Genomic DNA, 144,179 nt, shown 5'->3' with positions numbered 1-144,179 from the left:
TATTATTTGGTGCTAAAATGAAATGAGTTATCAAGGCATGGAAAGACATGGAGGAACCTTAAATGCATATTACTAAGTGAAAGAAGCCAATCTGGGAAGGTTCCGCAACTGTCTGATTCCAACTGTATGGTGTTCTGGGAAAGGGAAAACCACAGAGACTAAAAGATCAGTGGCTGTCAGAGGCTAGAGGGGAAGGAGCAATGAATGAGGTGCAGCACGGAGCATTTTAAGGTCACTAAGACAGACTACTCTGTATGATGCTGTGACGGTGGATACATGTCATTGCACATATGTCCAAACCCACAGAGTGCACACCACCAAGTGTAAATCCTAGTGTCAAGTCTGGGCTCTGGGTGATGATGACGTGTCAGTGCAGGTTCACCCATTGTCGCAAATGCATGCTCTGGTGCAGGCGTCAATAGTGAGGAGGCTGTGGGGACAAACTGCAGTTCATACACTGAATCCAGCCCCAGACACCGCTGTTAATAAAGCTCTGTGGGTGTGTGGAATGTCCGGATGCTCTGGCGTCTGAACAGCAGAGCTGAGCAGCTGCACCAGAGATCAGGAGGTTTGCAGACCCTGAAATATTTACTCCCAAGCTCTTGACAGAAAAAGTCTGCTGAGCCCTATTCTAAACGAATCAGAATTCACCCTGATGAGACAGGACAGCAGGGCCCAAACCAGGCATGGTTAATGGGACTGAAGCAATGTTTTAGTTCCAACACCTTTGCTGAAGTCCTGCAGATCCCGCGACAGACTGTAGCCAGGAAGCGTCTGCAGAAGGAGTCGGGAGAAGACCTTCCCGCCAGGCTCCGGGATGCCGGGGGCCGTGCGCTGCACGGGGGCCACCCGCTTGAAGAAGGCGGACTTGCGGTGGAAGCCGATCAACTCATAGAGCTCGGAGAGGATGCTGCACTGCTGAATTCTCTCCTAGGAATGCTGAAGCACAGGGAGAAAAGCAACAAGCATCTGAACGAAACATGTAATGGAAAAAAGACCCGTAAAAAATTTTCCCTTAAAACAGAGACCGAACGACACAGGAAGGAAGAGGAAGGCTGACTTCATGCACTGATGGGACCGGATGCAGAAATGCAGGGAAGCAGCGCTGTGCGGATGCTCCAGACCCCCTCTGGGCCCCACCTTTCCGCGTTCCGCCTCTCCTTTTACTAGAAAGTTCCGTATTCCCTGAAACAGAGGAATCTGCTACCTAAACATGGGACACAGAGAAGGGAAAGAGGAAAAGGACGGGAAAGTAAAGGAACAACAGTTCATCTACACCCTAGGGTTTGGGCGGGACTTTCACCAAACACACAACCTCTCAAAGCACAGAGCACACAGTGAGAGGCTGACAGAGTGACTGCGACTTCTGCTCCTTAAACACAAGCAACCTGCCAGCACACGCTGTGCCCGTTACTGAATCATTACAATCATTTCAGAAACTATTACTACCCCAGCTCACAGGCAAGGAAATCTGAATCTCGGGGAGGATTTATTATCATCCTGGACAAATTCCCATGGCCCAGAAGTGTCAGAGCCTCCGGCAGACCCTGGACTAAAATGCTCCTCATCACCACGGGCCCTGAGCCTCAGGCTGAGGCCACGTTAGGTCTGCACCGGCCCAGAGCACGAGTCTGTGGGACAGGGAGTGGTCCCATTCGAAGTGCCAGGCCAAGGCCCTCAGGAACATATGTAATGAAACCAAATACCCAAACTCATTTCCAAGCACTTCCCTGTCCGGTAGGACTGCTCAGCACATCTGGCTTATCACCTGTGCACAGGCTGTGCAAGGGGCCCAGACAGTGACGTGACGTCCCCATGGAAGTGGCTCAGAGACCGCTTCATCACAGGACAGACTCTCCCGGCTTCCAACGTTAACTCTCCATTCCATTTCCAACTGGAAAGTAAGTTTAGACTTGTTTTCCTCTCCAGAAACAAAGACAGTGGTAACATCAGCGGGAAACTCAAGACTGAGGAAGAGTCTCCTGGACATTTGGAAGGATAGGCTGGGGAGGGAACAGAGATAGGGATCAGAAAGACCCGTGTTCCAGTCCAAAGTCTGCACATCACTCGCTTTGACAGTTTCCTTATTAATACAGGTGATAAAATCTAATTATGATTGTTTTGAAAACTAAAAGAAATAACGTATGCCACTAGCATAGGTGTAAAATCCTCCATGAGTGTTCCAGAAATGGACGTGACCATGGTTAGATACTGTCTGCCAAGTCTTGTGTGCTAAGCTCACATCAGCCAGCCAGAGATGTGCCAGAGAATGCCTCAACAGCCAGCAGCCTTCTCCAACTTGGAAACTCACAGTGTCTGAAGAACAGGCAGTGGTGGATGCTTTGGGACACTGTGGAGGTAGCACTCCAGTGATGACTTTAAAAAGCTGGGGAGAATTTAGGGGACCATACAGTTCAAATACAGTAAACTCATTCCATGTCTACAAATATTCATCTGTAGCCATGGTTATTCAGAGAGGAAATACATATTCAAACGTACATCATTTTCCCACATAAGTGCATCAAAACAATTTGGAAAGAATGTAACTTTCTTCTCTAGATCACACAGTGGGGATTACAAGGTTTGTATTGACAGCACTACGTGTAAATCATCTGCAAACGTAACTGGGTACATTATCAGTCATCATCATTTGAAGGGAAGGATGGAAAAGAACAAAGCCTAGCTAATACGCTCCGGTAATTTGTTGGGTTACGATGTCACAGAGGAGACGGACAGCTCAACAAGGAACCACTCTGCCGTGATCACGGAGCAGGGGAACGGGATGGGCGGCAAGATGTATGGCGCAGCCGTAGCTGTGCCCGCCCTTCTAGGCAGGTACCCAGTCACTTTGACAAGGTGTCAAAAGTGTATGCCCACGTCCTCATCACCTGTCATGCATTAAAGAGAAATGGAAACCTATTAACGGCCAATAACCTCGGTGGGTACACCGTCCAAAGAGCAACGTCACAGTTTGACAACTGGCCATCCCGGTTCCCTGGGCTTCATTCTTGGAGAACCTTAAAAACCACTCCTCTGTCCTCAAGAAGTGCTGCCTACTTGTCCTATCTTTGGCTCAGGGATACAGCACGTTCACGTGGACTTTAATGTCTGCACAGATTTGACTGTCTTTCTCCAGGTTCACTTGTCCATTCTGAAGAGGCCTGAGTTAAGTCCAAACTCCATAAGATCAATTCCCTCCAGTGACAACTCAACGAGCCTGCAATTACAAACCAACTGAACAGGACTGTCCTCAGCTAAAAATGTCACCCGCCCTTCACTGCTTTCTTAATCTCCTGTCCTGGCTAATTGCAACAGTCTAACACCACCCTCCACCAAGTTCCCCAACTATGTCAAATAGAAAGTAGGGTCCATAAAAGAGGTGACAACTCCATAGTCACATCTGAATTCCTAGCATATATTAATGTCAATAAATAGAACTATGATTATGGCTTCTTTCCTTTAAAACCTTTCTGGTTATTTAAATGAGACCATGGAAGGGAGGTGTTTGGGTCCAGTATCTTGATCCAGAAGACTCTGGAGACATTTTTCTAAATGGCTGCCCACTGATTCATTCAAAACACAACTTCTCTTTCCAGGAGGAGCTGTGATTTTCTGCCAGGAGTTTGTTGTCAGTCTCATGCCAGAACAGATTTAAACTAAATACTTACATTGGATATGTTATTTTTCCCCGCTTCCAAAAAAATTGACTTTCCTTACTTCCTTGCCTTGAGGAATGCTTTTTTACTTTTCTTTCTAATTCACCCTTTTATAAAGCAGGATTCTCAGGATGTGCTTGGCCTTACATAAGAACAGCCATCCAACTCCCAGTGTGAGAGGCCTGGGGCTCACCTCCTGCCCTCCTGTCAAGGCAACTGAAACTCAGTTCAGGAGCCAACTGGCCCCCAGGGCTTCTAAGGCTCGTGTATCTCCCAGAATCCCTGCTTTCTGGTTGACTTGGCTTCTGAGGATTTCCCCTCACTTTCTTGACAATTAGCTGTGCAGCTTGAAAGATGAGGAAGGAAGGTCTTATTTCTTAATCAGCATTTTAAGGAACTTATGTAATGAAGGTTTTCAAGAGTTTCTAGAACCCTCCATTGCCGAGACAGAAAACACACTAGATATATTCTAAATCTAGCTATCATGTGCATTTTTTATTTGCTTTTGTTTTCTTAACTGCTAACAGACATTTTTGAATTAAAAAATAAAATAAGGCCCCAAATAGGATAGAACATTGAAGAGGAAACAAAATTAAAGGGCAAAGACAGAAAAATGATAAGTACTCTACAAAGTTAATAGAAAAAATACACTATGGATCAGATCAGCAGTTCTCAGTAACAGCTAATTGAAACCTGACCATGAGGTAAAATGTCTCTCCTGTCAGGAGACGGTCAACAGAAAACAGAATTAAATCAACAAACTAAAATTCTAAGTCTGGCGAAGTAGAGAAGTCTACCAGCTAAATGTGTTTTCTTCTGGAAAAGAGGGAGACTCACAAGATCTTTTCTGTGGAGCCTGAGCCCAGGTGAGGATGGTGAATTGAGCTCTGTAAGTACCCAATTAGCAAAGTGAGTGATGAATAAAGAGACGTGAGCTTTGATGACAGAGATGATACTACTATTCACTTGTCCTGTAAGTATGTCTTCACGTTCAATGATCAATACCTCGGCGTCCTCAGGGATTGAGATTATAGGAAAATGCACAGCCCGGGCCTAGACCTCCTCTGTGATTGTGGCACTGCACTTAGATGTTTCAAGGGCACCACCAACTCCACCCTCTGCCTCTCCCAGCTCAGTCCCATCACTCACAGATGTTACTGGACCCCTCCTTCAGGGCCCAATTTCCTCAGTCAATGAGTCACACCACCCACACCTCACCTACAAAGTTCTCACTGGCACTCCCTCAGCACTGACTGTGTGCTGGGGACCACGCTGCACATTGTGCACACGTTATCTCACTGGATCTCCACAGAAGTCCTGGGAAGTCGGTATATCACTGCTTCAAGTAATAAGATAAATTGTTTCACTTCCTTGAGTGCGTCATCCAAAGTGACACGGCTACTGAGCCACAAACCTGGGACTGAAAACCATTTGAAAATTGAACACTGCTACACCTCATAGCCACCCTACTCTGACTTATCACATCACCTCCTGCCGAGCCTTCTAAATGTTTCTAAGCATTCTACAAGACAAAAGTGATCTACGAGAGCACCCCTCTCCCCTACTTAAATTCTGACAATGACGTTCCACTTCCCTTAGGAGAAAGCCCCACCGGGCCTGAGCACAGCCCAACGGCCCGGCATCCGCGTTCCCTGCCCGGCCGCGCCGCCTCACCCACCACGCAGTGCTACACGTGCCGTGTCCAGGACAGGGATGCTGACTCCGTACAACCCGGGGCTCGTCTTACTCAAACAATGATCAACCTCTTCAGTGCTGACTCTCAGAAAAATGTTTTCTCTGGATGAATCAGTATCTTTTTCCTTACAACTTCCCATCATTGATAATGAGCTCCCCCCAAAAGAGAGAAAACCTAATACTCAGACTCCTTATCTGTAAAGTGTGAATAACAAGGAAATATGAGAGGTTTTAAGCGGAATAATATTCATGTGAGGCTGAGGGACAATTCCCAACATACAGTAAGCACTCAATATGTGCTTACTTAATATTAATAAAATAGATTCCATTCCAGCAACCTTAAATCAATGCTTTATGGCTTTGTCCAAAAGACTACCGACAAACTATTGGACGAACCCCTTTGAGCAGATCCACCCAAGCGTACTGGGATAGGTAAGACTTGACTCCAGTTACAGCTGCAGCCAACCAGCACTACGGGGCGGGGGCAGTTTGCTCAAACTCTTACATGTTGTTTGAGCATTTAGTTGTAGTTATTGAATAAAGACAGGTATTATATAGTCAAAGCTCCTGAAACATAAATCTTCAAATTGATGCAAATTAGTTTCAAGTACAACACTCTCACTAGAAATTATTTGAAAATTATAGTCTTAGCTCCTCCACACATCGAAAGGGCATTTTCTTAATGTATCTGACTATATACACTGAAAGGATTGTTTAAAAGAAATTAAGATGAAGCCATAATGAATAAGCTTTCAGTATAATCTGCACAAAGCCCCACCCAAGGGTCTCACTTCTCACTTCCACATAAGTGTTCAGGTAGCTTAACCTGGGTCTTGGTTTCTTATGACACGGGGGTGGGAAGAATTGTGGATAGATTTATGTAGCAAATATAAATCTAGGGTATTTGCTGTGTAGGAATCCTAGAAATAAATAAATTGATATATAGTCCCACCCTTAGGAAGCTCAGCCTTTCCAACTACAACAGCATTAAAAATAAAATGAGAGATACATTTAAGAAAATTTTACAAGATTTGCACATTGAACATTTTGAAGTATCACCAAAAAAAAATTAAAAAATCTACATATATGGAAGGCATCCCATGTTCATGGAATGGTAGACAATATTATTAAAAATGTTAAGACTCCCGAAAGTGATCTACAAATTTAATGGAATCCCTATCAAAATTCCAGCTGACTTCTTTGCAAAAATTGAAGAACTGATGCCAAAATTCATATGGAAGTGCAAGGGACCCAGGTCAGCCAAAACAATCTTGAAAAAGAAGAGCAAAGTTGGAGGACTCACTCAATGGTTACTACAAATCTATAGTACTCAAGTCATTATGGTACTGGCATAAGTTTGGATGCATAAATCTATGAGAAACAATAAAAAATCCAGGGGGGAAACTTACATTTACAGTCATTTTTCCAGAAATGTGCCAACAAAACTCCATTGAAAGAATAGTCTATTCAACAAATGGTGCAGAGACACCTGGGTATCTGAAGGCAAAAGAATGAATCTGGAATCTGGACCCCCGTATTTTATATAACAAATAAAATATTAATTCAAAATGGATCACAGACAGAAACGTAAAAACTAAATGTATAAATTTTCTAAAAGAAGACATAGTTTAAATCTTTGTGGTCCTAGGATAGGCTATGGCTTCCTAGATACAATACCAAAAGCACAAGTGAAAAACAAGAAAGATAAAATGGACTTCATCAAAATTAAAATCATTTGTTACAAAGGACATCATCAAGAAAGTGAAATGAAAGGGGAAGGGGGTAGCTCAAGTGATAGAGTGCGTGCTTAGCAAGAAAAATAAAATGAATAAATCTAATTACCTCCCCTAGAAAGAAATTGTTTTAATGTTTAAAAAAAGTAAAGTGAAACGACAATCTGCTGAATAGGAGAAAAATTTTGCAAAGCATATATCTAATAAGAGACTAGTATCCAGGATATAAAACAAATGCTTACAACTGACCAATACAAAGAAAATCGACCCAATTTTTAAATATGCCAAGTATTTAAATAGATAAACAATTGGCCAATAAGCATATGAAAAGATGCTCAGCATCACTTGCGAAATCAAAATCAAAATGATATCTGATTTTACACTCACTAGGATGGTTATAATCAAAACATGGACAATAACAAGTGTCGGTCAGGAGGCAGAGAAATGGGAACCCTCAATATGCAGCGGTTGGAAAGGAGCAATGGTGCAGCTTCTTTGGAAAAGCCTGGTGTTTCCTCAAAAGGTTAGAAATATATGGCTCAGCAATTCCACTCCTACATATAGAGTCATCCCTCAGTATCCTCGGGGGGTTCGTTTCAGGAACCCCCCACCCTGGATACCATAATCCAAGGATGTTCAAGTCCCTTTACAACCAGCCATCTGGATCCTTGAAGTGGAAACTACAGATAAGGAGGGCCAACTCTACAGCCAACAGAATGAAAACATATTCTCACAAAAACTTGCACATCAATATTCATGGCAGTCTCATTCAGAGTAGCCAAAGGTTACAAACAATATCCATCCATCAATGAATGGATAAACAAAATTACCAAGAATAGGCCCACAAATTTTTGGTCATTGAATCTTTGACAAAGGAGGTGAGAACATACAATGGAGTAAAGACAGCCTCTTCAGCAAAAGATGTAGGGAAAACTGGACAGCTGCATGTAAATGAATGAAGTTAGACTACTCCCTCACAGCATACACAAAAATGAATTCAAAATGGCTTAAAGACTTAAACATGTAGTCAAGACACTATAAACCTCTTAGAAGAAAACATAGGCAAAACATCTGACATCCATCTCAACAATGTTTTCCTAGAGCAGTCTACTCAAGCAATAGAAATACAAGCAAAAATATACAAGTGGGATTTAATTAAACTTGCAAGCTTTAGCAAAGAAAAGGAAACAATAAGCAAAACAAAAAGACAATCTATGGAATGGGAGAAAATAGTTGCAATAAATGAGACTGACAAGGGCTTAATTCCCAGAATATGTAAACAGCTTTTACACTTCATAAGAAAGAAAAACAAACAATTCAATCCAAAAATGGTCAGAAGTCCTAAAGAAACATTTCTCCAATGAAGACATACAATTGACCAATAGGCACATGAAAAAATGCTCAATATCATTATCAGAGAAATGCAAATCAAAACTGCAATCAAGTATCAACTCTCACCAGTCAGAATAGCCATCATTCAGAAGTTCACAGACAGTAAATGCTGGAGAGGCTGCGGGGAATTGGGAACCCTCCTACACTGTGGTGGGAATGAAGTTTGGTGGAGCCATTGTGGAAAACAGTATAGAGGTTCCTCAAAAGACTAAAAATTGACCTCTCATATGACCCAGCAATCCCACTCCTGGGCGTATATCCAGAAGGATCCGTAATTCAAAAAGACACCTACACCCCAACATTCAGAGCAGCACTATTTACAATAGCAAGACATGGAAACAACCTAAATGTCCACTGACAGATGACTGGATAAAGAGTTTGTAGTGTATTTGTACAATAGATTACTATTCACCCATAAAAAAAAAAATAAAATAATGCCATTTGCAGCAACATGAATGGACCTGGAGAATGTCATTCTAAGTGAAGTAAGCCCGAAAGAGAAAGAAAAATACCATATGAGATCGCTCACATGTGGAATCTAAAACAAACAAACAAACAAAAAAACAAAAAACAAAAAATAAAGCAAAGAAACAAAAAGATAAACTTATCTACAGAACAGAAACAGACACAGAGACATAGAAACCAAACTATGGTTACCAGAGAGGAGAGGGTGTGTGAAGGAATATATTGGGAGTTCAAGATTTGCAGATACAGAGTATGTATAGAATAAACAGCAAGTTTATACTGTATAGCACAGGAGAATATATTTATTATCTTATAGTAACTTATGTTTAAAAAGAATATGAAAATGAATACAGATATGTTCTTCTTTAACTGAAGTGTTGTGCTGTGCAAAAGAAACTGACACATTATAAACTGACTAGACTTCAATGAAAATGTTTTTAAATAGACCAAAAACGAAAAAAAAGAAAAAGGATATTATCAAACTAAAAGAATAAAGTACTGATTCAGGCTACAACATGGATTAACCTTCAAACTTTATGCTAAAATAAGCCAGACACAAAAGGCCAAATAGTGCCCTTTAAGGTGAACTGTATCTGAGTGTTTATTGTACTATTTCTGTAAATTTTCCGGAGGTTTGAAGTCTATCAATATCAAAAAAAAGTTTTATTCATTAAAATCATAAAACGCTTCCTCACAGGAGGGCTTTAATTATTAAATGCAAAAATGCATGTAAAGCTCTTGAAACAACACTTTGCACGTCCACACACAGTCACTGCTTTCACTGCCACTCAGACGTTGGTACCAGCGCTGATGAGAGCTACCTCCACTCGCTCTCCTGCATACAGGAGTGAGGGCCTGAGCTCTGACAGGCAGGGTGAGCGTGAACCTGGGTCAGACACAGCCACATTCCAGACTCTGCATTACCCAACTTTCTTATACAAACTGCAACATATAATGTAAACATGCTACAGGGATGTATCTTACAACGCAGGGAATACAGCCAATGTTTTACAGTAACTATAAATGGAGCATCTATTGTACACCTGAAATATATCATATTTTAAATCAGCTATATCTTTGTAAAAAATTAAAAAATAATTTAAAAATGTTATCACTTTAATATTCAATTCAGTTTTTAAGTAACTACTAAACAGCTTAGAATGTATAAAAGCATTTAAGTGTGCTGTTTGTTTACATATTTATTTACTTTTAGCCTCCTGCTAAAAGAGAAATTAAACAATTTTTTTAAACACAGCTTAACAACCATAACAACAAAAAGGCAAAACTGAGAGTGAAGAGAAAATGGAGATTCAATACTTAAATGAAACCAGTGGGAGGTAAAGTCATAAAAATGGATTCCATGAAGTCAGGGCAAGTGTTAAAGGCCGACTAGAAATTCAGGTGTAAGATTCTTGACAGATAAAGCAAAAAGAAAAAGATGATGGGGAGGGCGGTACAGCGTGTGCTTAGCGTGCACAGGGTCCTGGGTTCGAACACCAGGGCCTCCACTAACAGATAAATACACCTAATTACCTACCCCCACAAAGAGCCCCAAAGAAAAGAAAAAGAGAAATTTCTTTCCCAAAGAATCCTGATATTAAATTTGGATTAAATACTTAAAAAAAAAAAAAGAAAAACAGAAAAGATGAGTGACACTGTGAAGGAAAAGCCCAGCTGGGCTAACAAGCTAAGTCACAAATCTAAGTGTGATAAGTGTCCGTTTACTGATCTAAGTTTTGCTGGGCTAACTCGTAAATCCGATGTCAACAATTGTCAGTAATGTGATCTGTTCCAAATTGATAAGCTTCAGTGTACTGATTCCTTGCTTTTTGTTGTTGGAGCCTTATTGGCTAATAGCCCCATACTTGTAATTAAACCTATAAAACCTCACGGGCAGGTCTTGGAGGTGCTCAGAGCTTCGGAACAGAAGCCCCTCTGAGCCCGCCGGGGTAATAAATCTCAGTACTCCAACCCTCTGTGTGGTGCTTGTTTCTTGGCTGGCCTGTTGTTTCCATAACAACACAAGCGACGATGCCCGTGAGATAGTTCTGCAGTGGCGGCTGGCAGGTCCCCATGTCTCACGTGGGAAAATCTGAAACATCCTTCTCACCACTCAGAGTCATCATAAGCCCACACCTCACCTCCCTCTGTTAAATGCAGGAGCACAGGCAGGGCCCGGCCTTTGTTCTCTCTGTGTCATCACAGTGAGATAGGATGGAAGGGGGCAGAGCACATTCATTCAAGGAAGGCCACAACAATTAACATCATAATGGTGAAGGATTCAACCCCCAATAGGCCTTGAGGCACAGGATGAAGAGATTTAACTTCTAGCAGATCTTGAGCTTCATTATGCACCCACTGTAATAGTAACATGGTGAATAACATGCCCCAGGCACCATGGCAGTCCCAAGGCTAACCACAAAAGGTCAAAGGGTGGGAAATGGTCAACTCTCTGGGAATACAAGCCCCTTGCCCTAAGGCTGATCCTTCTACTTATTAGCATATGAAACCACCAAGCCCAAGAAAAAAGAGCAACACAACACCACCTCGGGGTCACCACTCTCTCTCCCTCTTCAGAGAAGGCCCACACTATGTGGAGTGTGTACCTACTTTTAATCTGAGCATCAAACCCCCACAACTCGTGAAGTTTCTCTTGCCTTTCAATGTATCTCTCTGAATAAATATACCTTTACTCAACACTGGCTTGCTCTTGAATTCTTTACTGCATGAAGCCAAGGAACAAAATCTGGTGGGGCACATCCCAGGGGCTCATCCAAAGCCTGAGACACAGCCCTTCTCATGCGTCACGTTTTTTTTTCTTGTATCAACAGGACTGGGTTGTGAACGGAGCTCTGAGGCCCCAGCTAAGGGACAGAAGCAGCCCCCAGGGCTCGAATTGGCGGGCAGCCTCTTCCCCAGCAAGGGCCCTGGGGTCTGCCCAGTTCTCTGTGTTTCCCTGTTGTGCTGACTCCCCAGCCAGAGAGCGTTCTCCCTAGGCCTGTCCCCACAAAACCCTTCTCTCCAAAATACAAGCACATCATGTCACAGTCCTCTTGTTCAACCAGGAAATGTTCAACCCACTGTTTCCCTCCCCAGTAAAGTACCTAACTGTCCTCCCTCCCATCCCACCACTTCTTTCTTTGTGACAACTCTGCACTCCCCACCCACCATCCTGAACGCAGGTGCCTTGCTGGCTGGGACCGAGATGTTTCAGTCTCACACATCCTGCGCCCATTCACTTTCCCCTTGTTACCTTAAAAAAGCCTTTCCTGAGTCACCCACAAATCTGATACTGAACATCACAAAGTGCTGAGTTTGCAGTCACTGTGTGCATACCTCCCAGGTTTTGACTAGGTTTCCTTCACAAGATCTTCATTAAGGAGCTGCATCAAGAAGTTTAAAGAGTCTTTTCTTACATCTGAGCGGAGGAGCCTGCAAAAAATTTAAATGGCTTTGAAGAGAGGGTTAACCAGGGACAGAGGGTTAGCAGGTCCTATTCAACAGTGTCATGAGGCAAAATGTTCTTCAAAGGCTCAGAGTGGCTTCTGAACGTGGAGTCAGCAAGGAGGAGGTGACAGGCAGTGAGTAGGGTGGGTGACACTGGGTGCGCTTCCCCAGCTGGGGAAGAATTGGATTTTGTTCTAGTTTTCCAAACAATTTCTTACTACCTTTTTCACCTATTGTCACATACCATTTCCTACGAATTAAGAATATCAATGTCAGTCATTTGGGCCACTTGGGAGAAGCAACACGATGCCATTCACAGGGCTGGGACATGACAGCCACACCAGTCTAGGTTGATAGACCAGTGGGGGTATTTCCAAGGTGATCACGGGCATGCAGCAAACTCCCCAGCTTCAATGACCTCATCTCAAAGGTGGGGCCAATAAAACTACCAAGAAAAGTGCGTGATGATTACTGCCGACAACTGTTTACTAGGTAATTGCCCGTGACAGCTGCAGCTTAATGGGGAATGAGTATGATAACAAGGCCCTGTCTACCTGGCCACACGCTCCCTGCCTTCCTGCCTTGGTGCAGCAGCAGAGTTTGTTTAGCCGATATGAACGCCCCCAGAGCAGCACTGATGGGAAAGCTCGCAGCTCTGCACTGCGAGGTGTGTTCCTTTCCTTCTCAGAGCTGATCACAGTTTGCTGTCATCTGTTTTTATGTTTATCCCTTTTATAACAGCCTCCCCCCGGAGTTTTTGCTCAAGCAGCGCAGGGCCAGTGTGTCTTGCGGCCTGCCAGATATTCTGGGCTGGGAAACAGCTGACCCCACATCTGGCTCTGGTGCTGAACGGAGAGGGCAGAAGGCCCTGGGGCACATGCTGAACCGAGGCCACTGCACCCAGAATTATGATCTGACTTTGGGCAAATTACAGTCTTCTTTACCCTGAGATTCCTCATCTGTCCATGAAAATAAATGCCCATGGCACACAGAGTTACAAGGATTAAAGGAAATCACCAAATTCATAACCTAGCCAAGGGGCTACCAGTGCGTCCACAACAGACAAATGCTGCCTTTACGGATCTGACACACGCGAAGCGGGGCGGCCGCACACAGTGAACACTGCTAAATGCCAGTGTGTTAAGTGCTTCATGGGTGCTACAATACTCTTCAGAACTTACAACAATCCCAGGAAGAAAAGAATAATATCATGCCCATTTCACAGATTCACCAACAGGTTAAGAGAGCTTACATTCTAGTCCAAGGCCCTATGGTGAGGAAATGGCGATTTAAACCGGATTCTGCGCCCAGGCCTTGTCTCCAACTCTCTCCCAGCCACCTGATCACTTGCCTATGAATTCCACCTGTCCAATACCTAAGTGTGCAGTCGGCCAGCTCTTAAATGCAATGTGTGCCACCGTTTGTCAATGTTGGTTAATTACCATAAACTGTTCTCAGAAACCACTACAGAAAAGAATGGTGGACTTAAGGAATTCTGCATTGTGTTCTCCTGTAATGTGCAGAAACCCTTCACTACACCACCAAATCCAAATGTATGCTTCCTCCATGTTTATGTTTGCACACGGCTTATTAAAGTAGAAGGTACCTGCAGTAATTCCATCTCGGCTGCTTTCCAAGGTTGCAGATTATCCATAATCAGTCCATGAACGAAAATACTACAATTTGAATGAAAATACTGCAACCATGTCAGTAAACAAAGAATGCTGAAACCAAGTCAACAGCGGCTGCCGCCACCACCCAGCGAGGACAGGCCTGCAGCCCAGCCTCTGCAGCCACTCACAATGGTGCCCTCTGAGGGGACTCAGTATAAGAAAGGACAGGATACTGGCCCTAGATAGCTAGGTGCTTGTCTAAAGAATGAATTCAGTGAGTCCAAAATATTTTCTTCCTCCCATATATAGAAAAGCACTAAATTATTGAACTTGAGATACCTGGCTTTCTTTAGATAACAAGCAATCTTTTATTGTTCCAACAAGCTTGTCTTTGTTGTAAAGCTCCTATATATCCTAGCTCATCCCAAACCTCTTGGGAGCAGTCCCTCAGAGAGATCTGAGAGGCTGTCATCCCGGCTCGAGTCCTCCCGCAAATAAAACATAACTCTTAAATTTTAGGTGGCACATGTATTTCAGTCAACTGTTTTGGACACCATGAAGGGACCCAGAGCAGACTTTCTCCACCTGAACTCTCCGAGTAACTGGGGCCTTTGTACCAGCAGTGGCCCTTTGTGACCATCCGCCTCCTCGGGGAGTCCAGATGAATTTGGGTGAGTCTCTCCTGGTTCTCGGATCTCATATATTGGTTGATAATCCTGAGTTTTATTTGGCGGTGTTTCCAGGTACCTGGCCCTCCAGTTGAAGGAGACTGGGGGGAATTACCCACCCAGTGGAGACATACTGGGTGGGACCTCGTTGAAAGGTAACGGGAAATACCCACATTGAAGAGACGTCAGAAGTGGGCTGGTGGAAACCTAATAGGAAAATACTCACCCAGTGGAGACGTCCTGAGTGGGTCCAAGTTGAAAACACTGGGTTCAGGACTGAGTGGTTAGGTAAGAGGCTGGTCTAATGTTTTCCTCAATTTGGTTACATCCATTGAATTTTTCAGGATAAAAGTAAAACTCTTATGAGGAACCTTTCAACTCCAAAAATGGGACCATCCTCCTGGCTGGTAACAGCTTTCTCGGGTGACAGAGAATCTTGCAGGAGTGGTAGAGACAAAGACTTCATGCCATAGAGTTGTCCCTGCGGGAAATCTTACTAGCAAATTTATTCTGAGAACCCGACCTTACAATGGGGAATAGAACTTTCAAAAAAAATAAAAAAAAGAAAAGAAAAGAAAAAGAAATGACAGATTGCCAGCCTCCAATTAATACCCCAGCCAGGTTTATGTACATACAAAACTTACAACATTAATTGGGAATTATAAAAGAAAATCTCAATCTGAAAGTAAATAATCAGGCCTGATAGAAACATTTTTTGGAATTCTGAACTTATAAAAACAAAATCCACTTTAGGGGGAACTTGGATTTCTCTTCCTGTGTCCTTGAAATGTAAACGTTTTATCTTTCTCTGGGTCTTTTAAGTGTGTTTATGTATGTATATGTATGTTTACTTTCTTTTTAAAGGAAACCTTGGACTCTGCCATACAAAAGGTACAAGTATTGCGTACATATGGTGGCCACGTAAATAAATTGGATTCTAAGCAATTCTTTGTTTGTACCAATTTTCAGATATTTTGCCATTTTAAACTTTGTTGCATCAGCCTGGACCACAAAGGCCTTTAGCTTTTGGAGAGTAAAGCTTTGAATTTTATTTAGGCAACACCCCCACTCTCATGTGGAAAAGCCTCTTCATCTTATTCATTTAAAATCACTATATATATATATATATATATATATAAATTGATGGCCATATGATGGATCCTTTAATTTGGAAAAACTTTTAAATTTGTGAAAGTTGAAAGAGATCTCATTATAAACAGCTGTTTAATTGGTACCTATTAAAATCAAGTTTAAAGATAGAAAAATATATCTAATTGTTAACCTAAGAACTTAGTTAAAAAAAAAAAAACTGTTTTGAAAAGCTACATTTGTGTTTTTCCTTTCCAATAAATGGTTCTAGAGATGTTAATAAAAACTTAGAATAATTATTGGTAATTAAATTGAATAACTGGAAAAAGGATTGTAAAAATTTCGGAAATAAAAAAGATAAGGGCTTATCCCAAATGGATAAATATTTTTATATGGTTATTTTGAATGAGATAAATAAAATGGACATTTTTGGAATAGATACAAGGTTTTGATACTACACTAGTAAAGTTAAAAAAAAGGGCCAAAGAGATCACCTACTGTCCCCCAACATTAAAGTTCAAACAAGTCCATTTTATTTGCCACAGTTTAAAATATATGTATATATAGACTGATATACTTGATTAATGATTGGGACAACAGACCAATTAATCAAATTAAAAATTGAGTAGGACCTAAGCACTTTGGCTGAAACTTGGGCATCCTAGAGATTTTTCTATAAAATTAGATACAATGAACAACAACAACAAAAAAGTTTCTGGCAATCCTTCTAGAAATAAAAATTATTGATTAAACCTAATAAATATAGAAATTAAAGGTATAAGATTTAAAAAATTTGAGATAAATGTTTATAAAATTGGTATATTTAAATGGTCTTTATATAAACCTTTTGCTTAATTATGTTGTGGGATAGATCTGTTTCAATGGAAAAACGCTTCCCCTTCTTGGTATTATAAGGCTGGGCACATATCTGTCCCTCAGAAAATATTAATTGAACAAAGTAAAGGAAACCAATAGAGTTACATGAGCCATCCAATATAACGTAGAACTAAAAACTAATATACAGTGGCTAATAAAAAAAATATAATAAGAGGTTTACCCTGGGTTTAACTTATAACTCAAGGAAAAAAGACATCACTAAATACCTTATGCAAGCTTTGGAAGACATGATAAAGTAAACCTTAAAGTTTTAAAACATTGAATTCTTTGTTTACAGCTCTCCTGATTGATAAAAAAATGCCAATTAAGGAGATACAATTGGTTCTGGGTGACAGAGCAGTTCTCTGGGGAACTGGAAGCGTGTGTCTTTGTCTTGCAGACCAGAAATGTAAATACAGAAACAGTGACCTAGGACTGAGCCTAATTAGCTCAATGAGATAAAACTTAGGGCCAAGAAATTTTTGGCATTTTAGAACTCAGAACTCTGACGGGTCCTTCAGACTTTGTCAAGAAATCTTAAATATCTGTTTCATAAATAGTAAGCCTTAGTGATTTGAGCAAGCAAATTCAGCTTACTAGAACTATTATTATACCTATCTTATAAGTAACTTTTAAAGTGAAGCTATGAGATCTCTAGCTTTTGTCTGTTTATAAACCTGCGTACACATTACAGATGTGAGATATTTATACAGCTAAAAAAAAAAAATCAAAGTCAAAGAGCTCTGCTTAATTGACGTAAAAAATAAGAGCTTACAAATTAAGTATTTTTAAAATAAAAACTGAACAAATTGACTTTCAGCATCACGTGAACTGGAAAAATTCAATATTAAGATAATATTTGATATTGTTTAGTTTAAGTATGTTCTAATTAATATAGACATCTTTAAAGTCATCAATATTAAGTATAATACCTTTACTGTACCTAGGTTTAATGAAAGTCAAATAAGATTCTGTTATATCTGGTGAAGATTTGTCAAGAAAAAAATAACAGTAATGTGGTGTGGTAAAATTTTAAGTAAATTAAATGCAAATGAGATGAGAGCTTTGGGTAAATTTTTAAAATATATTTTTAAAATGTATGCTTAACATAATCTCTAAATGTTTGGTATCTTTAAATTCTAGAGTTGTGCTAAATTAAGTTAAATGATAGGATTTTATTTAATAGCTATGCCATTTTCAGATAAAATAAGATTGAAATATGAATTACTTAACATTTAACTTACTCTTACAGAGAAACTAAAGGTGTTTAGATATATTAATAAATGGTTGGTGCCACCCTGAAATAGACTCTATTTTTAAGGGAATGATCTAAGTATCCTAGGAAAGTAAGATAAATGTGTAAAGGAAGATATAAGAATGGAATTATATTTTGTTAATGAAAAATGGTGACTTTGTCCTGAAGCTGGTTATTTCTGAATGGAACAGAAAATAAGGGACACACTAATATGAGAATAGAAAGCTGTGGAAGGCTTGTGGAAGAGGTACCCTAAGGAAAGAGTTTCGTACGTTGTCGGAATTGGCTAAATTTAGAATCAACTTGGGCAAAGTAAATGAATCTTAGAAGTAAGTTGGTACAAGACTAGATTTGGTTTTCTCGCTGTTAAGAGGAAACATGTTTTTTGAAATGTTAATCCACCTTCAGCAACAGATTGTAAACCTTCTTATACCACTTAACTGATTTGTTCTGCCTTTACCTTTGACGTATTTTCTTGTTAATGAATAAGTACTGCTTTACAGTGACCTATATGTTTATCTGACCAAGTGTTCTGAAATCTTTTAAAAAGATCCCCAGATATCAATTTCTAATTAAAGTTCTTTTAATCTCCAGTTAAGTTTGGGAAGTTACAGATGGCCCCTGAAACATCCCAAAGAGAGATTTTAAAACAGTAAGTTTCAATTGGCATGTTAAATAACATGATATTGTCAAATGAATAATAAATCTTCTAAGGTTATATTGTATGAGAAAATATTATTAATATAGATATTCTAATAATTATATGGTCTCCCTAAAATTCTGGTATATCTGAAATGTTACCAGTGATAATTCTGGGTATAGTGACCAGGTTTCTTTATCGATTATACTATAACGGTGTTTAAGCATGCTTTTAAATCTTTGTCTTTTATAGACTTTTAATTGTTTTCATCTAATGATTTTGAAAATGCTTTCTCTTCAAGGAGATTTACTGATTTCTAATAAATGTCAAACTATAGCACTGAACTAAACTGGGTAAGAAATTTTAAATATCTAATGAAAACTCTGATTAAAAGAATTAGTTATGTGGGACTAAGTAAACTGATGAATATGGTTATAATTTTTGATGTTGTTTGAACTACTACTGGCTTTTAACCTGTTTCCCAGACATAAACTCTTCCTTTTAAGCTAGTTATAAATCACAGAAATTTGATAAATTATACCTATGTAAGCAGACTTGATACAGTTATCTTTTCTCCCTATCTGATCCTTCAAGAGACTAAAAACTCTTAGGTCCCCAATGGCTCAATCAGACAAATGAGGAAGATCATCTCCTAACAGATATAAGAATCTAAAGGTATTTTAAGAATTTTAAAGAGAAAAGAAATTACCTAAATCTGTAAGGCAGAAATCAATGACAAGCCATTGACGTGGCTTTCCAGGCCTTAGCAAATCTTATTAACATTCTACCCTGAGACTCCTTATTAAAAGTTCCAACACAGCCAATTTAAAAAAGCCTATATGATCAAATAATCAGACTTGACTTGTAAAGAAATTAATCTTGATTTGGCTTTATTTGAGAAAAATGAGGGTAATTTTAGAGAGAAAAAATATTATATTTTACTGGATATTAAGTTCTAGTTTTGTTAATTGAGGTCTATATTTACTAAGACACTTCCCAGATCATTCCTTGCTTTTATGTCATATTGCTGTACAGTTTAATTTAATTATGAAAAGGATACTCTAGGTTTGTTTCCGAAGCTCAGTAATCTATCCTTGTGTAAATTTCCAATGCTCCATGACCTAAGCCAGGGGATTATACATACTGGAACATGCATGACTTAAAGAACTGTCTCCAACCTGAATGGAAAGACCTTTTATCAAGTACTCTTAACTAGACCATACACACAAAAGCTGAAGGAAACGGAATTTCGGATTCATTTCCTATCAGAAACAGCCCCTTCAGTTCACTGGCCTATAGAGCACTTGCTCACCTGAAAACAATGCCAAAATGGTGAAAAAGCTACCAGGCCAGGATGAGAAGAAGACGACATCTGAGCTCGACAGCTGACCCAAGACAACGGACCAGGCTTGTATACCAATTACTTTGACAATTTCTCCTACCTTTGATTATGAACTACTCCAAGTGTTAAGTTTATGGTAAATTACCTATGTCTAGTACTTCTGTGTTACCTTGGTGGGTTTCCCTACTCCAAGGCTCTAACTAGATAGCCCTCAGAAACGTTATTCTAAAAATAATTTATAGTTCTGTTTAGGCCACTGTTGATCTTACAACGTGGGAGAACTCACCTGGCCAATTAATACCTGCTCGGAGCCTGACCATAAATATGAACTTTCTCATAAGATCACTCAAACTCAATCAGAAATACAAGCAAAATTTTAACCCAAATATACAACTTCTCTACTATTAAATTCTTACTCGTGACTTTAAAACGTTACTAGCTATATTAGTTATATGATCTCTATTTTATTAAATTGTTGTCTGTTACATTTCCCAACGTGTAACTAGGCCTACAAGATTGATGATGGCTAAACATCCTGAAGAAATAGATAAAATTTTTAACCCTGCATAAAATAAATGTAATAGTGTGATTCTAGGTATGGTAATGAGCAACGAAGGGCAAACATTTCCTGGATCATAATAGACTAGTAAGACAGGCGATCCAGAAAACTTTTAGTATCAACAGGCCCTGAAAAAAAACCTAACACCTTGAATGGCAGCTCAGAAAATTCTTCACCTGAAATAGGAATGAGCCATCCTAGCACCGTGGGACAAAATTGGTCATGAAATGTCTCTCAAAATATAGGTCGAATTTAGGACCAAGAGGGAGCACTGTGAATGAAAATACTACAATGTGAGTGAAAATACTGCAACCATGTCAGTAAACAAAGAATGCTGAGACCAAGCCCTCAGCAGCTGCTGCCACACCCCAGCGAGGATATGCCTGAAACCCAGCCTTTCAGCCACTCACAGTGGTGCCCTCTGAGCAGACTCAGAATAAGAAAGGACAGGATACTGTCCCTAGATAGCTAGGTGCTTGCCAAAGGAATGAATTCAATAACCCATATATTTGCTTCATCCCATACATAGAAAAGCACTAAATACTTGAACTTGAGATATCTGGCTTTCTTTAGATAACAAGCAATCTTTTATTGTTCCAAGTACCTGGTCTTTGTTGTAAAGCTCCTATTTATCCAAGCTCCTCCCCTACCTCTTGGGAGCAGTCCCTCAGAGATCTGAGAGGCTGTCATCCAGGCTCGAGCCCTCCCGCCAAATAAAACATAACTCTTAAATTTTAGGCTGAACGATTATTTCAATGAAGTCCCAGAATAGACACAACTCATCAATTCTGTAATGGAACACACTGAATCAGGAACCAAAAGCATGTTCTAGTCCCGAAAAACTACGGTTTCCTCTTTCTTCCTGTCATTATACAATCCCACCAGAACTCATTAATTTGCTGTCTGCACGCTTGGCAACCAAACTCAGAGAAGATTCAACTTAACAGAGCTCCATGCTGGGGAGAAACCCCCGCAGAAGCACAGCGGTCGGCCTGCCCTCCCGCACGCTCTGCTGACCCCTAGTGTCCTCCGTGGAGACCAGGCCAACAGAACTGCTCCAAACAGCTACAAAGTCCCACAGATTAAATAAAAGCATTTTATTTTATACTATATGTTATGTATATACTCATCTCTGAAAACAGCTTTGCCAGAAGCCCAAATCTTCAACATTAATCTGCAAAGGCAAATCCGGTCCCCAAGGGAAAACAAGTTTTAAGATGATGCTATGGCCTCCAAAGTCCTCTCCAGGACCATCAACCAAACTGCCTGCAGGCCTGCAGCTGCAGGCGGCTACATGTCTGCTTTTAAAGCAACCCCTTCCTGCCCTTGGGCACTACAATGTCCCTCTACGCCCTCCCTTCTCAGGGTAAGAGCAGATGCTGCAGAACCTTGCAGGGCAGCACTGACAGGACTGGACAAAAGGATCAGAGCTAAACTAAGCCTTCTGATGACACGAGCTGTGTCACTTTACAGATGAAGATATATATAGAGAGGGGTGGGGTGATATTGCTCAAAGTCACACAGCTAATAAGTGGCAAAGTCCATACCTCTGCTCCTCCCTCTGGCGTGATGCCCCAGCTGGGACGCCCACAGGGTTATCTCGTGCCTGCCTGACCAGTCCTTTACTGTCACTCATAACCCACAACACGGTCTGACCCTAGCCTGCCTTTTCAGCATCTTTTCCTTCCAATCTCGCAGGAACAAGGCTGCTTGGGCCACTTTATGACTTCCGGCTTCCCAAAACCTCCATGCTCAGGCTGGTCTTGCCTGTGCATCCTTCCCCATGCTCAGAGGCACTTCTTCCCCTGCAGGAGGACTTTTCCACTCTCCGCAGGGACACCCACTCAGGGGAGCCCTCTTCTTGCCCTCAGAATGGCAGGTGTCCCAGGCCACATCCTGAGCTGCCCCATTAGGTCTGCGGGTGCTCAGGTCTGCTAGTCAGACCAGCAGCCTCAGAGCCAGGAATTATGCCCGGGTCACCCTGCAAACCTACTGCCCACCTCACAGCCCCCAGCCAGCAGGCCACCTGGAAGTCACAGCAAGTGCCCCACCCAATCCAGAAGTCTCTTCATTTGCCGGCACCGCTGATGACTTGTCTCCAACCTTTGGTCAGTTTTGCAAAAAAGAGCACCTTCCACAGTGAACAGTGGGTTTTCGCTTCAGCTCCCATCCTTACTGCAAACGTCAAGGGAAACCAAAAGGCCTTTTCTCAACACTTTTCTGATGACACCCTTCCACCCACTATACTCATATGCTCAAGAAAATTGGGTCCACGTGATTTTGTTTCCCTTACGCTAAGTGGCTCAACACACTGTGTGATTTTTTTTTCCTTTTTTGAGGGTATTTGTACTCAGTTTCTCGGCTTTAATCTGTTTTTGTCTCTCTCTTCAGTATCCCAAGCAGTTACCACTTCTTAGCCACTTCAGCAGCCTCCCTCCCAACATCTAGTCTAGGAAATGAGCTGTGATGAGGGGCCTGGAGGCAGTCACAGAAGAAGCAACTAAGGGACAGAGAGGGGACATAGTTTGCCCAAGGTGATCAGCCTCAACCCCCAACAGTGTGTTTCACGTCCCTCTGTTTAACTCTTATGCTAAACAAGCTAACTTTTTGTAGATTATGGTTATAAACAGATGAGGTATCAAAATACATACAAGGACACACATCAACTCTAAGATGTTCATTAACTTCACTATTTTGTTTCTATTTTTTTTATTTCTATTAAAAAATAATTAAGAACCTCTGCAGTCAATATAGAAAAATGTTACTGGGTTTTAATCCAGAATATAGAGGTGTTGTGTGTCATTACTCATACTTATTTGTATGTTCACAAGACAAAATGATTTGAAGGTCTCTCTCCCCTCCTCCTACTCAGTACCTGCTCTCACCAGATCTCCCAGTCCACACATCTAACAGCCTTTCACTTCACCCACAGCTGAATTCATCAGTTTTCCCCCAGAGCTCCCTCTGCAGCTTTCCCTCCTCAGAGCACAGCAGGACCATCACTTACCTCATTAATCCACCCAGAAACCTGGGCCTTCCTCCATCCTACCTTCACAGACAGCATTCATCCTTTCATTTTTACCATCTAAACATGCCTTCAATCTGTTCGCTTTTACCCACTGACCGTCCCACCGCTCAAGTGGAAGCCACCAACACTGCACACCTGGACTCACGAGTCTCCCAAGTGTCCCCACAGCCGCTCTCACGTACTTGAGACAAAAGGGATTGTGTCACTCCCGCGGTTTTAGGACTCTTTTCAAACCCACTCTTCTTAGAAGAAACTCCCAGTTCTTCACCTGGTAAAGATCTTTGCCATCAAATTGTCAGCTCAGGGAGGGCAGGACACGCCCTCTCCCCTCGGCCCCTCCCTCTGGCAGAGCATCAGCTTGGGAGGACCTGCTGAGATACACCAGCCTGTATTCTAACCCTGGTCTTGAGTTCTTAGCAAACTGCTTCACTTATCCATACAAACCCAAGGTAGATTAGAAAGATTTTAGATGTTGAGCTAGACTATTGATTTGGGGATTTTGCACTAGCAACCTGCAAGTACATGTTCTAATGATTCTGTCTTCTTAAAACCACACCCAGATTTAAGGAGTATTTGTGGAATGTCTTCGGAGTAAAAGGGACTGTACTTTAACAGACTATATGTTTTATAACATGAACAACCCTGACAGGGTCACAAATGGAACCACCTCACAAGTGACAGAAGACAGGTGAGAGGCACAAAGCAACAGGTCACAGAGATGGTAAGAGCAAAGTTGTTTCTCCAACCCCCCAAAAATTTTTTGAAAGAACCGAAAACTCTGTATTTTGAAAGTAAAACACTATCATATAAAGAAATAAAATAAATAATCCTCTTCATCAGTGTTTCAAGATCTGACTGCAGAATTTTTAGCATGCCATACTGAATCCTAGCACAGAAAAATCAGATGGACTAGTGGTGAGTAAGTTCCAGGGAAACGGCAGCAATTCCTCCACTTGTAAGAGGACACACACTCAATTGTCGAAGGTGATTTTAAACCACATTCTGGAGAAATTCAGAAGATTCAGGCACCGATTCTAGATGGTGATGACACGGAAGGACGGGTTGGATGCATGCTTCTAACTGAGTCACCGGCATTCTTACACTGCAGGGGGAAATGGAGGCTCTCAGTTATGAGCAGAGATGTTCCTGTCATTTCTCCCAGGCCGTGCCTCGGGGACTCAGTGTCCTGCAGCAGCCTGGCCCCAGGCGAGGACCCGCAGCGTGGCCCACTCAACCAGGAGGGACACTGTGCTTGAGAAAGCCCATCCCCGATGGGAGAAAGAGGGGCTGGTGGGGTTGTGTGTAACTATAAATGATCATAGAAATACACCTGCATACATTCATTTGATACAATTAATATTAGCAGGCTATTTAACAAAATTTCAATTGTCAGTGTTAATTTTACCATTCCTTTCCTCTTGTCCCCTGCACTCTGAGACAGGCTTAGGCTCTCTCACACCTGCAGCTCTGATGCAATAGTTGTGAAGTCATTTTACTTTGCTGCAAGTGTCCTCGCTCCCCGTGTCGCTGTGACTGTCGTCTCTTAACAGAGTCAGATGTCTTCCTGGATCTCTCCCTGAGTTCCTTGCTCCTGCTTCTCAGATCCTGAGATAAAGAACAGGTGAAGACACATGACTAGAAAAGGCACTGTGGACTTGACCAAAGTCCTCAGTGACCCCCTAGGTGAGTGCTGCCCACCCCTTACCTTCAATTCTCAACGTTCTGCCCAGGGTGACATCCAGACAGGAAAGAGTCTTGGGCCCAATTAAAAGCTGTGAGGCTTGGGTGCAGGGAAAGGTGCAGGAGCTAGTTCTGGAGCCGGGCCCCTCCCCACCTCTGCTACTCTCTCCCCCGAGGCCCCGCCCCCAAGCCCCCAGGCTCCCTGATCTTCTGTCCTTCTCTTCTACACTACTCCAAGCCCTTTTCCCCTTCCTTTAGTCCCTGATTATCCCCAGCTGGAGTGATTTTTTCATCACAGCATCTAAAAAAATTTCCTACAGCTGAAAAAGAAGTCTCCAGAGGTCAATGCCCACATGGTGGTTCCTGAAGAGAGCCCCTGGTTAGGGGGACTCTCACCAACACTCACAGGGCATCAGACATGTTGCAGGGTCGACCACCCCCAACAAGAATTTGCTGTGACCCCTATGCCCGCACAGCATCCCTGTTCACAAAACTTTAGTTGGGCCACTTATCCGTTATTAAGAAGCAAAAGTAAAAAAATTGCTCATGTTTCTTACTAAAATTATCTATGAGGTGGAAAAAGAAATTGTAATAGAAAAGAACAAATTTGACTCCGTGTTAGATGTGTTCGTTTGTCTTTAAGCCTGTACCCTGTTTTCTAGGCTAAGACTTGTTATCTCTGCACCTTTTGTAAAAGAAAGTTGTCTTTAGCCTGAAATATCCAGGAGGGCCTATTCTGCGGGCTCTGATCTTTAAGGATGTTAGCTCTTCTACACTTATGTAGAGATGGCAAGTTGCAAAATAAAGAATAAACTTTGTTTTTTTGAGGTTTTACAGGGGTGCCATGATTTGACCCACATGGACAGCTGCAAGAACAAAGGATTCCAAGGAAATCAATTCGTACAGCAAGAAGTTTGCAACAACCAACCACACCCCCACCACTTTTTAGTATAAAAGGAGACTGAATTCTGACTTGGGGAAGAGAGTTCTCCTGGATATCAGTATGCCATCTTCTGAGTCTGCCAGCTTTTCAAATAAAGTCACTATTCCTTACTCCAAAAGCTCATCTCCCGATTTATTGGCCTGTCATGCAGCAAGCAGAACGAGTTTGGACTTGGTAAATAAATGACTGCATTAGAGGTAGTATGTCTCCACTGTTTCCTCATTTCCAGTATGTCACAACCAATCAATTTTATATGCTGTTTAACAACACGACCAAAAAACCTATTATACGGAATTGATTCCATGGAAATAAAATTATTTCTTCTCCTTCAAAACTTTGTTCTTTTCTATTTTATTTTGTTTTGGTTATTGAAAAGAAAATAAAAGTCAAATCATTTTATTTCACCTATTTTTTATAGCTACATATTGTAAATACTACAAAGATATTTAAATTGCAATAAAAATTGTTCATATATTAGTATAAAGATATATACACAATCAAAGCAGAGTAGGAAAGGAGTGGATATTTACTAAAAATCCACTGCACATCCAGTCTTTTACAAGCATATTCTGGAATATAAGCTCTATTATCCAGGGGTCCACCACCCCCATTCTCACTGCCGAGTCCCAGAGTAATCAACCTCCAAGGCACCAGCATAGAACCACGCGATCACTATTTTAGGTATAAATGAGGGAATTAGCTCTTTCAATTCTAAAACAGAAACCTTAAAATAAATACTGAACTTATTTACAAAGAAAATTGGACACAAAAAAGTACAGTTTCTCCCCCAAGTCACAAAGATAATTACTGGTAAAGGCAATATTTGAACTCATCTGCCTGATTCTAAAAACTAAGGTGGAAATCCCCTTCGACTGTGGAGGTCCAGCAGCACAGCCTATCACCCTATCTTTGTTCAGATCTAGCTTTAGACAGCCTGAGACAGCACCCCATTCCTATGGAACTCGAGGGCAAACGATAACAATAAGGATTTTATATTCAGTAGTTTCTTAGGTCTCATTTATATAAAGTGTCAGCAGGTCAGCAGAAAACTCTGGGAAATATGAGTGGGTCCAGAGCTTTTTGCTGATAAGAAACAATCTATCAGGACAGAGTGACCTTCCCATGAGAGGCCTCCTGGACATAAACTAAAGGCAGCTGAGCAATGAAAACTAGCAAGACCATGGAACTCAAGCAAGAAAGATCCCTGCCATCCCCCACCCAGTTGCCTCTTCACCCACATGGACAAGATGGCAGAAGACCCAGGTTCTTGTCCAAGTTACACCATCATGGATTCTCACCCATAAAAATTTATGACTCTATGCTGTCTTAAGCCATTTCCAACTCAAATATGATGACACCAATATCTCAGCAGAATGTCTATGTCTTCACTTTCTTTCTTCTATTAGGATACTATATCTATGGCCAAAAAGCAGAAATCCAATTAAAAACAACATGCACGAAGGCTGGTGAAAGTCTGCCTAAGAGACTTTGTTCTCACGCTCAGTGAATGAAAACTCAGAAAAAGTGTTCCTTCTCCCTCTGCAAGTGGGAGGTAGCCTGATTGTGTGTGTGTTTGTGTGCACGTGTGTGTGTGTGTGTAAATCAAATACAATGCATTCTGGGATGTGTACAGATTTTTTTTATGTTACTGTCATTTCATGAGGATGAGCCAACCTTTAAAGTAACTTGAATCTAGTGTTCTGAGAGAGTCCCAGGATCTTTTGATGGAGGAGGGGAAAGGGGAAAGGAAAGGAGGAAAGAAGTAAATGAAGCAAAGGAGTAAGAATACTACTAGGGAAAGGCAAGACTTTAATTTTGTTCCTACTTGCATCACACACAAATTAGGGACTGACTTTCCCCTATGTCTCGTCAAGCACTGAGTTGCAGAAGAAGAGGCGACAGCCCATTTCTCACTGAGATTGTGACTGTACATGGCATCTTATAGACACAAATTATTTACCCTGATCAAACACTCTAGCAGCAGGCCGTAATTCTCCTGTTTTGAGAGACAAGAAAACAGGAGTTCAAAGAGGATGTATAACTTGAGAAAAGTCAGAGGACCAGTAAACTAAAGAGGATGAATTCAAACTCAGATCTGAATGGAGAGTCTGATCTTCCCACTCCCAGGGCTGGAAAATCCTTAACAGACAGGCTTCCCAGCTCCCTGCATTGTTCCTGGCACCAAGCATTTCCCATGGCGATGGTCTCCTGTTCTCACAGACACAGTGCTCTGTGCAGCCAATAACCTCCATTCGACCTTGATCATATACCTGCCTCACTCACCAGGCTTCTCCATACAGACAGGAAAGCTGGCTTTCAAGTGCGTACAAAGCCACCCCTGGACTTACCTGGGCTCTTCAGTGGCTTTTCCAGCATAAAGGCAGCCATGAAAGTGCTCACAGTTTGTACATGAGCCACACTACCTCTCTCCATCTGTCTCCCCACCTATACTACTTAGCTATGACCATTTTGAGAATCTTGGAAACAAATTTTTAAAAACAGAAAAGAAAGTATTCTGTAACAAGTACTTAATACCTACAATTTTAAATGACAAGTTACAAAGTGATTATTTACAAATTGAATCTGCCTTCCTAGGTGTCAGTTTTAACAGTTAAAATATATAATAGCAAAAATTCTCACTTACAAAATTAACAAAAACATCAACAATAATCTGGAATAAACTCAAAAACAATGCCCATGTTGTACATGGAGAAACACAGGACTGTACTGAGGGGTAAAGTAAGAAGTGTGAATGCAGAGACATCAACATATTGTATGGAGGAAAGCAGTTTTGTAAAGATGAACGTTCTCTTAAAGATAATTCAAAACTTACTTAAAAATCCCATGACAGCTCTTATCTGTTTTTTTTTAACTTGAGCAAAATATTTTGGAACTCTTCAGGAATAATAAAGTCATAATACTAGACAAGAAAATTGGGGATGGAAAAAAGAATAAAAAAATCGCACTGTCATATATTAAATAAATTTTTACAATATGTAAGATATAGCACTGGAGTAAGAAAGTAAGACTGACAGAAATAAACCATGAGCTCAAAAAGAGACTCTAGTGTACATAAATATTTTTTACAGGTGGGATTTCAAATCAAAGAGCAAAGTATGAATTCAATAATTGTCTTGGGACAATCAGAGAATCACCTGGAAAAACCAAATTCTATTCCAGTCATAATGACCACAAGAAAAATTACAGATAGTGATGTAAATATTAGAAAGTACTAATAACAGCAAATACAACTCTTTGCTCATAGTAATTCAACTTCTCCTCACTATAACAAGTAGTATTATCATCTCCATCATAGAGATTAAAAAATCCTACAGAGGAGATATATACCATTATAAGAAAGTATTTCTAAGAATACTATCAAGGATAAAACCCAAAAAGAAGACATTTACTGTCTTAAGATTATTTTCGGCCACAACAAAAATAAACCTACTGAACAAAATGAAAGGCAAGAAATGACAAGAAAAAGCTCTGTGATATATGTTAATGAAGACAAGGGGTTAATGTTCATAACATACAAAGAGCTGTCACAAAGCAACAAGAAGCTCCCTCACTTAAATGTGTGCAAAGGACAAAAGGGATCATTCACCTTTTAAAAGTCAGATGGCTAATGAGTGAAAAATGCTCAATACCTCACTAGTCATCAAGTGCAAACTAAAACAATGAAAAAGCAATTTTGCTCATCATATTGGCAAATGTTTTTAAAAAATATTCTAGGTAGTGTCCATCTTTGAGAGAACAAACTGAGCTATCTTTTTGGAGGACGACGTGTCAATGGATATGTAAACTCTGAAAAATGTGTGTACACACAGACTGAACTCCATTTTAGGAATCGTTTCGTTTAGAAAAAAAATCAGTTCAAAAAGATGTACTCATCAGAGCATTTACACAGCACTTTTTACAATGGTGGGAAGAAAAGCTGAAGTGAAATCATATCCAGCGATAGAGAATTGGTTACATAAGTTATTCTACATCTTTTCATTCCCCGCAGGAGAAGGAATTTCTAGAGTCACTTGAAAGGAGCCTGTGATGTATGTAATTGTCACATCCAGGGACTAAATTTCCAGAAACCTTAACTAAAGGAATACTCATACAAGATCACAGGAATATTTGTACAAGAAGGACGCCAGTCAAACACCCTTTCTGACAGTGGAAAATGGAGAAAACTTAAGTATCCACCATCAAGACAATGATGCGGTAAATCAAGGCGAGCTGTGGGCACTAAGGGGCAGGCGTTTTGGTGTGGTCCAAGGCCTTGTCCACAGTACTCTCCCACCAAAGGTGTCCTTACACAAGAGACCAAATCTACTGCACATCAGGAGACCCCTCTACTCTATCTGAAAGGACCGGGTGAGTCTGGAGTGGGAGGACGTCTATGATATACACCTCAGTGAATAAACCGAGCTGCACAAAACATATAGTATGGCCTTATTTTTCAATAAAGCATATATACACACACATATACATAGATTTCTCATATACATGTATGTATGTGTATATATATATGACAGGCATAAAGGTCATGAAATATATACACCACATTGTCAGCAGTTTTTACTCTCAGGAAAAAAAGGGGAAGGGATGTAGGGGCCTTTCGGTACCACCACAGTTCTCTTTTCAGTATTTCAGTTAAATATACTTGGAATTTAAAAGTTTATTTAAGTCCGAAGTAAAATGGACGATGCCTCTACAAGACAGAATGCTATACTGGTCATTAAAAATCATGCCAGGGGAGAGAGAATACTGTAGAAAAATGTGTAATAAGCCGAATGGAAAATGGAGGTCTCCACACAGTAAACAGGCACAGAGTGCTCGCTGGTTTTTATGACAGACGTAATACACACTGATGAAAAGAACAGAAAATAGATGTTAAAGTGTTAATTATTATCTCTGAGTAGTGGGACCAGGATAGACACTTTTGTCCCATTTTTCAGACTTATTATATTAAATACACATTATTTTTCATCTGAAAAAAGCATTTTTAGATGTCTAGTACCACACATTGAAAAAATTACACTAGTACTTACAGAAATAACTAGGAGACACGGCAGCAGCGTCACACAGTGTAGAACGGGCGATCCTGATTAACATCGTGCAGTTACATAAGGACCCACAAAGTGAGAGCACCTGCTGTCATAGGGCGTAGCCCCCTTCTATTTGTCAGTTGTGTCTTCAGGGCTGAGGCAGTTCTGAGCACGGCCAGTGTCAGTGCTGGTGTCTGGATGGATGCCACTGGAGGTGAGGGCACCTGCAAGCCGAGAGGAAGAACAGAAATCATCCTCTGCTTTTTCTGTCTTGTTACTTTGTTACTTTTGAAGAGAGGTGTAAATAAGATAAACTAAATCTTCCCTACTAAAATTTCAGTAATGAAACCGTTTTTAAAGTGTTCACAACTTATATTCTGCCTATAACTGTCTTTTCAACAAAGCATCATATTTCTTAAATGTTAATTAACTCAGTTAATTAACTACCTGTTGAAACCTATTAAAGAACATGAAATGCACTATGTAAAATCACCACGCCTGCAGTGACTGGCACAGCTGTCTTGATAGCAGTGCAGTCAGCCCCCACCATCCCGTGGCCCTGAGCTCCTGATGCTGCTAAGAGAGCACGCTGCCACCTCAGATGGAGAGAAACGGTGAAAGCGTTTTCTGAAATCTACAGCACTGACAAAACATAACTGACATATCCCAGGCTCCTTTGAGGCTGTCATTTTCTGTTTCTGGCCTACACCCGTCAATGAGCAGAACCAACCCATTCCCGAGCCATGGGACTCACGTGGGAAGCAGTTTTGGAGAAATTTCCAGGTATAGAATGTAACCAACTATACATAGAACTCTGAAAAAAGAAAAGATGCAATACTCTGATTTTGGAAGAAACTCAACATATTCTCCTAAGCCTTAGTAGCTGGAAAGGCTGGGCATCTCCTAAGCCACTTATTTATTTCACAGCCAGTGAGCATCTCCCACAAACCCTGTTTCCCTGTGTCTGCTGGGAGCCTCAGGCACACTGTTGCTGTCGATCTTATAAGTCACAGGGCTGAGGCGCGTGTCTCACGCCTGCAACTCTCACACAGGCTCGCCTCCTAGCCTCACTGTCTGAACTTGGCCCCATTTTCTCACCTGTTAATTTGGTATCTGTTCTTCTGTAAGCTGCCTGAAATGCTTTTTGGAACAAGTCAGAAGAATCAGTGGGTAGAGTAATGGACAGATGGACAGGTGAGAGTTGGGGAGACAGAGTGACTCCAAGAAAAGGGGAACAAAGAAAATTTCCTATGCAGAACCCTCTTCTAGTCAGGGAAGAAAACCACCACGGAGAAGTGTGAAGAGGCAGGTGGCTTAGGACTGTTTCCTGGATTCCATGAAAAGTCACACCAAGAGATGAGAGGGTAGAACTATAAATAATAAAAGAAAAAAGCATGCATGCTTGAAAAATATATCTACAATATGTACTTTCTAAAGAATAGATTCAAATCAGCACGGCCCAATAACACAATCCTTGGGTATTTACAGAAGTGAGAATCCCATCTCCAAACCACAAGGCATCCCTTCGGAGCACTAAGAGTCTACACGGGACGGTCATAAAGCTGTCACCGCAAAAGCGATGCTATCCTGCCCTTACGAGGAATGAGCAGCTGTGCTCGGGCTGCCGACGCACGCCATTTACACCCCACAGCACCTCTACGGGAGAGGGACGCCTAGCGAGCCCCATCTCTGCAGGACAGAAAACAAGTCCGGGAGAGGCTAAGCCGACCTAACAGTTCTCCATCTCACAGGACTGGTCACTCCAGAGCAGGACTCGAACTCGGACCCACGTTTGTAACCGCAGTACTACCGTGATTTGTGTGCTTTTTGTGTGTATAATACATTTGTTTCCGGCATGAAAGGATATTTAACAAATGTTCGGTTGTCTTGTCTATCTCATTAGCTCACAATCTTTATATTTTTGAATTGTACTCTTTTCCCCTGGAGAAAGGAACGGAAAGAGCGGGGGTCAGAATGAGATGGGGCTCCATTCTTTATCTGTTACCTCATCTCATCCAGTCCCCAACCAGGGAGAAGGAGCAAATGTTCTCTTCATCTTTAAAGAGAGAGCTCCACTGATGGTGACTTACTCAACTCCAAAACCAAGTCTGGGAGAAGGACACAGACAGCAACCAGAGAAGTATCACCCGTAGGAAGGAGAAAAGAGCTCAGGGGAGGGCTCAGGGGGTCAGCCAGATTTAATTTCAATGGATAATATAATACCACAGACTAAAAATACATGCAGTGAATTTGCTATTTCTTGACATTTAGCAAGTTTTCATAGCCCGCATGAAACATTATCGTGAACTAGTTAAAGGAAGAGTACACACTCAGGGAAAATCAATGCCACAGGCAGGCTGAAACCCAGGCTGGAGGAAAGGAAGAGAAAAGGCATAGTTAAGAAGAGGGGAAAGTCTGGGAAAAAGACATCATCACAAGGACTCTCCAGCATCATCCAGCTATCATATAATCATTCATTCAAGAGAGAGTTACTTAGGTCCTATTTTGTGCAAGATTTTACACAGGGCAAAGCAAGAGTGCAGCGTCCATGGTGGCAGCAAGTGGCGGGGCTATAATACAATTCTGATCCTGGTACCTTGCACACTTGTACTCAGTATAAAGGCAAAAAAATAAGGTAAAATAATACTATGTAAACTCTACGCATTGTTGAAAAAAATTAAAGAAGACCTAAATACCTGTACAGACACACCACGCACATTCCTGGATCACATGACAACGCTCTTGGGATGGCAGTGCTCCCCAGAGCGATCTGTATACTCAACGTGGTCTCGATCACAATCCCAGCGGGCTCCTCTGCAGTAACTGACTAGCTGCTGCTACTATTCATATGGGAATTCGAGGGACTCAGTAACCAAAACGTACTTGAAAAAAAGAAAAAAATGAGAGGACTTGTAATTCTCAATTTCAAACCTTACAACTGTATCTCCAGGTGAGATTAGAGGCCATTTTTAAGTTATTACTGGGTTTATCCTTATTTTCAAAATTTTCTACAATGAATATACCTGTTAGAATAAGAAAAATAAAAAGTAAGGTATCTTGTAAAACATGCACAGTGATTCATTCATTGGGAAAAAAATTATTTTAACTATAAAGAGGTAAATATCTAGTGAAAAAGGACTACTTAAAAACAAGTGTGCATTTACAATTTTCATAAATTGAAAACTGAAAAGCACAAAAACATCAAGTTTCTAGGGAGACTAGTGAAACATATTAATAGTTATTTTCAAAAATTCTAATTGAACAATGAAAACTCAAGAAAGGGAAAATTGTGATTGACACCCAAGTGCAAACACATGGAGAGCAAACGCCTAGAAATCACAGTTCCTTTAAATCTGCTTCTAACTCAATAGGAGAGGAAATTCCTCACTTAGGGGACAGTGGAATCCCATACATAAGACAGGATACACAGTACAAACTGCAGTAGTATCGGGAGTGAATTTCTTAGAATTCTAATGTTACAACATTGCTGAAAAACTATAAAAACACTGACAGACAGATTAAAACACACAGTCATATATATTATATAGAAACATATGAAGTCTGCTCCCATGTTGCATAGAAATACAAACATATTTGTTCATTTATAGGCACTGATTACTTTATCCCAGATAGAATATTTCAACTAAAACAAAAAATCAATAATACACTCCTCTTGTCAAATCTACTTGATAAGTTACTCTGCTATGTAACCATAATGTGTTTAAGATAGATCTAAAATTAGTGAAAAATCTTTGTATGGTTTCTTGAATTGTTCTCAAAATTCCAAGCTTAATTTTAAAATAGATCTGAGCAGTATTTCTATATTATCTTTTCCCTTGTGAAATGAACAACACAGTCTGTTGTCAAAATTCTGTCCTTACAATGATTCACGAGCACCGTTTCCTAACAAAACTGCTGAACAGCAAGGCACTATCCAGACACTGTGACCAAATAAATGAAACACAAGGAAGACAGTGACCCTATCCTGGAGGGCTTATAATCTGTGTCAACAGCGGGTTTTTATTTGATTGGTTTGATTGGGTAGCAAAATAAAATCAATCAAGTACTTTCTGCTTTTAGCATTCTGTAAGTCATGACTGTTTTTAGTGTCATGAGAAGGAAAGAATTAAGCATGACTTGATTAGGTCAACTAGCAACATTCATCACTGGAGAGTGAGTAATAAAGAAGTTAACTGATAGAAATGCTTCTGCCTACATGAGACCTAAAATAAATCTACACTGATATCCGAAAGGAAAATGAGGAGATGAGGTCCCCAATGAGAAAGCAAACTAACAAGGAATCAAAAAAGGAAAGACGTTTTCATTAACGATTCCAGGCAGTAGTGGAGCATGGTGGTGAGGATCACAGATGTTTGGGACAAACATGAGTGTCTGAACTCCCACAGCACTGGGTAGCTGTGAAACTGATATTTCAGAGAAATTTTCTGCATCTCAGTCTTCTATCCATACACTGGGGACAACAACCGCACCCATCTCCTAGAACGGTCCTACGAATTAAGTTATTTTATGTATAAAATTTTAAATAAAATACCTCAGATTTTAAATAATACCCCAAAAGCACAAGGAACAAAGAAAACAGAGATAAATTGGAGTTCATCAAAATTTAAAACTTTGCTTCAAAGGGCACCATCCAGAAAGTGGAAAAACAACACACAGGAGAAATTTTTTTCAAATCATTTATCTGATAAGGAATTTGTATCTATAAAAAAAAAAAAGTACCTCCTACAACTCAACAATAAAAAGGCAACTCAATTAAAAGTTGAATAAAGTATCTGAAATGGTATTTTTCAAGGAAAATATACAAATGGCCAATAAGCACAAAGAAACGATGTTCAATATCTTTAGCTGTAAGGGAAATCAAGTCAAAATCACTAGGAGAAACCGCTTCACACTCACAACAATAGGTTATAATAAAAAAAAAGGGTAAAAAGCACTAATAAGGACACAGAGGAAGCGGAGCACGCAGCCCTTGCTGGTGAGGACGTAACACAGCGTGGCCACTTTGGAAAACAGCCTGGCAGGTCCTCAGAGAGTTGAACATTTGGTTTCTGAATGACCCAGCAACTCTGCTGTCTGGGCACAGACGTAAGAGAACTGAAAACAAATGTCCACATAAAAACTCCTACAGGAATATTCATGGCGACACTACTCATCACAGCCAAAAAGCAGAAGCAACCCAATTGCCTATCACCTGATGAATGGGTAAACAGTGGGGCCCAGCCATACAGTGGAATATTATTCAGCAATAGCAAAGCATAGAGTACTGACCCAGGCCACAACATGGACAAACTTTGATAACGTTACTCAGTGTGAAAGAAGTCAGTCACAATAGACGGTTCCACTTACATGAAGTGACTCGATTTAAATGAAATGTCCAGCACAGGCAAATCCACAGAGAGAGAAGAGTGGCTCCTTGGGGCTGGGGGAGGATGGGGAAGATGGGAATGACTGCTTATGCATACGGGGCTTCCTGTTGGGGGAATGAAAATATTCTAAGATTAAATGGGATGCACAATTCTGGGCATAGAGTAAAAACGACTGTATATTTAAATGGGTGAATTGTATTAAAACTGGTAAGAAAAAAAGCACCTCGGGCCAGTACCTTCCCTAGTAAATGCAAATTGCTAACTTTTATTAGAGGAAGAAGAAACTGCCCTCAGCATGAAAGTAGGAGATCAGCAAATGTGAGTTAACCGAAATTGGACAAGAGCATTTCACTTGAAACAGTTGCTGAGTGTACACGAAATATTCAGAAATAGGAAAATCTGTTTCACATCAGGAAGAAGCATTCTGCTTCAAATGCAGATCAAGGATTCGGCAAGCCCAGCTGCTACAAATGACCAGAGAAGAAACCTGGTTCTTAAAACAAGCACCAGAGCCAACAAGGAAATGGTAGTGAGGAAAGCAGGCGGCCGACTATCTGGAACAGTTTGCTACAAATAATTTCTCCACTGAAAATTTAAAAATAAAATGAAAGTGATAAAATGCTCTGTTGACCTCACGTGAATGGGCTTCCTTCGGTGCTCGACTGTTCTTTAACCCCGATTGAGAGACTCAGGAGAATCAGCATGTCTCCTGGGAGTCCGCAAAGGACTGCCCACCAGCACGCTGACCACCATCACATCTGCCAGGGTTGAATTGCAGAGAAGAGACCAACTTCTTAAAGGCACAGGAAATGTTGACAAGGGAAGAAAAAGCTGCAGTCAGTCCTGGGACAGAGGCCCTCTGAGCAGAGGCCAGAAGGCTGTAGGTGAACTGCAGTGGCCGTGGGACAGGAAGGGACCATGGGGAGCATATCTCAATTCTCTCCTCTCTCTCCATCGGGTAGGAGAGATAAACCTGCATCCTTCTCACCTGGAACTGTGGGTTGGCTGGCAGATGTCTTACCGACATGGAATGATTATTCAAGTCTCTGTGGAAAAAGTCAATAAATCGAGAGGGAGTAGGGAGCCAACTCCACGAGCCTCTCAATTGCACCCTTATTTATTGTGTATAATCAAAGGAAAAATTCATTAACAATTGTGTGATAGTAATAGGAACTTCGGGAAAGACAGTATGAAGCAGAGATTGTAGAATACACAATGAGTACAAAGGATTAGTGTATCTTTAGGGAAGTCATGGGGTGAGGGGAGCAAGATACATTTTCAGACATGTGAATTACAAAGCAGACCACCAGACCAGCCAGGTCCTTGTTCTGTGGATCATAGACTATCTAACAGCACACAAGCTCAGCGTTTATAGCTGAGGGCCTCGGTCCTTGCTTTGCAACCAGCAGAGTGCTATCTAAAAGCTCAACTATGCAAGCAAAGCATTGTCTCTGCTTTTTAAGGCAAGGAGACTGGAGTGAGGATGTACAGGCACTTGCTTGCAAAGCAGTTTTTAAGCATATATTTTTCTTCTTAAAGTTCACAGGAGGCTGGTGTGTGTTACAATTTGTTAAACCAATCATGGGGTCCCACATGGAACCATTATGGGGGACACCCTAGGATGACAAATCCTGCCTCTGGGTCTTTTCCTGCCATCTTCAGCCACTCTAGCAGGGTCTAGGCACATCCGTGAATAACGATCCTACAGAACTACCCACACTCTTAACTCCTGGTGCTTGAAACTTAATTTTAGCTCTACACAACTTACCGTAGAAAAGTTTCAGAAATAAAAGATATAATATTCCTTTTATATCTCATCATATTACTGATTTTTCTGATTGCTCTAAGTTGCTTCTACTTGGTAAAGCACATAATTCTGCAGGTGAATTCAGTAATTTCCATTGGGCATATCTAGCCATTTTGGGCTCTCTAACTTCTATTGGTCAAATACCGATACACTTAATTTATTTCTTTGTTTATCAATTTCAGCCAGGAGGAGAGGGAGTGTCACTCTTTTCCTCAGCCCACCCTCAACCCTTTTCTCATCAACTCAGGCCTCCTGAAAACAAAACAAAGGATTTGTTTCCCTTCTACTCTTTCCACAAAACCAACAGGAAACATCAGCCTGGAGAAAGAATTCAACACAAATGTTAAAACAAAAATCTATAAACCTGGAGCAACTCCATCTCCGAATCATGATACACAATGACATGAGAGTAAGTGTGTCAGGCACAAAGCAGGTGTGAGCCTGACCACCTGATTTCTATTCTTCAAAGGAAGGAAGGTTTTCATATTTTTTATTATCATACTTTGTCATTGTTTCTGATTATGCCAAAAAATAGTTTATGAAAGAATTATGCACTGCAATAACAGATTACTATTGTATCAATTATAGAAGGCATTCAGAGGGGATAGGAAAAGCCACCTCTGTAAAAAATGCAAAATTTCTTCCCCTGTTAAGAACACGTATACAAAATGCAACAGAGAATTCAAATTCTTGTGGAGAGGAGCAAAAGCCACAGAACCAAAGCAAAGTCAATAGAATGAGTTAATTCAGAATTCACTGGACAAACATGCTCAATGCATTCAAATAATTTTAAAGGCACACTGCAAACCATTCACTTAATGATCTGCAGGCTAGAGGAAGCATTTCCCGCTTTAACAGACAACAGAAATCAATAGGGTGCCCCAACAAACAAGGACCAAAGAACAATCAGGTTTTTAACAGCTCTGATAAATCAGCATGTTCTAAAGATCAAAATCCAGAAATTTTAAACATTCATTCACACCACAATGAAACAAGCACTTAAAAAAAAAAAAACAAAGGAACTAAGCACATAGATCATGTGCATAGATCAATGAGGACTTCATGTACCGCTGGAAGAACACGCTATAGCCTTTTACTTGAAAAATAAAACTACTTTTAATGATAACTGCTAAAACACATTTCATCATTCATGTTGCCTTGAAAAATCTGAGGCACTTGTATCTGATCAGAAAAGCAATTCTGGGTAATAGTAGGTTACAATTCAGTGCCAGTTTGCTTTAGAAGAAAAGAGAAAAAAAAGCTACTGTTTCTCATATCCTGCACAAAGTGTGAAGTGCCTCCCTGCCTCTTTCTCCTCCCGTTTTCTGAGCTCATGCTCCCCAACCCTTCTGAAACAAGTATGAGAAACTCTTATTCCCACAAATATGCAAAATGACAAAAGAATATCAATTTATTTGTGTAAATATATGCCTATACCTTGAACTGTAGGAGAAAGGTATCAGAAGTCCATATGAAACTTATTTCTAGATTCCTGAAATCACACACACAAACGTTCACTCAGACACAGACACATACCCCCTGGATTACTGGGCACTTCACAAGTTTAGGAATTCCAACTTCTACAAGATAACTTTGTAGTTAGTTTAAAATACAAATCTGTCAGCTTTTGAAAGCCTTGATCATCTGCTAAACCATCCAAATATCAAAGAGATCCAATTAGCTTTCTCTGTAGAATGTAATTTCACTTGATGGCAAAACAGACCCTAAGAAGTACTGGATCAAAGATTCGTGTTTATCACTACCTATGATCGTTTTTAAGCACATTAACAGATTCAGAAATGTATGTCTCAACAACATTTATTCTTATTGAAAAAGCATACGTGTTCAACTCTCTATACAGTGACTAGGTCCCATGATGGTGTTTAAGAGCTATTTTGTGTATTGAAATATTTATTTTCAAGTGCAGACAAGGAGGGTGTGTATTACTCAGTTGTAGAGCACCTGCTTAGCATGAACAATGTCCTGGATTCAGTCCCCAGTACCTCCAAAAAAATAAATAAAAATAAGTGCATATTTAAAAATAAGAATAAAGTTATATAAAAAAAGCAGACTAAAAAGCACTGCAATCTATGTGCTACAATTATACTAAAAAAAAAGTGTTTCTTTCAAATATTGACTATATGCCAATCACAGAGACAATCACAAATCACACCTGAACCATCACGTGTGATTCTCAACAACCCTAAGTAGACACGGATGAGAAACCCGGCACTGAGGATGAGGAGACGGAGCTCGGAAGATCCGGGGACTCTGACCGTCCTGCTCCCCGTGACACCACGTCAACCCAGGGCAAGCTCTGACAGACATGCTCTGAGGGGACACCCAGCTGCATGGAACCTTGGGGCATTGGGGAGTCCCAGAAAACACCAAAAATTGTTCAGTGAAAAACCAGCTCAAATATATTACACTTTGCCACATCCTTTAAAAAGGGAAAATGACTGAGACCTTTTTGATACCTCCGTGTCCTTTCTGCCATCATCAATTATTTGCCCTCTCAGGGTGACCAGTGATGAACTGGACCCCATATGAAATGCACTCAGATGGAAGAGCTTTTAAAGTTATTTTAAGAAGTTTGTAAGACCCTGTCAATGCCTCACACAGGTGGTCATCCATCACTTCTCACCTGAAATCACTCCTTTTCTGCTTTTTAAAATCCCTTCATCTAATCCAGGCTTTTCAACAGCAAAGAAGCACCTCAACCACAGACACTGGACAGCTTTTCACCAAACGGGCTCGAACAGCCCATTGGACTACCTGGAAACCCTTTTCTTCTATTAAAACCACTTCCAGGTACTTCATCATTTTCTGATTGGTGGACTTGGCCTCTGACTGGCCTACTCAGAGAGCTCCCAGCCTCACATGCGGGGGTGGGAGAGGACCCTGCTGTTGGGGGAAATCAGTGAGGAAGGCGGACATACTCCCGCCAGGTCTGCAAGGGTAGAAGTGCCACAACGTGCTCAGAAATTATACCGTCATCACCCCTGGGCTCCCATGGACTTGTTTCACATTAACCAAACTCATGACACACTGATGAAAGAAAACCAGAAACTTAACTTATTAATGTAACAGAAGACGTGAAACTATGAACCAGACTGAAATATCAGAGTTCAACCATGAGTACATTTTCTCAATGGCCTAATCACAGGGAGGCAGTCACATGGCAAGCATGGACAGAAACAGAGCAGGAAGGGTTTCTAGATTAACTCAATGGGCTAAATTTCTGTTATAAGAACTGATCTACTGCCTGGAAAACAAATAACGCCAATCACGATGCACTCTCTGTGGACAGTGGCCAAGACATGACTATGAGCATCTGTGTAACTCTCCTTTCCCTGTCCTTTCTGGGCTAACATATGCACAGAGGTACAAAGATTCAGGGATGCAGATAACTCTAAACACCCAAAGCCCATCTCTGGGAGCCTCAAACCAGTAAGCCAGGGTTTAAATACCAGCTCTGCCACTTACTATTTCTGTGATTTTGGCCAACTTACCCTCTGTGTGCCTCAATTTCCACACTGTGAAACTGGGATAACAATCAAACCTTCCTTACTCGCTTGTTGAGAAGATTGAAGGATTCATTTCTGTAAAACTCTCAGAAAAGAATATAGCACATTTTGGGTGTTCAACAAATGTCAACTTAATATCAAAGTGATTTACAAGTCTCCCTTCTAATCATCTTATGTGTTTCCTGGCTAGTCTAAGTCCCAAAGAAAATCCTTATTTCTCCTTTTATAAACTCTTGGGGAGGACCCTTCTCTTCCATCCCACCACCTGTTTAAACCGAGGGAGGGAATGCCTCCTAACCACTCCTCTGGGCCATGGAGAGTGCTTCTCCATTCACACCCCTGGCCCCTGGCCAACAGCTAGCCCTCCTCACACTAACAGAGTGAGGTGTGAGTCCAGGGAGACAAGCAGGGCATTTGAAACCCTTCCTTTCTCTCCAGTGTTGATCACCATTGGGAAGCACTTGGAATGCTCGGCTCCATGGCAGGACAGCCTTGTGCATGAACGGGCAGGTCCTCTCAAGAGAAGGCTCGCTGTGTCACAGAGCTACATGGGACAGGGTGAGTCTCTAATTCTGGGACACAGTATCATGACACGCATTTTCCCACAGCCCTGAAGTTCATGGAGAACGTGGCTTCATCAGTAACAAATAAGACATTTATCGCCTGCCTACTCTTTTGTGTCATCTCTCAGTTGGCTGCTGGAGACAACATGTGTATAAGTATTGGATCCCTTTAAGCCCCAAAATATATGAAGTAACAAAGAATTCTGTGGCTTAACGTTGGTTCAGGGCGACTGTGTAACAGTTCTGACTCTGCTGATGCTTAATTATGGGTATAGGAACTAAGGAACCTCCTCAAATATCTTTCAGCATAAAACCAGCTTTTCTTATTTTCCTGTTTCTTAGTAATTGCCAAAGACTCTCAAATGATGGCTTCACACAAAAAAGCAGCTAAAGTTTATGAGCCCTCTTGACATACCCACTGTGGTAAACACTTTACATAATTTCTAATTCTCACAATTCTACAAAGCAGATATGAATGTCCCCATCTCACAGACGAGGGAAAAACTCAGAGCAAACTGACTCAGGCTCACGTGGCTCAGTGGCAGCACGTGCACGCAAACCCAACTCAAAAATCTACACCCCTTCGTATATGTACCAAACCTCCTACCACCAATTAACACACAGCGGCGGAGTCAATACTCAGGAACTCAATACACTTTTCAGCTTTAAGGTGCTCCAGAGGCCGCTTCTAGCTGTTTTATAAAATCCCGGCTCACTGACTTCTAACACTGGAAGAAAAGACCGATTTTGCCATTGTTTGCACAGCAAGTCTGAAATGTTCACAGCGAGATGACAGAATAAGTCTAAGACATAAGCAGAATAATTTTTCCAGGTAGACAGACATAATGGACATTGTGCTATTCTGAAGCACTAAGCAACGGAATCAAAACAAAATAACATTTGTTAAGCCTTCTTTTGCAAAAGGAATATTAAGACTGTTAGAAGGTGCAACAGCGCCACCTATGGCTAAAATGACCTTCCAGGTTGCCGGGAAAGATGCAACACAAAAATTGCCTGTAGGATCAGAAAAGAGAATCAGATAACTAAAAGCTTATGTAGCACATACTGCACTTTGCTTCGGGGGAAGGGAAGGGTATTCAGTATTTAATCTGATATTGCTAATACTCCTGAATATAAACAAAAGACATAGGTTCATGGAAACTCATCTTAGAAGAGGAAAGAATCCAGTCCAGCCACTTCATTTTACAGGAGGGGAAACTGAGACATGGGTTCTGTCCTGCAATCGGCAGCAAAGCTCTCCCAGGCCTCATGTCTTGCACTGTAGCATAAACCAACAGATCTGTACTAGGCCTATATTCATAACAGTCACGTTTGTATTTTTCCAACAGTAGGTTATCTAAGTATCTTGCAAAATAATTCTCAAAGAGCCAGGATATCATACAAGATTGATGAAATACAAAAATATTTATTTACATAATAAAACAGCATGAGCTTTATTCTATTAAAAAAGTGACTTGTTAAATCAATGTTTTGATATTTTAAACCTGTTAAGAGTGCAGGAAAAAAAATCAAAATTTTGCTTAATCACAAAAGAGAGAAGCTTATTCCCTGAAAATGATCAATGTGGATTTTACTAAACTTAATGAATCTGGTCAGAATCCCACGAATTTAAATGTCTGTGTGGATGGTTACACGGCAACATGAATTCTGAGTTGTAACAATAAATATTCTGTGTAAGTAATATTCAAGGTCGTCTGATTAAGGCAATTTAACTAGTCCCTGTCTCACTAGTATGATACAGATTTCATTAAAACTTCATACTACACTAAAAAAAAAAAATGAATCCTTGTTACTTTAAACCATATTCAAATATATCATATATATAAATATTATAAATATTAAATATGCATCAGAAATAAGTGACACTTTTTAGTATTCAGAGTTGATACTTCTAAAATATCTGTCATTCTGACAGCACATTTTTATTAAGCACCTCTTGGGTTCTTTGTATACAAGGCGTCTAACTCTCACAGTCAGACAAGTTAAACGATATTACTCAAATTTCACAAATGAGGAAATGTACTTAAGCCATGAAAACAACTTACATATTCACCATCAGGAAAGAAAAGAGTAAAGATTTTACTTATAATATTCACTGACAATCTTTTCTTCCATATTAAGACTACATAAAACCAATTCAGTCTTTGTAAGTATTTCTGTCAATAAGGGCCACTAGAGAAAAACAAGTAACATCATTAACAGTGGTCGGACTTTCAAAGCCCACTTCTCTTTGGCACTATAATTGCTTTTAATGTTTTGTTTTTTGTGCTAACAGACCACTAAATTAAAAAAATTAACTTTTTAAGTAATTACCTGAGAATTAAACATTTGTGAAAATGTACAATTTTAATTTGACACTCTGTCTCACATTCTCACTGGTATCTCTCCTTTGAAGGCCTCATAAGGCTGAGATCACTAAAATCGGCCATTTATGGAGTCACAGCAGTTCGGGTAACCACTCAACGGGAGGCTGATTAGAGGAGCAATTAAGAATGCATCCTGTGCAGCCTGGGTTCCAGCACCGAGCTAGCCACCGCCAGCTGCGTGTGATTTGGGACAAGCTGCTCCATCTCTCAATCCCTCAGCTGCAAAAAAGGAGACACTGATACCTACCCTCAAACACCTGCTATGAACTAAAACATGAGGAAAGCATTTTAGTGTTAGGTAGGTGTCCACTCAGAGCGAGTTTGGTCATTATGATGATGAGGATGGCTGTTAATAAATTAAGCTAGACCAAAAGGGAGAAATCACCTTAAAGGAGAAACATTTTAATTCAATCAGCATTTCCTTTTGGATGGATTGCAGAATGTTCTATTGATGTTTTTAATAAACCAAGTTTTGTCCATTAATTATAGATTTACAGGTTCATGGACAAGTCTCCAGAAAAAGAATTAGAGGCCTCTAACCTCTGAATACTAAGAAAGTAAATTAAAAAAAAAATCATTTGGGAGATTATACCTCATTTGGGAGAGTATGTGCTTAGCATGCATGAGGCCCTCAGTTCAGTCCCCATAAACTCCATTTAAAAACTTTCTTTTTTAAGAAATGGAGAATTAAAGCAAAAAGATGGAGGAATACAGAATTTTTTAGAGACTCATCTCAGATTTAAGACGGGGAGAAAACATCCATTTCTCAGAGGAAATCTTCAGAACTATGTAAACAGGATCTGAGATGTCTAGTCTTCTAACATTATTCATGAATTCATATTACCAAGTCTTAAAACTACCTGATAACCCACAGAGGTGATACTGATCGTAACACCTGCCAACACGGATCGAGCTCCCGCTAGGACTGCTCTGTTCTGACATCTCTGCTCCTGAGGCCTGACCAGGCTGAGAGCACTAAATTCGGTCATTCATGAGCATCTCGTGTAAGTCCTCCATGTGTGCTTCTAACTCTCCCCTCACCAGCCCCTCTGAGGGAAGCACTGTTATCATCATCCCCACCCGCAGATAAGGCCACTGAGGCACAGAGTCTAAACCCTTTCCAGGTCACATTGGCATTAAAGGACGTCTGTATTTCTGCTGTTTTGCTTTTGACAAAGTAATCTGAGATATCAATTCAAGGGAGACTGTTAAATAGTCAAGTCTGTCAGGTCTTCACCTCAAAGAGCAGATACTATAAATTCCTGATGTAGGATGAGGCTGCCGCCACAAACTGACTCAGCTTGAAATTAATATCCAAGATGAAGCAGCGGATTCACGTAAATATTCACGACTGTCAACTCCGCTCTCGGGTCTGGGCCCTTCACTGCCTGAACGGGGGTGAAATCCCCACCCGTGTCAGGGAGGGACGCGCAGCTCTTCCGGGACTCACCCAGGATTCACGGGCTGTTTCCCCCCACAGGCTGTCCTCAATGATTAAAAAGCTCTCAAGATTTTTACACCATGCAAAACTAAAAGACATTTCTGCAGATGGAGCACTTTCTCAGGCTTAAACCTTTTTTGCCTACACTCAGCAAGGGGCAAAAAAAAAAGAAACATGACTCTACAAAGTCTCTGACCCTCACCACTCACGGGAGTAGAACGGCCACAGCAGCAGATGAGTCTTCTCATTGCACGATGAGAACAAAATAAAGCCGCCCCAACCACAGGCACTCCCAGAGACAGAGCTCAGCAGTCTTCTGCACACTCACAGTTGTGCAGCCCTCACCACCATCTATTTCCTGAACACTTCATCACCCCAGAAGAAACCCCCTGTCACTATCAGTCATTCCCTAATCCCCCTCCACCCAGCCCCTTTCAACCATCACCTGCTCTCTGCCTCTGCATGTGCCTTTTCTGGGCATTTCAGATCACTGAAATCAACAATATGTGGCCGTTTGTGTCTGCTTCCTTTCACTTAAAATGCTGTTTTCAAGGCTTGTCCATTTTGAAGTGGTATCAGCATCTCTCTCTCTCTTTTTTTTTTTTTTTTTTTGAAAACGTTAAAGTTTATTAGAAGGTAGTAAGTACTATCAAAAAGAGTACGGTGGAGCATAAGTGATTGGGTTTCAAAGGGAAAAGTGCGTGTTGAACAGTCAGGGAGGAGTTCCCAGAACAGGTGGCCTTTTTCATTTTCCTCTTTATTTGTTTTTTCTTTTTTATTCACTCTTACATGTGAATAATGTTCCACTACATGGAGATACTACATTCTGTTCTTCCATTCAGCAGCTATTTATGAATGAAGTCCAGTAGAATGAGTGTAAGAAGTGACTACCATGGATGGCATTTAAGCAAAGGGCAAGACGTGCTTTCAAAAAACAAGCCAACAAACAGAGGCACAAGGAAATTCAGTGCGTTTCTGAGCAAAGAGCATGCTTGCTTCGGCAGGACTACCGTGCAGGGCTGGGGCGGATACTGGCAAGTATCACGGTGAGGGAGTCACCTGAGAAGGCTCCCCACTGCAAGCAGCTCAGCCAATTCTCCCTCACACTGTATTGTTAGAGCCATGTTTCTAGGTTACTCTTATTTCAAGTAATAGTAATTTAACTACACATCTGATCATCTGCCTCAGACCACATTACCTAGAAGCCACAGAAAATCATTCACTGACCGGAGCAGCTCCAGGACATAACGGTGATGGATCAGGGAGTCCAGCAGCATTCCAGCCTGCAGGCACAAACCCCACATGTGCCCTGGTGATGTCTGGAAAATAAAATGCATGGAAATATCTCATTGCTGGTACACGACATCTGCCCTCAAATTGCCCCAAAATCATGCTGGCAAAGCACTACTCAAACTTTTCACTCCAAAAAAAAAAAAAAATGCTAAGAAGGCAAATTTAGGCCCTTCCATTAAAAGCCAGCAACCATCACTGCCAGTATCTGAGCTGGAATTCTCCTGACTTCAAAAACCACCGCGCAGTTACATTTCAAAAGTGAAAGTCATATATGTATTCCACGTAGATGATATTACAGTAGGATTTTTCTTTTCAAAATTTCCAGTTGCAACATTAGCACAAGAAAGTTTATGTTTCAGCTTTAAAAAATCAATTATCCTCCACTTTCTTAATTTTGAACATATTATTATTTTATAAAGGGAGCTATGCTGCATATTATAAACCAACTGTTTGGTTTCTGCAAATAAGACCTTTATGACCTCACTATTTCAGAGCAAACTTTAATGATGTTTTGAGAGGTGGGGCCTGGGGCGCTCACTAACAGCTCTTTAAATACTGACAAGTATGTGCTCTTAAGTAATGCAAAGGCTCTAACTCCACACTAGCTCAGAAAGCAAAGAAACTGCACCAAAGACTTACTTTAACATTTTAATATATTCCTATTGTTTTGAATATTAAAGTTCTTAAAAGATATGATTTTTTTTGAGAAAGCCAACAGCTGTATTAAATTTCCTCTCACCAAGAAAGCAATCTTTATCAAGAATAAAAACCCCTATAGAAATCGAAATGACGGGACGTTTCTAGCTAAGTGAACATGCAGATCTGAACACAAACCTAAATCCTATCAGATCTCACTCGAACGAGCTCAACAAAGTCCTGGGCTACCCTGGAACTTAGCTCTTCTTTTCCAAAAGTTGGCTGAGCTAAGATCATCACACAAGGCAGGGAAGGAGAGAAGAGGAAAGTCCACCTGGCAGCCTCCATCTGTTTTCTTCCAGCCAAAAGTCGCCTCTAGGGTCGCCCTGCTAACAAGCCCTCCCCATAAGGAAATCCGGCATCCACACTGCCCCTGCCGTCCCCAAGCAGTCCCGACGCCTCTCTCCCAGCCTGTGAATGTTCTTCTAATGACACCCCCTGTTGGTGGCACCCTTCCCCTCTTCCCTGCTACACACACACACACACACAGAGCCACAGCAGTCTTCCCAAATCACAAATTTGATTACATCACCCCCACTTCAAACCCTTCAGAGGCTCCCTGGTGGAATTCTAGCCCCACCCCAGACACTGCTTGCCCAGCCTCACCTCAGTACACAGGTCCCCAGTGACCTCAGGGGCCCCCTGACTTGCTCCTACTTCCCACTTGTCTCCAGGCTCATTTTGACTGTTTCCCAAGGAAGCCTTCCCTCCTTCCAACTACCACAATTTGTTCCTCTATTCCTAGAACATTCTAGGCTAAGTCAACTTCTGACAATGCTAAGCTCACAAGAAGCAAATACATTTTGATTACTAATGTGGCTCCACCCTCTCTCCCCTAGACACACAGAAGTGCACGTGTTATGAATAAATGATTGACGGGGTGGGTCTCAAAGAGACAGATATACCTACTCTCACACGTCCCGACCCTTGTGTCTGTAGAATATCAGAAGAAAAACCAGAATTACCTTTCCTGAGGGTCACTTTCTGATGACACCCTTCACTGACTACTGTGTCAGTTCTAGTAAAACCCAAGCTCTTCCAAAGCCCTCCATCCCGGACTCTCTCCAGTGTCCTCACCAGCAGGGGCACCTTCCACCCTGGACCACACAGGGCACTCTCCCCGTTTCCCCAAGCCAAAAGCCTCCAGGCATCTGCCCGGGCTGCACCTGCCACCTGAGCCACATTCTTGACTACTTCTCCTGGCTGACACTCTGTCCTCACAAATGAATGTAGAGTCCATTTCTTCCAGGAAGTCCTCTCTGATAATGTCCTTTAGGTCTTGGTTGGGCTTCATCTATAGCAGCAGTACATGGTGACCAACTGGGTGTTTGCCCGCTCCTTTGAGACCACGAACTCTTGGGGGCCACGTGGGAAGGAGTGAGAGATTACAAGAGGGGTGCGGGAAGCAAAAAGCAAAAATCACAGCCCAAGTCCCAAATTCAAGGATACTTTCTCAGGAAAAATATAAACAATTTCACACGTGTGCAATTTGGCTACTGTTTTTGTGGCTTGTGGACAGCAAGAACTTGGTGTTCTAGTCCAAAACCCAGATTACATGCAAAGAAATGTATATATTCATATCCAAAGGAAACCAGAGCTGCTCAACAACAGTTTGCAGTTAGAATTGAAAGGAACTTTGATAAAGGCAATCTCTCTCTCTCTCTTCCTTCTTTTCTGGCATCATATAATTTTAGAAGTATTTGCGTGACCAAGAGATGGCTACAGCCCGTGATTCTTCACTGGAGTGTTTGGGGCTGAGGAAGATCAGATTACATTCACTGCGTAAATGCAATCACACCAACACACTGATAGGTGCCGTGGTGGTGGAGATGATGTTCCAAAACAGGCAACATTATTCTGTAAGAGAACTCTAAATAGAAAGTAAGAAATGCAATGTTCTGTAGTCAATTTCATTTGCTATATGGGTCATTAATTGATAGTATATCTTGTCTAATGAAACCCAAAAATAAATTGTCAACGTCGATTTTCTTCATCTGACCATTTTATGCTAACTTTGGATATTAAACCCTCACTCCATAAGTAAAACTCAGGCCTACACTGCAGCACAGTTACATCCCGTGGAAGAAAGCCGATCAAGGGAGAACTGGAGAGTTTCCCTTCAGAAGCTGCTAAGTCTGGTTTTGCACCTGTACGTGATTTGCAAACACGTCATCGAGAATGGAGAATACCTAACAACTGTGGGGCGAAAAGCACTGCGGTGCTTCAGAAAAATCAAAGAACGCTGAGCTTTGTGAAACAGTCCTGAGGCACTTAAATCGTACTTTTTCTGAAAGGCTCCAAAACTGACCCAATTCATCATTCCAGGTTCAACAGGGAGGTACCGGAATTAGTAGAGAAAACATGCCCTTGAAGTCTGACAAGGCCTTGCTTGAATTCTGCTGCAGCATTTACTAGCCACTAAACGGACCAATTCCTTAACCCTCTGAGAAGGCTTCCCGATCTGCAAAAGGGGGCTGCCACCGCCCACCTGGGAGGCATGGATGTGAATTCAACACGCAAGTAGGGCGGCCGACTGGTACCTGACACGGGGCCTGGCTAGTTTCCCTCCACTGCCCTTCTCCCCCTTTAAACTTGCACTGTTCCCCCGGTAAGGATCAAGACCACGGAACAGAATGCCCGATTTTTCTGTGTATCCCCGGATACATGACTTACCCTTAGGAGGCCAGAAAAACTGCTTCCTCCCCAGTCACTATCAACGTTCTTAAGATTCTGGGTATTTTTAACTCTATTTTCCAGGGAGACTATTCCAGAACTTTCCAAGCACCATTCTCCAGGTTGGCTCCCCTCCCAGCACCCATCCTTTCTCACTTCAGATACTCTGTATGATTGCCTTCTGTTCATGGGAAAGCGAGTCCGGTAGGGTGGGGACTCCCAAGGACTCCCCCCTCCCTCACAGGTGAGTGTGACTACCTTCTGCCCACTCCTCACTCCAACTCCAGCTTCTAAGAAGTCTACCCTCCAGGACCCTGCAGACTCTGCATCTTCCCAAGACACACACGTGGCCACGACCCTCCCTTCAGATTTCTTCCTGGCTGGCCCTGCACACCCCCCGGCCCCTTAAAGATAAATGGCATTAGGCTGAAAATCGCAAATGCCGCTGACTGACACACCAAAGCTGCATGGTCTGGGCTTTCCTCCAACCCAGGCAGGGCCCTGCCCCCCCTCAGCCTCAGTCTGCAGCTCTCGAGATGATCTAATTCACATGCAAGGCTATGAACACCAGCTAAGAATGACGACTCCCAACGTGTATCTATAGTCCGGCTCCTTCACCTGAGCCACAATCTCATAGACACGAGTGCCTCTTTGAAGTCCTAACTTGGATGACAAATGGCATCTTAAAAATGCCTCATGTTCACCATTTACTCTGGAATTCGATTCCTGGCAGGTACCTCCCAGACTCCCCATTTTAGTAACAGCCCCAGCACCCAACTATGTGTTTGAGGTCACATTCAATTTCCAATGTTCCCTCCCCTAATCCCTGGCCTGGAATCAGTCCTATTATTTCCGTCGCTAAGCCCATCTCAAATGTGGTTCTACAGGGACCATGGCCGTAACCCCCCAAGTTCACAGCATGGTACACTGACTAACAGTCCTCCGTAGGGTGCTCCCTGGAGGGGGAGGCATCTCCTGCCACTGGTCACCTCAGAAGGCACTGTATTCTCACAAAGGAGGCCCAGGAGAAGGGACTCAAGGTTCTCCCGTGGTCTGAGCTTTGAAGGGCCCGAGGTCTGGGGGAGCTCCTAATTAGCAGACACACTTGCCAGTGAGCAGATGAGGATGGAGGAACCCAGGCAAGGCTGTTCTCACTCCAACCCCTGGGCTCTCGGGAGCCACGGGAAAGGCCTGTGTCCAGGGCACAGCCCGGCCATCACAGATCCCAGCCAGCATTAGCCAACACGGACAGCCTAGACTCCATCTAATTGTGACACTTACTTCTGTTCTGTTCCCCATCCAGAATGTGATGGACTCATTCAGATATTATGGCCTGTCTCAAGCGATACAAATTCAGTGATAAATGAAGTGTCCACATTTGGACCAGAGCATGAAAGGAGAAACAAGGCCTCATGTTCAGCATGATGGTGGTGGCCAAACCCTTCCACCGAGTGAGATGAACCATGATGGGGGTGAGAATCCAAGGTCCTAGGTCGGCCAAAACTTCTTCCTTCAAGGTTGGCTGGGGTGTTGCAGACTCCCTACCGCAAACTAACTACACGGCCGTCAGTGGTGGACATCAGCTGCAACAGACACGGAGTCAGCTATTTATGCCAACATGGGTTAAAAGTAAAGGCCGGGGCAGGGAGGCCTGCACGGCTGCTGAGGCAAAGCACAGACCCGGCTCTGAATGCCCACTGGCTGGAGAAGAGAGGAAGCTACGGTCCCCTTTAGCGGTCGCTGTGTCAACAAGATCCAGGTGAGCCAGCTACTTAGGAGAAGGCCATGTTTTCCTGATACTCAGAAAAACCAGCCTCGTAAAGGGAACACAAGAGTGGCATGGATTTTAGACCCCCCCAAGCCACTTTATGAAGGCAAAGTAAAGTAAATGGCACAGGGATGTTGAATGCAAAAAAAAAAAAAATTAAATAAGTAAACGGTGACTGCTTCCTCCAACAGCGTCCCCTGCAGCTGCACACCCACGAGCCTGCCACTTTCTCACCAGTGACCGCTGGCCAGGAAGTGCCATCACGCACGTCACACTGTGACAGCCAGGAACCGCGTGAAGAGCACGTTTGTGTAAAAGCAGGAATCGAGCAAGATGCTGCAGACTTTGACTTGACAAGATTAAATACTCCATGAAAAGAATCCCTCAGCAGCCGCCTAAATCAATTCGCATCTCACTTCTTCAAAACAATCAAACAAATTTAATAAGGGCTCATTTGTCACCAAATATAAGGAGGACCAAACAGGTTCCTCAAAGCAAGGATTTTAACAGGTATCAAACACCAGTGGGTGATGTGCTAACAAAGCAAATATTCCAAAAAATTAGAAAATAAAAAATGACTAGGATAATACATGGATCAAGGTAACTGTTAAGTTTTTGCTCTTTAAAGCGATGGAGAGAGTACGGAGGGCAATCTGGATATTTCCAATGCAGGGTGTGCACAGCCCACATTTTCAGACGCAACAACATGCTCACTGGGCAGTACAAGAGAAAAAGAATAAAGAAAAAGGAAAAGAGGAACAAGAGAAAATTAGAAACACACAAGAACAAAAATGATTTTGACAGCATGTACAAGAATTTATGTGAGTGTGTGAGGCCAGGGATGCTGGGACGGTGAGACCCACACTCACCTCCTGCTCCAGGGAAGGCAGAGGCCTGAGGGGAGCGGCGCTGCCGGGGGACCCCAACGTGATCAGCGCCCCTAACCAAAACTCCACCTATATGCGTCTAGGCAGCTTTTGAGCTACAAATTGTGGTCGCATTTCAGGCTGGACAGTTTTACTCACTTCCACCAAGAGTAGCAGGAGAGAATTAGACTGTTCCTGTACCAAAGCATTGTTTAAAAAATTAATGACTGTGGAATAGTAAAAGCAAAAATTGAGTAAAAGTGACTGGAGGAGAATGTGGTTGACCCGAGCTCACTGGCCACGTTATCTCACTGACGTTAAGATGCTGGCTGAGCCCTTATGGTACCAAAACAGACAGACCCACCAGGAGGGAGGTTTAATGCGCTGCTGTATTTTGATGCCGGGAGCCATGCCTGGTACACGAGGTTCTGGGTAAACAATGGTGACAGTGTCAACCACTATGGGCTAAGCACACATCCAGCTACTCCGCCAAATCCCAAGGGCAGACTTCAAAAGGCAAAAAGAAGTTGGCATTCTCTGGTGGGTCTGCAGAGTCAGAGCCAAGCAGTTGCTGAGCAAAAATGTCACCAGTGCCTCCTATGACAAAAGAGGAGGCACTGGCCTGGGGCTGGGGCAGGGCTCTAGGCTTCCACTGCTCACCAACCAATCTGTCCAGGGGGAGAACGTGGTCTCTGCGTATGTTGCACCTATGCACCTACCTTGACTGACGCCTGGGGGCTCAGCAGGAGGTGACATGTGAGGTGAACGGAGCCAGCCTCGGTGTAGCACAGTGCTGGCAGCTATGCCCTCAGCAGTGCCCAGGCTCCTAAACCTGACACCTCATCTCCAAGGAGCAGAAGGGGAGTGCGGGCATGAAGATCACAGGGCCCTGTGAGGACAAGTACAGGCCATGACATGCCTTGCCTCTTCCTTAAGCCATAGAGTTATGTCCGGGAGGAACAGAAAATTCATCCAGAGCCCGCTAGGCACCTCACACACGTGGGGGACTCGGGTCACCTCTGCCTATCACTCACAGGGCTGGTCTGGACATTCTTTTTATCAATTCTCTGGCATCTTCTCCTCCAACTTACCAACAACCAGAAAGTAGAATCTGATCTTAGTTAATTTCAAGAATCACAGAGCACCGCCTCCACAGTGGGCCCGGCAGCCGTGCCAGGTCCTCCGACCGTCACCTGTCAGACCGCCATGAGTTCTCTCCAGACTCAAGGCCTGAGGCCGTAGGCCGTGGGCACACAGCTTCCCTCACTCTCCCCAGCAAAGGGGGACCACCTCTCGGCAAAGGCATGTCACCCTCTTCTGCACGAAGGACAGCACTATAGATACACGGGGAAACAGAGCAGATGGTGGGGGGGGTAGGCAGCCCAGAAGAGCTCGTCTGTAATTCCGAGACAAAGTGGGGCCGTTGACTTAATCACAGGGACAAAGTGAGGATGAACATTTCCCTGTTCTTTCCCATACTCCGTGATACGCCTTTCCCTGCATAAGGAGTTCATTCGGAGGTCCCTGGCGGTGATTCTGATGTCCCAACATGGCATGCTGGCTGTCGGGCAGGAAGAGAGGGCCTGAGCCGAACAGGTGCTGGGCCTGGGAGGCAGGAGACACCGGCTCCAGCCCCAACTCAACCAGCGCCTCGTTCTGCCTCTCGGGATTCAGCATCTCATCTACAAGCAAAGGGATGAGACTATCTTAAGACAGGCTGCCCAACATAAATGAAATGAGAGCCATGTAAAGAAAGTTTCCCAGTTGCCACATTTAAAACGGTAAACAAAGAAACAAACCAACAAACAAAAAACAAATACTAGAAAATGATTTTAAGAACAAATCTTAACCTACTGTATGTAAAATACTATCATTTTGACATGTAATCAATATAGGAAGTGATAAGATAGTTTACATTCTTTTTACTAGACAAGTCTCAGCGTCTGATGTTCATTTGACCTACAGCAAATCTCAGCTCAGAGCAGCCTCCTCCCCAGCTCTCCTAGTATCAGTGGCTGTGGATACTCTATTGGACAGCAACTCCAGGGGTCCCACCAGGGTCCTGGCTGAAAAGCTGGAGTAAGTGTCCACAATAACCCTAAAAGGATCTCTCTGAAACAAAGGCAGATTCACTTTTAAATGTCTGTAAACCGGCGGGCTGCACCTCCCTCCACCCTTGGCTACAAGAGAGTCCTCTTCCTTGCTGATCCCTTTCTGGATGTAGGGAAGAAACCCGGCACACAGCCAGGGTGGACTGGCCTCTAGGTAAACTTACCTGCTTTCTGTGTCCAGTCCCATGATGTCCTCCTTCTCAAATGGGATGCAGAGAAGGAGGATCTTGTCCCCAGAATTGTCGGATGCACCGTCCAGCCACTTGGACTTGGGCAAGATGAAGAGTGACTCAGTGAAGTCGTCGATCCTCTTCTCCACCTCCCTGCAGTCCTCGTAAATTGAAGGCCACTTCGGTGCGCGGCTGCTCGGCCACCTCCCCATGCAGCAGAAAGTCAAAGAGCTGAGAGTCATAGAGCGTGGTGCCATACAGCTCCTCTGCACGTGGAGCTTTTCGAAGCCTTGGCCGAGAGGCAGTCAGTAATGATGACAAGGCCCAAGACCTTGCGGTGGGTCTGGAAGTCGCTCCACCCATTCTTGGGCGCATAGTGGTGACTGTAGTGGATACAGTTTGCCCACTGGGAGCTGCACGGACTGATCTGACTCACCAAGGTGATTCACTTATAGATGCAAAAGAAATTCTCCTCTGAGATGATCCCCACGTGTTCGACCACCACGGGGAAAGTCTGGTGGTCCTCAGCACACTGCACGTAGTCAGGGATGCTCATGTTGCAGGCCCTGACGAGAGGGGAGAGGAGATCGAAGTACATACTGTACTGTGGGCTGCAGGCCCATCTGGGTTGCGGTGACCTGGTGTGTACCAACCAGAAGGCAAGGGAAGCTCAAGTAAATCCGGGGGTACAGTTTGTCCTCAGAGTCTTCAAATGGCTACCGTAGCTCGGATCACATTACCCAGCTTTTGGTCTAGGCTTCCTGCCCTGCAGAGAAGGGTCATTTCTTGTTTTCTGTTTCCAAGCACCTACCAAGGCCCTGATGCAAAGTCACTGCTGAAAAATGCTGAATAAGGAAATGAACAAAGGAAGTGCTTTCCCCATCCTCCTTCAGCAGAATATAAAGAAAAGTACTACAGTGGGATCAAAAGATCTGGTTTTCTATCCAATTTATTTGAACTCCTAAGCTTCAGAATAATGGATAAGAAAACTTGCCTTGGGGAGGAGGGTACAGTTCAGTGGTAGAGCACGTGCTTAGCATGTACGATGTCCTGGGTTCAAACACCAGTACCTCATTTTAAAAAATGAAACAAATAAATAAACCTAATTACCCTCCTGAAAAAATATTTTTTAATTCAAAATTCAAAAAAAACCTTGCAATTGACACAACATTGTAAACTTGACTATACTTCAATTAAAAAAAAAATCTTTCTCTTACATGAATATATCTGGATTACAGAAGTTTGCAAATGTAAAATGCCTAGGGTACCACCTGCATAAAAAGGGGTGACTGTACAAATTTAGTATCGCTCCTTTATGAGCTATATTTCCTTTGAGGGGGTTATAACTTCTTAGAGCTAATTTTCTCAGATTAAAAAATATAAACATTACCTGATTCTCAGGACTGCTGAAGAATCAGATAACCCTATTAAAGCATCTGACCCACAGAGGTTACTCAATAATGTTTGTTGAATGAATGAATAAACCAGCAAAGTGAATGCTGCTCCCTGCCACAGACCATCATAATGGTACTGCCTGGAAATCCCAAGCCCACGTTCCACCCGTCTTGACACTAACAATGTGGGTGACCTGGTCAGGCCTGTGTGATTCTCTAAGCCCCAGTTTAATCGTGAATAAAATTAGGGCAATAAAACAAACCTCAAATTGTTAGTGAGTCAGTAATGAATTGTACCCCAAACTTGCAAGTTGGAACCATTAAGGAAAACTATACAAAGGGTCCATAGGCCCTCTCCATATTATCTCTTACAACTACATGGGAATCTACATTATATCTCAAAATAAAAAGTCTAATTTTTTAAAGAGGCTATTGAGGTTAAATGAGCTCACTGTCTCAAATAAGGAACACAAAGCACAAATAGGACAATGCCAGCACATGAGATACACTCAGTTAACATTCCCACTCAACCCATTGGTCCCTCCAACTTCAGAGCAAGAGGATGGGTCCTCGTGGCAAGAGGCCACTGCACCTGAAGCTAACAAAACTAATGGTGCCCACTTCCAAGAGCTCCTGTCATCACCCTTGTTCTAATTTTCTATTTGTAATTTTTTTCTTTTTATTAAATAGAAACTCCCAATTGCATAGCCTTCACCTGACTAGATATCATGATGGCAGCCCTTCAAAACCTGACCACAGAGATCATGATGGCAGCCCTTCTTGGTGAAACAATAAAATGAAAAGCCATTTCCACAAGACCTCTGTGTAAATCTACTAGGGAACTTAATCCTGGACTGAGGAAGAGGACTGGGGAGGAGGGGGCAATCAGGCGCACAGAAAACTATGGGCCACCTGTCCCACGATGGACTTTAGACTCAACCCTCACCCTACAGGAAATTCAAAATACACACCGACAGATTGCTATGGACAAGATTTTTTTTTTTAAACAAATCCCTGAATCCCTAGCAGGTCTTATTTCTACCGAAACACAAATGGATTATGTGTATAATGTTTCACAAAAGCCCTAAAATATTATCACGCCAACTTGACACATCAAGAAAAACTGAGGTAGAGAAGTTTATCACATTGTACATGATTAGAGAGAGGCCACGTCAGACACCGTATTTAAATCCAAGCCACTGCTCCAGTGCTCACACTAGAAAGTGTGACATACTGCACCTTTCCTGCCCTCTCCCTGCAATAAATCTCTGAAGAGTCTTTTCTGTGCCACCTGGAATCACAATCACATCAATTTTCCACAAAGTGCTATGTCACTCCTTGGAGGCTGTATCAAAATCTAAAGGGTTGGGATGGGAGGAGTGATTTGCATTTTCTGTTTCTCAAAGGAAACATGGCTTTAAAGGAAACTGAAAAGCACATATCTAGTCTAAGCCCTCATTGTGCAGAGAAAAAAATGGAGGCTCAGAAGAGATGAGGAAAGGTCCTTATTAATAAATATATCCTCAGCGCAGCACCAAGCCAGCCCTGGGCACTGCTGGGGGAGGATCTGGGAGACCCAGGAGAATGAGTGTTAGAAAAAGGAAAGAGAATAAGCATAAAAGGCCCTGTCTCTACACCACCATACCATGGAATTCCACCAAATTACCAAGTAAGGGTGCAGCCAATATTAAGGTGGGCTAAGCAGGTTATAGAAACCTGGAAGTCTCAACCATATTGGAAATTCCAACATTTACTATGTTTTTTTCCCAGTTCAAGCATCAACTCAGTGGGAACTCTGTACCAGGGACTACACGAGGCCTGGAGTTCTCCCAAATACAGACCTCTATTACCACGTGTACAAACCACATAAAGGCCACCAGAAGAAAAGCACCCACAGATGGAATTACTGAAACTGAAAGCAGCCAACCAGCATATATTACTAAGAAAAATGGTGCTCCTAGAAATGGACTCATGGACATAGAAAGCCAACTGTGGTTAGCAGGCAGGAAAGGGGGGATTAACAGATACACGTTAATAAATATAAAATAAATGACAAGGACCTACTATATAGCACAGGGAACTATATTCAATTTCTTGTAATGAGTTGTACTAAAAACAATCTAAAACATATTTATACACATATGCATATGTTCATAACTGAATCTCTGCTGTACACCTGAAACTAACATTGTAAATTGACTACACTTCAATAAAAATTAATTTAAAAAAATAAGTAAAAATAAAAGCAACGCCATTAAGAAAAAATAAAAGAACACTCTAATCCCCTTAGCTGTAGCTGCTGAAGAATTTTGGTTGCAAGCACCAAGTCCACTGGATCACTCCAGCACTGGCTGTCACTCTTTCTGACCATCAGAGAGTCACTTGGCTTCACTGAGGTTAATTTTCTCTTATGTGAAAGGCTACAGTTGCAACTAATGATGTATAGAATCTCATCATTCACAAGCCCAAAAATTAGTGAGGACTTCCCATGGGCCAGGCTCTGGAGAGATGAAAATATAGGGTCCCAGTTATATTCATGGGTAGAAGAAGTTTATGCCGTAAAGACAATAATTCTTCCTATTTTGATAGACAGATTCATTGCAATTCTGATTAGAATTCCTACCAGATTTTTCATGGAATGTAACAAGTTAATTTATGGTCAAGAATAGCCAAGAAACTTCTTTAGAACCACCACTGGGGAGGGGTGGATTGGTCATTCATTTCCACTGGTCTTTCTGATGTGATGAAAACGTTTAGGATAATAATTGTTGCACAACTGTAAATATGCTAAAAGCTGCTGAATTGTACCATTTAAATGGGTGGACTTCATGGTGTGTGAACAATATCACAATAAAGCTGTTATATGAAAAAATATTTCTTGACAATTATTTTTCCCTCTATACTACTTAGTCTGCCCCACAATTTAAGAAAAACAAAAAACCAAAACAAACCAAACTGTGCCAGGAGCTCTTTAGGACTGCAATGTCCCTGGGTCTCCAACGCCTCTGGTGGTGCTGTTCCTGTTAACACACCAAGCTGGGCTGGGCTAGTTAGGGAATGTAACTGTCTTTTTAAAATCGATGGTCACACGTTTCACCCTGGGAGAGGGAAGGAAGGAGGATGACACAGCCTTATGCCTTCAGCTCAATTTTAACTGAACCAAGCCCTGCTTTCAACACTGTAAACCCTCTCACTATAAAAACACATGACACCAACAAGCACCGCCATCATAACACCTGAAAGTGTTCAAGGTACTTACCTGGGGCAGAAACACTGAGGGAGGAGACAGAAGCTCGCTTGGCACTGAGGATCCCTTTTCCCGACTCCACCAGTAGCTGGGCTTTACAGCCGGAGGCTCTCAGCCCAGGGAGCAGCGCAGACGCCACTGAGCTGTTCCTCAGGGAGCGGGAAAGGAAGACCAGGGCAGCCCTGGAGTCACGGGGCAGGGAAATGGGTGGAAACGCGGGCTGCAGCCCCGCTCGGAGGCCATCCCCAGCCCCAGCCCCAGCTGCCCCGTCCGGGTCCGCAGACCCCGCCCGCCTGGGACGCAGCCCGCCCAGTTGTGGGAACGGGCCGGTGGCCGAGGAGAGGAAGCCCGGGAGGAGAGGACTCGCGGGCGAGAGAGGGGAAGGGGACGCCAGCAGCGGACTGAGGGGAGCCCGGCTGGGTGAGAGGCGGCAGGTGCACACCTGGCCCCGGGAAGCTGTGGCACTGGGGCACTGGGGCAGGTGGCGCGGGCAGAGGGGTCTGGCCAGAGCAATTCAGCTGAACACAGGCTGACTCACGCCCTCGTGGTCTGTGACACGCGGACCGCCCTCCCGCAGCCACCTGACCCCTTTCCCGGGAGACCCCACATTGCACTTCCACAGCCAGAGGCACCGGCCCCTGGCAGGAGCTAAAGGCCTGCCGAGCGACAGAGCTGAGAAGCCTTTGGGGCTAATCCCCGGCTCGGAGATGGAGCTTCCAACCCGCGGTCCAGCTGACACCGACCGCCCATGCGCAGGAGGGCCAGCAATCCGCTCTGGGTTCTGCGAGATAAGGTGGGGCAGTGAGGGAGGGAAAAGATGGGAGGGGGAGGAGAGGAGGGAAAAAGTGGAGGGAGACAGATGGACCGGAAGAGCAGAGAGAAGGGAGGGATCTGGAAAGGGTAAGGTCCTAGCGGGGATGGAGAGAAAAAGCTTTACCTCTGGTGGCACCCTGAAGAAGGCGGCAGTCCTGCCTCTGTACCCTTCTGTAACACTTCAAGGCCCGCAGCTCAAGTTTTACCTCCCTGATCCAGCCCTCCATCCGATGCTGCTGCAGAACCCCTACGGGTATCACACCTGTTGCCCCCAAGCAGAGCAGGGTTTTCTGTTGGTCTGGGAACCAAGCACCCGCAGGTGTTGTCGCTCAGAACTACCTTGGGAAGAGTACATATTCCCCTTTTACACGCTGGGAAACAGGCAGGCATGATCTTTGCCTTAGCTCCACTGTCCCAGGTGTTGGGCTGGCAGGGAGCGGGGTGGTTCAAGATCAGAGCCCCAGACAGAGCAGACTGCCTGAGTGTTGGTGCATAGTCCCCATCCGTCCTGGGTAAACCACACTCCACCCTAGTGGAACCATCAAGGGCTCACAGTAGTTCCCTGGGTGTGGGAGAGCTGTCCTCATGTGAAGGAAAAGCCCAGCTGGGCTAACAAGCTAAGTCACAAATCTAAGTGTGATAAGTGTCGGTTTACTGATCTAAATTCTGCTGGGCTAACTCGTAAATCTGAAGTTTAGTGTCAGTTTACTGGGCTAACAAGCTAAGTCGTAAATCGAAGCTCAACAAGTGTCTATTACAAGTTGACAAGCACCAGTGTGCTGATTCCTTCCTTTTTGTTGCTTGAGCCTTATTGGCTAATACACCCTTACTTGTAATTAACCCTTTAAAACTTCATGTGTATGTCTTGGAGGTGGGTGCTCAGAAATTCGGAGCAGAAGCCCCTCTGAGCCCGCCGGCATAATAAATCTGAGTACGCCAACACTCCGAGTGGTGATTGTTCCTTGGCTGGCCTGTTGTTTCCATAACACTCAGTTCCAGTGCCCAGCTTGCTAGGTATATAGGAGTGCTACCAAATCCAAATTCATTCTCTTCAGTGCAGGACAGGCCAATAAGTTGGGAGACCAGGTGTTGGGGCATGGAATAGCAAGTTTCTGTAGACCTAGATGGCAAACTAATGTCCTGGAAAACCATCTCCCCAAGTCAGAATTCAGGCTCCTTTCCTACGTGCTTGGTTGTTGCAATCTTCTTGGTGTAGGAATTCCTTCTTGTTAGAATCCTTTGTTCTTGCAGCTATCTGCCTGGGTCAAATCTCTGTAAACCTCTAATAAAACAAACGTTATTTTCTATTCTGCAATTTCTTATCTTTTTATGAATGAAAATGTGTTAAATATACTTAAAGATCAGAGCCTTCAGAATAGGTTCTCCTGTATATTTCAGGCTCTAAGCAACATTGTTTTACAAGCAAGATGAAGCCTAGGAGACAGAGCATAGGGTTAAAGTCAAAGGAAAAGATCTAATATGGAGTCAGATTTGTTCTGTTCTATTACCCAGGCAGAAGCCACTTGAGGATTTAAATCCCTTTAAGTTAAAAATAACTAAAACTTTAAAGGAATTTACATACATATGTGGGAATGTGCATAGCATATCTGGAAAAGCACCCAAAGGATAGTAAACAGTGGCATCTCCAGGGAGGGCTGAAAGAAGAGAGGATGAGGGAAAACTTCTTTCAATTGTGTATTTTTGTGCTCTGTTTGAATTTTTTTTAACCATTTGCATGTATTTCTTTTTCAGTTAAAAAATGTGTAATGGAGCAAAGGAGTAACTAGCTCAGCAAATACAGCAGCCATGGAATCACTGAGTCATCACTTTTGATTTAAGCCAGGAAGCATTTATTGACTCACCTATGTGCCCAGTGCTGTTTTAAGACTTCTTTTATTATTATTATTATTATTATTATTATTATTATTATTATTATTATTATTATTATTATTACTACTATTATTATTATTATTAATATTATTATTATTATTACTATTTTTATTATTACTATTTTTATTATTATTATTATTTTATGAATTAATAACAAGGTATCCCTCACCCCTGCCCATGGCTGGTGGAAAACCAACTGAGTTTTTATTGAGTTGTTTTCCAAGGAGTAGAGATGAGTTATAAACTGAACACATCTTAAGGCAAAACAGTCGGAGTGGTTTTCCAGCAGGCCAGACAGCTATGAAGGGTTTTCAATAGAGGCCCCCAGAGGCTGAGAGAGAAAGCCTCGAGGACCCTACAAAAAGCTGCCCAAACTGTCTTCTCCATGGCAATACTGAAATAGGAAAGAACAAATCTGACTCCATATTAGATCTGTTCCTTTGACTTTAAAAAAGCCAAGTTAATACTCTCCGGTCTTTTCATGGGTTATGATGTCACAGAGGAGATGGACAGGTCAACAAGGAACCACTCTGCCGTGATCACGGAGCCGGGGAGCGGGATGGGCGGCAACATGTGTGACGCAGTTGTAGCCGTGCCCGCGTTTCTAGGCAGGTACCCAAAGTCGCCTCGACAAGATGTCAAACACTTGTGCCCACGTCCTCATCACCTGACATGTATTAAAGAGAAATGGAAATGTATAAAAGGCCAATACCCTTGGTGGGTACACCGTCCAAAGAGCAAAGTCACAGTTTGACAACTGGCCATCTCGGTTCCCTGGGCTTCATTCTTGGAGAACCTTAAAAACCACTCCTCTGTCCTTAAGAAGTGCTGCATATTTGTCCTATCTTTGGCTCAGGGATGGAGCACGTTCAAGTGAACTTTAATGTCTGCACAGATTTGACTGTCTTTCTCCAGGTTCACTTGTCCATTCTAAAGAGGCCTGAGCTAAGTCCATCCTCCGTAAGATCTATTCCCTCCAGTGACTGCTCATTGAGCCTGCAATTAAGAGCCAGCAGAACAAGAATGTCCTTAGCTAAAAAGTTCACCCACCCTTCACTGCTTTCTTAATCTCCTCTCCTGGCTAATTGCAACAGACTATCACCTCCCTCCACCAAGCTCCCCAACTATGTCAGTTTGTCTCCCCAAAGAGAAGGTAAGGTCCATAAAAGAGGAGACAACTCCATAGTCACGTCTGAATTCCTAGCATAAAGTAATGTTAAGAAATAGAACTATGATTATGGCTTCTTTCCTTTAAAACCTTTCTGGTTATTTGATTGAGACCTTGGAAGACAGGTGTTTGCATTCAAGTATCTTGATCCTCAAGACTCTGGAGGCCTTTTTCGGAATGGCTGCTCACTGATTCATTCAAACCACAGCTTCTCATTCCAGGAGTAGCTGTGATTCTCTGCCAGGAGTTTGTGGTTACTCTCATGCCAGAAGAGCTTTAAACTATATCCTTACTTTGGATTTGTTATTTTTCCCCTCTTCCAAAAAAATTGACTTTCCTTAATGTCTTACCTTGAGGAATTTTTTTTCATAGTTAACCCTTTAGTAAACCATGCTTCTCGGGATGGGCTTGGCCTTACATATGATCAGTCATCCAACTCCCATTGTGAGAGGACTCGGGCTCACCTCCTACCCTCCAGTCAAGGCAACTGAAACTCAGTACAGGAGCCAACAGGCACCCCAGGGCTTCTAAGGCTCGCGTATCACCCAGAATCCCTGCTTTCTGGTTTGTCTTGGCTTCTGAGGATTTCCCCTCACTTTCTTCACAATTAGCTGTGCAGCTTGAAAGATGAAGAAGGAAGGTTTTATTTCTTAATCAGCATTTTAAGAAACTTGTGTAATGAAGGTTTTCACGAGTTTCTAGAACCCTCCGTTGCCGAGACAGAAAACACACTAGATATTTTCTAAGTTTAGCTATCATGTGTATTTTTTCTTTTCTTTTGTTTTCTTAACTGCAAATAGACATTTTTTAATTAAAAAAAATAAGGCCCCAAATAGGATAGAGACTTGAAGGGGCATACAAAATTAAAGGGCAAAGACAGAAAAATGATAAATACTCTACAAGGTTAATATAATACTTACACTATGGATCAGATCAGCAATTCTCAGTAACAGCTAATTGAAATATGTCCATGAGGTAAAACGTCTCTCCTGTCAGGAGATGGCTAACAGAAAATAGAATTAAAACAACAAACTAAAATTCTAAGTCTGGCGAGGTACAGAATTCTACCAGCTAAATGTGTCTTCTTCTGGAAAAGAGGGAGGCTCACCAGCTCTTTACTGTGGAGCCTGAGCCCAGGGGATGGCGGTGAAGTGAGCTCTGTAAGTACCCAATAGCAAACTTGTGATGAATAAAGAGATGTGAGCTTTGATGACAGAGATGATACTACTATTCACTTGTCCTGTAAAGTATGTCTTCACGTTCAGTGATCAATACCTCAGCGTCCTCAGGGATTAAGATTATAGGAAAATTCACAGCCCGGGCCCAGACCTCCTCTTTGAGCTCATGACAATGCACTTAGATATCTCAAAGGCAACTCGAGCTCCACCTGCAAAGAGCTGACTTCACGGTGCTCCTCCCATAGCCGTCCTACCCAGGGCCCCTGGTCGGGGGGCAAGGTCTCCCTTCCTCTCCCAGCTCAGGCCCATCACTCACAGATGTGACTGGACCCCACCTTCAGGGCCCAGATTTCCTCAGTCACCGAGTCCCACCACCCACACCTGAACTACCAGGTACTCACTGGCACTCACTCAGCACTGACTGTGTGCTGGGGACCACGCTGCACACTGTGAACACGTTATCTCACTGGATCACCACAGCAGTCCTGGGAGGTCGGTACATCACTTCTTCAATTGATTAGATAAATTGTTTACTTCCTTGAGTGCATCATCCAAAGTGACACAGCTACTCAGCCACAAAACTGGGACTGAAAACCACTTGAAAATTCTACACTCCTACACCTGGCAGCCACCCTAATCTGACTCATCACATCACCTCCTGCAGAGCCTTCTAAATGTTTCTAAGCATTCTACAAGACAAAAGTGATCTACGAGAGCACCCCACTCCCCTACTAAAAATCTGTCAATGACGGTCCACTGCCCTTAGGAGAAAGCCCCACCGGGCCTGAGCACAGCCCAATGGCCCGGCATCCGCGTTCCCTGCGCGGCCTCGCCGCCTCACCCACCACACAGATCTACACGTGCCGTGTCCAGGACAGGGATGCTGACTCCGTACAACCCGGGGCTCGTCTCACTCAAACAATGATCACCTTCTTCAGTGTTCACCCTCTTCACTGCTGACGGTCAGAAAAATATTTTCTCAGGATGAATCAATATCTTTTTCCTTACAACTTCCTGTCATTGATAATGAGCTCCATCCAAAATACAGAAGACCTAATTCTCAGTCTCCTTATCTGTAAAGTGAGAATAACAAGGAAATATATGAAGTTTTAAGTGAAATAATATACATGTGAGGCTGAGGGACAATTCCCAACATACAGTAAGCACTCAATATGTGCTTATTTAATATTAATAGGAATATATTGCATTCCAGCAACATTAACTCATTGTTTTATGGCTTTGTCCAACAGACTACAGACAAACATTTGGACGAACACCTTTGAGCAGATCAGCCCAAGCGTGCTGGGAGAGGTAAGCACTGACTCCAGTTACAGCTGCAGCCAACCAGCACTACGGGGCTGGGGCAGTTTGCTCAAACTCTTACATGTTGCTTGAGAATTTAGTTGTCATTAATGAATAAAGACAGGTGTTCTTTAGTCAAAATTCCTGAAACATATATCTTCAAAGATTGATGCAAATTTGATTTCAAGTACAACACTCTCACTAGAAATTATTTGAAAATGATAGTCTTAGCTCCTCTGCACATCAAAAGGGCATGATCTTAATGTATCTGACTACACCAGAAGTGTTGTTTAAAGGAATTTAAGATGAAGCCATCCTAAATAAGCTCTCAGTATCATCTTCACAAAGCCCCACCCAAGGGTCTCATTTCTCACTTCCACATAGGTGTTCAGGTAGCTTAACCTGGGTCTTGGTTTCTTATAACACGGGGGTGGGAAGAGTTGTGGATAGATTTATGTAGCAAATATAAACCTAGAGTATTTGCTGTGTAGAAATCCTAGAAATAAACAAATTAATATATAGTCCTACCCTCAAGAAGCTCAGCCTTTCCATTTACAACAGCATTAAAAATAAAATGAGAGATAAATTTAACAAAAATTTACAAGATTTGTACATTGAATATTTTGATGTATCACCGAAATAATACTTAAAAGATCTACATATATGGAACACATCCCATGTTCATGGAATGGTAGACAATATTGTTAAAAATGTTAAGACTCCCCAAAGTGAGTTACAAATTCAGTGGAATCCTTATCAATATTCCAGCTGACTTCTTTGCAAAAATTGAAAAAGTGATCCCAAAATTCATATGGAAGTGCAAGGGGCCCAGGTCAGCCAAAACAATCTTGAAAAAGCAGAGCAAAGTTGGAGGACTCACTTTAAAGGGTACTAAAAAGCTATAGTACTAAGTCAGAATGGTACTGGCATAAGTTTGGATAAATAAATCTATGAGACATAATAAAAACCCAGGGGGAAAAACTTACATTTACAGTCAGTTTTCCACAAGGGTGTCAACAACACTCCATTGAAAGAATAGTCTATTCAACAAATGGTGCAGGGAGTGCTGAGTATCTGCAGGCAAAAGAATGAATCTGGAATCTGGACCCCCATATTTTAAATAAATAAAAATTAATTCAAAATTGATCACAGACAGAAACGTAATAACTAAACCTATAAACTTTCTAAAAGAAGACACAGTATAAATCTTTGTGGTCCTAGGATAGGCTTTGGTTTCCTAGATACAATACGAAGAGCACAAGTGATAGAAGAAAAAAGCAGATAAACTGGACTTCATCAAATTTAAAACCTTTTTGTTAGAAATTACATCATCAAGAAAGTGAAATGACAGGGGAAGGGGGTATATCAAGTGACAGAGTGCATGCTTAGCAAGAAAAATAAAATAAATCAATACATCTAATTACCTCCCCTGTAAAGAAATTGTTTTAATGCTTAAAAAAACTAAAGTGAAAGGACAATCTGCAGAATAGGAGAAAAATTTTGCCAAGCATGTATCTAAGAAGAGACTAGTATTCAGGGTATATAAAAAATGCTTACAACTGAACAATACAAAGAAAATCGACCCAATGTTTAAATTTGCCAAGGATTTAAATAAATACACAAATGGCCGATAAGCACATGAAAAGAAGCTCAGCATCACTAGCCAAATCAAAATCAAAATGAGTTCTCATTTTACACCCACTAGGACGGTTTTAATCAAAACATGGACAATAACAAGTGTCGTTGAGGAGGCAGAGATACCTCATTTGCGGCCAGTGGAAAGGGACAATGGTGCAGCTTCTTTGGAGAAGTCTGGTGTTTCCTCAAAAGGTTAGAGTTATATGGCTCAGCAATTCCACTCCTACATGTAGAGTCATCCCTCAGTATCCTCGGGGGGTTGGTTTCAGGAACCCCCCACCCTGGATACCATAATCAAAGGATGTTTGAGTCCCTTTACAATCAGCCATCTGGATCCATGAATTGGAAACTACAGATATGGCGGGCCAACTGTACAGCCAACAGAATGAAAACATATTCTCACAAAAACTTGCACATCAATATTCATGGCAGTATCATTCAGAGTAGACAAAGGTTACAAACAATATCCATCCATCAATGAATGGATAAACAAAATTACCAAGAATAGGCCCACAAACTTTTGGTCATTGAATCTTTGACAAAGGAGGTGAGAACATACAATGGAGTAAAGACAGCCTCTTCAGCAAATGGTGTAGGGATAACTGGACAGCTGCATGTAAATGAATGAAGTTAGACTACTCCCTCACAACATACACAAAAATAAATTCAAAATGGCTTAAAGACTTAAACATGTAGACAAGACACTATAAACCTCTTAGAAGAAAACATAGGCAAAATATCTGACATACATCTCAGCAATGTTCTCCTAGAGCAGTCTACTGAAGCAATAGAAATACAAGCAAAAATATACAAGTGGGATGTAATTAAACTTACAAGGTTTTGCACAGCAAAGGAAACAGTAAGCAAAACTAAAAGACAAACTATGCAATGGGAGAAAATAGTTGCAATAAATGAGACTGACAAGGGCTTAATTCCCAGAATATATAACACCTTTTACACTTGATAAGAAAGAAAAACAAACAATTCAATTCAAAAATGGGCAGAAGGCCTAAAGAAGCTTTTCTCCAATGAAGACATACAAATGGCCAATAGGCACATGAAAAAATGCTCAATATCATTATCAGAGAAATGCAAATCAAAACTGCAATCAAATATCACATCTCACCAGTCAGAATAGCCATCATTCAGAAGTTCACAAACAATAAATGCTGGAGAGGCTGTGGAGAATAGGGAACCCTCCTACACTGTGGTTGCAGTTTGGTGGAGCCATTGTGGAAAACAGTACAGAGGTTCCTCAAAAGACAAAACATTGACCTCCCATATGACCCAGCAATCCCACTCCTGGGCATATATCCAGAAGGAACCATAATTCAAAATGATACCTACACCCCAATATTCAGAGCAGCACTATTTACAATAGCAAGACATGGAAACAACCTAAATGTCCACTGACAGATGACTGGATAAAGAGGTTGTAGTATATTTGTACAATAGACTACAATTCAGCCATAAAAAAATAATAAAATAATGCCATTTGTAGAAACATGAATGGACGTGGAGAATGTCATTCTAAGTGAAGTAAGCCAGAAAGAGAAAGAAAAATACCATATGAGATCGCTCACATGTGGAATCTAAAAAAACAAACAAACAAAAAGATAAACTTATCTACAGAACAGAAACAGACACACAGACATAGAAACCAAACTATGGTTACCAGAGGGGAGAGGGTGTGGGAAGAAATAAATTGGGAGTTCAAGATTTGCAGATACTGAGTATGTATAGAGTAAACAGCAAGTTTATACTGTATAGCACAGGAGAATATATTTAATAACTTATAGTAACTTATGTTGAAAAAGAATATGAAAATGAATACATGTATGTTCCTATATAAATGAAGTGTTGTGCTGTACACAAGAAACTGATGCAAAATTATAAACTGACGCAACATTATAAACTGACTAGATTTCAATGAAAATATTTTTAAATAGAGAAAAAACGAAAAAAAAAAGAAAAAGGATATTATAAAACCAAAAGAATAAAGTACTGACTGAGGCTACAACATGGATGAGCCTTGAAAGTTTATACTAAAATAAGCCAGACACAAAAGGGCAAACAGTGCCCTTTTAGGTGAACTGTATCTAAGCCTTTATTGTACTATTCCAGTAAATTTTCTGGAAATTTGAACTCTCAAAATCAAAATAAAATGTATTATTCATTAAAAACCTAAAATGATTCCTCACAGGAGGGCTTTAATTATTAAATGCAGAAATGCATGTAAAGCTCCTGGAACAACAATTTGCACGTCCACACACAGTCACTGCTGTCACTGCCACTCAGAGGGTGGTGCCAGCGCTGATGAGGGCTGCCTCCAGTTGCTCCCCTGCAGACAGGAGTGAGGGCCTGGGCTCTGACAGGAAGGGTGACCGGGAACATGGGTTAGACAGAGCCATGCCCCAGACTTTGTATTACCCAACTTTCTTATACAAACTGCTCCATGTAACATAAACACGCTACAGGGATGTATCTTATGACACAGGGAATATAGCCAATGTTTTACAATAACTATAAATGGAGCATAACAATAAAAATTGTGCAACTATTGTACACCTGAAACTTATATCATATTGTAAATCAGCTATACTTTTATAAAATGTTAAAAAATAATTTTAAAATGTTATCACTTCAGTATTCAATTCGGTTTTTAAGTAACTAATAAACAGCTTAGAATGTATAAAACATTTAAGTGTGATAAGTTTGTTTACATATTTATTTACTTTCAGCCTCCTGCTAAAAGAGAAATTAAACAATTTGTAACACAGCTTAACAACCATAACAACAAAAAGACAAAAGTTAGAGTGAAAAGAAAATGGAGATTCAATACTTAAATGAAACCAGGGGGAAGTAAACTCATAAAAACGAATGCCATGAAGTCAGGGTAAGTGTTAAAGGCCGACTAGAAATTCAGCCGTAAGATTCTTGGCAGCTAAAGCAAAAAGTAAAAGATGATGGGGCGGGTGGTAGAGCTCAGTGGTAGAGCGTGTTCTTAGCGTGCACGGGGTCCCGGGTTCAACCGCCAGGGCCTCCTCTAACAGATAAATACACCTAATTACCTACCCCCCCAAAAGAGCCCCAATGAAAAGAAAAAGAGATATTTCTTTCCTAAGAAAACCTGATGTTAAATTTAGATTAAATACTTGAAAAAAAAAAGAAAGAAAAATAGAAAAAGATGAGTGACACAAGCGATAATGCCCGTGAGATAAATCTGCGGTGGCTGCTGGCACGTCCCCATGTCCCACGTGGGAAAATCTGAAACATCCTTCTCACCACTCAGAGTCATCCTCAGCCCACCCCACCCCTCTCCCTGTTAAATGCAGGAGCACAGGCAGGGCCCGGCCTTTGCTCTCTCTGTGTCAACACAGTGAGACAGGATGGAAGGGGCCAGAGCACAGCCATTCAATGCAGGCCACAGCAATTAACATCAAAATGGTGAAGGATTCAACCCCCAGTAGGCCTTGAGGCTCAGGATGAAGAGATTTTACTTCTAGCAGATCTTGAGCTTCATTATACACCCGTTGTAATAGTAACATGGTGAATAACACGCCCCAAGGCACCATGGCCATCCCAAGGCTAGCCACAAAAGGTCACAGTGTGGGAAATGGCCAACTCCCTGGGAATCCCAGCCCCTTGCCCTTAGGCTGCTCCTTCTAATTATTAGCATATAAAACAACCAAGCCCATGAAAACCAGCAACACAGCGCCACCTCGCGGTCATCACTCTCTCTCCCTCTTCGGAGAAGGCCCACACTTTGTCTGTGGAGTGTGTAACTACTTTTAATATGAGCACCCAACCCCCACACCTCGTGGCATTTCTCCTGCCTTCCAATGTGTCTCTGTGAATAAATCTACCTTTACTCAACAGTGGCTTGCTCTTGAAATCTTTCCTGCATGAAGCCAAGGACCCACGTCTGGTGGGGCACATTCCAGGGGCTCAACCAAAGCCTGGGACACAGCCCTTCCCATGCCCCACTTATGTTTTCTTGTATCAACAGGACTGGGATGTGAAGGGAGTTCTGAGGCCCCAGCTAAGGGACAGAAGTAGCCCCCAGGACCAAAATGGCGGGCAGCCCCTCCCCCAGCAGGGGCCCTGAGGTCAGCCCGGTTCTCTGTGGTTCTCTGTTGTGCTGACTCCCCAGCCAGAGAGCGTTCTCCTAGGCCTGTCCCCACAAAACCCTTTTCTCCAAAAGGCAAGCACATCATTTCACAGTCCTCTTATTCAACCAGGAAATTTTCAGCCCACTTTTTCCTTCCCTAGTAAAGAATCTATCTGTCCTCCCTCCCATCCCACCACTTCTTTCTTTGTGAGAACTCTGTACTCCCCATACACCATCCTGAACGCAGGTGCCTTGCTGGCTGGGACCGAGATGTTTCAGTCTCACACAGCCTGCATCCTTTCACTTTCCCCTTTCTACCTTAAAAAGCCTTTCCTGTGTCTCCCACCCCTCTGATTCTGAACTTCACAAAGTGCTGAGGTTGCATGCAGTCACTGTGTGCAAACCTCCCAGGTTTTGACTAGGTTTCCTTCACAAGATCTTCATTTAGGAGCTTCATCAAGAAGTTTAAAGAGTCTTTTCTTACATCGGAGTGGAGGAGCCTGCATAAAATTTAAATAGCCTTGAAGAGAGAGTTAACCAGGGACAGAGAGGTCATAGGTCTTAGTCAAAAGTGTCACGAGGCAAAATGTTCTTCGAAGGCTCAGAGTGGCTTCTGAACACGGAGTCGGGAGGGAGGAGGTGCCAGGCTGTGAGTGGGATGAGTGACACTGGGTACGCTACCCCAGCTGGGGAAGTATTGGATTTTGTTCTAGTTTTCCAAAGAATTTCTTACCACCTTTTCTCTTATTGTTACATACCATTTCCTACGGATTAAGAAAATCAATGTCAGTCATTTGGGCCACTTGGTAGAAGCTACACGATGCCATTCACAGGGCTGGGATGTAACAGCCACACCAGTCTAGGTTGAAAGACCAGTGGGGGTATTTCCAAGGTAATCACGGGCATGCAGCAAACTCCCCAGCTTCAATTACCTCATCTCAAAAGTGGGGCCAATAAAACTACCAAGCAAAGTGCGTGATGATTATGGCCGACATCTGTTTACTAGGTAAGTGCCCGTGACAGCTGACACTGGATTAAGAATGAATATGATCAACGAGGCACAGTCAGCCTGGTTACATGCACCCTGCCTTCATGCCTTGGTGCAGGAGCGGAGTTTGTTTAGCTGAAATGAACGCCCCCAGAGCAGCCCGGAAGGGAAAGCTCCCAGCTCTGCACGGCGAGGCGTGTTCCTTTCCTTCTCTGAGCTGATAACAGTTTACAGTCGTCTGTTTTTACATTTATCCCTTTAGTACCTGCCTCCCCTCCGGAGTTTTTGCTTAAGCAGAACAGGTCCAGGTTTGTGTCGCTGCCTGCCGGATATTCTGGGCTGGGAGACAGGCGACTCCACGTCTGGCTCTGGTGCTGAACGGAGAGGGCAGAAAGCCCAGGGGCCCATGCTGAACAGAGGCCCCTGCACCCAAAATTATGGTCTGACTTTGGGCAAATTACACCGTCTTCTTTACCCTAAGATTCCTCATCTGTTCATGAAAATAACTGCCCATGGCACGTAGAGTTTCAAGGATTAAAGGAAATCACCAAATTCACAACCTATTCAAGGGGCTACCAGTACGTCCTCAACAGGCACATGCTACCTTTACGGCTGTAACACACGCTAAGCGGGGCGGAAGGACACAGTGAACACTGCTAAGTGCCTGTTAAGTGTTTCATGTGTGTTATAATACTGTTTAAACTTACAACAAACCCAGGAAGAAACGAATATTATAATGCATATTTCACAGATTCACCAACAGTTTAATGGAGGTTACACTCTAGTCCAAGGTCCTTTGGTGAGGAAATGGCGATTTAAACCTGAATCTGAGCCCAGGCCTGGGCTACACCTCTCTCCAATCCACCTCACCACTTGCCTATGAAATCCACCTGTCCAATACACGTTTGCACAGGTCAGCTCTTAAATGCAAAGTGTGCCACCGTTTGTCAATGTTTGTTAATTACCATAAAGTGCTCTCAGAAACCGCTACAGAAAAGACAGGTTGACCCACATCCCTGCCAACAAAGAAGAGATATTCTGCCTTGCGTTCTCCTGTAATGTGCAGAAACCCTTCCCTACACCACCAAATTCAAATGTATGCTTCCTCCATGTTTATGTTTGCACACGGCTTATTAAAGTAGAAGGTACCTGCAGTAATTCCATCTCGTTTCCTTTGCAAGTTTCCAGATTATCCACAATCAGTCTGTGAATGAAAATACTACAATGTGAATTAAAATACTACAACCATGTCAGTAAACAAAGAATGCTGAAACCAAGTCATCAAGGCTGCCGCCACCCCCCAGTGCGGACAGACCTGAAGCCCAGCCTCTACAGCCACTCACAATGCTGCCCTCTGAACAGACTGAGAATAAGAAGACAGGATAATTGCCCTAGATAGCTAGGTGCTTGTCTAAAGAATGAATCCAGTGAGGTCAAATGATACATACAAAGGCACTAAATTCTTTAACTTGAGATGCCTGGATTTCTTTAGATAACAAGCAATCTTTTATTGTTCCAACTCCCTGGTCTTTGTTGTAAAGCTCCTATATAATCCTAGTTCCTCCCCTACTTCTTGGGAGCAGTCCCTCAGACAGATTTGAAGGCTGTCATCCCGCCTCGAGTCCTCCCGCCTAATAAAGTGTAACTCTAAACTTTCAGGCTACACATTTCTCTCAGTCTACAAGTCCCAGAATAGACACAACTCATCAATTCTGTAATGGAACACACTGGATCAGGAACCAAAAGCGTGTTCTAGTCCAGAAAAACTACGGGTCCCTCTTTCTTTCTGTCATTATACAATCCCACCAGAACTCATTAATTTGCTGTCTGCTCATCTGGCAACCAAACTCAGAGAAGAGTCAACTCAGCAGAGTGCTCTACTCGGGAGAACACCCCGCAGCAGCACTGCAGGCTACCTGCCCTCCCGCACGCTCTGCCGATCCCTAGTGTCCTCCGTGGAGACCAGGCCAACAGAGGTGTTCCCAACAGCTGCAAAGTCCCACAGATTAAATAAAAGCATTATATTTTCTACGATATGTTATATATATTACCATCTCTGAAAACAGCTTTGCCAGAAGCCCAAATTTTCCACATTAATCTGCATAGGCAATTCTGGCCCCCAAGGGAAAACAAGTCTTATGACGATGCTAAGGCGTCCAAAGTCCTCTCCAGGACCATCAACCAAACTGCCTGCAGGCCTGCAGCTGCAGGCGGCTACATGTCTGTTTTTAAAGCAACCCCTTCCTGCCCTCGGGCGCTACAAAGTCCCTCTATGCCCTCCCATCTCAGGGTAAGAGCAGCCACTGCAGAAACTTGCAGGGCAGCACTGACAGGACTGGACACAGAGGATAAGAGCTAAACTAAGCCTTCTGATGACACGAGCTTGTCACTGTGTCATTTTACAGATGAAGGTATATATAGAGAGGTGGGGTAATCTTGCTCAAAGTCACACAGCTAATAAGTGGCAAAGTCTATAACTCAGCTCCACCCTCTGGCGTGACGCTCCAGCTGGGACACCCACAGGGTTCTCTCGTGCCTGCCTGACCAGTCCTTTACTGTCACTCATAACCCACCACAGTGTCTGACCCTAGCCTGAATTTTCAGCCTCTTCTCCCTCTAGTTTCTCAGGAACAAGGCTGCTCTGGCCACTGTGTGACTTCCGGCTCCCCAAACCCTCAGTGCTCAGGGTGGTCTTGCCTGTGCAACCAGCACCCTGCTCAGAGGCTCTTCCTCCCCTGCAGGAGGATGTTTCCACTCTCCGCAGGGACACCCCCTCAGGGAAGCGCTCTTCTCCCCCTCAGCACGGCAGGTGTCCCAGGCCACATCCCGAGCTGCCCAATTAGGACTGCCTGTGCCCAGGTCTGCTAGTCAGACCAGCAGCCTCAGAGCGAGGGATTATGCCCGGGTCTCCCTGCAAACCTACTGCCCGCCTCACAGCCCCCAGCCAGTAGGTCACCTGGAAGTCACAGCAAGTGCCCCACCCAATCCCGAAATCTCTTCATTTGCCAGCACCGCTGATGACTGGTCTCCAAAGTTTGGTCAGTTTCACACAAAACAGCAGCTTCCACTGAAGCTGAGGGTTTTCACTTCTGCTCCCCATCCTTAATGGAAACGTCAATGGAAACCAAAAGACCTTTTCTCAACCCTTTTCTGATGACACATTCCCACCCACTATACTCACATGCTCAAGAGCTTTGGGTCCACGTGATTTTGTTTCCCTTATGCTAAGTGGCTCAAAACACTGCAGGATTCTTTCTCTTTTGAGAGTATTTGTTTGTACTGAGTTTATTGACTTTAATCTCTTTTTGTCTCTCTCTTAAGTGTCCCTAGCAGTTGCCAATTCTTACTCCCTTCAGCAGCCTCCCTCCCATCATCTAGTCTAGGAAATCATCTGTGATGAGGGGCCCGGGGGCAGTAACAGAAGATGGAACAAAGGTACAGAGAGGCTACATAATTTGCCCGAGAAGATCAGCTTCAAGCCCCAAAACTGTGTGTCACGTCCCTCTGTTTAACACTTATGCTAAACTAGTTAACTTTTTATAGATTATGGTTATAAACAGATGAGGTATCAAAATACATAGAAGGACACACATCAACTCTAAGATGTTTATTAACTCCACTATTTTGTTTCTATTTATTTTATTTCTATTAAAAAATATTAGGAACCTCTGCAGTCAATATAACAAAATGTTAATGGGTGTTAAATCCAGAATATAGAGGCGTAAGTGTATCATTACTCATAAGTATTTGTATGCTCACAAGACAAAATGACTTGAACGTCTCTCTCCCCTCCCCCTACTCGCTACTGGCTCTCACCTGAGCTCCCAGACCACACATTTAACAGCCTTTCACTTTATCCACAGCTGAACTCATCAGGGTTCCCCCAAAGCTCCCTCTGCAGCTTTCCCTCCTCAGAGCACAGCAGGACCATCATTTACCTCATTAATCCACCCAGAAACCTGGGCCTTACTCCATCCTACCTTCACAGACATCATTCATCCTTTCCTTTTTACCATCTAAACATGCCTAAAATCTGTTCGTTTTTTCCCGGTGACTGTCCCACTGACTGTCCCACCGCTCAGGTAGAAGCCACCAACACTGACCACCTGGACTCACGAGTCTCCCAAGTGGCCTTCCAGCTGTTCTCCCCTACTTGAGACAAATTAGATTTTGTCACTCCCGTTCTTTTATGACTCTTTTCAAACCTAGTGTTCTTAGAAGAAACTCCAAGTTCTTCACATGGTGAAGGTGTTTGCCATGAAACTGTCAGCTCAGGGAGGGCAGGACCCCCCTCCTCCTTGGCCCTCCTCTTTCCCTAAGCCCCGCCCTCTCCCTCGGCCCCGCCCTCTGGCACAGCGCTGGCTCAGGAGGACCTGCTGAGCTACACCAGCCTGTATTCTAACCCTGGTGTTCAATTCTTAGCAAATTGCTTCACTTATCCATAAAAATCCAAGGTAGATTAGAAAGATTTTAGATGTTGAGCTAGACTATTGATTTGGGGATTTTGCACTAGCAACCTGCAATTACATGTTCTAATGATTCTGTCTTCTTAAAACCACACCCAGATTTAAGGAGTTATTTGTGGAATGTCTTCGGAGTAAAAGGGACTGTACTTTTACAGACTTTATGTTGTATAACATGAACAACCCGGACAGGGTCACAAATGGAACTGCCTCACAAGTGACAGAAGACAGGTGAGAGGCACAAAGCAACAGGTCGCAAAGACGGTAAGAGCAAATTTGTTTTGCCAACCCCCCCAAAAATGCCTGAAAGAACCAAAAATTCTGAATTTTGAAAGTAAAAGATTATCATATAGTGAAATAAAATAAATAATCCTCTTCATCAGGGTTTCAAGATCTGACTCCAGATTTTTTAGCAGACCGTACTGAATCCTAGCACAGAAAATTCAGATGGACTAGTGGTGAGTAAGTTCCAGGAAAACTGCAGTAATTCCTCCACTTGTGTAAGGACATACACTCACTTGCCGAAGGTGAATGTAGACTGCATTCTGGAGAAATTCGGAAGCTTCCAGGCTCCGCTTCTTGATGCCGAGGACACGCACAGCTTGGAAGCATGCTTCTAACTCAGTCACCGGAATTCTTACACTGCAGGGGGAAAAGGAGGCCCTCAGTCGATAGCAGAGATGTTCCTGTAGTGTATCACAGGCCGTGCCTCAGGGACTCAGTGCCCTGCAGCAGCCCGGCCCCAGGCGAGGACCCGAAGCGTGGCCCACCGAAGCAGGAGGTGCACTGTGCTTGAGAAAGCCCATCCCCGATGGGGGCAAGAGTGGCTGGTGGCGTTGAGTGAACATATAAATGCCCACAGAAATATGCCTGCATTCATTCAAGTGATACAAGCAACAGTAGCAGGCTATTTAACAAAATTTCAAATTCCAGTGGAAATTTTGCCATTCCTTTCCGCTTGTCCCCTGCACTCTGAAACAGGCTTAGGCTCTCTCACACCTGCAGCTCTGAAGCAATAGTTGTGAAGTCATTTTACTTTGCTGCAAGTGTCCTCGGTCCCCTTTTAACTGTGTCTGTCCTCTCTTAACACAGTCGGATATCTTCCTGGATCTCTACCTGAGTTCCTTTCTCCTCCTCCTCAGATCCTGAGATAAAGGACAAGTGAAGGCACATGACCAGAAAAGGCACTGTGGACTTGACTGAAATCCACAGTGACCCCCTAGGTGAGTGCTGCCCACCCCTTACATTCGATTTTCAAGGTTCTGCACAGGGTGACATCCAGCCCAGAGAGGTGGCCCAGGCCCATTGGAAGCTATGTGGTTGGGCACGGGGACAGGTGCAGGAGCTGGTTCCAAGGTCAGGCCCCTCCCCACCTCTGCTCCCCTCTCTCCCGAGGCCCCGCTGCCAAGCACTCAGGCTCCGTGATCTTATGTCCTTCTCTTCTACTCTACTCCAAACCCTTTTCCTTTTCCTTTTTTCCCTAATTATCCCCAGCTGGAGTGATTTTTCAATCGCAGTATCTGAAAAAATTTCCTGCAGCCGAAAATGAGGTCTCAAGAAGTCAAAGCACATATGCTACTTCCTGAAGAGTGCCGCTGGCTAGGGGGACCCTCACCAACACTCACGTGGCATCAGACATGTTTCAGGGTCGGCCACCCCCAACAAGAGTGTGCTGTGACCCCTATGCCCGCACAGCATCTCTGCTCACAAAAATATAGTTGGCCCACTTATCGGTTATTAAGAAGCAAAAATACAAAATTGCTCATGTTTCTTACTAAAATTATCTATGAAGCAGAAAAGGGAATTGTAATAGAAAAGAACAATTTTGACCCCATGTTAGGTCTGTTCCTTTGGCTTTAAACCTGTGCCCTGTTTTCTAGGCTCAGACTTCCTAGCTCTGCACCATTTGTAAAAGAAAGTTGCCTTTAGACTGAAATATCCAGGACAGCCTATTCTCCTGGCCGTGATCTTGAAGGATGCTAATTCATCTGCACTTATGTAGAGATGGCAAGTTGCAAAATAGAGAATAACCTTTGTTTTTTTTTTTGGAGTTTTCACAGGGGCAACATGATTTGATCCGCATGGACAGCTGCAAGAACAGCGGATTCAAAGGACAAGCAATTCATACAGCAAGAAGTTTCCAACAACCAATCAAAACCCCGCCCCTTTTTAGTATAAAAGAAGACTCAATTCTGACTTGTGGAAGATGATTCTCCAGGACATCAGTCTGCCATCTTCTGGATCTGCCAGCTTTGCAAATAAAGTCACTATTCCTTGCTCCAACACCTCATCTCCCGGTTTATTGGCCTGTCATTTGGTGAGCAGAATGAGTTTGGACTCGGTAACAAAATGACTGCATTGGAGGTAGCATGTCTCCACTGTTTCCTCGTTTCCAATATGTAACATGCACATTACTTATGATCTAGTGCAAATAATTCATCAAAGACAACCACAAAAAGAAACTACTCACCCAGCTATCAACACTGAACACAAAACCTGTCAATTTTATATGCTGTTTAAGAACACAACCGAAAAACCTAACATAGGGAGTTGATTCCACGGAAATAAAATTATTTCTACTCCTTCAAAACTTTTTCTTTTCTTTTCTATTTTATTTTGTTTTGCTTATTGAAAAGAAAATAAAAGTCAGATAATTTTATTTCACGTATTTTTGTTATAGCTACATACTTTAAATACTACAGAGACTTAAATTGCAATAAATAATTGTTCATATATTAGTATAAAGATATATACACAATCAATGGGGATTAGGAATGGAGTGGACATTTACTAAAAATCCACTGCAATCCAGTCTTTTACAAGCATATCCTGGAATATAAGCTCTATTATCCAGGGGTCCTCACCCACATTCTCACTGCTGAGTCCCTTAGTAATCAACTAATAAGGCACCAGCATAGAACCATGTGATCTGTATTTTAGGAATAAATGAAGGAATTGATTCATTCAATTCTAAAACAAAAACCCTAAAATAAATACTGAACTTATTTACAGACAAAGAAAATTGGTCCCTCACAAAGTAAAGTTACTTCCTCAAGGTCACAAAGCTAATAAATGGTAAAGGCAAGATTTGAACTAATCTGCCTGATTCTAAAAACTAAGGTGGAAATCCCATTAGATTGGGGAGGGTCCAGCTGGGCAGCCTATCACCCTATATTTGTTCAGATCTAGCCTTAGACAGCCTGAGACAGCACTCCATTCCTATGGAACTCGAGGGCAAACGATAACATTAAGGATTTTATATCCAGCAATTTCTTAAGTCTCATGTATATAAAGTGTCAGCAGGTCAGCAGAAAATCTCTGGGAACCATTAGTGGGTCCAGACCTTTTTGCTGATTAGAAACTCAATCTATCAGGACATAGTGACCTTCCCATGAGAGGCCACATGGACATAAACTAAAGGCAGCTGAACAATGAAAACTAGCAAGACCCTGGAACTCAAGCAAGAAGGATCCCTGCCATCCCCCACCCAGTTGCCTCTTCATCCACGTGGACACGAAGACAGAAGACCCGGGTTCTTGTCCAAGTTACACTATCATGGATTCTCACCCATAAAAAGTTACAACTCTATGCTGTCATAAATCCTTTCCAACTCAAATATGATGGCACCAATATCTCAGCAGAATATCTATGTCTCCACTTCCCCTCTTCTAATAGGAGAATATTTCTATGGACACAAAGCAGAAATCCAATTTAAAAAACCATGCACGAAGCCAGGTGAATTTCTGCTTAAGAGACTTTCCTCTCACGCTCAGTGAATGAAAACTCAGAAAAAGTGGTCCTTCTCCTTCAGCAAACGGGAGGCATCCTGATTGTGTGTGTGTGTGTGTGTGTGTGTGTGTGTGTATAAATCAAATATAATCGTCTGGGATGTGTACAGATTTTTTTTAATGTCACTGTAATTTCATGGGGATGAGCCAACATTTAAAGTAATTTGAATCTAGTGTTCTCAGACAGTCTCAGTCTCTTTTGGTGGAGGAGGTGAAAGGGGAGAGTAAAGGAGGAAAGAGGTAAATGAAACAAAGAATTAAGAATACTGCTAGGGAAAGGCAAACGTTAATTTTGTTCCTCATTGCATCACAACAAATTAGGGACTGGCTTTCCCCCGATGTCTTATCGAGCACTGAGTTGCAGAAGAAGAGGCGACAACCCATTTCTCACTGAGATTGTTGCTGTACGTGGCATCTTATAGACACAAATCATTTACACTGATCAAACACTCTAGCAGCAGGCCGTAATTCTCCTGTTTTGAGAGACAAGAAAACAGGAGTTCAAAGAGGATGTATAACTTGACAAAAGTCAGAGGACCAGTAAACTAAAGAGGATGAATTCAAACTCAGATCTGAATGCAGAGTCTGCTCTTCCCACTCCCAGGACTGGAAAATCCTTAACACACAGGCTCCCCAGCTCCCCTGCAGTGTTCCTGGCGCCAAGCATTTCCCATGGTAATGTTAGCCAGTTCTCACAGACACAGCGTTCTGTGCAGCCAATGACCTCCATCGGACCTTGATCATCTACCTGCCACGCCCACCAGGCTTCACCATACAGGCAGGAAAGCTGGCTTTCAAGTGCATACAAAGCCACCCCCGGTCTAACCTGGGCTCTTCTGTGGCTTCTCCAGCCTAAAGGCAGCCATGAAACTGCTCACAGTCTGTACATGAGCCACACTACCTCTCTCCATCTGTCTCCCCACCTATACTACTACTTAGCTATGACCATTTTGAGAATCTTGGAAACAAATTTTTAAAAACAGAAAAGAAAGGATTCTGGAACAAGTGCTTAATACTTACAATTTTAAATGACAAGTTACAAATTGAGTATTGACAAACCGAATCTTCCTTTCTAAATGTCAGTTTTAAGCATTTAAATATATAATAGCAAAAAATTCTCACAAAATTAACAAAAACATAAACAATAAACTGGAATAAATTCAAAAATAATGCCCATGTTCTAAATGGAGAAACTTCAGGACTATACTGAGTGTTAAAGTAAGAGGTATGAATGTAGAGACATAAACATATTGCATGGAGGAAAGCAGTTTTGTAAAGATGTAAGTTCTCCTAAGAATAATTCAAAACTTACTAAAAACTCCCATGAAAATTCCAATCTGATGTTTTTTAACTTGAACAAAATATTTTGGAACTCTTCAGGAATAATAAAGTCATAATACTAGACAAGAAAATTTGGGATGGAAGAAAAGAATCAAAAAAAATCAGACTGCCAGTGATTAAATAAATTTTTACAATATGTAAGATATGGTGCTGGAGTAAGGAAGGGAGATTGACAGAAAGGAACCATGAGTTCAAAAAGAGACTCTAGTGTATGTAAATATTTTGTACAGGTGGGATTTCAAATCAAAGAGAAAAGTATGAATTCAATAATTGTCCTGGGACAATCAGAATCACCTAGAAAGAATAAATTCTATTCCTGTCATAATGACCACAAGATAAATTGCACATAGTGATGTAAATATTAAAAAGTACTAATAACAGCAAATACAACCCTTTGCTCTTATTAACTCAACTTCTCCTCACTATAACAAGTACTATTACAATCACCACCTTAGAGATTAAAAAAACCTACAGAAGAGATTTATTCCATTATAAGGAAGTATTTCTAAGAATGTCAAAGATAAAACCCATAAGGAAGACATTTACTATCTTAAGAGTAGTTTGAGCCACAACAAGAATAAAAAACTTTCTGAACAAAATGAAAGGAAAGAAATGACAAGAAAAAGCTCTGTGATACATGTTGATGAAGTCACGAAGTAAATTTTCATAACATACAAAGAGCTGTCACAAAGCAACAAGAAGCTCCCTCACTTAAATGTTTGCAAAGGACAAAATGAATCATTCATTTTAAAAAATTCAAAAGGCTAATGAGTGAAAAAAGCTCAAAACTTCACTGGTCATCAAATGCAAACAAAAACAATGAAAAAGCACTTTTGCTTATCATATTGGCGAATATTTTTAAGATATTCTAGTTAGTGTCCATCTGTGTGAGAACAAATCATAAGCGACTTTTTCAGAGGATGACATATCAATGGATATGTAAACTCTGAAAAACGTACATACACACTGACTCAACTCCACTTCTAGGAATCGTTTCCTTTAGAAAAAAAACAATCAGTCCAAACAGATGTATCCATCAGGGCATTTACACAGCACTGTTTACAAAGGTGGGAAGAAAAACTGAAGTGAAATCATATCCAGCGATAGAGAATTGGTTACATAAGTAATTGCGCATTTTTTCATTCCCCAATGGAGAAGGAATTTCTAGAGTCACTTGAAAGGAGTCTGTGATGAATGTAAGTGTCACATCCAGGGACTAAATTTCCAGAAGCCTTAACTAAAGGAATATACATACAAGATCACAGGAATGTCTGTACAAGAAGGATGCAAGTCAAACATTCTTTCTGACAGTGGAAAGTGGAGAAAACTTAACTGTCCACCATTAAGACAATGTTACGGTAATTCAAGGCGAGCTGCGGGCGCTGAGGGAGCCGGCGTTTCGCCGTGGTCCAGGGCCTTGTCCACAGCACTCTCCCACCAAATGTGTCCGTGGACAAGAGACGACACCCGCACATCAGGAGACCCCTCCAATCTATCTGAAAGGACCGGGTGAGTCTGGAGTGGGAGGACGTCTATGATATACCCCTGAGTGAATAAAGCGAGCTGCAGAAAAACATATAGTATGGTCTCATTTTTAAATAAATCATATATACACACACCTATACATTGATTTCTCATATGTGTATATATATGTATCTCATAGGCATAAAGGTCATGAAATATATATACCAAATTTTCCACAGCTTTTACTCTCAGGAAATAATGGGAAGGGAGTTAGGGGCCTTCCTGTACCACCACAGTTCTCTTTTCAGTATTTCAGTTAAGTATACTTGGAATTTAAAAGTTTATTTAAGTCCGAAGTAAAATGGACGATGCATTCCTTAAGACAGAATGCTACACTGGTCATTAAAAATCATGCCAGGGGAGATAGAATATTGTAGAAAAACATGTAATAAGCCGAATGGAAAATGGAGATCTCCGCACAGTAAACAGGGACAGAGTGCTCACTGGTTTTTATGACAGAGCTGATACACACTGAGGAAAAGAACAGAAAATAAATGTTAAATTGTTAATTATTATCTCTGAGTAGCGGGACCAGGATAGACTATTTTGCCCCTTTTTTCAGACTTATTATATTAAATGGAAATTATTTTTCTTCTGAAAAAAGCATTTTTAGGCGTGTAGTACCACGCATTGGGGAATAATACATGAATACTTACAGTAACAAGTAACTAGGAGACACCGCAGCAGCGCTACACAATGTAGAACGGGCGATCCTGATTAACATCGTGCAGTTACATAAGGACCCACAAAGTGAGAGCACCTGCTGTAACAGGGCGTGGCCCCCTTTTATTTGTCAGTTGTGTCTTCAGGTCTGAGGCAGTTCTGAGCACGGCCAGTGTCAGTGCTGGTGTCTGGATGGATGCTACTGGAGGTGAGGGCACCTGCAAACGGAGAGGAAGAACAGAAACCATCCTCTGCCTTTTCTGTCTTGTTTCTTTGTTACTTTAAAAGAGAGGAATAAATAAGATAAACTGTATCTTCCCTACAGAAATTTCAGTAATGAAACCGTTTTTAAAGTCTTCACAGCTTATATTCTGCCTATAACTGTCTTTTCAACAAAGCATCATATTTATTAAATGTGAATTGACTCAGTTAATTAACTCCCTGTTGAAACATTCTAGTAAAGAACATGAAATGCCGTATGTAAAAGAACCACACCTGCAGTGACTAGCACAGCTGTCTTGACGGCAGTGCATTCAGCCCGCACCATCCTGTGGTCCTGAGCTCCTGATGCTGGTAAGAGAGCACGCTGCCGCCTCAGATGGAGAGATACTGTGAAAGAGTTTGAACTCTACAGTACTGATAAAACATAACTGACAAATCCCAGGCTCCTTTGAGGCTGTCATTTTCTGTTTCTGGCCAACCCCCGTCAATGAGCAGAACCACCCCATTCCCGAGCCATGGGACTCATGTGGGAAGCAGTTTTGGAGAAATTTCCAGGTATAGAATGTAACAAACTATACATAGATCTCTGAAAAAAGAAAAGATGCAATATTCTGATTTTGGAAGAAACTCAAAATATTCTCCTGACCCTTAGTAGCTGGAAAGGCTGGGCATCTCCTAAGCCACTTATTTATTTCGCAGCCAGTGAGCATCTCCCACAAACGCTGTTTCCCTGTGTCTGCTGGGAGCCTCAGGCACACTGTTGCTGTCAATCTTATAAGTCACAGGGCAGACGCGTGTCTCTCATGCCTGCAACCCTCACACAGGCTTGCCTCCTAGCCTCACTGTCTGAACTTGGCCCCATTTTCTCACCTGTTTATTTGGTATCTGTTCTTCTGTAAGCTGCCTGAAATGCTTTTTGGAACATGTCAGAAGATTCAGTGGGTAGATAAATGGACAGATGGACAGGTGAGAGATGGGCAGACAGACAGAGAGACTCCAAGAAAAGGGGAACAAAGAAAATTTCCTATGCAGAACCCTCTTCTAGTCAGGGAAGAAAACCACCACGGAGAAGTGTGAAGAGGCAGGTGGCTTAGGACTGTTTCCTGGATTCCATGAAAAGTCACACCAAGAGAGAGGGTAGAACTATAAATAATAAAAGAAAAAAGCATGCATGCTTGAAAAATATATCTACAATATGTACTTTCTAAAGAATAGATTCAAATCAGCACGGCCCAATAACACAATCCTTGGGTATTTACAGAAGTGAGAATCCCATCTCCAAACCACAAGGCATCCCTTCGGAGCACTAAGAGTCTACACGGGACGGTCTTAAAGCCGTAATCACAAAAGCTATGCTATCCTGCCCTTACGAGGAATGAGCAGCTGTGCTCGGGCTGCCCACGCGCTATTTACACCCCACAGCACCTCTAAGGGGGAGGGACGCCTAGCAAGCCCGTCTTTGCAGGACAGCAAACAAGTCCGGGAGAAGCTAAGCTGACCTAACATTTCTCCATCTCTCAGGACTGGTCACTCTAGAGCAGGACTCGAACTCGGACCCACGTGTGTAATCACGTTACTACCGTGCTTTGCGTGCTTTTTGTGTGTATAATACATTTGTTTCTGGCATGAAAGGATATTTAATAAATGATCGGTTGTCCTGTCTATCTCATTAGCTCACAATCAATGTTTATAGTGTTGAATTATACTCTTTTTCCCTGGAGAAAGGAATGGAACGAGCGGGTGTTAGAATGAGGTGGGGCTCCATTCTTTATCTGGTACCTCATCTCATCCAAGTCCCCAACCAGGGAGAAGGAGCAAATGTTCTCTTCATCTTTTAAAGAGAGGGCTCCACTGATGGTGACTTAACTCCAAAACCAAGTCTGGGGAAAGGGCACATTCAGCAACCAGAGCAGTATCACCTGTAGGAAGGCGAAAACAGCTCACGGGAGGGCTCAGGGGGTCAGCCTGATTTAATTTCAATAGATAAAACAGTAACACACTCTAAAAATACTAGCATGCAATCGATTGGCTCTTTCTTGACATCTAGCAATTTTCCACAGCCCACATGTAAAATGATCGTGAACCAGTGAAAGGTAGTGTCTACAGACAAGAAAAATCAATGCCACAGGTAAACTGAAACCCAGGCTGGAGGAAAGGAAGAGAAAGGGCATAGTAAAGAAGTGGGGAAAGGCTGGGGAAATAAAATCATCACAAGGACTCTCAAGCATCATCCAACAATCATACAATCATTCGAGAGAGAGAGAGTTACTGAGGTCCTATTCTGTGCAAGATTGTAGAGCGGGTGAAGCAAGAGCGCAGCGACCATTGTGGCAGCAAGTGGCGGGGCTCAAATACACTTCTGATTCTGGTACCTTGCACACTTGTCCTACAGTCGAGCGCTGCGTACAAAAAGTAAAATAAAACTCTGTAAACTCAAAGCATTGTTGAAAAAAAAATTAAAGAAGACCTAAATAACTGGACAGACACACCACGCATATTCCTGGATCAGAAGTCAGAGCTCTTGGAATGGCAGTGCTCCTCAAAGCGATCCGTATATTCAACATGGTCTCGATCACAATCCCAGCGGGCTCCTCTGCAGAAACTGACGAGCTGCTGCTACAATTCATATGGGAATTCAAGGGTCTCAGTAACCAAATCGTACTTTAAAAAGAAGAACAATTTAAGAGGACTTGTAATTCTCAATTTCAATCCTTACAACTGTATCTCCAGGTGAGATTAGAGGCCATTGTGAAGTTATTACTGTGTTTATCCTTATTTTCTAAATTCTCTACAATGAATATAAGTGTTACAATAAAAAGAATAAAAAGTAAGGTTTCTTTTAAAATATACACACCGATTCACTCATTGGGAAAAAAATATTTTAACTATAAAGAGGTAAACAAATATCTAGTGAAAAAGGACTACTTAGAAACAAGAGTGTATTTACATTTTTCATTAATTGAAAACTGAAAAGCACAAACACATCAAGTTTCTAGGGAGACCGATGCAACAAATTAAGGTATTTTCAAAAATTCTAATTGAACAATGAAAACTCAAGAAAGGGAAAATTGTGATTGACACCCAAGTGCAAACACATGGAAAGCAAAGGCCTAGAAATCACAGTTCCTTTAACTCTGATACTAACACAATAGAAGAGGAAATTCCTCACTAAGGGGACAGTGGAATCCCATGCATAAGACAGCATACACAGTACAAACTGCACTAGAATCTGAGGTGATTTTCTTAGAAGAATTGCAAAGTTACAACATTGCTGAAAAACTATAAAAACACTGACAGACAGATTAAAACACACAGTCATATATATTATATAGAAACATATGAAGTCTACTCCCATGTTGCATAGAAACACAAACATATTTGTTCATTTATGGGCACTGAATATTTTATCCCAGGTAGAATATTTCAACTAAAACAAATAATCAATAATACACTCCTCTTGTCAAATCTACTTGATAAGTTACTCTGCTATGTAACCATAATTTGTCTAAGATAGATCTAAAATTAGTGAAAAAGATCTTTGTATGGTTTCTTGAACTCTTCTCAAATTTCCAAACTTAATTTTAAATAGATCTGAGCAGTATTTCTATATTAACTTTTCCCCCGTGAAATGAACAACACAGACTGTTGTCAAAATTCTGTCCTTAGAATGATTCACAAGCACCGTATCCTAACAAAACTGCTGGACAGCAAGGCACTATCCAGACACTGTGACCAAACAAATGAAACACAAGGAAGACAGTGACCCTATTCTGGAGGGCTTACCGTATGTTTCAACACCAGGTATTTATTTGATTGGTTTGATTGGTTAGCAAAATAAAATCAATCAAGTACTTTCTTCTTTAAGCATTCTGTAAGTCATGACTCTGTTGTTAGTGTCATGAGAAGGAAAGACTAAAGCAAGACTTCATTAGGTCAACTAGCAACAGCCATCACTGGGGAGTGAGTAATAAAGAAGTTAACTGATAGCAATGCTTCTGCCTACAAGAGACCTAAAATAAACCTACACTGATCTCTTTAAGGAAATGAGGAGATGAGGCCCCAATGAGAAAAACAAAAACTAACAAGAAATCAAAAAAGTAAAGGCTTTTTCATTAACGGTTCCAGGAAGGAGTGGAGCATGGTGGTGAGGATCACAGATACTTGGGACAAACATGAGGGTCTGAATTCCAACAGCACTGTGTAGCTTTGACACTGATAAGTCAGTGAAATTTTCTGAATCTCAGTCTCCTATCCGTAGACTGGGGACAACAACAGCACCCGTCTCCTAGAACGGTCCTAATAATTAAGTTATTTTATATATAAAAGGTTAAATAAAATACCTCAGATATTAAATATTACCACAAAAGCACAAGGAACAAAGAAAAGAGAGATAAATTGGAGTTCATCAAAATTAAAAACTTTGCTTCAAATGACACCATACAGAAAGTGAAAAAACAACACACAGGAGAAAATTTTTTCAAATCATTTATCTGATAAGGAATTTGTATGTATAAAAAAAAAAAAAGGACCTCCTACAACTCAACAATAAAAAGGCAACTCAATTAAAAAATGAATAGAGGATCTGAAAAATATTTTTCAAGGAAAATATACAAATGGCCAATAAGCACAAAGAAACGATGTTCAATATCATTAGCTGTAAGGGAAATCAAGTCAAAACCACTAGGAGAAACCGCTTCACACTCACTACAATAGATTATAATCAATAAAAGAGTAACAAGCACTAATGAGGACACAGAAGATGCAGAGGTCGCAGCCGTTGCTGGTGAGGATGTAACACAGACTGGCCACTTTGGAAAAACGCCTGGCAGGTCCTTAGAGAGTTGAACATTTGGTTTCTGAATGACCAGGCAATTTTGCTTCCTGAGCACACACGTAAGAGAACTGAAAACAAATGTTCATATAAAAACTCCTACAGGAATATTCACGGCTCCATTACTCATCACAGCCAAAAAGCAGAAACAACACAAATGTCTATCACGTGATGAATGGGTAAACAGAGGGGCCCAGACATACAGTGGAATATTATTCAGCAATAGCAAGGCATAGAGTACTGACCCAGGCCACAACTTGGACAAATATCGAAAACGTTACTCAGTGTGAAAGAAGTCAGTCACAATAGATGGTTCCACTTACATGAAGTAACTAGATTTACATGAAATTTCCAGCACAGGCAAATCCACAGAGAGAGAAAAGTGGCTTTCTGAGGCTGTGGGAGGATGGGGAAGATGGGGATGTCTGCATATGCGTAAGGGGCTTCCTGTTGGGGGTATGAAAATTTTCTAAGATTGACTGGGATGAACAATTCTGGGCATAGAGTAAAAACTGCCGTACATTTTAATGGGTGAATTGTTATTAAAACTGGTAAGAAAAAAAGCACCTCCAGCCAGTTACCTTCCCATAGTAAATGCAAATTGCTAAATTTTATTACAGGAAGAAGAAACTGCCCTCAGCATGAAAGCAGGAGTTCAGCAAATGTGAGTTAACAGAAATTGGAAAAGAGCATTTAACTTGAAACAGTTGATGAGTGTACACAAATTATTAAGACATGACAAGGAAAATCAGTTTGACATCACGAAGAAGCATTCTGCTTCAAATGCAGATCAAGGATTCGGCAAGCCCACCTGCTACAAATGACCAGAGAAGTAACCTGGTTCTTTAAACAAGCGCCAGAGCCAAAAAGGAAATAATGGTGAGGAAAGCAGGCGGCCGAAAATCTGGAACAGTTTCCTACAATTACTTTCTCCACTGAAAATTCAAAAACAAAATTAAAGTGATGTGATGTTGTGTTGACCTCACGTGAATGGGCTTCCTCCGGTGCTCGACAGATTTGTAACCCCGAATGAGAGACTCAGGAGAATCATCATGGCTCCTGGGAGTCACCAAATGACTGCTCACCAGCTCGCTGACCACCATCACATCTGCCAGGGTTGAATTGCAGAGAAGAGACCAACTTCTGAAAGGCACAGGAAATATAGACAAGGGAAGAAAAGGCTGCAGTCAGTCCTGGGACAGAGGCCTTCTGAGCAGAGGCCAGAAGGCTGCAGGTGAACATGAGTGGCCCTGGGGCAGAAAGGGACCACGGGGGAGCAGACCTCAATTCTTTCCTCTCTCTCCCTCGGGTAGGAGAGATAAAGTCTGCATCCTTCTCACCTGGAACTGTGGATTCTGGCTGGCAAAAGTCTTACCAACATGGAATGAATTACTCAAGACTGTGGAAAAAGGAAAGAAAGCGAGAGGGATTAGGGAGCCAACTCCAAGAACCTCTCAAATGCTCCCATATTTATTGTGTATAATCAAAGGAAATAGTCTTTAACAGTTGTGTGATAGTAAGGAGGAACTTCGTGAAAGATGGGATGAGGCAGAGATTGTAGAATCCGCAATGAGTAAAAAGGCTTAGTTTACCTTTAGGGGAGACATGGGGAGAGGGGAACAAGATAAATTCTTTAGATATCTTCATTACAAAGCAGACCACCAGATCAGCCAGGTCCCTGTTTTGGGAATAATGTACTATCTAACAGCAAGCACGCCCAGCGTTTATAGCTGAGTGCCTGGGTCATTGCTGTGCAGAAATCTTCCACGCAGGTCCACACAGGTAGAAGTGCCACAACGTGCTCAGAAATTATACCGTCATCACCCCTGGGCTCCCATGGACTGGTTTCAAATTAACCAAACTCATGAGAGACCGATGCAAGAAAACCAGAAATTTAATTTATTAATGTAACAGGAGATGTGAAACTACAAACCAGACTGAAATATCAGAGTTCAACCATGAGTACAGATTCTCCTCAACAGCCCAATCACAGGCAGGCAGTCACATGACAAGAGTGGACAGAAGCAGAGCAGGAAGGGTTTCTAGATTAACTCAATGGACTAAATTTCTGTTATACGAAAAGATCTGCTGCCCAGAAGACATTTAACGCCAATCACAGTGCACTGTCCGTGGACTGTGGCTGAGACACGACTGTGAGCACCTGTGTATCTCTCCTTTCCCTGTCCTTTCTGGGCTAAGTGATGCACAGAGGTACAGAGATCCAGGGATGCAGATACCTCTAAACACCCAAAGCCCATCCCTGGGAGCCTGGAAACCAGACAGCCAGGGTTTAAATACCAGCTCTGTCACTTACTAGCTCTGTGACTTTGGCCAACTTACTTACTCTCTCCGTGCCTCAATTTCCACATTGTAAACCTGGGATAACTATCAAACCTTCCTTACTCACTTGTTGTGAAGATTGAAGGATTCATTTCTGTAAAACGCTCAGAAAAGAATGTAGCACATTTCTGGTGCTCAACAAATGTGAATTTAATAAGAAAGTGATTTACAAATCTCCCTTCTAATCATCTTCTGTGTTTCATGGCTAGTCTGAGTCCCAAAGGAAATCCTTATTTCCCCTCTTATAAACTCTTGGGGAGCACCCTTCTGTTGCATCCCACCACTTGTTTAAACTGAGGGAAGGGATGCCTCCTCCACAATCTGGTCCATGGAGAGTGTTTTTCCCTTCACACCCCTGACCTCTGGACAACGGCTAGCCCTCCTCACACTAACAGATTGAGGTGTGAGTCCGGATCGACAAGCAGGGCATATGAAACCTTTCCTTTCCCTCCAGTGTTGGCCACCATTGGGAAGCACCCGGGATGCTCAGCTCCATGGCAGGGCAGCCCTGTGCATGATGGGGCAGATCCTCTTAAGGGAAGGCTCACTGTGGCCCAGAGCTAACTGGGACTGCATGAGTCTCTAGTTCTGGGGCACAGTATCATGACACGCATTTTCCCACAGCCCTGAAGTTCATGGAGAACGTGGCTTCATCAGTAATACAGGAGACATTTATCGCCTGCCTGTTCTTCTGTGTCATCTCTCAGTTGGCTGCTGGAGAAAACATGTGTATAGGTATTGGGTCCCCTTAAGCCCCAATATATATGAAGTAACAAAAAATTCTGTGGCTTAACATTGGTTCAAGGCGACTGTGTAACTGTCCTGACCCTGCTGATGCTAAATTATGGGTATAGGAACTATGGAACCTCCTCAAATATCTTTCAGCATAAAACCAGCTTTTCTTATTTTCCTGTTTCTTAGTAACTGCCAAAGACTGTAAAATGATGGCTTCATACAAAACAGGAGCTAAACTTTATGAGCCCTTTGACATTCCCACTGTGCTAAACACTTTACATAATTTCTAATTCTCACAATTCTGCAAAGCAGATACGAGCGTCCCCATCTCACAGACGAGGGAATAACTCAGAGCAAACTGACTCAGGCTCACGTGGCTCAGTGGCAGCACGTGCACGCAAACCCAAGACAAAAAACTACACCCCTTCTTATATGTACAAAATCACCTCCCAACAATTGATACACAGCTGCTGGGTCAATACTCAGGGAACTCAGTACACTTTTCAGCTTTAAGGTGCTCCAGAGGCCGCTCTTAGCTGCTTTATAAAATTCCGGCTCACTGGTTGCTAACACTGGAAGAAAAGACCGATTTTGCCATTGTTTGCACAGCAAGTCTGAAATGTTCACAGCGAGATGACAGAATAAGTCTAAGACATAAGCAGAATAATTTTTCCAGGTAGACAGACATAATGGACATTGTGCTATTCTGAAGCACTAAGCAACGGAATCAAAACAAAATAACATTTGTTAAACCTTCTTTTGCAAAAGGAATATTAAGACTGTTAGAAGGTGCAACAGCACCACCTATGGCTAAAAACACCTTCCAGGTTGCTGGGAAAGATGCAACACAAAAATTGCCTGTTGGATCAGAAAGAAGAATCAGATAATTAAATCTTATGTAGCACATAGTGCACTTTGCTTCGGGGAAGGGAGGTGTATTCAGTATTTAATCTGACATTGCTAATACTCCTGAATATAAACAAAAGACACAGGCTCATGGAAACTTCTTAGTAGAGGAAAGAATCCAGTCCAGCCACTTCATTTTACAGGAGGGGAGACTGAGATCTGGGATCTGTCCTCCTGGCAATCAGCAGCAAATCTCTCCTAGGCCTCATGTCTTGCACTGTAGCAAAAACCAACAGATCTGTACTAGGCCTATATTCATAAAAGTCACGTCTGTATTTTTCCAACAGTAATTAATCTAGGTATCTTGCAAAATACTTCTCAAAGAGCCAGGAAAGCATACAAGTGTATTGAAATTCAAAAACATTTATTTGCACATTAAAACAGCATGAGCTTTATTCTATTAAAAAAAGTGACATGTCAAATCAATGTTTTGATATTTTAAAACCTATTAAGAGTGCAGAAAAATAAATCAAAATTTTCTTTAATCACAAAAGAGAGAAGCTTATTCCCTGAAAATGATCAATGTAGATTTTTCTAAACTTAATGGTTCTGGTCAGATTCCTACGAATTTAAATGTCTGAGTGGATGGTTACACGGCAACATGAATTCTGAGTTGTAACAACACACATTCTGTGTAAATAATATTCAAGGCCGTCTGCTTAAGGTGATTTAACTAGTCCCTGTCTCACTAGAATGATAAAGATTTCATTAAAACTTCATACTGCACACACACACACAAAACCCTGAATCCTTGTTACTTTAAGCCATATTCATATATTCATAAATATGCATATTGAATATGCATCAGAAACAAGCCACCCTCTTTAGTATTCAGAGTTGATCCTTCTAAACTATCTGTCCTTGTGACAGCATATTTTTATAAGCAGCTCTTGGGTGCTTCATATACAAGGCGTCCACCTCTCACAGTCAAACAAGGTAAAGGGCATCACTCAAATTTCACAAATGAGGAAATGCACTTAAGCCATGAAAACAACTTACATATTCATCATCAGGAAAGAAAAGAGTAAAGATTTTACTTACAATATTCACTGACAAAACTTTCCTCCATACTAAGACTACATAGAACCAATTCAGTCTTTGTAAATTTTTCTGTCAATAAGCACCACTAGAGAAAAACAAGCAACATCATTAGAAATGGTTGGACTTTCAAAGCCCACTCCAATTTTGCACTATAATCATTTTTAATGTTTTGATTTTAGTGTTTACAGAGCACTAAAATAAAAAAATATAAAGTTTTTAACTCATTGCCTGAGAAAGCAACATTTGTGAAAATGTACAATTTTAATTTATGCCACTCTGTCTAACATTCTCACTGGTGTCTCTCCTTTGAAGGCTTCATGAAGCTGAGATCGCTAAAATCGTTCATTTATGGACTCACAGGAGTTCGGGAAACCACTCAACTTGGGGCTGATCAGAGGAGCCATTGAGAATGCATCCTGTGCAGCCTGGGTTCCAGCACTGAGCCTGCCAGCGCCAGCTGCGTGAGATTTGGGACAAGCTGCCCCATCTCTCAACCGCTCAGCTGCAGAAAAGGAGACACTGATACCTACCCTTAAACACCTGCTATGAATTAAAACATGAGGAAAGCATTTTAGCCTTAGGTAAGTGTCCACTCAGAGCAAGCTTGGTCATTATGATGATGAGGATTACTTTTAATAAGTTAAGGCAGACCAAAAATTAGAAATCACCATAAAGGAGAAACATTTTATGTCAATGAGCATTTCCTTTTGAATGGATTGCAGAATGTTCCATTGATTTTTTTAATAAATCAAATTTTGTCCACTAATTATAGATTTACAGGTTCATGGACAAGTCTCCAGAAAAAGAATTAGAGGTCACTAACCTCTGCATACAAAGAAAGTAAAGTTTAAAAAAAATCAGGGGGGAGATTATACCTCACTTGAGAGAGTATGTGCTCAGCATGCATGCGGCCCTCAGTTCAGACACCAGTAACTCCATTTAAAAACTTTTTTTTTGAGAAATGGAGAATTAACTCAAAAAGGTGGAGGAATGCAGAAATTTTTTTAGAGAATCAACTCAGATTTAAGATGGGGAAAAAAATATCCATTTCTCACAGGAAATCTTGAGAACTATGTAAACCGGATCTGAGTTGTCTAATCTTTTAACATTATTCATGAATTCATATTACCAAGTCTTAAAACTGCCTGATAACCCACAGGGGTGATCCTGATCATAACAGCTGCCAACACAGATCGAGCTCCGGCTACGAATGGTCTGTTCTGCCATCTCTGCCCCTGAGGCCTCACCAGGCTGGGAGCACTAAATTCGGTCATTCATGAGCATCACGTGTAAGTCCTCCCTTTCTACTTCTCACTCCCCCCTCACCAGACCCTCTGAGGGAAGCACTGTTATCATCTTCCCCAACCGAAGATAAGGCCACTGAGGCACAGAGACTAAACCTGCTCCAGGTCACATCGGCAATAAAGGACGTCTATAATTCTGCTGTTCTATTATTGAGAAAGGAATCTGACATATCAATTCAAGGGAGACTGTTAAATAATCAAGTCTGTCAGGTCTTCACCTCAAAGAGCAGATACTATAGATTCCTGACGTAGGATGAGGCTGCCGCCACATACTGACTCAGCTTGAAATTAATATCCAAGATGAAGCAGCGGATACATGTAAATATTCACGACTGTCAACTCCGCTCTCGAGTCTGGGCCCTTCACTGCCTGAACGGGGGTGAAATCCCCACCCGTGTCAGGGAGGGAAGCGCAGTTCTTCCGGGACTCACCCAGGATTCATGGGCTGTTTCCCCCCCACAGGCTGTCCTCAACTATTAAAAAGCTCTCAAGAATTTTACACCATGCAAAACTAAAAGACGTTTCTGCAGATGGAGCACTTTCTCAGGCTTAAACCTTTTTTGCCTACACTCAGCAAGTGGGAAAATAACACATGACTCTGCAAAGTCTCTGACCCTCACCACTCACAGGAGTAGAATGGCCTCAGCACAAGATGACTCTTCACGGATGAGAACAAAATAAACCCGCCCCCAACCACAGGCACTCCCAGAGACAGCGCTCAGCAGTCTTCTGCACACTCACGGTTGTGCAGCCCTCACCACCATCAATTTCCAGAACACTTCATCATCCCATAAGAACACCCCTGCCACTAGCAATCACTCCCCAACCCCCCTCCACCCAACCCCTTGCAACCATCACCTGCCCTCTGCCTCTGCATGTGCCTATTCTGGGCATTTCAGATCACTGAATTCAACAATATGTGGCCGTTTGTGTCTGGTTCCTTTCACTAAACGTGCTGTTATCAAGGCTCGTCCAGGTTGAAGTGGTATCAGCATCTCTCTTTTTTTTTTTGAAAGTGTTAAAGTTTATTAGAAGGTGGTAAGTACTATCAAAAAGAGTAGAGAGGAGCATAAGTGATTGGGTTTCAAAGGGAAAAGGGCTGGTTGAGCAGTCAGTGTGGACTTCCCAGAGCAGGTGGCCTTTTTCATATTCCCCTTTATTTATTTTTTCTTTTTTATTCACTTTTACGTCTGAATAATGTTCCACTACATGGAGATACTACATTCTGTTCATCCATTCAGCAGCTATGTATGGACGAGCTCCAGACGAATGAGTGTAAGAGGTGACTAGGCAGGGATGGCATTTAAGCAAAGGGCAAGATGTGCTTTCAAAAAAAAAAAGCCAACAAACAGAGGCACAAGGAAATTCAGCGCGTTTCTGAGAAAGTGCATGCTTGCTTCACGATGACTGCCGTGCAGGGCTGGGGGGGGAGTGACAGGAGACTCAATGAGGGAGTCACCTGAGAATATTCCCCATGCAAGCAGCTCAGACAATTCTCCTCCCTCATCCTGTATTTTAGAGCCATTTTTGATAGGTTTTCTATTTCAAGTAACAGTACTTAGTTACACATCTGATCATCTGCGTCAGATCACCTTACCTCTAAGACACAGAAAGTCATTCACTGACTGGAGCAGCTCCAAGACATAAAGGTGATGGACCAGGGAGTCTTGCAGCATCCCGGCCTGCAGGCACAAACCCCCACATGTTCCATGGTGATGTCCGGAAAGTAAAATGCATGGAAATATCTCACTGCTTGTGCACGATATCTGCCCCCAAATTGCCCCAAAATCATGCTGGCAAAGCACTACTGAGCCCTCTCACTACAAAAAAAAAAAAAAAAAGAGAGAGAGAGAACAGAAAAGAATAAAGCTCAGAAGGCAAATTTAGGGTCTTCCATTGAAAACCAGCCACCATCACTGCCAGTAACTCAGCTGGAATTGTCCTGACTTCAAAAACCACTGCGCAGTTACATTGCAAACGTGATAGACATATATGTATTCCACGTAGATGATATTACAGTAGGATTTTTCTTTTCGAAATTTCCAGTTGCAACATTAACACAAGAAAGATTATGTTTCAGCTTTAAAAAAATCAATTATTTTCCACTTTCTTAATTTTGAACCTATTATTATTTTATAAAGGGTGCTATGCTGCAAATTATAAACCAACTATTTGGCTTCTGCCAACAAGACCTTTATGACTTCACTATTTCAGAGCAAGATTTAATGATGCTTTGAGAAGTGGGGCCTGGGGCGCTCACTAACAGCTCTTTAAATACTGACAAGGATGTGCTATTTAAGTAATGCAAAGGCTCTAACTCTACATTAACTCAGAAACCAAAGAAACTACACCAAAGCCTTACTTTATCAATTTAAAATTTTGCTATTCTTTTGAATATTAAATTTCTTAAAAGATAAGATTTTTTTTGAGAAACACAGCAGCTGTATTAAATTTCCTCTCACCAAGAAAGCAATCTTTATCAAGAAAAAATACCCCTATGGAAATCCAAAAGACGGGACGTTTCTAGCTAAGTGAACATGCAGATCTCAACACAAGACTAAATCCTATCAGATCTCTCTCGAACGAGCTCAAAAATATCCTGTGCTACCCTGAAACTTAGCTATTCTCTTCCAAATGTTGGCTGAGCTAAGATCATCACACAATGCAGGGAAGAAGAGAAAAGTCCACCTGGTTGCATCCGTTTTCTTCCAGCCACAAGGTGCCGCTAGGGGGTCCCCGTTAATAAGCTCTCCTCATGAGGAAATCCGGCATTCACACTGCCCCTGCCGTCCCCAAGCAGCCCCGACGCCCCTCTCCCACTGGTGGCCGCCCAGCCTGTCAATGGTCTTCTAATGACCCTCCCAGTTGGTGGCACTCTCCCCCTCTTCCCTGCTTCACACACACACACACAAACACACACACACACACACACACACACACACACACACACACACACACACACACACACACGGAGCCAGGACAGCCTTCCCAAAGCACAAATTTGATTACATCACCCCCACTTCAAACCCTTCAGAGGCTCCCTGGTAGAGTTCTAGCCCCACCCCCGACGCTGCTCGCCCACCTTCACCACAGTACCCAGGTCCACAATGACCTCAGGCGCCCCCTGAACTGCTGCTACTCCCCACTTGCCTCCAGGCGCATTTTGACGGTTTGTCAAGGGAGCCTTCCTTCCCTCGAACCTCTACACTTTGGGTTAGGTGCCCCTGCTGTGTTCCCAGAACATTCTACGCTAAGACAACTTCTGACAATGCTAAACTCTCAAGAAGCAATACATTTTGCTTACTACTGTGAGTCCACCCTCTCTCCCCTGGACACTCAGAATTGCATGTGTTATGAATAAATGAATGAAGGGGTGGGTCTCAAAGGGACGGGCAGAGCTGCTCTCGCCCACCCCGACCCCTTCTTTCTGTAGAACATCAGAAGCAAAACCAGGAGTACCTCTCCTGAGGGTCACTTTCTGCTGACACCCTTCACTGCCTCTTCTGTGTCAATTCTAGTAAAAAACCAAGCTCCTCCTAAGCCCTCCATCCCTAGGCCCACTCCAGTGTCCTCCCAAGCAGGGGCACCCTCCACCCTGGACCACACAGTGCACTCTCCCCGAGTCCCCACCCCACAAGCCTCCAGGCCTCTACTCGGGCTGCTCCTGCAACCTGAGTCACCCTCTTGATTCCTTCTCCTGGCTGACTCTTACTCTGTCCTCATAACTGAATGTAGAGCCCATTTCTTCAAGGAAGCCCTCTCTGATGAAGTCCTTTAGCTCTTGGCTGGGCTCCCTCTACAGCAGGACTGCTTGGCGACCAACTGGTGTTTGTCCACCTGCTCCTCGGAGACCATGAACTCTTGGAGGCCACGTGGGAAAAAGGAGTGAGACGATAAGAGGGGTGGGAAGAGCAAAAAGCAAAATCACAGCCCAAGTCCCAGATTCAAGGATTCTGTCTCAGAAGAAAAGAATAAAATGTTTAATACGTATGTCATTTGGTTATGATTTTTGTGGCTCATGGAAAGCAAGAGGTTGGTGTTCTAGTCTAAGATCCAAGTTACATGCAAAGAAATGTACATATTCATATCCAAAGGAAACCAGAGCTGCTCAACAACAGTTTGCAGTTAAAATCAAAGGAAATTTGATAAGGCAATCTCTCTCGCTCTCTCTCTCTTTGTTTTTTTTTTTTTTTGTATCATATAGTTGTAGAAGTATTTGTATAATTAAGTGATGGCTACAGCCTATGATTCTGCACTGGAGTGTTTGGGGCAGAGGAAGCCCAGATTACATGCACTGTGTAAATGCAATCACACCAACACACTGACAGGTGCCCTACTGGCTGAGCTGAAGTTCCAAAGCAGACAACATTACGATGCAAGACACCTCTCATTAGAAAGTAAGGAATGCAATGTTCTGTACTCAATTACTTACGTTATATGGGCCATTAAGCGATAGTGCATCTTGTCTAATGAAACCCCAAAATAAATAGTTAACGTCGATTTTCTCCATCTGACCCTTATTTGCTAACTTTGGATATCAAACCCTCACTCCATACAGAAAGCTCAGACCTACGGTGCAGCAGGTTACATCCCGTGGAAGAAAGCCTATCAAGGGAGAACTGGAGAGTTTCCCTTCAGAAGCTGCTAAGTCTGGTTTTGCACCTGTACGTCATTTGCAACCACGTCATCGTCAAAAGAGTAAGACCTTACCTCTGTGGGGCGAAAAGCACTGCGGTGCTTCTGAACAATTAAAGAACACTGAGATTTGGGAAAGAGTCCTGAGGCACTTAAATCGTACTTTTTGTGAAAGGCTCCAATACTGACCCAATTCACCAATCCAGGTACAACATGGAGGTACCGGAATTAGTAGAGAGAACATGCCCTTGAAGTCTGACAAGGCCCTGCTTGAATCCTGCTACAGCATTTACTAGCCGCGAAATGGACCAATTCCTTAACCCCTCTGAGAAGGCTTCCCAATCTGCAAAAGGGGGCTGCCACCGCCCACCTGGGAGGCACGGATGTGAATGCAACACGCAAGTAGTGAGGCCGACTGCTACCTGACACGAGACCTGGCTAGTTTCCCTCCGCTGCCCTTCTCCCCCTTTAAACTTGCCCTGTTCCCCCTGGTAAGGGTCAAGCCCCGGACCAGACTGCCCGATTCTTCTGTGTATCCCCGGATACATGTCTTACCCTTAGGAGGCCAGAAAAAGAACTATCTCCTCCAACGTCACTATCAATGTTCTTAAGAGTCTGGGTTTTTTTAACTCTATTTTGCAGGGAGACAATTCCAGAACTGTCCAACCACCATTCTCCACTTTGGCTCTTTCTCACCTCAAATCTTCTGTCTGCTGGCCTTTTGTTCATGGGAAAGAGAGTCCGCTAGGGTGGAGACTCATTAGGCCTCTGTCCCTCCCTCACAGGTGAGTGTGACTACATTCTCAACACTCCCCACTCCGACACCATCTTCCGAGGAGGTTCCCCTCCTGGAACATGCAGCCTCTGCTTCATCCCCAGATGCGCACGCGTGGCCACAACCCTCCATTCAGATTTCTTCCTGGGTGGCCCTGCCCACCCCCAAGACCCTTAAGGATAAATGCCATTGCTCTGAAAATCCCAAACGCCACTGAGTGACACGCCAAAGCTGCATGGTCTGGGCTTTCCTCCAACCCAGGCACAGCCCTGACCCGCCTCAGCCTCAGTCTGCACCTCTCGAGATGAACTCATCCACCTGCACGGCTGTGAACACCAGCTAAGAATGACGACTCCCAACGTGTATCTCTAGTCCGGCTCCTTCACCTGAGCCCCGGGGCCATAGACCCGAGTGCCTCTTTGAAGTCCTAACTTGGATGACAAATGGAATCTTAAAAATGCCTCATGTCCACCATTTACTCTAGATTTCGATTCCTGGCAGGTACCTCCCAGGCTCCCGATTTTAGTAACAGACCCAGAACCCACCTAGGTGTTTGAGGTCACATTCAATTTCCCCTGTTCCTCCCCCCGGCCCTGCCCTGGAATCAGTCTTGTCATTTCTATTGCTAAGCCAATCTCAAGTCTGGTTCTGCAAGGACCACGGATGGAACCCCACAAGCTGACAGCAAGGTGCAGTGCGTCACAGTCCTCCGAAGAGAGCTCCCTGGAGTGGGAGGCATCTCCTGCCTCTGGTCACCTCAGAAGGCACTGGATTCTCACAAAGGAGGCCCAGGAGAAGGGACTCAAGGTTCTCCTGTGGTCTGAACTTTGAAGGGCCCGAGGTTTGGGGGAGTTCCTAGTTAGCAGACACACCTGCCAGTGAGCAGATGAGGATGGGGGAACCCAGGCAAGGCTGTTCTCACTCCGACCCCTGGGCTCTCGGGAGCCACGGGAAAGGCCTGTGAAGGGCACAGCCCAGCCTTCACAGATCCCAGCCTGCATTTGCCAACCCAGAGAGCCTAGACTCCTACTTGCGATTCTTGTGTTCTGTTCCCCCCCAGAATGTGATGGGCTCTTTCAGAATGTCTGGTCTGTCTCAAGCGAGACCAAGTCAGTGAAGGATGAAGTGTCCACAATTGGACCAGGGCATGAAAGGTAAAACAAGGTCTCATGGCCAGCATGACAGTGGTGGCCAAACCCTTCCCCCGGGTGAGATGAACCAGGGTGTGGGTGAGAATGCAAGGTCACTTCACAGCTGACTAGGGTGTTGGAGACTCACTACCGCAAACTAACGACACGGCCGTCAGTGGTGGACGTCAGCTGCAACAGACACGGAGTCAGCTATTTACTGCCATAATGGGTTAATAGTAAAGGCTGGTGCAGGGAGGACTGCATGGCTGCTGAGGCAAACCACAGACCCGGCTCTGAATGCCCACCGGCTGGAGCAGAGAGGAAGCTACAGTCCCCTTTAGCGGTCCCTGTGTCCACCAGATCCAAGTGAGCCAGCTACTTAGGAGAAGGCCATGTTGTTCTGATACTCAGAAAAACCAGCCTCGTAAAGGGAAAATAAGAGTGGCATGGAGTTTAGACCCGCTCCTGCCTCTCTATGAAGGCAAAGTAAATTAAATGGCACCGGGAAGGTGAATGAAAAAACAAAAAACAAAAAACCGGTGACTGCTTCTTCCAACAGCATCCCCTGCAGCTGCTCACCCCCGAGACTGCCACTTTCTCACCAGTGACCGCCGGCCAGGAAGCTCCGTCACGCACGTCACACAACGACAGCCCTGAACCGCGTGCCAAGCACGTTTGTCTAAAAGCCAGAATCAAGGAAGATGCTGCAGATTTTGACATTCCAAGTTTAAATACTCCTTGAAAAAAAATCCCTCAGCAGCCGCCTAAATCAATTCACATCTCACTTCTTCAAAACAATCAAACAAATTTAATAAGGGCGCATTTGTCACCAAACATAAGGAGGACCAAACTGTTCCCCAAAGCAAGGATTTTAACAGGTATCAAACACCAGTGGGTGATGTGCTAACAAAGCAAAAATTCCAAAAATCTAGAAAATAAAAAGATGACTAGGATAATATATGGATCAAGGCAACTGTTAAGGTTTTTGCTTTTTAAAGCGATGGGGACAGCACGGAGGACAATCTCGCTATTTCCAATGCAGGGTGTGCACAGTCCACTTTTCAGACGCAACAACATGCTCACAGGGCGGTACAAGATAGAAAGGGAAATAGAAAAAGGAAAAGAGGAACAGCGAAAATTAGAAACACATGAGAACAAAAATAACTGAGAGCAATTACAAGAATTTAGGTGAGTTTGGTGAGGACAGGGACGAGGGGACGGTGAGACCCACCCTCACCTATTGTTCCAGGGAAGGCAGGGGCCTGAGGCGAGCGGCGCTGCCGGGGGACCCCAACGAGGTCAGCGCCCCAAACCTAAACTTCACCTAGATGCGTGTAAACAGCTTTTGAGCTACAAAATGTGGTCGCATTTCAAGCTGGACAATTTTACTCACTCCCACCAAGAGTAACAGGAGAGAATTAGGCTCTGTTCCTGCACCAAAGCATTGTTTAAAAAATTAATGACTGTGTAATAGTAAAAGAAACAATGGAGTAAAAGTGACTGGAGGAGAACTTACTTGACCCGAGCTCACTGGCCGCGTTATCTCACTGACGTTCAGAGGCTGGCTGAGCCCTTACGGTACCAAAACAGACAGACCCACCAGGAGGGAGGTTTAATGCCCTGCTGTATTTTGATGCCGGGAGCCATGCCTGGTACACGAGGTTCTGGGTAAACAATGGTGACAGTGTCAACCACTATGGGCTAAGCACACATCCAGCTACTCCGCCAAATCCCAAGGACAGACTTCAAAAGGCAAAAACAAGCTGGTATTCTCTGGTGGGTCTGCAGACTCAGAGCCAAGCAGTTGCTGAGCAAACATGTCACCAGTGCCTCCTGTGACAAAAGAGGAGGCACTGGTCAGGGGGCTGGGGCAGGGCTCCAGGCTTCCACTGCTCACCCACCATTATGTCCAGGGGGAGATGTTGGTCCCTACTTACGTTGCACCGATGTACCGACATTGACTGACGCCTGGGGACTCAGCAGGAGGTGACAGGTGACGGGAATGGAGCCAGCCTGGGAGTGGCACGGTGCTGGCATCTGTGTCCTCAGCTTTGCCCAGGCCACTACATCTGCCAGCTCATCTACAAGAAGCAGAAGGGGAGAAAGCCGTGTAGATCACGGGGCCCTGTGAGGACAAGTACAGGTCATGGAGACGACAAGCCTCGCCCCTTCCTTAAGATATAGATGTATGTCCGGGGAGGAAGTGAAAATTCATCCAGAGCCCGCCAGGCACCACAAGCAGGTGGGACTCGGGTCCCCTGTGCCTGTCACTCACAGGACTGGTCTGGACTATCTTTTTATCAATTCTCTGGCATCTTCTCCTCCAACTTACCAACAACCAGAAAGTAGAATCTGATTTTAGACTCACAGAGAATCGCAGAAACCCTCCTCCACATCAGGCCCGGCAGCTCGTGCCAGGCCCTCCGACCGTCACCTGTGGGACCGCCATGAGCCCTCTCAATACTCAAGGCCCGAGGCCGTAGGTCGGGGTGGCACAGATTCCCACACTCTCCCCAGCAAAGGGGGACCACCTCTCGGCAAAGGCATCTCACCTTCTTCTTCCCGAGGGACATCTCGATAGATACACAGGGAAACAGAGCAGAATGTGGGGGGGTAGGCAGCCCAGAAGAGCTCGTCTGCACTTCCAAGGCAAAGTGGGTCCGTTGACCTAATCACAGGGACAAAGTGAGGACGAATCTTTCCCTGCTGTGCCCCATGCTCCGTGACACGCCTTTCCCTGCGTAAGGAGCTCATTTGGAAGCCCCTGGCAGTGTTTCTGTTGTCCTAAATTGGCATGGTGGTTGTCAGGCAGGGAGAGAGCTCCTGAGCCGTGCAGGTGCTGGACCTGGGAGGCAGGAGACACTGGCTCCACCCCCAGCTCAACCAGCACCTCATTCTGCGTCTCAGGATTCAGCATGACATCTATAAGCAAAGGGATGAGACTGTCCCAGGACATGCTGTCCAACAGGAATGAAATGACAGCCATGTAAAGAAAGTTTCCCAGTTGCCACATTTAAAAATGTAACCCCCCCCAAAAAAACCCTAGAAACTGATTTTAAGAACATATCTTACTTATTGTACAGTATGTAAAATACTATCATTTTGACATGTAATCAATAAAGAAAGAAACAAGATAGTTTACATTCTTTTTACTAGACAAGTCTCAGCGTCTGATGTGCATTTGACCTAGAGCACATCTCAGCTCAGAGCAGCCTCCTCCCCAGCTCTCCTAGCATCAGTGGCTTTGGCTACTCTATTGGACAGCAACTCCAGGGGTCACACCAGGGGAATTGGCTGAAAAGCGGGAGTAAGTGTCCATAATAACCCTAAAAGTATCTCTCTGAAACAAAGGTGGATTCACTTTTAAACGTCTGAAAACCGGCGGGTTTCACCTCCCTCACGCCTTGGCTACAAGACAGCCCTCCTCCTTGCTGATCCCTTTCTGGTTGTAGGGAAGCAACCCTTCACACAGCCAGGGTGTCCGTGCATCCAGGTAGACTTTCCTGCTCTCTGTGTCCAATCCCACAAAGTCCTCCTTCTCAAACAGGATGTAGAGCAGGAGGATCTTGTCCCCAGTCTTGTCGGATGCACAGTCCAGCCACTTGGACTTGAGCATGATGAAGTGAGACTCAGTGAAGTCCTCGATCCTCTTCTCCACCACACTGCAGTCCTCGTAAATTGAAGGCCACGTTGGTGCGCGGCTGCTCGGCAACCTCCCCATGCAGCACAAAGACAAAGAGCCGAGAGTCATAGAGCGTGGTGCCATACAGCTCCTCTGCACGTGGAGCTTCTCGAAGGTCTTGGCCAAGAGGCAGTCGGTAATGGTGAAAAGGCCCACGACCTTGCGATGGGTCTCGAAGTCTCTCCACCCATTCTCGGGCGCATAGTGGTGACTGTAGTGGATACAGAGTGCCCACTGCGAGCCGCAAGGGATGATCTGCCTCACCAAGGAGATTCGCTTATAGATGCAAAAGAAATTCTCCTCTGAGATGATCCCCACGGGTTGGACCACCACGGGGAGAGTCTGGTGGTCCTAAGCACACTGCACGTAGTCAGGGATGTTCATGTTGCAGGCCCTGACGAGAGGGAAGAGGAGACCGAGGTACATACTGTGCTGCGGGCTGCGGGCCTCACTGGGTTGCGGTGACCTGGTGTGTACCAGTCAGAAGGCAGGGGGAGCCCAAACAAAGCCGGGGGTACAGTTTGTCCTCAGCATCTGCACATGGCTACCGCAGGTCGGATCACATTACGCAGCTTTTGGTCTAGGCTTCCGACCTCTGCAGAAAGGGTCATTTCTTGTTTTCTGATTCCAAGCACCTAGCCAGGCCCTGATGCAAAGTCAGTGCTCAAAACTGCTGAATAAAGGAATGAATAAAGGAACTGCTTCCACACCCCTCAGCAGGATATAATGCAAAGAAACACAGTAGGATCAAAAGACCTGGATTTCAACTCCAATTTATTTGAACTCCTAAGCTGCAGAATACTTGATAAGAAAACTTGCTTTGGGGAGGAGGGTTCAGTTCAGTGGTAGAGCACATGCTTAGCATGTATGAGGTCCTGGGTTGAATCCTCAGTACCTCATTTTAAAAAAAATGAAACAAATAAATAAACCTATTTACCCCCCTCAAAAAATATTTTTTGAATTCCAAATTCAAGAAAAAAAAAAACACCTTGCAATTGACACAACATTGTAAACATGAGTATACTTCAATTAAAAAAAAATCCTTGCCTTACAAGAATATATCTGGATTATGGAAGTTTACAAATGTAAAATGCCTAGGGTCCCACCTGCATAAGAAGAAGGAACTGTACAAATTTACTATCCCTCATTTATGAGCTATATTTCCTTTGGGGGGTTTATAACCTCTCAGAGCTAATTTTCTCAGATTAAAAAAAAGAAGGAAACATTACCGGATTCTCCATACTGCTGAAGAATCAGATAAATCTATGATAGCATCTGACCCACAGGGTTTACTCAATAAATGCTTGTTGAATGAATGAATAATCAAGCAATGTGAATGCTGCTCCCTGCCACAGAGAATCATGATGATACTGCCAGGAAATCCCAAGCCCAAGTTTCACCATACTCTACACTAACCATGGGTGACCTGGGCAGGCCTGTGTGCTCCTCTAAACCCCAGTTTAATCATGAATAGAAATGAGGGCAATAACACAAACCTCAAAGGGTTAGTGAGTCATTACTGAATTGTATACCAACTTTGCAAGATGGAACCTTTAAAGAAATTTGGGCAAAAAGTCCGTAGGCCCTCTCCATATTATCTCTTACAACTACATGGGAATCTACATTATATCTCAAAATTAAAAAGTCTAATTTATTAAAGAGGCTATTGAGGTTAAATGAGCTCATTGTCTCAAATAAGGAACACACAGTACAAATCGGTCAATGCCCAGCCCATGAGATACACTCAGTAAACATTCCCACTGAGCCCACTGGTCCCTCCAACTTCAGAGCACGATGATGTGTCCTCATGGCCAGAGGCCCCTGCACCTGAAGCTAACAAAGCTAATGGTCCCCACTTTCAAGAGCCCCTGCCACCACCGTAGGCCTAATTTTGTACTTGTAAATTTTTTCTTTTTATTAAATAGAAAAACGTAATTGCATAGCCTTCAGGTCACCAAAACCTGACCACAGAGATCATGATGGCAGCCCTTCTTCATGAAACAATAAAATGAAAAGCCATTTCCACAAGATCTCTGTGTAAATCTACTAGGGAACCTCATCCTGGACTGAGAGGAAGAGGCCTGGGGAGGAGGGGGCCATCTGCGGCACACAGACCCATGGGCCACCTGTCCCACGATGGACTTTAGACCCAACCCTCACCCTCAAGGAACTTCAAAATAGACACAGACAGAGAGCTGTGGACAAGATTTTATTTTTTTTAAAAAAATCCCTGATTCTCCCGCAGGTTTTGTTTCTACCGAGAAACAAATATCTTATGTGTATAATGTTTCACAAAAGAGTTAAATTGTTATCACCCCAACTTGACGCATTAAGAAACTGAGGGAGAGAAGTTTATCACATTGTGCAAGATTAGAGAGAGGCAAAAAAAAAAAAAAAAGATTAGAGAGAGGCCACGTCGGACACTGTATATAAGCCCAAGCCCCTGTTCCAGTGGTCACACTAGAAAGTGGGATATACTGCCCCTTTCCTGCCCTCTCCGTGCAGTAAATGTCTGAAGAGTCTTTTCTGTGCCACCTGGAATCACAATCACTTCAATTTTCCACAAAGAGCTATGTCACTCCTTGGAGGATGTGTCAAAATGTATATGTTGAATGGGAGGAGAGATTTGTATTTTCTGTTTCTCAAAGGAAACATGGCTTAAAAGAAACTGAAAAGCACTTTTCTAGTCTAAGTCTTCATTGTGCAGAGAAGGAAACGGAGGCTCAGAAGAGATGAGGAAAGGGCCTTATTAACAAATATTGCCTCAGCGCAGCACCAAGCCAGCCTTGTGCTCTGCTGGGGGAGGATCTGGAAGGCCCAGGAGAATGAGTCTTAGAAAACGGAAAGAGAAGAAGCATACAAGGCCCCGTCTCTACACCACCATAACATGAAGTTCCACCAAATTACACAGTATGGGTGCAGCCAATATTAAGGTGGGCTAAACCGGTTATAGAAACCTGGAAGTCTCAACCATAGTGGAAATTCCAACATTTACTATGTTTTTTTTCCCAGTTCAAGCATCAGCTCAGTGGGTGCTCTGTACCAGGCACTACACGAGGCCTGGAGTTCTCCCAAATACACAACTCTTATATCACGTGTGCAAAACACAAACAGGCGCACCAGAAGGAAAATGCCCACAGATAAGTTGGAATTACTGAAACTGAAAGCAGCCTACCAGCATATATTACTAGGAAAATCGATGCTGCTATAAATAAACTCATGGACATAGAAAGCAAACTGTGGTTAGCAGGCAGGAAAAGGGGGGTTAACAGATACACATTAATAAATATAAAATAAATGACAAGGACCTACTATATAGCACAGGGAACTATATTCAATTTCTTGTAATGAGTTGTACTAAAAACAATCTAAAACATATGTAGATACATATGCATATGTTTATAACTGAATCTCTGCTGTACATCTGAAACTGACATTCTAAATTGACTACACTTCAATAAAAAATAATTTTAAAAAATAAGTAAAAATAAAAGCAACGCCATTTAGAAAAAATAAAAGAATACTCTGATCCCCTTAGCTGTAGGTGCTGGAGAATTCTGGTTACAAACACCAAGTCCACTGGATCACTCCAGCACTGGCTGTCACTATTTCTGACCATCAGAGAGTCACTTGGCTTCAGTGAGTTTATTTTCTCTTCTGTGAAAGGCTTCAGTTGCAACTAACGATGTATCTCATCATTCACAAACCCAACAATTAATGAGGACTTCCCATGGGCCAGGCTCTGGAAATATGAAAATATAGGGTCCGAGATATATTCATGGCTAGAAGAAATTTATGCCATAAAGACATTAATTCTTCTTGCTTTGATAGACAGATTCAATACAATTCTGTTTAGATTTCCTACCAGATTTTTTATGGGTAACAAGATAATTTATGGTCAGGAACAGCCAAGAAACTTCTTTAGAACCAGCACTGGGAAGGTGTGGATAGGTCATTCATTTCCACTGGTCTTTCTGAAGTGATGAAAACGTTCTGGAATATTAATGGTTGCACCACTGTGAATATGCTAAAGCTGCTGAATTGTAGCATTTATGTGGGTGGACTTCATGGTGTGTGAACAATATCACAATAAAGATGTTAAATGAAAAAATATTTCTTGACAATTATTTTTCCCTCTATACAACTAGTCTGCCCCACAATTTAAGAAGAACAAAAAAACCAAAACAAACCAAATTTTGCCAGGAGCTCTTTAGGACTGCAATGTCCCTGAGTCTACAAAGCCTCTGGTGGTGCTGTTCCTGTTAACACACCCTAGCTGGATTGGGCTAGTTAGGGACTGTAACTATTTTTTTAACATCGACGGTCACACGTTTCACCCTGGGAGAGGGAAGGATGGAGGATGTCACAGCCTCATGCCTTCAGCTGATTTTTAACTGAACCAAGCCTTGCTTTCAACACTGTAATCCCTCTCACTATAAAAACAGTGACATCATCAAGCACCGCCATCATAACACGTGAAAGGGTTCAAGGTACTTACCTGGGGCAGAAACACTGAGGGAGGAGACTGAAGCTCGCTCAGCACTGACGCTCCCTTTTCCCGACTCCACCAGGAGAAGCTGGGGTTTACAGCCGGAGGCACTCAGCCGGGGGAGCAGCGCAGACGCCACTGAGCTGGTCCCCAGGGGGCGGGAAAGGGAGAGGAGGGCAGCCCCGGGGTCGCGGGGCAGGGAAAGCGGGGGTGGGTACGCGGGCTGTAGCCCCGCTCGGAGGCCAGCCCCAGCCCCAGCCGCCCGCCCCCGTCCGGGTCCGCAGACCCCGCCCGCCCGGGACACAGCCCGCCCAGGGGCGGGGACGGGCCGGCGGCCGAGGAGAGGCAGCCCGGGAGGAGAGGACTCGCGGGTGGGAGAAGGGAAAGGGACGCCAGCCACGGACACAGGGGAGCCCGGCTGGGGCGAGAGGCGGCAGGTGCACACCTGACCCTGGACAGCTGTGGCCGGGGCGCCGGGGCAGGAGCAAATGTCCTACCGGGCGAAAGAGCTGAGCAGCCTTTGGGGCCGATCCCCGGCTCGGAGCTGGAGCTTCCAACCCTCATTCCAGCTGGCAAAGACTGCGCATGCGCAGGAGGGCCAGCGATCCTCTCCGAGTTCTGTGAGAGAAGGTGGGGAAGCAAGGGACGGAGAAGATGGGAGGAGGACGGGAGAAGGGGAAAAGTGGAGGAAGAGACATGGACAGGAGGAACAGAGAGAAGGCAGGGATCTGGAGGGTGGAGGACAGTAGCAGAGATGGAGAGAAATAGTTTTAACTCTGGGGGCATCCTGAAGGAGGCAACAGTCCTGCCTCTGCACACTTCTCTAACCCTTTAAGGCCCGCAGCTCATATTTTACCTCCCTGGTCCAGCCCTCCACCCAAGGCCTCTGCAGAACCCCTATGGGGATCACACCCGTTGCTCCCAAGTGGAGCTGGGTTTCTCTTGCTCTGGGAACCAAGCACCCGCAGGTGTTGTCGCTCAGAACTACCTTGGAAAGAGTACATATTCCCCTTTTACATGCTGGGACACAGGCAGGCAAGATGTCTGCCTTACCTCCACTGTCCCAGGTGTTGTGTTGGCGGGGAGCGGGAGGTACAAGGTCAGATCCCAAAAGGAGCATACTGCCTGAGTTTTGGTGCTTAGTCCCCATCCTTCCTGGGTAAACCACTCCCCACCCTCGGGGAACCATCAAGGGCACACAGTATGTCCCTGGGTGTGGGATAGCTGCCCTCAATTCCAGTGCCCAGCTTGCTAGGAAGATAGGAGTGTTACTGAGTCCAAATTCATTCTCCTTAGTGCAGGACAGGCCAGTAAGTTGGGAGACCAGGTGTTGGGGCATGGAGTAGCAACTTTCTGTAGACCTAGATGGCAAACTAATGTCCTGGAAAACCATCTCCCCAAGTCAGAATTCAGGCTCCTTTCCTACTTGCTTGGTTGTTGCAATCTTCTTGGTGTAGGAATTCTTTGTTGTTAGAATCCTTTGTTCTTGCAGCTATCTGCCTGGGTCAGATCCCTGTAAACCTCAAACAAAACAAACGTTATTTTCTATTATGTAACTTGTTATCTTTATATGAATGGAAAAGTGTTAAATATCCTTAAAGGTCAGAGCATTCAAAATAGGCTCTCCTGTATATTTTAGGCTCTAGGCAACATTGTTTTACAAGCAAAATGAAGCCTAGGAGACAGAGCACAGGGTTACAGTCAAAGGAAAAGATCTAATATGGAGTCAGATTTGTTCTTTTCTATTACCAGGGCAGAAGACACGAGGTTTTAAATCCCTTTAAGTTAAAAATAAGTAATACTTTAAAGGAATTTACATACATAGGTCGGAATGTGCATAGCATATCTGCAAAACACACAAAGGATTGTAAACAGTGGCATCTCCAGGGAGGGCTGAAAGAAGAGAGGATGAGGGAAAACTTCTTTCACTTGTGTATTTTTGTGCTCTGTTTGAAATTTTTTAACCACATGCATGTATTTCTTTTTCAGTTAAAAAAAATGTGCAATGGAGCAAAGGAGTAGCAAGCTCAGCAAATACAGCAGCCATGGAATCACTGAGCCATCAATTTTGATTTTAGCCAGGAAGCATTTATTGACTCTCTCCTATGTGCCCAGTGCTGTTTTAAGACTTCTTTTATTTTTTTTTTTTATAAAATAATAAAGTGCTATTCCTCACCCCTGCCCATGGCTGGTGGAAAACCTACTGAGTTTTTATTGAGTTGTTTTCCAAGAAGTAGAGATCAGTTATAAACAGAACACATCTTCAGGGCAAAACAGGCGGAGTGGTTTTCCAGCAGGCTAGATAGCTATGAAGGGTTTTCAACAGAGGCACACAGAGGCTGAGAGAGAAAGCCTCCAGGACCCTACGAAAAGCTGCCCAAACTGCCTTCTCCATGGCACTACTGAAATAGGAAAGAAAAAATCTGACTCCATACTAGATCTGTTCCTTTGACTTTAACCCTGTGCCCTGTTTCCTAGGCTTAGTCTTGTTGGTTCTGCACCTTTTGTAAAACAATGTTGCCTAGAGCCTGAAATATACAGGAGAACCTGTTCTCAAGGCTCTGACTTTGAAGGATATTAACACTTTTCTATTCACATAAAGATAACAAGTTACAGAATAGAAAATAACATTTGTTTGTTGGAGGTTTACACGGATGTGACCCAGGTGAAGAGCTGCAAGAACAAAGGATTCTAACAACAAAGAATTCATACACCAAGTTTGCAACAACCAAGCATTCCCACTTCCCATTTTTAATAAAAGAAGAGCCTGAAATCTGACTTGGGGTGATGGTTCCTCAGGACATTATTCTACCATTTCTCAGCTGGCTTTCCAAATTAAAGTCGCTATTTCTTGCCCCAAAACCTGGTCTCCTGACTTATTGGCCTGTAATGCACGAGCAGAACAAGCCTGGACTCGGAAACACAGACATTGAAAGTACCCATTTGGTATATTAAATGACCTGCTTCTACTCATCTTCCTGACGTTTTATTCTCTTGAACACTCCTGCTATGTTTATGAAAAACCTGTCATGTGGACACATTTCCACCTCTAGCCACTACCCTTCCAGGTAAGAACTGATGCCAAGAAGGCAATGGAAGTTGCTAGAAGGTATTACCTGGACAAAATAGAGCAGAAGTGGGTTCTGGCTGATGTTCAGGAGCAGGCTGGAACACCTGACAAGATGTTATAAGTACGGATAGACAGCTGGGCACCAAAGGAGAAGCTTCTAAACTTCCATGAGGGACTTGTTGGATAGGAAGGAAAAGTCCCAGACTATAGCTAGGATCCCACCACGAGCTTCCTGGGTGAGTCTGGGCAAGTAATTTAAAATCTCTAGGCCCGTGCTGTCCAACATGGGAGCCACCAGCAACATGCAGGATTATGAAGTTATTCTGTAGCCAGACAGAATTATAAAAAGACATTTTATTGCAAAGGCCCAGCAGGTATAATACTTAAAAACGTTATTGGTTATCTTGACCTAACGAGTTATTTTTGTATGTGTAGGTTTCTGTGGTTTGTAAGGCCTGTGACTAATGATTCCGTTACAGTGATGTATTTTGAAATTATAAGTTACTAGACACAGTATCCTTATATCACAGTTGAAAAAAACTGATCCACATAAGCAAGGTGATCTGACTTATTAGTTATGAGCAGGGGCTCTTGGGCCAGCCTGCCTGAGTATAAATTCTCACTCTGCCTCCAGGGGGTTCTGTGTGAATCTTGGACAAATTATTGTTGTTTTTGTTGTCGTTGTTATTATTTGTGCCTCTTTTTCCTTACCTTTTAAGTAGCGAGGAATATGTGGACTCTATCTCCTACTGTGTTGGCAGGATTAAATGAGTAAACGTCTGTGCTGCCCACTTCCCTGGGTTTCAGCATTCTCCAGGCAATCAGTGCCAAACTCAGAGGCATTCTCCACTGTCTTCGTCAGTCTGGGATGCTGTAACAAATTACCGCGTGTCGGGTGGCTTAAACAAACAGCATATTCCTTATGGTTTGGAGGCTGAGACTTTCAAGGTCAATGTATCCTTGAGAGGATTGCCAGCTCGAAGATGGCTGTCTTCCCAATATCTTTATATCCCAGAGAGCAGAGAGAAGCAAGCACTCTGGGGGCTTGTATAAGAACACTAATCCCATTCATGAGGGCTCTACTCTCATGACCTCATTTTATCCTACAAATCACCTCCCAAAGGCCCCGCCTCGCAATACCATCACCCTGGGAGATGGGGTTTCGACATACGGATTTTGAGGGGATGCAAACATTCAGTCCACACATCGGCTAAGTCTCCCCAACATGCAGTCATCAAACCTGTAGCTAATTTCAAAGTAATATTTATATCTCTCTGCCCATTTCCATTCCTACATCCACTATCACTGAAGCCCTGTTACATTTTATTCCTTATTTTTCTTGTGGAGATTTAATTGATTCCTCTAACTCCAATGCTCCCCTCGCTCCAGTCTGCTTAACAGCCCTGCCAGGTAAGTCTTCCTTAAAACACCTTCCCATTTCACCTGGTTGTTTTTTAGGTGTAAATGTCAGAATCCTCTCCACACCCCATCCTATACCTTTAATCCGTTACACTACGGCTCACTATGTTATTTTCCTTTTACCAATGTAAGAAATTTCCATAAGCTTAAGAGCTTAAACCAGCACAGATTTATCAGCTTATGGCTGTGGAGGTCAGAGATCCAACACAGTTCTCACTGTGCTAAATTCAAGGTAGCAGCAGGTTTCCTTCCTTCTAGAGGGTCTAGAAGAGAATGTTTCCTTGTTGTTTTTTTTTTTTTTTTTTTCAGTTTCCAGAGGTCACCCACCTTCCTTAGCTTGTGCCCAACGACTTCCTCCATTTTCATGGTCAGCAGCCTTTCTGAACATTGCTCTATGGCTAAACCTCCCTCTGATTTTAAACTCAGCTGGGAAATGTCCTCCATTTTAAGGACCCCTGTGAATACATTCGGCCCAAATGGACAATCCAGGCTACTCACCCTATTGTCTCATTTCAGGATCCCCTTGTCCCATCCAATTCAGGCATTATGGATGTGGCTGCGACACTCACCTGTGTAACATTTCCTCTCATGAGCATTTTATGGTTCAAGGCACTTATGAATGACTTTTTGTTTTTCTTCCTTAGCCTTTCTGCATTCAGTATGTCTGGTGGATTATATGAATCCTTTTTATTTGTTCCCCTGCACTAATCTTTAATAATGTATCATGGGTTTAAAACGCTAACTGATAGACAATTTAGAAGACAGAAATCTTCTAAGATTTTTGTCCTAAAATATCTGTCATGCATTTTGCCATGTACAGTAACATGTCACAGGTGGCTACCCTGTGGCCGGGGAGGGACATGATTCTGCCATCACACTCCCCTCATTTTCAATGTGCTGATGTGCTGATCACCTATCCAAGGCTCTATGCTCCCCGCTTCACTCACTTCCTCCTCCTTTCCATTGACTACCCTGTTCCCATCACTTCCTTCATTCAGCACATCAGGATTTCATGACCACATTCTTCTCTAAATGGAAAGGGTATCTTGAATCTAATGTCTGACAACTCTTCTTACTGTATATGCACACACTGACCTTCACATAACCCCGTCCGGCTCTTTATTTTCCTAGAATCTCCCAGAGGAATCAGTTCCATGATGATGGTGATGATGATGATGATACTGACAATGATGACAGGGACCTCTCAAGGATTCTGATAAAGAGGGAATCAATAAAGGGAGGGAATCATTGCAAAATTGCCCCAGAGACAGGCTTAAATGTAAATAACTGCTATAGTGTTTAATGAAATTGACTAATATATAACTATTTTTAAAACTTTATATCACTGAATTTAAAATTTTAACGGGAATTCTCATTCACCAGTAACCAAGATTCAACTCTAGGACCAAAGTCTAAGGATTTTGATCTTCTAACAAATTGTCCACTAGCCTTTTAAACACGTGATCCTTTTAAAAACTTAGTGCTGGGCTGAAAATAAGCAGGATTCATATAATCTCACCAGACACAGTGAATGTGGAAAGACTAAGGAAGAAAAACAAAAAGCCATTCATAACGTCTTGAACTTCACGTTGCTCACAGGAGAAAATGTTAGCCAAGGTGAGTGTCACATCAACATGACGCCTGAGTGGGATGGGGAAGCTGATCTTCCTCATCAGACATTTATGCTGATTTGTTAGATGACAACACAGTTTCCTCATTGGATTTGCTTCTAACAAGTATGGAAGAATTTACGTTCTACCAAAAGCAGTCTAAACATTTTCCCCTGCTGTCAGGTCTCTGGACTGAATGTCCCCACAAGAAGGACATGAATATGCTTCATAGGGAATTCTTCCTGAGAAGCAACAGGATTTTCGAGGGCAGAACTTCAGGCCCCCCATGGAGGGCTGGAGGAGGGCTAGAGGGGGCACTGGAAAAACAGCAGGAGTGAGTTCAGATACTACCGCTCAGGTCGCCAAAGACAGCATTGCTATCTCTGAGGATATGACATTCTCCCAAAAGTTCCATGAGTGAAGGTACCTGTGAACACTAAGCAGGTTGTTAAGAAACAGCAGCACATAATTTGCGTCACAACTCAATTACAGTATGTTTTGATATTTGGAAAATAATTAGCCCATTGTCCTTTGAAACTGCAGCAGTAGCAATAGAAATAAAAAAGGCTGAGCCGTCTTGGAGACAACAATCAATAAACAATTCTAAATCTGCAGGATTCCTTGACGATATGCAAGCAATGAGCTAGATGTGTCTTGCAGATAGCTCTTACTGCAGGGCGCTGTCCTGCAAAGCATAGAACTAGTTTTCTCAGCAGACAGAGGGAACCAAGTCAAGATTCCAAATCTTCAGAGATTTACTATATGGCAGGAAAGATCACAAGTACATCCAGCCAAATATGAATAAATGTAATCAAATATTATCAAATGTGATTGGAGCACAGATGAAACAGAAATTCCTTTCACCTGGGATCTAGAGAGACTTCTTCAAAAAATGTGGCTTTGGAGATGGCCAAAGACATGGGTGGAATTTTGGCAGAACAGGATGTAAGGAATTTTAAAACTGATTCTAAATTTCATATAAAAATTCAAAGGATCCCAAATATCCAAAACAATTTTGAACAAGAAAAACAAAGTTGAAAGACTTGCACTATCTGATTTTCAGCTTTTTTTTTTTTTTAAACTACAGTAATCAGAAAGTATGGTGTTGGTGTAAAACAGGAAAATAGAATAATGGAGCAGAATAGAATGTTCAGAACTAAACCAACACTTATATAGACAATTGATTCTCAAAAAGGATGCAGTGGAGAAAGGATCTTTTCTACAAGTGGTGCTGGAAGAATTAGAGAGTGATATGCAAAAAAAAAAAAATGAACTTTGATCCACACCTCACAAAATATACAAAAATTAACTCACAATGGATCATAGATCTTAATAGGAAATCTAAAACTACAAAACAGCTAGGAGAAAAAGCATAGGCTTAATCTTTATAACCTTGGGTTTGGCAAATATTTCTTTGCTATGACACCAAAAGTATAATCTATTTTAAAAAGAAACTGATAGAGTGAACTTTATCAAAATGAAGACTCTTAAAATTTGTTCTAAACACTGCTAAGCAAATGAAAAGACAAGCCATAGACAGAAGCTATTTGCAGATCATATATCTGATAAAGGTCTCTCTTTGTATCTGATCCAGAATAAAGAGGTCTCAAAACTCAATAATAATGCAAACACCTGAATGAATGAATGAGACCAGAAAACACACTTCAGTAAAGATATCCAGATGGATAATAAGCATATGAAAAGATGCTGATTAAAGATGCCATTAGTCATTAGAGAAATGCTTTCAAAAACCACAGTGAGATACTAGTACACATACATACAAGAATGAATACGATTAGAAAGACCGACCTTACAAAGTGCTGGTAAGGAAGTAGAGCAAGCAGAGCTGATACACACCACAAGGAATTTACAATAGTACAACCATTTTGAAACAGTCTTTTACAGTTTCTTTAAAAAAGGTAAATACCTATCTACCATATAACCCAGATATTCCTCATCTGGTGCTTTAGAAAAGAAAAGCATATGTCCTTATAAAGACTTGTAACCAAATATTCACTGCAATTTTATTTATAATAGCTCAAGTTGTAAATAACCCATGCATCCATCAAGAAGTAAATGGAGAAACAAATGATGGTCTATCCAAACACTGCTCACAACAAACTATTCAGTAAAAACTCAGCACAAAACAATACTCTGCTATAAGACAAAAAAGCTATTAATACAGCAACACAGATGACTCTCAAAATAATTACACTGAATGAAAGGAGTCAGACAACATAGAGTAGATACTGCATGAATCCATTCATACAACGATGTTGAAAATGCAGACCAATATGTTGTGATGGAAAGCAGATCAATGGTTTCCAGGGGAAGAGATTGGGAGGGAGGGAGGGACAACAAATGGCAGGAGAGAAGCTTTGTGGGTGATGGGTATGTTCACTCTCTTGAATGTGGTCATGGTTTCTTGGGGATATACTTATGTCAAAACTTATTAGCTGTACACTTTATACGTGTGAAAATTACTTTGCCAAGTATACCTCAAAGCTGTTTTAAGAAAAAAGGCACTTCAGTCCTGATCCACTTCAGCGCCTGATTGGAGTGACATGATCAGTCCCTCACCCTGTTTGCCTAACAGGAAGGTAGAAAACCTCTCACGGAAAATAACATATGGATTTTTCATTTGCAATGTCTGCCTTGTAATAAAGAATTTCAAGACATGCAACATGTCAAGACTATATAACGGATAATATGAGAATAAGAAACATTAGACAAAGGATGCAAACCCCCAGGTGATGTAGGCATCAGAGTTACCAATAAAGGCTATGAAATACTTTTAATATATTCAAGAAAATAAGGAAATTATGGGAGAATAGATAACAGGGTAAAGACCTTCACCAGAGAAATATACTGGAATGTATTTTTAAGAGAAATCAAACAGATACTCTAGAACTGAAGCTTTCAGCTCTGGAAACAGGTAAACAGAGCTAATTAGGATCCCTTTTAAGTAAAACTTTCAGTAATACCGGGTAAAATACAGCAACAAATGTAACACAGAGCTAACTATGGAAAGAGAAGTTCCCAGGTGACAATACAAAGAGGACACTTAAAGCCCAGAGTGGTAATCTTGTGAGCTGATGCCACCACACCCTGGAGGGAAGGGGTTTTAATCTGCACATAGAGATACAATGTCCATTTAGGAAAAACGGTCCATACCAGATGTAGAAGACTCTTCCTTTATATCTATATAGGCAGATACAGAGACGTAAAGTGGCAGCAGAGGTCACAGTGACACAGGGCCCTGGGCCAAGGAGTGTGAACACCTCTGCAAGCTGGGAAAGGTAGGAGGACGAATCCCTCCCTAGAGCCTCGGTGTGGAACATAGCCTTGGCCACACGTTGGTTTTAGCCCACTGACAATGACTTTGCACTTCTGCACAATAGAACAGTGAGACGATGAATGTGTATTGCTTTAAGCCACTGAGTCTGTGGTCCTTTGTTACAACAGCAAAAGGAAAGAAACTCAGGAACCAACATGAACATGAACCCCAAGCTGCCTGCTGTGCTGGCAGGAAGTTCTTTGTCTCTGATCCTGAGGGAGACTCCTGTCTTCTGGCAGCATCCACAAACTACCTCATGCTAACTTGACAGCTTGCAGATGGTTAAATCTTAACCCTGCACAGTTCTTGATATTTAGTTAATAAAAATGATGGTGTCATCATGGGTATTTTTCCATCTTTTAAATACCCTTCAGTCTTCTAATAAAGCTACCTCTAATTGAGAGACAGTGTAAATAGTTTTCAATCTTCATAATAAATAACTGTGGTTTTATTTGGTTATTTAAATTATGAATAATAATATTCACATTAGTAAAAGTTATTAAAATCAACATTGTTTAATGAAAATATCATTTCTTTTTGCATGAACATGTATTAACTACAATAAATGTTCCATGCTTTGTTCTACGATTTACTGTTAGAGCCTTAAAGAATAATATTTTCCTCAAAAGATATTATGGCAAAGGGATTTCTTTTGGTGGAACAGTTCCTACATCAAATCTGGTGCATGGCTCAGGCCACTGGGAACCTAGAGTTGATAGAAATTAGGAGGCATTATAAACACAAAATGATTTTTAAAGAATTAAACAACTGGATGTGTGAAACAAAGAATCCGAGAATATTCTAGTGAAATAAATGTATTTTTCAGCTTAAGCAAGACACTGGGTGAATAAATCTAAAATGAAAAAAACACCCAGAGATCAGCAGTGAGTCATGCATGCAGTGTGACTGATCAAAACCAAGTTGTTTCCAAACCAGTGTGCAGGCTTGATGCCTTCATGAATCAAGTCTGTGTGGCACCAGGCCATCTCGAATACATGTTGATGAGGTATTTATAAGCCCTTCACCATCCCAGCACAAAGCCCACACATGAGCCACAAGACCATCACCTACACATCTGCAAAAGACACAGCATGGTGAATAGCACTTTTCTTGTTCAGTAGCCGGTGGCAGGGCACTGTGAGCAGACAGAGATACAGGGACACAGAGACACAGAGGCACTTCCCCTCACTCAGCTGATAACCTTCCGTGCATTCCTGGGGACAGGATTGTCATAAAATGCACCATGGATTGATCCTCCTCCTAGGAAAGGAACGGTAGGTCTGTCCTCAGGTTGGAGCAAGGGTGGCCGGAGGATCTCAGAAGAGCTGTTTCAGCACAACAAATAGAATTTTCGGCCACCGTGACCACGAGAGACAGGTCTCCTGCCATCCCGGTAGGCACTTGGGCTCCTGACAAAAGCTGGGCTCAGTAAAGGCTTGAGTAGAAGGCACAGACCTGAGGGATGCCCCAGCAAGAGACAGGAGGTAGGGCCTGGTTTATACTGCTCTGGGTGTATCCCAGCCTCATCCGAATACGAAATCAGAAATTTGCAAAACAGCAGAGCTGGGATGGATCATCTACTCCAGACTCCTCTCATTACAGTTTAAAGGGTGGCAGCCCTGGGAGGCAAAACAACGTGCTAAAGGCAGAACGTGGAAGAGGCAGCGCGAGATAAAATGCACCGTGCCAACCCCTGTTCAAGGATGCTGACACTGAGTGTGGGGCCAAGGTTTCCAACGAGGAGAATGAGACAGTGTAAATACTTTGTTCCCCCCAAAACCCCAAATATTTTTTAATGGCACAAAACTCACCTTAACTAGCTCTCTTCTGAGGGCGCTCTCTTCTGCTTCTTCGTCTTTCTGTCTGTCTCCATTTCTCTCTCTCAGAGAAAAACACATACAATTTTGTGAAACGGGACTTCCTGCCATACAAAGACAAAATTCATATCTTCAAAAAGACACCTGACAAAGCACGTTTCTCAACTCAAGTCTTTGTGTGGGGTCTGGGCAACTGGCTTATTTTCTAGAACATTCGGTGGTTCGAAAATCAGATCATCTTCCCCAAAGGAAGAGTTCTGGTCCGTGTTGATGAAGTTGGGGATGTCACATTTCATGGGCAAGTTCGGCTCCTCCTCTGGCCGTCCGCTGCATCTGATGGCTTCCTGGAGCCGAACATCACTGTCAAGGGCTATGGTGGGGATACTAGCTTTGGCCTTGTCGAAGTGGCCCACTTCATTGACGTAGCAGTGAAAGATGGACCTAGATTCGTCATTGACCTGCCAGAGAACATCTGGGGCACCAGCGGTCTCCCAAAGTCTGACACAAATCTGTTCAGTCTGAATCTGTTCTCGGGAGACTCTGCATTGCTATAAAGAAAACCAAAATAAAATATCGCTCACACTCTAGCTCGGTGACCTGAAGAATCATAGTTTTTGCCATCTACTGAGAGCAAACCCCTGCAGAGAGCATGTTGACAAGCACTGGAAGTGAAAGACATCACTTCTGAACACATACAATTACACCCAAGGCAAAAGTCTCAAGTGAGGACCCTTGGACAATCCTGAAAAGACATCGCTCCCTGAGAATCCTCAATATTGGTGTCTCGCACACCAGTGTTTCTCAGTGGGACAATCAGATCATCTTCATCAGATTTAGTTAAAGTGCTTCTTAAAATGCAGAATTCTGGTGTGCACACCCTCAGAGTCTCAGAGGTAAGGACGGGTAGTCTGTATTTTCATAGCCACCAAGATCACTAAACATGCTCAGGTTTAGCACAGCGGTCTACATCGGGTCACCTGAGCATCGACAATGCTGTCTCATGTGGTGGGGTGGCCATGTGTGTCAGGGTGCTGTCCTACCCACGTGACTCCCCTGATTCTCAAAACTCACAGTGCAGCCCCATTGGGCAAGAAATACCACCATTTCACAATGCATACTCAAGGAGCCTGACTGACAGATACAATCAGTGATAGGAGAGGGGACAAAACTCAGCTTCCTGATACCTTCTTTCACTTACTGTGGGACAAATGATCAATTCAATGGTAATAAATTAGTGAATGAGTGAATAAGATGACTCGTTAGTCCCACGAATGCCTGGAAGAGCGAGCCTGGGCACACTGAGAACCGTAACAGCCCATCTACTTAATTGCCATCCTCCCCAGATCTATGTAAAGGTTACTACCACGCAGGCAGTGTCTCCTGAAGGGCAAGAATCATGTCTGAACACACTCTCAAATCCAGAACAGAACCTGACAACAATTAGGCTCTGGAGTCTGTGTTTAGCGAGTGTGGAATCTCAGTGATTTCAGCTCTTAGACCTTGCCTTCCCATCCCACCCCTCATGATATGGCCCCTAAGACTAGTTCTTTCAGGGCTGGGGCCACGGAAACCATTTACAGGACTGGAAGAATCTGATCATATAAACCATCCCCCAGATTATCATCAAATGTCACCTGCATTTCAGGGATCAGTAATTCCAGAAGCTTTGCAGTTCAGGCAGGTGAGGGATTTTTATATCAGCTCTGTCTTCTACTGTGACTGCCTGGGTGACATCCGACAAGGAATTCTCAAAAGCCTGAGCTTTTCCTTTCAGGAATAATCTAATTAACAAATCTCGCTGACCACTCAACCAATGTGATGTGAAGATCAATGATTTACACAGGATTACAACATTCACTAGGTCGTGGATTTAGAATCAGAGAAAAATCATTTGAGAAAGATTGACAGAATTTAGCTTTAATGCAAATTTAAGTATTCTTACCTTTCAGTAAATCATCTTCCCCTACTTATCACTTCACCCAAGTTTAAAAGATATTTGAGAACAGGGATGAGTGTGCCAGCAATCTGTGACCCAATAACCTAAAATGTCACCTAGGAAAAAGAGAGGAGTAACACATTTTTAAAAAGCATGGTGAGGATGGCGGGGCCATCCCCCAACTCCAGACTAAGAAGCTCTAAGTAATAGATTTCCTGCCTGCCTGGGGCATCAGCTGATGTGAAAACCCACCCAGAAACCTCACTGTCCAGCAACTCTTCCGTAACACAGGCTACACTTCCTCAGAATTAAGAATTGGGTCAAGTAACCCCTTTGCTGAAGAATAAAGACAAAGGAGAACAAGAGGTTTCTGCCCCTCCCCAGGGGAGAGCCCAGAACTTGGGCTGCATGCACTGCGCCCACCTCCCAGGAGAAGGATAAACTGGAGAAGGGCGTCCTGCGAAACTGGGACAGCAAATGTTGAGATGGGAACAAATTGACCAGCTGGCCAGGGACAGCCCCCTTCGTCGCTGCCTTGGCAGCTGCCTCCGCCCCCTCAGCACATCCTGCCCACCTCCAGTGGCTAAGCTGTCAGGGAAACTGTGCTTTGGGACCTGGGGCAAAAGAGGCTGCCCCCAGGCCAAGCTGCGGAAGAGATGGGAGCTAAACCACCAGCTCCCAAGCGGCAGGCTCCATACCCCAGCCAACACCCCGCCGCCCCCTCACCCTACTGCAACCCCGGGGCAATATGACCCGGAGAAACGTGACCTGGGAACGAGGGTCGGCCACGTCATGCCTCCAGAGAGATGGGAGCTTATCCTTCACCTCGCCAGGGGCAGCCACTCTCTCCTCTCCAACACCTGATCTCACCGCGCCAACCTCCCAGGAGCAACCTGACCGGGTGTGGGGTGTCAGGCGAATCTTGCGCGGGAGAGGCCATTCCCAGGCCAGGTCAGTGGAGAGGAGAAGAAGTGGCCCCATTAGGACGGGCAGCCGGACCTCGCAGCTGCCTCTGCCCTTCGACCGCATCGCGCCCTTCTCCCAGGGGCAAGCTGACCTGGAGACGGGCATCCGGCTTCTTGGGCAGCAGAGGACGCCCCCAGGATTGGCAGCGGGGAAGAGGAGAGCAAATTGACAGGCTCAGCGCTGCAGGTCTTCTACCCCCGCCGTCGCCACCCCCGCACCTTAAAGGCACCGCCCAGGGCACCCCTCCCCCAGCAGGTTGAATGGGACAGGTGTGTCTGGTGATCTGGGGGAGGAGAGGCCACTCCCACACCAGGCAATCGGGGAGACGGGAGCCAATCCACCAGCTCCCCAAGGCAGCCACCTACCCCTGAAGCAGCCACCTCTCTTGCCCCCTGACCTCACGGTGGCCTCCTCTAGGGAGCAGGCTGACCTGGAGATGGACGTCCGGCGAACTTGGGACAACAGAGACAGCCCTCAGGGCAAACCATGGGGGGAAATGGGAGCAAATGGACCGGCTCCATGGGAAAACCTGCCGCTGCTGCCACCACCCCCAACGTACCACGCCCGCCTCCCGGGGTCAGGCCGACTAGGATACACGTGTCCCGTAACCCAGGGCAACAGAGACCGCCCCTAGGACAAGCCGCGGGGAAGATGGGAGCAAATGGGCCCGCTCCCCCGATGCAGGCCCCCGACCCCCGCCACCCGTGTACCCTGACTACCCTGCCTCCCGCCCCCAGCAGGCAAAGTGGGACAGGGGTGTCCGGGGACCTGGCGCAGCAGAGGCCGCCTGCAGGCCACGCGGGACAGACATGGGAGCTAATACACAAGCTCCCCCGGGGCAGCCTCCCTATCCCCGCAGCCACCACCTTACCAGCCCCCTGACTGCACCGCACCCATCTCCCAGGTGCAACCTCACCTGGAGTCGGACCGCAGGCAAATCTCCGGCGGCAGAGGTCGCCCTCATGCCAGGCCGCGCGGGACAGAAGAAATGGAGCAGCTCCCTGGAACGGACCCCCTCCCCCTGCAGCCGCCGCCGCCGCCTCCCAGGGGCAAGCTCACCTGGAGACCGGCGTCCCGCCTCTACGGCAGCAGAAGCTGCCACTGGCTCCGCCGCGGGGGAGAGCTGAGCGAACTGACCGGCTTCCGCGCGGCAGCCCCCCTAACCCCGTGGGCCCCGCACATTAATGGCACCGTCCCCACTCAGCAAGCTGAGCGGGACAGGCGTGTACGGTGACCAGGGGCAGCAGAGGCCGCTCCCAGGCCCGGCAGCCGGGAGAAGGCAGCTATTCCAACAGTTCGCCAGAGGCAGCCGCGCTCCGCCCCCCTGTCGCTGCCGCTGCCCCCTGACCTAACCGCCCCACCTCCCAGGAGCAAGCTTACCTGGAGTCCAACATCTGGCGAATCTCCAGCGGCCAAGGCCCCCCTAGGCCAGGCTGCAGGGAAGAGAAGAAATCGACCGGCTTGCCCGGGCAGCCTCCCACGCACCGCCGCCTCCGCCGCCCCAAACGATTGGACTAGCCTCCCGGGGTCAGGCTGACTGCGAGGATGTGCACTTGCCTTCTAATCCTGGCCACGTGCCTGAGCACCTCCCTGCATCCCTACACTCCCCGCACCTCTGCACCCCTGCCACTATCTGCACTTCTGCACTGCCTGCACTTCTGCACCCCTGCACCCCCGCATCCCCTGAACTGCCTGCGCCCTCCACAGCCCCTGCACCCCTGTCACCAGTTACACTTTTGCACTGCCTACACTCCTGCACCTCTGCATGTCCCACACACCACCTCTTGGGCCTGTGGCAGAGTCTCTGCTGTTAGACCAATGCACAGGAACTCACATCTTTGCCAGTATATGATGCATCAGTGGACGTCTGGGGTTGGCTGCAGGAAGGTACATGTTCCCGGTCACTAGCCTGGGCCACTAGGGTGATCTCTCTGAGGTCACCAAGGGCGGGCTCAGAGATGCTGTTTTCCGGGAAGAGAGGAGTTGAAACAGGTCTTGAGGGCAGAGCTGTGCTCAACAGGCCGTCCACGCTTCATGTTTTACACAGGGCTTCGGAGAAGTGAAATGGATCCAGCCAAGTAAGACCGGCCTGCTGTACGCCCACCTCAGTCCTGGGCTCTGAGTCAGACCGACTGGCTCCCACACTCACGGCCCAGTTTTGGTACCTGAATGGTCCCTTTGAGGCATCCCATCAGTTCTCAGGAAGAAGTCTGGCTGCTTCCACCCCATGGCCCTCCCTCCTGTGCTGGCCTCAGGAAGTTTCCTTATTTGGGGAAGAAGGCAGCCCACCCCCTACCCCACCCCTCACCATGCTCTCACCCAGGCTGCAGCTCTCGCTGCCCATCAGAGTCTGGAAAGCCATCCCTCTTCAGTTATGTCCCTTCTGAGATGGACTTGCTTCCACTCAATTCTAGGCGAGGATGCACCATGGAATGCACTGGGTAAGAGAACCAAAATAAATAATTTCTTCTGTGAGGTTTTCTGTTTATCTACTGGGATGGGCTGTGTGTAGTTTGCTACAGCTATTGGTATGAGAGGCTAAAACAGCCTGTGTGTCCTTGTTTTCATCTCCCCACTGTCTTTGGGTTTTCCCTTGACAATCCTGAGACATTTACTTCTTTTAGTTTTATTCCTGTTATTACACAGGGGCCCTACTGACATGGAGGTAAGGTGTTGGGGGAGCAGGACAGAGCAGGGCATCTGTAGTCCTGTGATTAGTTCTCATTGAGCCTATGCCCTGAGCTGTGACCTCCACAAGTGTGTCTCTTTCCCCCCACCCCAATTTGGGTGAGACAGAAGGGATTTCCCTTCTCCCAGGTTGGTTAGGCTCTGGTAAAATAATTTCTCATTAAAAAAACAAACAAACAAAAAACAACTTCCCCAAATGAAACAGAATGTTTTGGGTATATTTCAATAGAGTTATTTTCTCCTTTCCAGGCAGGAAGCATGAGGAGTTATCCTCTGAGGCCTTCATTCTGAGAACAGGACACGGTCCTGGAGGTAAAATGCATGAAAAAGAGCAGGGGGCCCCTCTGACTGGCCCCCTGGAGTTGTCACACTCGGACTTCCCCACGCTGAGATTTCCACTGGCCTCAGGGACCTGTTAAATCTGCCTGCCCTGGGGGTTGTTACAAAAGCGGGTTCTGCCCTGGGAGCTGTGACTCGCCAAGCCTGCCTGGCTGCCTCTCTGTGTTGGGAGCAGATTTTCCCCTCATTTTTCTGGGATCTAAGAAGTACAGTGGGATTGCAGCTCCCTCAGCTCTGGTGTTTTCAGGACAGAAGGAGAAATTTCTGAGCTCCACACGAGCTGGAACAAAGGCTGGAATCCTCCCCTCCTCTGCCTCCGTGCAATAAGTTTCTGTGGTTCTAGCCGAGTTTCTGAAGATGTGGATTTAAACACACACATCCCAGCCCCTACAGGAGCACACAGTCCCATAAATCCCCCCAGTTTCCACTGGTAACTACTGAGCTGATGGGGACACGGGTTTCGGGTCCACAGAGGCCTGACTGCACTACTTGCTCCGTGGCCTATTAACGTGGTTGCTCTGGGTCTTGTCTGAAGTGGCTTGCTTACCGCACCTGGTACATGGGAAACACAAAATAAGTTCTAGAAACTTCACTTTTTCTCCCTCCAGGGCCTTCAAACATAGAAAGTATTAAGTGAACTCAGACGGCCTAGTCACCGCAATGAGGTCCGTCCAGCCTGGCTCTCCTGAGTGATGGGCACTGACTTGCACCTTAACTCGGAATAGTAGGGGAACCGCCTTCTTCTAACTGGGCCTCTCCCCACACCGGGCACGCCCTCAGCTGAGACGGTGTCAACTCCCCCATTGAGGTGTGTGCTGGTGGCTTCAGTGTGACCTGGCCCTGCCGGGATATGAACCTGCAGTGAGTGAGGTGGAGGGTCGGGTGGAGAGGGGTCCCTTCTGGGGTGGCAGGGGGCCCGGTAGCACCCAGCCCGGCCTGGTGCCTGGGGCTCCCTAACACCTCCTACAGCTCCTGGGTTGGCTCCGGTCCTGGCCAATCCATACACCCTCCCAGCATCTTCTCATTAAGTCCCTTTTTGCTTTTATCAGCGAGAGGTGGCTTCTGTTGCTTGTTCAGTGAAACAGTACATAGGGAAACCAGACTATTTCTAACATCAGTAAAATACCAACCTCAGTTATCTCGCCGGGCAGAACGTGCAGCACAAAGGCCTGCACAGGGCTGTGCGAACGGCTTACGTGAAGGGTCCTCATCATCTGTCTTCAGAGATGCAGAAGCTGGTGGTTCAGGTAAAACCTCAGGGAGGGATTGAGGAATCCAAAGCTGGTTGGTTTCAAAGGCTAACTGGTCAGACCAGACCCCTGAGCTGTGGTCAGAAGCCTAGCTCAACATCACTCAGACTCAGCACCATAAGTGCCAGGTGGGGGTGGTGGTGTTCCCTTTGCAGGCTCTCATTGGGGATTCACTGTAGTCCCTTAAATGCAGCAGAGATTCCAGCCCCCTTAGCCCCCACCCTGCGTGTTCCATGACACAAATCCCGGGAGTGTTTAATTTTCATCTTTGTTTAGGAGGATGAAGGAGGGGCAAGAGGAGACATAAATTCATACTGACTGACACAAGGTCACAGCCAGTACCTCCTCCTTGGAGAGATATGTGCTCCCAAAGTGGTGGCTGGGGGGCTGGGCGGAGACCCTCCACTGGTCCCAGAGGGACTCCCTCATCTGGCCACAACTGATGGGTTGGACAACAGATCCAGAGGGAGACAGAGCATCTTTCCTGGGAATTTGGAACTGACACACAGAAATCAAGTTCACTCATCTGGGGATTGGCGAGGGGCGGTGGTTGGAAGTCAAATGAAACCAGAGCATGAGAGAAAGTTAGAAGTGAAAGAGAGAGAGACAGAGAGACTGAGCTTGTGAGAGCAAATAGTCAGAAAGAAGGAAAACAATCAGGGGACAGAGGAATTCCAGCTCTTGACTGTCTAGTCTGTCCTAGCCCATCAACGACCCCGCGGGATGGTTAATAAAATTCCAGTTTTGCAGATAAGGATAAAGGCTGAAAGAGGTGGGGGCTGGGTTTGGGTGCACAGTTAATTCAAGTGCCGCTGGACCCCTCATTTCCCATTGCCTGAAGGCACTGTAATCCTCACTGGGACCCCTGCGGTCCCCTGACAGCCCAGCACCCTGATCAAATGGCCCCTGCGGGAGTGGGAACCCCTCTGAGCGTGAAGAGTTCCCTGAACCGAGATGCCATGCATCAGCAGGCTCCTGCACACCCCAGGTTAACATCTCCCCAGCTGTGCAGTCTCCCGACCCACTTCCCTCCCTGCCAGGCACCCCTTCCTTACCACCGAGTGTACTGCAGGAATTCAGACACAGGGATGCCCAAAGCAACACGAGCCCACTGGCTATACAAACAGCAGACTCCCAGCCCCACCTGGGTTCCGAGGGGACAGTAGGCGTCCTCAGCTTCCATGTGTCTAAGACAATCTTCTTCAGCTGGAGGTTATAGAGAAAAATAAAAGGTCCAAAACATAGTTCAGTGAGGAATTCCTCCAAGGACCTGAATCCAGAGACTACAACCAGGGGTCCCTACCCCCCGGACTTGGGGTGAAGGTGGATTATTGATCAGCACAACCTCCGGTGGCCCAGCTCCTCAACTTGGCTGCCCAGAGTGGGCTGGGGGAATGGGTAAAGCCAGGGCACTCAGGAAGAGCACAGAGGACCTGATCTCCCCTCTCCGCACTTGTAAACCCTTCCTCAAATCTCAAGGCATCTGACAGAGAGCAGCCACCACAATAAGGAGATGCTCCCATTTCTTCACTCACTCCAGTCTGTTCACTTACGTGCTGAGCATCCACTGGGTCCCAGGACATGACACATAGGATGGCCGATGGGACAGGCTTGGTCCTTCCCCCTGGACCCTGTTCAATCTGATGGAAGAATGATCACTCATAAAGAGTTTTTCATAATTATACAGAGACCAAAGACAAACTGCAGAGTGAACCAAATTTAAAAATATATATGAAGATCCCCCAGTCTCCCCGCCTAAGGTTAACAGCATAAAGCAAAAAGATGTTGCCTTTGATCACCAAGGAAGTTGTCACCCCCTCTCAGGTGGAAAGGACAGTTATTCTTTGAGCAGGACACAGAAGTGCTCCATCGGATTGGACCAGGGCATCTACAGTCATTCAGCAAATGTGTATAAGCTCCTACTACGTACGGGAATCTCCTAACTAGACCAATTCACAAGGTTCTCGGGCTTTATCAGTCAACAAAATAGACATGACTCCCCATCACTGGGGGCTCAGAGTTTTAGTAGAGGAAACAGGCAGCATGTTGGGGGTAGTAAGAGCTTGGAAAAATTAAAAAAAAAAAAAAGAGTGATATGAGCAAACTCCGGTGATGGCGGTGGGGTGGGAGGCAGGCAGGAGGGAATAAGGCAATCCTGGCAGATCTCACGGAGTAATGAACTTGAAGCAGAATAGATCCGGAGGAAGAAGGAAGAGCCGGAGTCAGAGGCCCCCTGAGTGAGGGGGAGAGTGTGGGCAGAGAGGCAGAGCACGCCGGGTCCTGAGGCCTTTGTGATGACTTTGGCTCCTAATGAAATGATGACCCGTTTAGTGAGTTTTGAGGGGAGGGGTGATATAGTCCAACTTAAGCTTTTGTGTTTGTGTTTTTTTGTGGGAGGTAATTTATTTATTTTAATGAAGGTGCTGGGGATTGAACCCAGGATCTCTTTTTTTTTTTTAACATTTTTTATTGATTTATAATCATTTTTGAACCCAGGATCTCTTGCATGCTAAGCATGCGCCCTACCACTGAACTAAACCCACCCCATCAATGTATGTTTTGCAGGCTCCCTCTGACTCTGTGTGGATGAGAGATTGTAGGAAAGCAAAGATGGAAACAGGAGGCTATTGGTGTCCAGGAAGGGCTGAAGGTGGCTCTTAGGAGGGCGGGGAGCAGGGAGCAGGTGGTTAATGAAGACAGAATACCCAGAATTTTCTAACAAGCTGGATTTGCTGTCTGTGTGTGTAAGAGAAAGACAGAAAGAACATTGTTCCAACATCTGGACCTGGACAATGGGAGGGATGTCCTCTCCATCCACAAGGGATGGGACAAGGTGGGGCTGAGCAGGTGGAAAGGGGCTGGTATCAGCTCAGTTCTTCAATGTCATGGTTAAGGTGTGTATTACATATTGCCACAGAAATGCCTAATAGGTAGAGGAGTCTGTTTTCTTTTTCTTTTTAACATTTAAAAAATATAATTTAAATGTATTAATTGTATTATGTGACTGATTTGGGAAGTTTGTTTCATGCCAAGGTATATGTTATATATAGCCAAATGGAAAATATATCAGAAAGGGGAGAAATGAGGGCTTTCACATAAACTGACTGTCCATAACGTAGGTAAAATTTCAATAAAACCAGTGTTCAGTGAAAAAACCTCATCTTGGTGTTACATAAAAATAAATGAAAAAGGACTATGTTAATGTATCATTATTTCATGTTACATAATAGCCCCAAACAAACACACTGTTTAACTATGAGGCTTGTAGAAATGCTATTCGCTTTTTCCACATAAATACAGAAATGCAGAAAGGTTCTAAGTTAGAATAAGCATCTTAGTGGAAATAATACAGATTTGAGCATTTTACATGATATATATATTTACTGATACAAAATTTGGAAAAGTAATTACATAGTAGAACATATGTATGAATGTGAAAGCAAGATTAATGAAAGAAAAAGAATGTGAGTCTCAGGGATAAAGGTCCAGATGGAAAGGGCAAATCAGGGAGTTTTGGAGAAATCGAGAAATTGATGGCATGCCACTTTCCAAGGCTGGGTTGCTTCCACCAAAGGAATAGCAGAGAGAGAGATGAGAGGCCCAGGAGCCAACCCTGGGGCACACCCACAGTGTATGTTTGGGAAAAAGAGGAGACATTGGCAAAGGACCAGCCAGTAGACCAAAAGCAGAAAACAGACTGAGCGATGGGCTGGAGTTTAAGTGAAGCAGGAACACGGGGGAGGAGGGATGGAAGAGCTGGGTCAAATGCTGCCGAGGGTCTACTCATGATGAGGACTGAAAATTGACCACTATATTTAGCAACGTGTGGTCACTGATGGCCTTGACAGAGCAGTTTCCATAGAGCGAGGGATCAGGGGAAGAGCCAGAGTGGGTGTAAAAGGGGATGGCTCAAGAGAAGATGCAGACAGTGAGTTTAAACAACTCCTTAAATATTTGCTGCAAAGACACAGGGTGGCAATTGGTGGGGGTGAATTAGGGTCAAGGAGTGCTGTTTGTTTCTTTTAAGAAGATGGACGTTTATATACTGATGGGAGCCAACTAGCAGGAGAACAAAATAGATGAGGTAGTGAAAGAGAGGATGGTTTTGGGAGTGACAACCCAGAGAAGATGGGAGGGATGGGGCCCTGTGGACTTTTCGAGGAATTGGCTTTCGATGTTACCTGTAATAAGAGGTGGGGCACCGAGAGTGAGGTCACAGACAACACTAGGTGAGCGGATGTGCTGGGAGTTGCTTGTGAAACTTCTCTTCTGTTGGCTTGTTTGCTTGTTCAAAGTAGAAAAGTAACCTTATCAGCTGAGGGATGAGGAGGAAGAAAGAGTTACTGGAGCCATGAGAAGAAGATAAGAAAGAGCCTTCCAGGGAGAATGGGACAGTGAAAAGAGCAGGGGGAGATGGGGGAGTGCGCTCCCAGAAAGTTACATTTTCTCTTTGACGTCCCCAAATGTGTGATGTGTGATTACCCTTCCTGCTGTCTACGAAATAAAAATTAAGTATGGTTCAGAGGAAATGCTATTTCATTCTAAGAGGCTACCTGTTTCTCAGGAATGGCCATCTTAAACTGCAAATATTACAAAAAATGTTGAAAAGATGAAACTGTGTACCTAAAATCCCCTATTTTCTATTAATCTGGTTACTATTTAATTCCCCTATCAATAACTCATAACCAATACTGCCATGATGGAGGTACACTGATGTTTAAAAGGAAATGAGATCTGTATCCTTTTCCTAAATTCCATGGCTTCCTTAATATACAGTTCCCCTTGGAATTTAGGAATGTCTGGTATAAGAAGTGAGAAACAGTTTGAGAAAATCCCGGCTCAGAATTACACAGCACAACCGCATCTCAGAAGTATATACAGCCGTAAAGAATTTTAGAAGCAAAACTCCGTAACTACTCTTAAAGACTTTTGCAAACCTGGGCCTGCCCAGATGTTTCCAAACTGGAAAGGGACTCCAATCACTTGCCTGGTACCGGACCAGAGGCTGACCAGCCTTTTCTGTAAAAGCGAGAGAGTAAATATTTTCAGTTTTGCAGATCATTTTGTTGTAACCATGCAGGTCTGCAATAAGAAAGCTAAGAGCACTGGGAGACAGGAAACAAATGGGCATGCCCACACCCTCCCTTCCACTCAGGGCAGCTTCTCTGTGGTGGGCAGTTTTGCCACAATAACTTGTTTCTTTGTTTCCATTGGTTTCTTTTTTTCCACCTTACTGCTCAAGCTCAGAAATTCAGGTGGTCCTGGTCCTTCAGCATCCATGCAGAGAGAAGGCTGAGTGGGGTTGGGAACCCCACCTGATGGAGAAGAGAGATTGCTGGGAGGGACACTACGGCGGCCACCATGACACGAGACAATCACACCTTCTGGGGTGAAAGGGAATGAAGACAAGGGAGGGACAGAGCAGTGGGACCCCTAGGTCGCCTGCCAGGCTTTCTCTCCCTCCACAGCCACCCTGGGTGCCTGGGGGGTGTTGGGATTCAGCTACGGTGATTAGGCTGAAGGGACTCAATATAAAGGACCATCCAGCTCCTCACTAGGTTCCAAACGCAGCCCCTCAAAGTCCACCCTCTGAGTTTCTGGAACTCAGCTGGAAGAATAAATGAGCAGGCCAGATCCAGAGCCCAAGCCAAACACGACGGTAGTCACGTGGGGTTGTAACCCCATGCTCAGTGGTAGGGGACGCCTTGCAAATCTGCAGAAATCCCTGTTCCACCTCATTCCTGGGGGAAACCCCAGATCTCCTTCTGCTCTGTCTGTTCTTCTCTTGATGCTATTGTCCTGGATGGATGCAGAGTCTTTGAACCTGGCCCTCCAAACGTACATAAGCAGCCTGTTCGATAAAACAAATTATGCACTTTTTCACATTTGCCAGTTTTTTGATTCCAGAAATTTTGCGGGACTCATTCTCACAGTCTCCTGTGCCCCCACCACTTGGTGGCCCTCTGCTCATGGAAACACCATTTCCCACAACTGCACCCTGCCTCCCAGCTGGTCAGAGGGGAAAGTCCCACAAAGACACAGGTGTTTGTGAGGATCCTGTCCCCAAGCAGAAAGCCTACTCCTGGAGCCACGGACAGGGATCTGGCCTCCTGAGCCGCTCAGCTCTAATTCAAAGCCTAAACTGGGGGCCCCGAACATTGCTGAATGACTTTCTGAGTCACCTGGACTGGAGGGGCCTGATTTTTCTTTCCAGGAATGGATGTAGTGCAGCCTCCATTTTCAGGGCTGATATTGACGATGGATCTAGTTCCCCCCACTGCACCGCAGGAAGGAGAGGCCCTTCCATCCCACAGCTTGGAAACCCAGCCCAGGTAAGTTCTGAAGCAGTGTATTGCTGCCAGGTCCAGTATCCCTGCAGAGTGGCCTCTGTCCCTGAATGAGCCCCTTACCTGGGCCTTTTCTGCCCCGACACAACCACACCCCAGTCTGTGCCAGAGATCTGGGGCTCTGTGTGTCCAGGGCACACAGTTGGGACCTGAGCCAGGTGTCCACTGGGCCTCAAGGGGGAGAGGTCTGCCTCTGCATCAGGGGAAGGTGATCTCTCATGGCTGGCAGGACGCTCTCAATATGGACCTCCAGGCGCCCAGGGAGCAGTTTCCCTGCAGGTGTTAGAAGCCATCATCAGGAGGGCAGGCCCCTCTTTGTGCAGACCATCCCGCAGTGCTGGGCCCACGTGCTGACCACAGAAACCTACATGTCCCCAGGTTACCCCAGGCAACCTCACAAATTCGTCACTTGGTGACCTGGGTACCACGGGATCATTGGCCATCCCATGAGGGTGGTCCTTGAAGGCATGGACTCCAGGTGCTCCCGTTAAGAAATCCCCCTGGGTTTCTGTGGTCACAGAGCCCACACCAGAAGATTCTAGTCCTGCAGTGACCACCACAGCAGTCACCTCCCCTGTGCATGTCCAGGAACAAATGACAGCAATTTATTGCCAGGAATCGTGATGAAGAAGGGGGTGGGATTCCATACTAGTTTTAGGATCCTGGTAACTCACTCTGCACCCCAAAAAGCATCCATGAGAAATGTGTTTATTGGGATATCTGTGCCCCTAGAAGAGCTGTTCCTCAGGGCTCCTGGGACCCTCCAGCCCCTCTCAAGGTTCTCAGAGCTTGGGTCTAAATTTCTATCTCCCTCCTTTGGTGTACAGCCACCTGTGTCTCGTGATCACAGGTCACTTTATTGCATGACTTGACATGTTCTTAGTTCTCGTCCTCCACCCCTGCACTAGACTCCCACGATGTTCCCACTGACCCTTGGCTCCCTGGGTGGGTCAGGGGGCCCTAAGTCTGCACCCTTCACTCTCCTCCTCTACCCCCAACTCTGAGGCCACCCCTAGGTGGACTGGAAGGTGTTTGTAAATGAGTCTTACACAAGGACATGACTGGACAAAGCAGGGCTCCACCCCCGGAAAGCACACCTGCTCCCTTCTCTGATGAGGACCCCACAGCCCCACATTGCCTCCAGGAGTCTACTCAGCACACAGTCCCCCAGTTCTGGGCAAGGCGTCTCCCTGGAATCCTTGCTTCCAGGCAGAGTCTCTCTGTCCTTCTGAGTTTAGAGTTGTTCCCATGTTCCTGAGCACCAAGGTGCCCAGCACAGACCCTTCACTGACCTGGAGAGACAAGGAAGATATGTGGCCACAGGTATCACAGGACACACCTGCTGGGACCCCAGGCCAAAGGGCCATCCTTCTGCCTTCTCAGGTGTGGATCCCGTGGTACCTTTTTGCAGGGGGCCCAAATGGGGAGTGGGGCCCAAAGCAGTTCATGGGGCTCTCTGGGCAGGGAAGACTTGGGCCAGGCAGCCTTGCCTGGTTTCCCTCCTGGGGCACTCTGAAAACTCCTGCTCCTCTGGCTGTGGCTGGAGGCCCCCCAAACTTCAGGGCGGGGCCCTTTCTCTCAGCCTCCACTGCCTCCAAAGCCACGCTGGAGCCGGCATGGGGAAAGAGCTTTCTTGCCCTCTTGTGGCCAAGCTGCCAGAGGTGGATGCTGCGGGGAACTGGAAAGAGTTAGCAGTTGCTCAGATGTGAGTGGTTAGGCAATTTGACACCCTGTCAACTAGCCTTAAACATTGGAAAGAGGGCTTTCCCGGGAAAGCTGGAAGTTACTTTCAGTAATTTGTTTAAAGATTTCTTTTTTTTTCCCTTAAGGACTCATAAAACCTCTCCCAGGTCATTCCTGGTATGGACCATTATCCAGGGATCAATCGGGAAATGCAGGAGGAGAGGGGTGGGGGTAGGGGAGAGGGTAGGGGAGATCAGAGCCCACAGAGAGGAGATGCCCCTCCTAGGAGCCACAAACTGGGCAGTGGCTGCTGGCATCCAGCTCTCCTGTTCTCAGGCCCATTTCATCTGTGGGGTGTTTCCAAAAGAAACAATGGTGGAAGGGCCATGGAGGACCCCTAGACCTCCCAGAATAGACAGGGGGAGCAGAGTCACCATGCTGGCCCAGAGCTTGGAGACAGACCTGCAGTGGAGACCACAGGTCTTCTGAGAAGCCAGTTTTGAAATAAAGGCAGTATGCGCTGGAATACCCATTTCGAGCAATTGCTTCATCATAGACATGTAATTTACATAGTTCTTCTCACCACGAAACTGTTCCCAACACGCTACATGAATGACGGCTTCAACACACATTCATTTCTGAGATGTGAACAAGTGTAGAGCCGCTCTTTCGTCCAGCATAATGGGCATGGTTACACCTAGGAAAGCTTACCAAGATTTCTCAGCAACAGCCAATTTCGAAATAAAGGCAGTGTGCGCAGGAAAAGCCGGTTGGAGTGAGGGCTTCCCCATACACATGTAAGTTTTATAGTTCCCCTCACCATGAAACGCTGTTCCCAACATGCTACATGCATGAAGGTTTTGACACACATTCAGTTCTAAGAAGTTAGCATGTGGAGAGCCGCTCTTTCATTCAGCATAAAAGGCCTGGTTACACCCAGGAAGATTTACTCAGATGTCTCAGCTGGTTCCTTCACCCAGATTCAAAATAAAGGCCGTTTTTGCTGGGAAAGCCTGTTGGAGCGTGTTCAGAGCTGTTTCGGGCTCTGTCCCAGCTGGAGGGTGCAAACCCCAACCTCCAGAATGAGGGACCAGGACCCCACCGGCCAGGTGGTGTTGCCTTTGCTGGGGAACAGTGATCTTTGGGTTAGATATTTTGCAGCTCTCTCTAAAACCTGTTTTGACTTAAGTTTGCATCCTAGTCACCAGTTTCAGGGCAACAGAAAAAGCATATCCTACATCCCTTTGCACTGAAATCTTCCCAAAAGAGCAAATATTTGCCCATGAAAATACCAGCTGCTCTTCTAAGGCCCCCTAAATACCCAGCAGTGTGGCCGGTGCACTCTTGATCAGGAACAGGATGAGAGGGACCAGCGGTCTTCCAGCAGGCTTGGCCTGATGTGGCAGCTGCGCTGTGGGTCCGTGGTGGGAGGGCCATGCAGGGAATCCTGTTTGAGGGGCCTCTGTGCACGTCTGCATTATGCTCTGAGGTTTCATACAAAGCTCCAGGCATCCTAACTGGTCAGATACAGCCCCCACCCTCGGGCTGGAACCACCAGGACCTCAGTACCTGTAACAGGGACGGTGCCCGGTGTGGGGAGAGGTCATGGGACACTCCGGGGGCAGGGGTAGTGGTGCTGGGGAAGGCAGGGGGTGCAGTGAATGGTGGAGGGAGCAGGGTCCCTTGCTTGGGGGTGAGAGTTCTTGGGGAGACCACAGAGCATGGCACACACAATCCCCACCCCATACCCCAAATTCCTAGCCCCGCCAACACAGGGGCTTTTCTGAACACTCTCACCGTGGCTAGCCTGTAAGACTGCACCTAACCCGGCATCTGGCACCCCTGCCCTATCTCCCCTCTTAGGACAGATCCCGTCTCCTTGGAAACTGCCCAGCAGCGTGAATTCAAGGCCGGCAGCGGGCCTGGAGGATCTGCACTTCAGGTGCCCTACCTGGCCAGCCGTTTGTGCCTTGGCTCAGTCCTCTATCTTGCCCAACGGCAGCCTGGGTCCACGTCCGGTGCAAGGGGAGGCCGCGGAGCCCAGGCTGAGCCACACACACGGACAGGTGAGGGTGCCCCCGCCCCGCTGCCCCACCGCCCCGCAGCCCCGCCCACTGGTGGCAGCACCGCCCCAGCATCCGGCCGGCGCCAGCTGCAGGTGAGGACGTCTGCTCGGCACCGCCCGCCCCGGCCCCGCCCAGCTGCCCCATAAGCCTCCCCCCAGCCCCCGTCCTGGCCGAGCCTTGGCTCCCATTGGCTCCGCAATTTCTGCCCTCTCACGTCTAGCCTCGGGAGGACACAGACGCAAGCGCTAGAGGAGGGCCCCGCGGCGTTGCCATGGCTACATGCGCCGCGCTCTGCGCGGGCCGGTGTGAGCTTCTGGGGCGGGCAGCGGGCTCCGGAAGTGTGCAGCTACCCGGGACCATGGCGGTGCTTGCTGCTGGGGCTGGCGGCTTGCTCGCCTGGGCGACTAGTTCTTGCCTGGTCAGTCGGAGGCCGACATCCTGTCTGGGGCGGCGTCCCACAGACGGTAAACGTACGGCCGCGCCGTTGGCGGGGCCAGTGGACATGGACCGGGGTGGGATCCGGGTTGGTGTGGCTGCCGGGGAGGCGCTGTGGTGCCAGGGAGCGGGTTGGGGCGGGGAGGACAGGGCTGGGGCACAGCCTCGGGCTTTCCTCCCCCTCGGGCACTGGGGCTGGGACCGCGAGTCCGGGTAGCCCTGCTTGGCCGCGGCCTCCCAGAACCCCCGGGAAGGGCAGGCGGAGGACCTGACTTTTATGAAGCGGGGCCTTATCCGGGTTTTGAAGAGCCCCAGAATCAGATGTTGGAATGGGGTGGTTTATCAGCCTTGTTTATCTGCAGGGAAATTTCAGTTCCATCCAGATGTTGGCTCCTTCGGTAAAACTCAGGAATAAGACAAGGGTCATTGCCGATTAGCAGTTATCTAGGGCTTGACTCAAAATAGACTGTGCGGGGTGTAGGGATGGTAGATGGGCCTTCCCTCTCAAAGTTGGCAGTCTTCTGGGATTAGAGGCCCCAGTTGAGGATTACATCTTCATCTGCGGTAATGGAGGTTGTGGGAACATTAACACAGAGAAGGGAGGAGTGTGGCTGCGATAACTCATTAAAGAAGCCAGGACACTTGCCTGGCTCTTGTGTAGGAGAGTCTCGCCTAGGGTAGGGCAGCAGTTATCAAAGTGTGTCTGAGGCCCCTGAGATGCAAGACTATTTTGATAGAAACGCCTGTATGTCACCTGCCTTTTGCACACTCTTGCACTCCCGAGTTTCCTGTGGGGATTTCCAGGGAAAACCTGGTCTGTGATATCACAAAACAGGGAATTTAGAGGCAGATAGAATTCAGAACTCACCAGTCCAAAAGAGTTTTGCAGAAATTAAAATCACTGCTCTTCTTCTCATTAATGATTTTTGTTTAGAAAAATATACTTATTTTTTGCTTAAGAGTATTAATGGTAACATGTAGTAGGTTGTTATTATTTTTAAGTGAAATCATAAGCATTTTTTAAAGTTCTTATTTAAGTTCTAACACAGGAACTATTGATAGATTTAACCCACATAAACAGCAGCCTTTTGGAATCCTCAGTAATTAAGAGTGTACAGGGGTCTGTAGGCCAAGAAGCTTGAGAGCCCCTGGAGAACGTGTGCTCAGGTACTAGTCAGGTACTTAGCGTTGTTAGACAGATGCCAAGATGTCTTCTGCATGTGCTCCCGGACTCGAAGTAATTGGCCACATGGAGACGGGTGGGCAGTGCCTCCACTATACAAACCAGAAGCTGCTGAATGTGTCTGGATTGTAGGCCATGGGCTGTGCAGGGATTCCCGTTGTATCTGTTCTATCTAAGCCGGGATTCCTGTGCAGAGGCTTGGCCCTGAAGACCCGCTCTCCTTTGCTCCCTGCCAGGTACCTTCTGTGTGACGTCAACCCTCCAGAGGGCTTCAGCCTCCATAGGAGCGTCTGTATCCACATCGCCTTCCTCCTGAAGACCCTGCTGAAAATGGAGGAATCGGTGCTGGTGATACCCCCTTGGGGCCGCCTCTACCATTGGCAGAGCCTGGACATCCACCAGGTCCGGATTCCCTGGTCTGACTTTTTTGATCTCTCAAGTCTCAACAGAAACATCCCTGACACTGAGTACCAACCGTTCATTGCAGGGGAGATGGTGATCGTTTAACTGGGGCCAGACGGTTGTTGTTCTGGTTCTGATGTGAACATCAGGCCATCTTGCTTCGGGCTTGTCGGTCTGCTAAGGGGTCCTGCTCATGTTTCCCGCACTGCAGGTGAATTTGGTCTTTCCATAGTTTTTCTCAGGAAATAGATCTGAAGTGTATGAGATATGTGTTCCCTCCGCTCTGAAAATCCTGGCCTCCTGGTGAGATGGAGCGGTGACAAGAAGGCCACTGCCACACAGGCCTTGTCTAAGGAGGACTCGCTCCCTGGGCAGTAAGGGCCATTCTTACCTGAAGGAAAACACGATGTGTGTGTAGCATGGGCCACGTGCTGGAGACGGTATGTAACCTCTCATTCAGTATAATTTGGTCCTGCTCAAGCTTCCCATTTTACTTTCCGTAAGAGGTAAGAGTTGAAGATTTTCTTTGAATAAAGGTATTTAGAACTTATCTTTTTCTTTAATTGAAATGTGGTTGATTTACAATGTTTTGTTAGTTTCAGATATACAGCTGTTTTGTTAGTTTCAGGTATACAGCATAGTGATTCAGTTGTACATATACATAGTCTATTCTTTTTCAGGTTCTTTTCCATTAAAGGTTGCAAGATACTGAATATTTTCCCCTGTGTTCTGCAGTGAATCTTTGTTGTTTGTCTATTTTACATATAGTAGTTTGTAATTGTTAATCCCAAACTCCTGTTAGTTTTCTAAGTCTGTGAGTGTGTTTTTGTTTTGTAAATAAGTTCATTTGTATCATTTTTAAAAATTCCACATACAAGTGATATCATATGATACTTGTCTTTCTCTGTCTGAGTTATTTCACTTTAGTGTGATAATCTCCAGGTCCATCCATGTTGATGTAAATGGCATTATTTCCTTCTTTGTTATGACTGAGTAATATTCTTCTATATCTAAATTCTACATCTTTATCCAATCATCTGTCTGTGGGTGTTTAGTTTGTTTCTATGTCTTGGCCATTGTAAGCAATGCTGCTGTGAACATTGGGGTGCAGGTATATTTTGGAATTAAGGCTCCCTCTGGATATATGCCCAGGAATGGGATTGCTGGATCAAATGATAAGTCTTTTTTTAGTCTTTTGAGGACTCACCATACTCTTTTCCACAGTGGCTGCACCAAACTACATTCCCACCAACAATGTAGGAGGGTTCCCTTTTCTCCACAGCCTCTCCAGCATTTGTGGTTTGTGGATGTTTGAATGGTGGCCATTCTGACTAGTGTGAGATGATAACTTATTGTAGTTTTGATTTGCATTTCTCTGATAATTAGCAATATTGAACCTTTTTTTCATATTCCTATTGGCCATTTGTATATCTTCATTGGAGAATTGCTTGTTTAGTTGTTCTGCCCATTTTTGGATTGGGTTGTTTATTTTTTTTTCTTATTAAGTTGTATGAACTATTTATATAGTCTAGAATTTAAGCCATGTTCAGTCTCATCTTTTGCAAAAATTTTCTCCCATTCCATAGGTTGTCTTTTTGTTTTGCTTATGGTTTCTGTTGCTGTGAAAAAGCTGATAAGTGTAATTAGGTCCCATTTGTTTATTTTGTATTTTATTTCTGTTGCTTGGGTGTATTGCCCTAGGAAAACATTGGTGAGATATATATCAAATAATATTTTGCCTATGTTTTCTTCTGAGAGATTTATAGCGTCTTGTCTAATGTTTAAGTCTTTAAGCAATTTTGAGCTTGTTTCTTTTTTTTTTTTTGCGACTCTATTGTATGCTTTCGATTTGTGGTTATCTATTTTTTCAAGTATATCAACTCATTACTATATCTATTTCCTTTAGACTGATAATCACGTAGGCTCCAACACATCCTAAGAATAATGAGAAAAAAAAAAAGAAAGAAAGAGAAAAAAATCTATCTTTTCATGCTACCGTCTCCCATTACCACCTTTTTGTATTTTGATGTAATTTTTCTTTTTTCCATCTTCATGTTTATTGTCTTGTAACTCGTTATTGCATTTCCAACTATGGTTTCCCGTTTGTATAGCATCCTGCTTTCTTTCTGTTTAGAATAGAAACTTTTAATGTCTCGGTTTGGTTCAATAATGCTGAATTATCTCCCCACTCCCCTCCCCCCCTGCGTCTCTGAATCCTCAG

At 44.0% G+C, this 144,179-nt stretch overlaps 6 long non-coding RNA genes across 9 annotated transcripts in view; 1 reads left to right on the top strand and 5 right to left on the bottom strand.

The window, feature by feature from the left end:
* LOC135320951 (uncharacterized) overlaps positions 1–2,580 on the bottom strand; it is a 3,573-nt gene extending 993 nt beyond the window's left edge. The window contains exons 1-2 of the long non-coding RNA XR_010380315.1: positions 1,769–2,580; positions 1–939 (exon numbers count right to left, since the gene is read on the bottom strand). The exon at positions 1–939 is cut by the window's left edge and continues 993 nt beyond it. This is a non-coding gene — a long non-coding RNA (uncharacterized LOC135320951). The remainder of the gene's footprint in view (positions 940–1,768) is intronic.
* A 21,693-nt stretch (positions 2,581–24,273) lies between these two features.
* On the bottom strand, positions 24,274–126,235 carry LOC135320949 (uncharacterized). 4 transcript variants are annotated; one of them, XR_010380313.1, is made up of 13 exons: positions 125,931–126,235; positions 125,657–125,677; positions 124,606–124,715; positions 122,658–123,211; positions 115,192–115,351; positions 111,420–112,138; positions 105,177–105,320; positions 47,434–47,554; positions 33,820–34,005; positions 31,878–31,937; positions 31,127–31,347; positions 24,864–25,063; positions 24,274–24,560 (listed from the first exon to the last, which is right to left on the bottom strand). It is a non-coding gene; the product is annotated as an uncharacterized LOC135320949 (long non-coding RNA). The 4 variants fall into 4 exon arrangements; XR_010380310.1 differs by lacking the exons at positions 24,274–24,560; positions 24,864–25,063; positions 31,127–31,347; ... (4 more) ...; positions 111,420–112,138; positions 115,192–115,351 and adding an exon at positions 121,564–122,171; XR_010380312.1 differs by lacking the exons at positions 24,274–24,560; positions 24,864–25,063; positions 31,127–31,347; ... (4 more) ...; positions 111,420–112,138; positions 115,192–115,351 and adding an exon at positions 121,564–122,171 and having other exon boundaries at positions 122,658–122,767.
* Positions 65,063–68,946, bottom strand: LOC135320956 (uncharacterized). The gene is made up of 2 exons (XR_010380324.1): positions 67,791–68,946; positions 65,063–66,575 (listed from the first exon to the last, which is right to left on the bottom strand). It is a non-coding gene; the product is annotated as an uncharacterized LOC135320956 (long non-coding RNA).
* LOC135320950 (uncharacterized) lies at positions 78,576–86,155 on the bottom strand. The gene is made up of 3 exons (XR_010380314.1): positions 85,816–86,155; positions 85,314–85,538; positions 78,576–78,646 (listed from the first exon to the last, which is right to left on the bottom strand). It is a non-coding gene; the product is annotated as an uncharacterized LOC135320950 (long non-coding RNA).
* Positions 126,236–126,424: 189 nt separating the features above from the next.
* Positions 126,425–139,939, bottom strand: LOC135320957 (uncharacterized). Its single transcript, XR_010380325.1, has 10 exons — positions 139,824–139,939; positions 136,253–136,462; positions 134,780–135,693; positions 134,024–134,157; positions 131,396–131,482; positions 130,898–131,048; positions 129,723–129,846; positions 127,885–128,002; positions 127,400–127,614; positions 126,425–126,998 (listed from the first exon to the last, which is right to left on the bottom strand). It is a non-coding gene; the product is annotated as an uncharacterized LOC135320957 (long non-coding RNA).
* A 224-nt stretch (positions 139,940–140,163) lies between these two features.
* On the top strand, positions 140,164–142,849 carry LOC135320955 (uncharacterized). The gene is made up of 2 exons (XR_010380323.1): positions 140,164–140,402; positions 141,793–142,849. It is a non-coding gene; the product is annotated as an uncharacterized LOC135320955 (long non-coding RNA).
* The last annotated feature ends 1,330 nt before the right edge of the window (positions 142,850–144,179 follow it).

This window comes from Camelus dromedarius, unplaced genomic scaffold (genome assembly GCF_036321535.1).
Source record: "Camelus dromedarius isolate mCamDro1 unplaced genomic scaffold, mCamDro1.pat HAP1_SCAFFOLD_186, whole genome shotgun sequence".
In the NCBI taxonomy this organism is placed as follows: Eukaryota; Metazoa; Chordata; class Mammalia; order Artiodactyla; family Camelidae; genus Camelus; species Camelus dromedarius.
This window is presented reverse-complemented; position numbering and strand designations above follow the sequence as displayed.